At 45.6% G+C, this 144,179-nt stretch overlaps 1 protein-coding gene across 1 annotated transcript; it reads right to left on the bottom strand.

The window, feature by feature from the left end:
- Positions 1-30,175: 30,175 nt before the first annotated feature.
- Plpp4 (phospholipid phosphatase 4) lies at positions 30,176-98,063 on the bottom strand. Its single transcript, XM_042054159.1, has 7 exons — positions 98,008-98,063; positions 48,738-48,846; positions 40,546-40,636; positions 36,185-36,248; positions 34,195-34,330; positions 31,799-32,023; positions 30,176-30,310 (listed from the first exon to the last, which is right to left on the bottom strand). Exons 1-7 carry the CDS (start codon positions 98,061-98,063, stop codon positions 30,176-30,178), a joined length of 816 nt encoding a protein of 271 aa, XP_041910093.1.
- Positions 98,064-144,179: the final 46,116 nt, after the last annotated feature.

Below are 144,179 nucleotides of genomic sequence, written 5' to 3'. Positions count from 1 at the left end.
TTTCCAGAAAACAGTAAGGAAATGTAAAACTTGTCCCGTGGGTGAGGGGTGGGAAGCCTGAGCTAGAAGGAGGGGAGGAGAGAAAAGACCGCGCACAGTGGCTGAACTTCCCCCCGGGCTGGGGGCTCTGCTGGAGAGAAGGGGACGAAAATCAGGCTTAGAAGGAAAACACGAGGCAGCACCGTGACTTACGCTGTGCTCACCAGACCACAAGCATTTTCTGCTTTACACCGTTCAGAGAAAAAGGTACTCACTCAAGACTTCTCTACCTGTGTGTATCAAAACTGAAGTTTATAAAACTTTCAAAGGCAAAGAAGAAAAATATAGCACAGACGAGGAAATAGTACAGAAAGGAGAGAGTATATAAAGTTACTATAGTCTCATGTTTCAATAAAGACTAGAAATGCAAGTGAAAGTATTATCTTAAATTTTTAAGTACATGAACAGGGTGCATACAATAGACAAATTCTAGACAAATATTCAACACTGGAAAGCTGAATCAACGTTAACATAATACTACTTTTTACTAACATTACTATGTTGTAGTAATAATTATATCCTTGAAACCACAGGTCACATTTACATAAGAGTTTGTGCCTATATTTCACTATTAGTTAATCATCCCTTGTTAAATCATTCAGAGTGCCATGAAAATGACACATTTCGAGAGCAAAGGCAGAGCTATAAATGGCATTCAAGCGGTCACACAGGGATTGTACAGCTACCCACTGGGCCACCAGGCAAGCCGGACAGCTTCACGCGGACACCCACACTCAAGTTCTCAACCTGCACCTCCTTCCATTGCGACAGCTCCATCTTTGCAGGGGATACCCCTTGTGCCCGAGCTCTGCGAGCCAATGTGAATAAGATGCTAATGACCAGAAAGTGCTGGATTTGGTTTTTCAGAGACAAATACATACTCTAATTACAGAGCCTTTAAATCGCATTTTTATGATGATAGTGATTTGGTTAACCAGAAAACAGAAACCGTGTTCCTCAAGAGAAAGCAGAGGAGGAAGCCTGCTGGAACAGCGGCGGCTCATTATTCCAGTGCAATGAACTCCAACTAATGCTTAATTACGAGAGGCGCGGGGAAGATCAGAGGAGAATGAGACATGGCATCTCGCGAGGCACTTGATTGATTTCTCAGATTACAGAATTCAAGCTCCTGCAAATTCTGAACGCACAGGCGCAGGCAGAAAAGGCCCAGGGAGCACACATGGCTGCTGGAGAGAATGAAGACAAAACAGAAGAAACTAGCTGGGCTGTCTGGCCCAGCTCTTAGACTGGAACATATTTCTGATTTCATCGCTATTTTACTTTTCGAGTGCAGCTATTTTTTTTTTTTAACGTTGATTTATATGGGAGATAGGTCCGGGAACATGACACACGTGTTAAGCTCAGTAGCCAGTTTGTAGGTGTTGATTCTTTCCTTCCACCATGCAGGTTCTGGGGAGGGAAGTTAGATTCTCAAACCTTTACTGGGTAAGCCATCTTGCGGCCTCAAGTGCAACTATTTCTTAAGGTGGAAACACAGACTTCATTCTGTCTCCTCTTCATTACCTGTGGCTCTGCCATTTGTTAGGATATTCAGCATGGTTTTACAAGCACAGAAAAAATTATAAACCAAAGACTTTGATTAATTCTTTTCTTTGAAAATTAATACCAATGAAATGCACTCCAAAAACATGAAAATGAAATAAAGTTCCTCTGGTATAATGTTTTTTGAGAAAAAAAGAAAAACAGCTGCACGAATCAATGGATTGAAGATTTCTTTGCTGACAATGCCTTGATCTAAATCCAGCCAGCCTTTCCTGTTAGTAGCTTTTGCATCTATGGATTCACACAACCAACTGCAGATGAAAAATATTTGGGAAAATGTAGCACATGAACTGAACACATATAGACTTCTTCCTTCTTTTTCTTCTTCTTTTTCTCCTCCTCCTCCTCCTCCTCCTCCTCCTCCTCCTCCTCGTTCTTCCCTAGTAGGATGGTTATTTATATACCACCTACACTGTATTCAATAGTCCAGGGGATTGAAGGTTTCAAGCACACATGAAAATGTTCAAGGTGGCACACAAATAGGCTATCATTTTCTACAAGGACTTGAGCACCCAGGGATTTCATGTCTGTAGGAGGCATTGAAACCAATTCCCACAAACAGTGAGCGATGACTGTGTAAAACAGGCACATATTTATACGAAACAATATCTCCCTGTTTGGAACCTATCTTCTGGCTGTGGTGACTTTGGACAGGATACACAGCCCTTAATTTTCACCTGAAAAATGGACACAGTTTTTTGTCATTGTGAGGTTTAAATGAGATAATGCATGTCAAAAACTTACTATGTCCTGGGCATACAGTAAATGTAGCTGAAACATGGTTGAAAACCTCGTACACAGTTTAATATTCTCAGCAGGAGACTGAACTTCTCTGTGCCCCTTCTATTGTGAATGGCAATCTTATATTTCATTGCTGTGTCCACTGCTTACCATCCTATCTACGACATCTGAAACATCCTGTTCCCAAACAGATGCACGGGGTAGAAATAGTTCAATTTAAGCTTAACTTTTCCACTGCCACTTTAACTATGAGAATGAGGAAAACAGACAGGAGGAAAGTCAGTGATGCCAGCTTTTTGCTGTCTTTAGGACTAGATAGAAGATACGCGCTTCCCAGGATGCTAAGAGGAACTGAAGGCATAAGTCACAAACAGTCCCACACCAGTTTGGAATTATGGCTAATAGAATGGTTATTTATTTAAAGGAGGAAAACTTACAGATCACTGTCCCACACAACAGCCCTCTGCGCAATCAGGAAGGGAGACTAGTTGCTGGAAGCGGAGCCAGAAGCCAGAGAGCAAGCGGAGGGCAGTGGCGTCTTTTTTAAAGAGAGAGAGACCACGCCCCTAATGGGCTGGTATCTCAGCAGCTATTGGCTGAAGGAGAGGAAGGAGCTCCCACAACAAGAAAGTTTCATCAGTGTGATTAAAAAAAAAATCACTCCCAGGAATCTTTACAAAACACAGGCACCAGGAAAAGTGCTTAGTGATAGGAGAATTCATTGATTTATTGAGAAAAGTTATTTAAGGCAAGAAAGAAAGAAAGGAAGGAAGGAAGGAAGGAAGGAAGGAAGGAAGGAAGGAAGGAAGGAAGGAAGAAAGGAAGAAAACGAAAGAAAAAGAAAAACCACACAAAACCCAAAACAAATCCCCACCCCAAACTGAGTTGTGGATGTTAAGGACCCAAACTGTCACTCTCAGTTCCTGGTAAGGTTCTCAGAGTAGAGTGTCCAATCTCCTAATGACCCCCACCCTTCCTCCAAAACAGAGAAAGATGAGCAGCCCTTTAGGTACAAGTCACAAGGCTGAGAAAACAAGAGATTTCAGAGGTAACACCTACAGTCTGCTCTCACAGGAGACAGAGCCAGTTACTTTCCTGTGTAAAGGTTCCTTTTGTCGTGTTCTTTCCTTCCTAAATGGAGTTCTATAGGACGGTGTCACCTTGGTGGACCTGTGCACCCTCAGCCCTTCCTTTAGTGCTTGGCAGCAAGGAGGCAATCAGACAACATCTGCTGAAGGAATGGATGAGACGTCAAGGCACCCGTTCAAAGTCATGGCTTTTAAGTGAGAGATGTAAGACTTGATATCACTTCCATCTCCTTCTCTGTTCACCCACCCACCCACCCACCCACCCACCCAACTCCTTAGTCATGGAGTGAGGCAGATCCCAAGTTCTTGCTCTTTCCGTCTACAGCTAGCGGGTCTGGGTTCAGCTGATATTCATCAAACCGCCCAGAAGCTCATCAGAAAGGGCATCAGGAGCTCCTGGGGAACGGACTGAACAGTTAGTTCAAGGACGCACAGATGTCCTGCTGCTCTGAGGCTTCTGCCGTTGCTTTCTATTTCAAACTTTTTCCATGTGCAGGAGAGAAAATGCAAAGCCAGGTGCCAAGTAGAGTTCCAGTGATGCTGATGAGAATCCGAAATCCTTTGTACCTAAGCAGTCCCCATGCTCTCTACACAAGGCAGAGAAAACTGAAGTGTGATTCTAGCCCAAGAAAGTCAGCCTAGTGGGCCCAACCCTCTGTTAGAGAGCTCCTCCATTCTTCATTCAGATCAGCCGCAGAACAAGGAGAAACGGTTTCTGGTCTACCTCGCGGGTACACGCGTTCTTCCAGGGACCTATCTTCTCTTCTACAGAGGCTCTGCCATTGATAGCCAGCTGGAGCTTGTTTTTTCTTGCCCTCCATTGGTATTTTCCTTGTTTCCTTCTTACTGTGTTGCCTGGATCTCCCCTCCTCTTGCTCCTGCAGGTTTGGGAGGAGGGTGCTGTAAACTAGGATGCTTAGTTTTTATTGTCAACTGAACCCAATAAAGAAATTCCCGGGAAGAGTCTCAGTGGGAGACTGCCCTTATCAGGTTAGCTTGTGGGCATGTTTGTGGGGCGTTATCTCTGTTACATTAATTGCTGTGACAGCCTAAAACAGGTGGCACCATTCCCTAGGCTTAGGTTCTGTAGACACGCCGTGACATCAGGATGAGCAGTAGTACCCATGCATTTATTTCTTTCTGTTCTTCACTGTGGTTGTGACTAGCTGCTTTAAGTTCTTGCCGCCTTAAATGCCCTGCTATGACAGACTATAACTTGGAACTTAAAGAGAAAAAAACCCCCTTTTCTTCTAAGTTGCTTTTTGTCAGGGTAATTTTATCACAGCAACATAAAATGAAAGGAACACATAGACCTTTACTGCCCACTCAAGGAACGAACAGTTTTGCCCAGTTCCTCACGGCTGAAACCCAGTACAAGAAGTCAGAATCGTTCCAGCCACTAGCAGGAGCTCTACATGGAACAAGGAAGGACCAAGACAGCCTTGGGAGTGAGAAGAAAACCAGGTGCTGTGGTCCAGATGTTTATGTTCTGCTAAAACCTCTGCTTCTCATGCATACCTCACAACCCTTTTAGGCTAAAATCTACCTCATCTGAAACAACTCTACTGGCTTCCTTCAAGACGACTTGCTCACCTCCTGGTGCTGCTGCCTCTAACTGCCAGCTCCCCACCTGGAAGGCCAACAGCTCTGTCGCCATTTTCTTTGACTTTGTGAAATTCTGCATCTGTCTCAAAATGAGCAATTCTCCTTCACTGCCAGCTTGCAACGCCTTTGCCTTATACGACTTGCTGTGTCAATCTGAGGTTACTGTAACTAAGTACTGTAGAGTGTTGACTTAGAAGCAACAGAAATTTGTTTTGTACAGTTTCAGGAACTGAGAAATCCAAGACAAAGGCCGACTGGATGTCTAGTGACAGTACCTTCCTAATGGATGGCTCCTTCTTGCTATCTTCTCATCATGGACGTGGCAAAGTGACAAGGTAGCTCCCTGAGGCTTCTTCAAGAAGGGTTCCATCCTGAGTGCTCTGTCTTTGTAATTAACTTTTCAAGTCTCCCTCCTTAGACCACCCTACCCATGGTTAGTTTTTTAACTCCTGAATTCGGGCAGGATACATTCAGTCTGTTGCAATAGCCATATTCAAATATCCAGTAACGAGGGAGAACTGAGCAAGGGTGAAAGATTCACCCTCACCTGGGTCATAGAAGGAACAGACAACAGAGAGCAGGTTGCTTTTAAAAGGGGTCGAGTGCTCTTTTCAGAACATGCTGACTTTGGTTTTCCCACGCCTTCCCCTAACTGCAAAGAATGAGACTATCAGCTAGGAAGCCAAACCTTGGAGAATGTCGTCAATTCGACTCTAGGTACAAATTCTGCACCCCGTATGTGCACAGCATTGTGCTCATTTGCAGAACACCAGCATCTCTGCCCCCTTGCTCCTGAGAGTGAGCCAATAGATCAAGCAACAGGGGACCATCTGTCAGAGTCCTGGGTTCCTCCACTCTACCCTTCAGAAAGGCCTCTCTCTGCAACCATTCCATAGCTTCAGTCTTGACTACCCCCTTCTTGAAAAGAGTTTGAAACCAGTGTGTGACATACCTTTCTGATCACTAATGCAAGCCCAAGCCCACAACTTTGAAGAGACGAGACTCAGGGATGGCAGTTGGTCTACGTACTGCAGTGCTGAAGTAGGTCATAGATTCAGTAAAGTTCAGTGTAAAAAAAATGTACAATACCATCCAATGAGTTTGTGAAGTCAGTAAAAATGCTCCATCTGGTCTACCAGTCAGATTGCTTTTCTGCAAGTGAGCACAATACTGTGCACACGTGGAACACAGAATCTGCACACTGAGTTGCAATGACAGAATTCTAGATTGCACGTTGACAAATGTCATTAACCACCATACCACCCAACTATAGGCAGTAAAACATCGAATTTAGAGGAAATTCTTTAGCTTTAAGCCCTAAGGAGATGCAAACTTGTGTCAATGTCTAGGAATACATCTTGCTAAGATTTTTCTGGACTTCATAAAACACAGAAACAATACAACCCTTTTATTAGCACAGTCACGGAACAACTACCTGGAACCATAGTGTGAGAGTTTTGTTATGAGGTCACTAAGCCAACAAATATTTGTTTAGATCTGCTACATTTTTGAGTAGTATGTTGATTCTAGGGAACAAATATCAGACTTGGCTATAATCTCAATGGATTTAGAGACAGAAATCATTATTAACGTCCAAGCGTTATCAGTAAAGAAGCAAAATGGGCTCTTGGGAAAGAGGATGCTGGGTGGGAGCAGGAGAGAGCTACCATCATCTACACATATGAGTGGCAGGGGAAGGCTATGTAAAAAGTACTGAGGAGAGTGGCCAAACAGGGTTCAGCACGGATCTGTGAAGAGGAAATACTGAATACAGTCAAGGTACCACCAGACGCCAGTGTAGAGCTCGGGGACAGAGCTCAGAGGTGCAGTGATGCATAACCTATGTGAAGCCCTGAGTTCAATCCCCAGCATACGAAAGAAAAGGCTGCGAATGTAGCTGGAAGGGAGAACGGCATGAGAAGAAACCTCAGGAATAATTAGGGATACGGTTTTATGGGGATTTTAGTAGGTCATTCAAATTTTATTCTAAATCGGTTTTACCCTTAGACATTCAATGGACGGTAGGAAATGAGTTAGGTATGTATGAATGGCTGGGAGACGAGCAAACGCGGAGTGAAGAAGACTAGCCAGGAGCCACTGAGCTTCAATTCTCACTGGATCTTTCCTGGGGCCAGGAAAGCCAGCCCACAGGGAGGAGGCATTCAGGTCAGCCCCAGCTTTAAGGTCTCTAGGCCCTGCGTCTGAACTGCATGGTGTCTTCAGGAGTGGAACTTTACCTTCCACCTCTGGGGAGTAAATAAGGGCAGCCGCAGTAAGCCACAAGTTCTGGGAGATCCTTGGACAGCTCTGGCCAACAACTTAAGAGAGGGCTTCTCGTGACTGATAGCCGATTTTGCTAGGTGGTCTCTGGCTTTGGAGGAAAGACTATCAGCCCAGATGAGAAAAAGTCATTAAAATTGTATATGTATATTTTTTTACATAGATTATATGCATTATAGATTTTTTTTTTAGTTTGGTAAATAGTTAATAGTATGATACCTTGTGGCTTTTCCAGATATCCTATTAGTTATTTTTTTAAATTCCTCCTTCCTCTTTATTTACTTCCTCTCTCTAAAGCGTCCTCTCTTTTCTCAATTCCCCATTGGATCATTTTATACGTTCTGTTTTGATCATCTTCATCTCCCTCCCCCCACTCCTCCCGTATGCACTCCCTTTCCCCTACCCACCTGACTTTGTGTCCTCATTTTTTTAAAAAGCCCATCCAGTCCTTAGTGCCGATCTATACTCTTAGGTGATGGCCATGTCCTAGAGCTTGTTCAACCCATCTTATTTATTTTTACTTTTTAAAAATTTATGTCGATGTGCCTATGTGTCTGTTTGTGCACCACATGCAGGCATGTGTCCAAGAGGGCTGGAAGAAGGCATCTGAGTCTCTGGAACTGGAGTTATAGGCAATTGTGAGTCACCCACAGTGGATGCTGAGACTTGAACCCAGGTTCAAGGCAAGAGGAGCAAGCGCTCTGAACTGACGAGATATCTCTCTAGTCCTAGCGACTTCCTTTTCGTTGCTATCTCTTCTGATGACACACATTGGTCTTGTTTCTGGTTTGGGGTTATTAGAACAAAAATTACTATTTTAATCCTTTGTAGAAATTCTTTTGTGCGTGCAAGCTTTTCTCTTGGAAATGGATCTGCTGGGTAATAGGACAAGCACGGGACTGAATTTTATAAGAAACCGGAGACCAATTTTCAAGGTGGTCCTTTGAATTGATGCTTCTATTAGCAATAGTTGAGGGTGCCACTCAACTGCACAGCCAGCGTGTGACAGAGTCATTTTCTTTATTTTCGTCGTGTTGTGAAGAAGCACTCTCTTGTGTAGGGTTAATCTGCATTTTCCTGTGAGTCAGTAACAGAGCACTCGGTCACATCCTGACAGCGACCTTCCTTTGCAGACAGTCTTCTGCCTACAGTCTGATCGCACTGCCTCTTTTTTTTTTTTTTTCCTGCCCTGAGCATTCTGTCTCAGCCGTCTCACACCTGTCAGTCACACCCCACAACCCCAGCCCTGGCTTCTCTTTTTAAACCACTGATCTGCAAGAAGGCCTCTGTGAAACACACGACTGGGGAATATTTCCCTCCAGTCTCTGCCTTGACTTCTAATTTCCCTATTGTCTTTGGAGGGATAGAGGAAAATAAAGGGGGATTTTGGTGGAATTCTAGTTATCATTTTATTCTATTACTTGTATTGTATAGCCCTTCTAAGACATCTTTGTTTATCCCAAAGCACTGACGATGTTCTTGATAGTGCCCTCTAGAGGATTTTTTTCTTTTACTTTTATTATCTGATCCAGTTTGGATTAGTTTTACATATGGTGTGTTATGGCTCAAAGCTTTTCTCTTTCTTTCAGATTTTTATTCAGGAATTTTATTACCACTAACTGAAACGTTCCCTTTCATTGATAAGTTACCTTGGTATCCATGCCAAATTTAGACCAACCACACGTGTGGGTCTGTTTATTAGCATGGTGCTGTCTGTCCATTAACAGGCCTCTGCGTTCTTAAGAAGTTTTACTACTTTACTACTTATTTAATTTTTGTATGTGCATGCATGACTGGAGAATGGTGCCCAAGTGGAGGTCAGAGAAGAACTTGAAAAAGCCAGTTCTCTTCCACCACGTGGATCTAAGGGATGGAACTTGGGTCACCAGATTTATTAGAAAACACCTTTATCTGCTGACCAATCTCACCTCTTCACTCACCTAGTCTTAAAGCACACAGGATCACTAAATATTTTGTAATAACTCTTAGAATTAGGTACTTTAAACATTTCATATTTGTTTGATTATCCTGGGTTCTCTGAGTTGGCAGATAAATTTTATAATCAATGTTCAAATTTCTACCTCTATTTTAAAAATAGAACACAGTATATATTCTATTTACTTAAGTCTTCCTTAAATAATACTTTTTAGTTTTAAAAATACAGGCCTTTAATTTTCGTTTATTACTTATAGCTCTATATAGAAGCATGTGGAAGTGGCATTTTTAAAGTTTCTAACTGCCGGTTTCTGTTATACATATACAATTGATTTATCATGTTGCCCTTGTTTTAGAATTCCCATGGAATATCATCTTAATTAACCACTCAAATAATAACATCTATATGAGATTCAATCACATGGGACTAAAATAAAGATACCGGCATTTTTGGAAGACCAATGACATTGTTCTTATGATAAGACTCTAAAATATTTCTATACTTGCTTTAGCGATGAGAAAATCAAGTAAGTCAGATTATCAAAGTCCTTGAAGTTGCCTTGGCCTCACACTCTTGCCTTCCACATTTCAATGCCTGTAAACGTTCCACTCAGTCTCATGGTTTCTGTGAACTAACATCCAAAGCGGTGCCCCAGGGCCTGACAGTTGGAAGGGATTGCACCTCATGAATCTGAGCAGCCTACACCAGGAAAGAGGAGTGCACAGAAGAAAAATGCTGCGTTGGCTACGTTTGTGTCAATTTGATACAAGCTAAAGTCGTCTGGAAGGAGGAAACCTCGATTAGAAAATGCCTCCACACGGGAGTCAGAGACAGGTGGAATTCTGGGTTCCAGGCCAGCCTGGTCTACAGAGTGAGTTTCAGGACAGCCAGGGCAACATAAAGAAACCCTGTCTCAAAAAACCAAACCAAACAAACAAAAAACAAAAAATAAAAAGGAAGGAAGGAGGGAGGGAAGGAGAGAGAGAGGGAGGAAAGAAAGGAAAAGAGGGAGGAATGGAGGGGAGAGAAAGACAGAAATAGAGTGTGTGTGTGTGTGTGTGTGAGAGAGAGAGAGAGAGAGAGAGAGAGAGAGAGAGAGAGAGAGAGAGAGAGAGAGAGAGAGAGAGAGAGAGAGAGAGAGAGAGAATGCCTCCATGAGATCTGGCTGTAGGCAAGCCTGTAAGGCATGTTCTTAGTTAATGATTGATGGGTGAGGACCTAGCCCATTGTGGTGGTGCCATCCCTGGGCTGGTGGTCCTGGGTTCTATAAAAAAGCAAACTGAGCAAGCCATGGTAAGCAATCGAGTAAAAAGCACTCCTTCATATCTTCTGCATCAGTTCCTGCCTCCAGGTTCAGGCTCTGTTTGAATTCCTGTCCAGACTTCCTTCAGTAATGGGCTACAGTGTGGAAGTGGAAGTCAAATAAACCCCTTCTCCCCAATTTGCTCTTAGTCATGGTGTTTCATCATAGCCCTAGTGACCCTGACTACAAAAGATGCCCCTTGGTCTTTCCATGTGAGTTAAGAAGGGCCCCCATGTGCTCCCCATGTGTTCAACAAAATACAGCTGTGGGCAGAAAGCAGCTCCCTGGTCAACTGTAGGGAGATGACAGAGATCCACATTGAGTGACTGGGAACCCCTCACTTGCCCATTGGAACTTCCCTGCAAACCGTCAACTGTTTTTTTTTCAAAAGCTTACAATGCCACCTTCCATTCTAAAGGTGAGACTGAGGAGGGAGTTGAATCCCACTTGCAAGGGCTGTGTCTAGACGAAGCCACAGCAATCCTAATCTCCAGCCCCTTCTCTGAAAGGCACCTAGTTCTTCCTAGTTAGACCACACATTTGTTCTGGACTTCTCCTTATAGAGTGAGTGCCTTACTCTAGGAAATGGTTCAGGCATTATTTGGAAATATCCCCAGTTGGAATTCCCCATGTATTATGAAAGAAATCGGTGAGTAGTTGTGAATGAGGCAGATTCTTGGGGTTGAGGCCACAGTGAGCTTAGGGCTTCCTGGGTTATGATGGGAACTGAAGAAGGCTGCACAGCAGGGAGAGAGGGCTGGTGAGGTGTAGAATCCAGGACAATAGCTCATCGCCAAGAGGGTTGAAATGAAAAGCTGGAGGCCAGCCAAGACCTCATCCTGCCCTCCTTTCTGCTGAGCTGTCACTTTAGGCCAGAGCAAGGGACAAAAGCAGCCTCTTGAACCTAGTTCTGCTCAAAATGACAACAATGTGAGAGATTCTAATTAGCCCTCAGGGAGTGAGTGCATCAACACCCGGGAACTTTGGGTTGATGTAAAAGTTTCCTTTTGTTTTGTTTTGATCTTAGCAAAGCTTGTAATTTATCCCATCCTTCATGAGCACGGTGCTTCTTCCACTGCTAATCACCTCCCTGCCCGGATAACTCTGATCAAGGTTGATGCATGGTTAATAAAAACTCAGAAACTGATAATTGGGGTTCAACCTAAAGACCAGAAAAACAAAGCAGTCAGTCACTGGCTCTTACCTCTACCTCAGACCAAAATGGTGATCCAGCCTCCAGGAATCTCAGAATGAGACTGTGTCTGAGAGCTGTCTCCTCCCGTTTTATAATCCTCTCTAGGGCTGGAATGCACCACTGAGATTAAAGGCACACACTGCCCGGTTTCTATGGCAACTAGTGAGGCTACTGGAATTAAAGGTGTATCACCACTGCCTGGTCTGTAAGGCTGGCCAGTGTGGCTGTTTCACTCTGTGATCACCACGCAAGCTTTATTTATTAAAATACAAATGAGATGACAATACACAAGGTGCTCATCAAAGCTCAATGTCTTGATCCCCCCCCTCCATAAGAAGCACCATCTGAGGTCCCGAATGCTGAAGGAAAGCATGAAGAAGAACACAGGCATAGCTTTCTTCTGAGTTTAGGACCATGGGGATAAAATGATCAGAGGTTAGAAGCATCTGAGCTTCTCCATACCTAAAAAGGAAGAAAGAACGCCTGATTCCACTCGAGACCTTGATTTTGTGTTGGCAGTCCCCAGCTTTCCAAGGTCTGATGACATCATCCTCGTCGGGCTAAACTGCTGTCCCAATGGAGATAAAGCCTGGAGCCACCACCCAGGACTTAAGTCACTGGAAGACCAGGTAAAGTTATGAGCAGATAGATGGGAGCTGGCCAAGTGGCAGGCGTTGGCTTAAAAGGTAGCTTCTAAGAATGTGCCACTATAGCTAACTAATGTCTTTAAATGGTCTACATGCTGTGGCCCCTTCTCCATCACCAGGGAAATCTGTGTCCTCGCCCACCATGTGCACCGGGTGGCAGGGAGGGGTTGCATGCTCTCTTGACCTGGTCTTGCTCCACTCTTCAGAAGTTACAGTTCTAGATCCCTCTGACTGTGTACACGCATAACTATGCATGATGCATTTTCCAACTAGTGTGCTTTGGTATTATAATTAAATGGCCATTTGTGTAATTATTTATTTAACATCCACTGTTCTGCATCACAGCGGCCGAGAAAGGTTGTTTCGGATATCCATTGTCCAAGGGTGTCCAGTGCAGGAAGGAGACCTGCTCCCATTCACTTGGCTCTGTGCCTAGCCTTGTGCGTCTTCTGGGAAGAAGGGACATCTTTGCTTAAGTGACATAGTGCACCCTCTGTGCTCACAAGGTTCCTACCCCGTGAATTCCATGAAACCCATGTCTGCGGCGGTTTTATATCATGCATGTCTGTGGCGGTTTTATATCATGGTCTTCTCTTGCATTAACCCAAAGCCAAGTACATAGAAAGTACTCAGTAAGCATGTGTGGAATGAATGCTCTTCCTGTGTGCAAGCATGAACGTGTGTGTGTGTCTCCCATGAAAGCATTTGTGAACGCCAGATGTTGATGTCCAGATGTCTTGCTCAACTGTTTCTCTATTTATTTGTTTGTGTTGGAGTCAAGGACTCCCACTGAACCTGGAGCTTGCTGTCTGGACTAGACTGGATAGCAAGCAAGTTCCCAGGATCCACCTGTCTCCACCCCCAGTTATGGGATTGCAGACACACACTGCCACACCTGGTTCTTTCTTGGGCGCTAGGGATCTGTATCCAGGCCCTCATGTCAATGCAGCAAGCCCTTTACCCAATGAGCCACCTCCCCAGCCCAAATGCATGCTTTTAAAGTAGTTTGCAGGGTACTGGGAGTTTTTTTTTTGTTTTGTTTTTTTTTTTTTTTTTTTTTTTTTTTTTTTTTTTTTTTTTTTACCAAAGATAGGAACTAAGCCACAGGCTCAGGACAAAGTCACGGGAGAAGTAGGGAGTGGGCATCAGATCCCTCATCAGACCACAGTCAGCAATTTTCTTCCTTATTTTTTAATGATTAAAACCTTGCCTAACTTGTAAGATCAATAACACCCAGGCCAGAATATCAAACATTTACCCCAAAGACCACATTAATAAAGGACAAGAAAATGTTAAGAGCCAAGTTCTTCACAAGGTCACTAGCCACCTCAGTGTGTGGGAGGGCTTCTCCATTAGAAGGCTCTCCTGGGTGACAATCATAGGTTCCACTTAGTAAATAAGACCAAGGAAAGCCAGGATCAATCTCCTCCTCGCCCCCCTCCAACAAGGAGAAGGTCTTAGTTCATTCCTCGTGACCCAGAAAGCTGATGTGGATCATCCTATGAGAAAGAACTCCGGTCCTGGAACTGGATCCACGGATGAATGGCAATAAACACAAAGAGGCTCCTACAGAAGCTTCAAAGTTCTAGAAATGTCTGTGTACTAAAGTACAGAGTGCCAGATCTGCCGAGTGAAGACACTAATTTGCTTCCACTCCTACAAAGCCCTGGTTCTTAGTTCCACCCCAAGCTTCTGGGTGATTGACACCTATTGTACAGCCATTCCTCTAGCTCTTTCCAACACTGAGCCAAGCCCACAGCTCAACAGAAGGAGGCAGAAGGATTCCAGCACACCCCAGGCTCCTTCTCGATGCCTGGCACAGGGCTGGGTACCTAACACTCTTTATCCCAGCAAGACCCAAGTCTTCTGTAGACATGAAGCCCTCTTGGGAGGTTGATGGAATGCAAGGGCAACAGAGAGCATTGCTCTCACAGCACAAAGGAACTGGTAGCTACGTCCTGACCTGTCATCTCCCGAGGGAAGAGAAAAGCCCTGGGTGGTGAGAAGGCTACAGAACGAGAGTCTCTCTTACTAGGAAGGGGAAAAAGGCATGGACTTGTCACAGATGGAAGAGCTCAGTTCATGAAACAAGACTTGCAGTTTTAAATGTAAAGCTTCATCAGGGAAGCTGGGGGTCCATGGAGCCTATGGGAGCTTGGAGGACCTCGAGTGCTGAGTTTTTATTAGAGATAACTGAATGCAAAAATACCATATAATCTTTAAACCTGTGTTCCTAAGGAATAGACGATTTTGTTTAATAGATCACCATGCAGAACAAAAACAAGGAATTGTGGACTGAAAATATATGGGAACAGGGCAAGCCTCTGTGTCTCAAGACAAGCACACCCTGTCCCCGTGAGTGGGAATGATCATTTCACGCTGTCCCTAGTGTTCTTAGATGCTGAATGTATTTCTTCCTCAAACAGGGCTGCTGGTAATGTGCAATGTCCTGAAAACATGACCGGGACCCTATCACACACACATATAGCATAAATACAGGTTTAGTTTAGGCTTTATCCAGTTAAGCTAACAAATCAATCTGCTCAGTAAATATCTGGAGTAGCTATTTTGGACTGGTCATTGTTCCAGACAGTAGGGACACTTCAGAGATAGAGTCGTTCACAGCATATGCCCTGATGAGCTAAATGTAAACCCTGAAAAATATTAATAATCAATGATGATGAAGGCAGACTCAGTTAAACATTCTGTCAAGTAATAGTGAAGGGGAAAGTCAGGGTCTGAGACCCAGAGTCTTTGATGAGGCCCATGGAGCTAGAAACACTGAGAACGTACTGGAGGCAGTCATGGGATATCCTAGTTTTATGTTCCTTCATGATGAGGCCTTGGGATGAATTCAAGCACCAATAGTACACTAGCAAAATGAACCAGAAAGCCCCTAGTGAGGCCAGTGTGAGAAGGAAGCTGTCAGAAAGTATGAAGGAGCAAGTAATGACCCTAGGCAGGTACAGCACAGTCCATTTGGTGGCACTGGGTACTCTTGATATTCGCACAGGGCACAGGGAGCTGGGGTGTATATATACCCCCAGTCAGAATTGCCTGGAGGCTGCTCTGAGGATGGGTGCACACAAATTCCCAAGCAGCCCTTCTGCTGTGGGCATGGGTTGAATGGCTGGAATCCAGGAGAACCTCTTGGCAAAGAAGGTGGCTGCTGATGACTGGGCATCAGATCAGTGTGCAGGAACAGAGGAAGGGTAGAGTGGGCGAATATGGGCAGCCGAAGGCAGCACATGGAAGAAAGGGGAAGGCAGGGAGGGCAAAGATCAAGAAAGGAAAGGAGCTATCTAGAGTTCTGCTGTGAGTGAGCCTGGGATCTGGTATCAGACAATCTGGGTGTAAATGCCAGCTCTATCATAGGCTGGTCATGTGTCATTTGGGGCAGATTACTATCCTGTATGAGCCTGGTCAACAAGACAAATCATAGGTAGTGAATCCAGAAATACACAATGAGTATAAAATGGATTAAGGCTCTCAGGGCCTTTAACACAATGCCTGAGACACGTTACTGTCTTGTGTTTTATCAAGAGAAAGAGAGTGAGGGGCTGAAAGGGGGAAGAAGAGGACCTGAGGCCATCAGAGCAGCAACGGCCATGTCATGTAAAGCATGAATACCCATGTTAGAGTCTATGTATCAGCTGTGGGTGGATTGGAAGTCACAAAAGACTTTGAGCTAAGGGGTTGGCTGAAATAGCTATTCTAGGATGTGGCGACCTCCAAAAATACAGATCACCTTTTCTTCTACATTTCCCATGCTTAGATTGCTGATGGCAGAGGATGAGGTGCTGCTTTGCATTAAATAACTGGAATCTGAAAGCTGACGGAAGGAAAGATACATTGGTCTGAATCATACATCCTAAGCTGCCCTGACTTGGCTGGGGAAGTTTCTGTCTCATTTGCCTTTGGCAGACATAACTCTCTGACCATGCTGACTCGGGCTGCCATCCAAAAGAGTCTGCATTTTCCAAGCAGCTGCCAAAGGTGGGTAGAGTGTCCCCTAAAACTACTAGGAGGCATAGACTGGGACAGAAGTGGTCGATACAGAGGCCATGGGAATATCTGTATGCTAATGAGTTCTTCTCAAAAGAGGAAATAAAATACTCTTCAAGGAAATGCATTTGAATGTGGAAAATATACACAGACTACACAGACATGCACACACACACACACACACACACACACACAGAGAGAGAGAGAGAGAGAGAGAGGAGAGAGGAGAGAGAGAGAGAGGAGAGAGAGAGAGAGAGGTTGGTTATCCTGAATCTAAAAGATAATACTTCCATGGCAAGACCTAGGCTGAGGGAGGCCATGGTCATTCATCTCAGAAGTAGTTTTATTTCCAAAGAAGAGGATTAATGGAAAATTTGTTGGCTCCTGATAGCTACATTTTAAATTATTTTCAGATCACTGGGGTATAACTGACAACAAAATTATATATATTCAAGATGCATATTATGAGATAGATCTTAAATGCCCCCTCCCCCAAACCTCATGTGTTGATGTCTTGCTGTCTCAGTTAATCACACCTACAATGGTCAATCGATCTTGACTATCAACAGGACTGGATTGAGAGACACCTAGTACATTAGAATACCGCACTTTTTGGTATATCTGTGATAATGTTTTCAGAAATGGCTTGAATATGGGACAACAAATTGAAGCCAGAAGATCTGCTGTGCATGTGGGTAGCACGGTTCAATAGAATGGAGATCTAGAGGGATCAAAAGAAAGAGGAAGTCCACCAGTGCCACACCAACTCCAGTGTCGTCTGTGTGACATGACATATGTCATTATGCCAACGGGAGCTACGTGTCCCATGGGACTAGGCTTCCTGGAGGTCAATGGCAGACAGCCCGGTATTGGCTGCCCTTGGGACATAGACAGGTTTCTCAATTAGCTGGCTATGCGGGATATGAGCTTTGCACAATTTCTTTCATAATAATGTTAGTCTTTATATATACAAGACAAGGATCATTCTCTTCAGGAACAGCTTTGAGATAGGGAAGCACAGAATGGGAATGTATAAGACTACAGCAGAACATTTGTCATACACAGGATGTATGATGAGCAAGGGAATAGATGGGTTAATGTTGATGGACAAAGACTGTTATACTTTGAACTTTATGGATAGGCTTGCTAGATCCCAACCCCCATGGTGTCTCCTGCATAAGAAGGTACTAAAAAGTATATTTTAACAGGTGCAGAGAGCTGATTAGGCATATTTGGTCACTTGATGAGATAAAGAAAGAGTTAGAAAGAGGAAAGGCCACGATAGCGATAATGAGACAGAAACTTTCTATTCTTAGATAAGATGAAACCTCTTGACTGAGGTTTACGTTCCCAAGGACAAGATTTCCTTTTCTAAGGATGTTTTATGTCTAACACCTGTCCCTGATAATGTGACTAAAAGAAGCTTTCATACTGTGCCAACTGATGACACATGACCTTCTGGTTTGTTCTTTGTTTGAATACTATAATGAAAACATGAATTTAGCAAAATTGCAGCAGATTCCAACTACTCTCTTGTGTGTTGTGTGTGTCTGTCTTTTGCCGAACTTGTGCCTTCCTGTTACCAAGACCCTGCTTCTCCCACGGTCTGAGTGGCTCTCCTGAGCCGGTCCGTGGCACACCAGTATGGGCCAACTTAACTCATTGGCAAGTGTGTTTATCACTACTGTATAACACACACACACACACACACACACACACACACACACACACACACACACACAAAGGCATGCTCCGCCAGAGAACCTGAACTAAGAAAGCAATGGTAGAAATTTCAGGAGGTAATAGAGGTTATTGGGGGGGAGGGGATTTCCTTGAACAACTCCATTTTGCCACCACCCCCAAATCAGTTAAGCAGATTGTCTCTAGCGTGTGCCCCCTGTCGTGATGTTGTACCTCATCATGAGCCAAAAATAATCAAGACAAATGACAATGCCACAACAAACTGAAAATGTCAACAAAGAAATAGAAATACAAAAGAGAATCCATAGGAACCATTAGAGTTGAAAAGTACAGTAACTGAAATGAAGAGTTCATCAGAGAGGTTCAAGGGTAGATCAGAAGTGTCAGGAGACAGAATTGGTACATTCATCAATATCCAATAGAGAGTATATAATCCAAAGAAGAAAGTAGGGAAAAAGAATAAAATTAACAGAGTCTCAAAGAAATGTGAGACATCCAAGTGTACCAAAATACATGCAATGAGAGCCCCTGAAGAAGAGGCAGATGCTGTGGAATAATCCTCTTGCATAGTATAAAGATTTGTACTGACTGGCCAGTAGGCAGGCAGGAAATATAGGTGGGGTGACCAAACTAAGGATGATGGGAAGGAGAAGGGTGGAGTTAGGAGTCACCATCTAGATGTAGAGGGAACAGGAGAGGAACATGCCATGCTAATAAAGGTACAACCATGTGGCAGAGCATAAATAAGGAATATGGGTTAACTTAAAATGTAAGCGTTAGCTAGTAATAAGCCTGAGCCATCAGTCAAACATTTATAATTCATACTCAACCTCTAAGTCCGTTATTTGGGAACTGGCAGGTGGTAGAGAAACATCGTTTACAGGTAGAAGAGAAAAAGGGACCAGAAAGTTATTTAGATAAATAATGGCTAAAACATCCCTGAATCAATGAAGCACACTAGTGTACACACCTAAGAAACTCAACAAACTAAAAATCAATAGAAGTAAAGAACTGTTACAGAAACAAATCATAGCACAAGACAAGACAAGAATAAGGATATACTAAAAGCTGCAAGGGAAAAGAGATGTGTTGCATACCAGGGAACCTAATAAGGTTAATAGCTGGCTTTTGGTTACAAACAATCCCAGGAAGAAACAGTATCATAGATTCAAATTGCTCACAGGAAACAACAGTCAGTCAAGTCAGGACAATTACCTTTCAAATATGAAGGCAAACTTTTAAGACATCCTCAGAGAAATTAAGTTGCTAGCTAACTCACCTCATTAAAAAACAGCAAAGGAAGTCTTCAAGCTGAAATGCGTGTCTTAGGTAGTAATTTAAATACTCACAGAAACCAGAGAACACCACTGACACTTCTAAAGACAACGTAAATGTGGAGCTCTTCACTATGTTCTTTAGAGAAACAAGCAATTGTAGGGAACAGTATGCAACTGTATTGCTGGGCCTCCGCTGTACCAACCATGGATGCTTTTGCTAATAACAGCACAGAAGAGGCCGATGGGAGTAGAGTTAAGAAAATGACACTGGAGGGCAACTCACCTTTAAGACCCCACAACAGAGACAACCCAACTTAAAAACTATTAAAGGGTCTGCAGAGAAAACTGTCCAAAGAAGGTACAAAGCTGACCAATAAGCAGCTATATAAGCACCAAAGGTTGTACGAGTTGATCGTGCAGTATCTCCCACAGGTTCAAGTGTTCAAGCACTTGGTGCCCTGCTGGTGGTGCTGTATTGGGAGGTTGTGATACTTTCTGAATGTAGGTGGGAGCTGCCTGGCAGAATTAGGGCCAGAGGAGTGGGGCCCCCACTTGGGATGGAGCCTCTTTGATTCCTAGTTACCCACACAAATAAATTAACCCATGCCTTATGTACCTGCTGCCAGCTGTCCCCATCATCTTGGAGTGCAATTCCTGAATCATGAGCCAGAACAAACCCTTCCTGCCTTAAGAAATGTTTGTCAGGTATCCCACAGCACTAAGAAAAATAACAGGTACAAGCATAAAAGAAATGCAAAGGAAAATTACAAGCAGACAGTGGTTTATACCCACAAATACACTATATTTACCCCCAAAAGATAAGATGTAGCTAGGGACAAAGATAAAGAGTGCCAGAGACCTCATTTACTTCTGGTGGGGAATAGAAAATGGTGCCATGTGGTCCATCATTCCACAGCTAGTAATAACCACCCCCAAAGTATCCACCCACACAAATTTATACAGGTATTGATGTAGTGTTATTTCTCACAGTCCAAAGCTAAAACGTCCATCAGTAGATAAGTAGAGAAATAAGTTGTGTCATACATCCATGCAATAGGACATTTTTAGGACTGTGGAATCCTCCGCCTCAGATGGAGTATTGGTGATGCACCCCTCCCCACAAGGCTCAGAGATCTCCACAGAAGAGGGTGTGGAAAACACCAGCACAGTCAGAGGCAGTAGACGCTTCTAATAAAGCAGCATTGTCCAGACACAGCAGGCCAGCTGCACAGATAATCTACAGCAGCTGCAAGAGCATGCACAAGACCCGTGCAAGCTCAAAGCAGACAGAATGCAGAAGTGAGGTAGGAAAGTAGACATAACCCATGCTGCTGAGGAGCTATTGGGAACTGATAGATGCTGGGAAAGGGAGAGTCAGTTCCCTGTAAGATCGACCATGTCTGGTGGGTGGCCACACACCCGAGAATCTATGGGCAGCACTGATGATGGGTTTAAAGAAAACAGTGAGAACACAAAGTTGTGTGGGTAGAGAAGAAGGGGTGGATCTGGGAGGAATTTGGGGATGAAATGATCTAAACTCTCAACAATTAGTAAAATATTTAAAAATAAATTATTCATTAATGCTGCAACATTAATGAACCCTGTAAACATTACACTAAGTGAAACACACCACTTAAACACAGAACTGCATATTATATGACTTAATTTATTTACTATGTGGAATGGACAGCTAGTGGGTTGGCGACTCTGGGTTGGTGAAAACTGGACAAGAGTTAATGGCTTCAGGCTTTCTCTATGGGTGACAGAAATGTCCTAGTCTGAGAACTTATAAAAACCCCATGAACGAACAATAAACTATAAGCTGTAAGCATATACCACAAAATATTTTAATGGTTGAAATGTATCATAAGTAAATTTTATTTCCATAAAAATTTGCAGGACTAGTTTTTGAAAATGCACAAGTTATTTACAACAAAAGCTATAAAAAGTATTCCACAGAAGAACTTCATAAATAAATGTTGAGAGAGGCTGTTGATGGAGCAGAACACTTGGTAGTGAAGAGACATCTACTCTCCCTCAGGGCAGTTGATTGACTCCACATAAGCTCCACCCCCTTCCTGGGAGGCCTCAGAGGAAGAAAGGGCTTGTAATTGCCAAAGGCAATCTTGATTAAAAAAAAAAAAAAAAAAAAAGAAGAACACAGAGGAAGGGCTCAAACTGCCTGACTTCAACCTGCATTGTGCTGCTATGGTAACCAATAGGGTGAGGTCAGCTCAAGGGACCAGAACAGAGTTTCAGAAAGCAGGCATAGTGCAGATGCAGACCCATCCTTTAACAATTGACTAACTTTTGCAGAGGCACTAAAACAATCTTATGGAGAAATGGAAGTCTTTTCAAGAAAGGAAGCTGAAAAGTTATCTCAATACGGAAATACATAAGCTTCCAACTCGACCTCACACTATGTTACAAAAATTGATTTGAGAAAAGCTTCTGAGTCAAAACAATAATTATAAAGTTTTCTTTAAAAGATTGACTTTTATATATGTGTGTGTGCATGCCATGTGTTCAGCACAAGTGCAGGTGCCCAAGAGGTCCAGAGAGGGTATCAGATGCCCCGAAGCTGGAGTTACAGGAGAGTCGCCTGACATGGGTACTAAGAACCAGCACCCTTAACCACTAAGCCACCTCTCTGGCTCCAACAGTAAAGTTTTATTTTTAAAAATGAAACTATACAGGTATCTTTGCAACTGCAGGGTAGCAGAGGAATTTTTGCCCAGTACATAGTAATAACCATGAAAGAAAGATTTATTCAAAGTCTAAACTGACTTTTCATCAAAAGGCACCATCAAGAAAACTGATGAGCAAACAAACAATCTCCATCACAATGAGAGAAAACATCACAAAGCGCTTAGCTGCACCCCCAAAAAAACCCTAGAATATGGAAAACACTACCAACTAACCCTAAAAAAGAGAGGAAATGAACGCAAGCAGATGATATGCAAACAGTCACTGTGTAAAAAACCAGACGAAACAGTGCCGTCAATCATCGGGGAAATGCAAAGCAAATCTGCCAAGAGGTACCGTTAAATACACACCAAGATGGTAAAATCAGAAAGACTAATACCACCAAACTTTAGTGTGATCCGGAAAGTCTGGAGTTACGTGCACTGCCAGTGGGTGGGTAAACTGAGGCAAGCATTTTGGAACAGGAGTCAGCAGCTTCTTCTAATGTTAAAATTAGGTAGCTTTTGACTCACAAGGGCTACCCATATATAACAACATGCATCAATGGAAAGAACTACGTAAAGACATTTATGGAGGATTTATTTATAATTGTAGAAATCACCAATGCTACCAAGAATAGACTGCACTCAATGGGGCGACATACACATCAGCAATAAAAAGGAATAAAATACTAATATGTACAACAACATGAACGAATTAGAAGACACTCTACTGATCAAAAGCTGCCATGCACTGAAGAGAGCACATTGTATGATCTCCAAATATAAAGTTTAAATAGACAAAGTGAATCTGTAGTTTAAAAAAAAAAGAGAAAGAGAAAGGAAAGAAAGATGATATAGGAGAGGTAAAGAGAGGGTGCGTGACACCAGGGGGTGAGGATTGGCTGGAAGTGGACAGAAGGGACACATCAATGAGCAATGTTCTTCTGTCAGTACTGATTGGCTCCGACTTACTCATTTCAAAGTATGAATCATTAACATAGCTAAAATTTCAAAAGAGAAAATGTTACCTTTTATTAGTGGGGGTGGGGAAGTGGCAGGAAAAACAAAAACAGCCAAGTGAGAAACAGGAAAAAAAAGAACAGTAGTGTGGGTCAGATTTCTGTCACCATGACCAATGCCAGAGAGAGAGAGGATTTAAACAGAGGAAGGCTTGTTTCTGCTCACCGTCACAGAAGGTCCCTGTTCACAGGCCCTTGCCTCCATTGTTCCTTGGTTACTGAGAGGAGGAGCGGCTCATGCCATGGTGGTCAAGAAGCAGAAAGAAATGCCTGTAACTGGGCTTCCGGCTTCCCTTTTGCCCCATCCAGGGCACCCACATTTGGGGTGGGTCTTCCCCCTCTAGTCAGTGGTCTCTGGAGACCCTCACAGACACCACGGTGTATTTTACTGGTCTTCTAGGTGGTACTCATGCCAGTCAAGTTGATGAACCAGACTGGGATGCCGGGGGCATGGGAATTCCTCAGGCACTCACTTCTCACTTATATGTGCAAAAATTTTATGATAAAATGTTAGGACTAAATAGAGTGCAGTAGAGAAGGGAGGGAGGGAGGCAGAAGAAAAAGGTGGGAGGGAGGGAAGAAAGGTGGGGGAGGGAGGGAGGGAGGGAGGTTGGTAGACAGGTAGACAAGGAATGAACTGGAATCATTAATTAATCATTAATTGCTCTCTTTTTCCCCCACAGAAATCCAACAGCAAATCAGTCCTTTGAGACAGATTATTTTGAATCAATTAAATAACAACCATTTAAAAGATCATACCTATTCAGAGCAGGGATTTGGGAAATGGGTGAATTTAACACATGAATAACCAACATCTTTCCTTTCCTGCATAAGTGCCTCCAGGCCAGGTTTTACAACCTGGACTGGACTAGACTGGACTGGAAGGATTCATATTTTGGACTCTAAAATTCTTTGTTGTTAAGTTTTCTTTCTACTGTGACAGACTCAGCAGCATCACCTCCTATACACAAACACACATGAATTCACTCTGACACACACACACACACACACACACACATTTATACTGAAACATAAACACACACAGATACACACATTCACACTGACACATAGACATGTATAGACAAACACACTGACACAGGCACACACACACACACACACACACACACACACACATATATATATATATATATATATATATATATAGACATGCACAAAGACACTCATACACACAGACATGCCAGTGTGCACACACACATGTTCACAGACACACTGACATAGACACATAGACATACAGACACAGACAAAGAAACATTGACACATGTATAGATACACTGACACACATACACATGGACATATATATGTGCACATAGACACATACACACAAATACATACAGATACATAAACACACAAAAATTAACACAGACACATAAATGCACACAGGTACACATAGACATATACATGCACAAACAGACTCATATATACACAGACACATATATACACAAATGCATAGACACACAGACACAAAAATATAGTCATTTAGAAACACAAAAATACAGACACACAGAGAGACACATGTGCATAAACACATTAAACACATACCAGACAACCAAAAATGTCTCTAGACATTGTTAAATGTCACTGTGGAGGGATAAACGGTCCAGTTAAGAATGACTGCCCTAGAATATACATCCTTGACAAAGATGCTATCCCTTCTGGGAATGAAAATTGGCTCTTGGGGCCAGGCAGTGGTGGCACACACCTTTAATCCCAGTACTCAGGAGGCAGAGGCAGGCAGATCTCTGTGAGTTCAAGGCTAGCTACAAGAGCTAGTTCCAGGACAGGCTCCAAAGCAACACAGAGAACCCTGTCTCAAAAGAAAGAAAGAAGGAAAGACAGGAAGGAAGGAAGGAAGGAAGGAAGGAAGGAAGGAAGGAAGGAAGGAAGGAAAGACAGGAAGGAAGGAAGGAAGGAAGGAAGGAAGGAAGGAAGGAAGGAAGGAAGGAAAGACAGGAAGGAAGGAAGGAAGGAAGGAAGGAAGGAAGGAAGGAAGGAAGGAAGGAAGGAAGGAAGGAAGGGAGGAAGAGGAAGGAAGGAAGGGAGGAAAGAAAGAAAAGAAGGAAGGAAGGAAGGAAGGAAGGAAGGAAGGAAGGAAGGAAGGAAGGAAAGAAAGACAGGAAGGAAGGAAGGAAGGAAGGAAGGAAGGAAGGAAGGAAGACAGGAAGGAAGGAAGGAAGGAAGGAAGGAAGGAAGGAAGGAAGGAAGGAAAGACAGGAAGGAAGGAAGGAAGGAAGGAAGGAAGGAAGGAAGGAAGGAAGGAAGGACAGGAAGGAAGGAAGGAAGGGAGGGAGGGAGGGAGGGAGGGAAGGAGGGAGGAAGGAAGAAAGGAAGGAAGAAAATTGGCTCTTGGAAAGATGAAGAGTCTTATGTATATATTACAGTCATTTGGGGAAAATATCATGGGAGGGAAACAATGAGGAACTCTTGGCAAGTTTGTAGGTGTCTCTTGACATGATGGTGATGCTGGGAGCCTTTGTTCTTAAGTACATCAAAATAATTATAATCTGTGACATTAAAATGTCATTAAAAGTCATAGCGGGACTTGGGGTAAGTCTAACCTGCTCCACAGGAAGAGGCGGGGCTATGATAAACAATGGAGACACGCTGCTCCCAAGGACGATGCTTGCCTTGCTGGGAGAGAGATGTTTGCCTAGCGTGTGTGAGCACGCACAGAGCCCTAGGTTTAACTCCTAGTACCGAACTGAGCTTTCTTTCCCTCTAGACATTTGTCTCCTCAAGGCAAGCCATTCAACATGGACGCAGGTCTTCCTGTGAGTAGAAAGACAGGACGAAATAAATTCAGTAGCTCCCCAGAACCTTCCCAGTTGTTCTAGAAGCTTGGGGTGGAAGATAATGAGTTAGGTAGGGAGAAGAGAACTACGAAGGGCTTGTGTCACACACGTCTGCTGATATTTCTTGTCATGACAGTAAGATTGGAAGCTTTACTGTTTATACTATGAGACAATTCGCACAAGGTGTGACCTCAAATCACCAGCAGTATGTCCAGGTTGAACCAATAACCTGTGTAGCTCATGCCCTTTAATCCAATGCTTAAAAAAAGCATAAATAAGCAAATGCCAAGCATTCTGCCCGCCAACAAAAACCCATGAGAGAGATGGTGTTCCATCAGAGGAGGCACGACAAATGAATCTTGCCAGCCCTTCCCACTCCCCTGGTTCCTCTTTCTCCATGCAAAAGACAGCCTAGCCACTTAAGCAGCAGCTGCTTTATGACACTGAATATTCATGCTTGATGGAGTTCAACCTGGCATAGATGAGATCTTGCAATGATTTCCCAAGCTGTAGCTAAAACCTATTTAGATTCCTTTGCCAAGAGCAAATGCCCAGATGCTGAGCTTGAGAAGTCAGACACACTAGTGTACACTCTGCTTTCAAGGACTTTGCTGTCAGAAACACCACCGAGGCTGAACAGGAACCTAACAACAAACGGATCATCTACGCTGAAGGCATCGGAGCATCCTAGGGATGTTTCTGACTTCAAAACGGTGGTGACGTGGAGCAGCAGAATGGTGGCTAACTTTATATCAGTGTGGCTTGTGATGGTTGCCAGTGGCTTGAACCAAGCCATGCTAAACTTTGCTGTATCCTGGGAAGTGCAAGTTTTACAGTCAGGTGACTTTAAATATTCCAATTTCACACTGCACTGCTATTGGGGCTCATCTATAAACCTTAATAGGGAAGACTGGGGTTTCCTCAATAGGAAAGAATTTGTCTTTAGAAACGTCACACAGAGGGCTGAGAACACAGCTCTGTGTTGGGAAATTTGGCTACCGTGTGTAAGCACCTAACTTCAGATTCCGGCACAGAGCATGGAACTCAGCAGTAAAGCTTGTATCTGGCATACACAAAGCTTTGGGCTTGATGTTTAGCACTTTATAAACCAGATAAGATGGGGCCTGCCCGTCATGCCAGCACTTCTGAGGTGGAGGCAGGAGGATCAGCAAAATTGCCTTTGACTATACATGCATACATGCACACACAGGTAATATCCAGACAGTCACCCAGATACTCAGCCAGAGTTCAAGGTCAGTCTGAGCTACAAGATATTCTATAATTAAAAAGAAAAACAAAACAGTGCCACCTTGATGATCCATCTGATACATTTTGACTTCAAGATGGTAACACCAACTTTTCCTTGAAATTCTAACCTGCCAGGCTGCCCTACTTAAGACTAGCCACCCCAGTCTCAGGAGACAATCCTGCAAATACACGTCTTGAGAAAGAAGACAGAAAAACAATCTATTGGTTCTGTGGTTCTGGAGAACCCTGAAAAGTTCTAGCAAAATGTGGATTCCACCTGTCAGAGCCTGCACTCCACCCCACTACAGGGAGAAGAGAAGGAGGGAGCGAAAGAGCTGCTAATTTACCGAGCTGAGGACAGCTCACTCATCCTGGCTATAGGGGATAGCAATGGTAAGAAACAGCCTTTTCAACCCATGGGACCCTGCTAATTATGGAGTCAGAGGCACCAGGTACAATGGAAGGCAGATGAGTCAGGACTTCCAGAAATAGGCAAGGAGAGAGGTGCTGTAAGGAGAGGCCAAGCCTCACACTCCCAATCCTCTAAAGCCCAGAAGTCACCCACAACCCGACGTTTTAGGTGTGGGCTTTGGAGTAACCATGGGATAATCAGACTGAAAACACAGTGACTGACAAAAGTCTACTGGGTAACCCAAGAAGCACCAAGGTCTCCTGCATGGCACCTGGAGCTCTGGTTCACACCTCTGGAAAAAAAAACTAGGGAGCCCTGCCTGAGGAGCCAAGAGACTCAGGGTGAAGGCCAGATGCTCCCTCCCAGTCACCTGTGGCTGTGCTAATGGGCCTTGTCTAAATAGCTTTGGCCACCCATCCTTAAGTTAGAAGACACGGCTGAGAACACCGGGTCTTTGAGCAGAGCAGCAGGTGCGGATATAGAGAAGGCAAAGACGAAACTCCAGACACACAGAGATAAGGGTTACCCTGTCTGTGAGAAAAAGAACAAGGTATTAAGTTTGCTAAAAAATATCAACTTTGAGAAATCTCTTAGAAATTAAAAATAGAAAAAAATTAATGCCAGTTCTATAGAACTTTATACGGCTCTGTAGGTTTTAAATCTCCAAGAGGTGAATAGAAAGCCGACAAAGCCGACAGACAACAGGAAAGGAAAGATAACGAAAGAGCGACTCGGTATCTGCCCGTACAGACCTAGGAAAGAAACAGGGGGCGCAGTAATAGGAGCGCCAAAATTCCCAATTAAAAAGACACATCCAGTGACCAGGACAATAAATACAGAAATAGAAGTCGAGTGGCTTGTGTCATTCCAGATGACCAGTGGTAGAGAATGAGTCCTTAAGAAGTCACAAGGGGAGGGGGAGAAGCAAAAGTTAAGTGTCCTTATTTTAAGACAGGATCTCATGTGACTCAGGCTAGCCCTAAAAAGCACCTCCTCCACACGTGCCTCAGGCACACTGCAACCTGGGGACCCTCGTGGAAATGACTGATAACCTGAATTTCCACACAAAGAGCATAAAAACCTCAAGATACGTGACTTGTGTTACTCTCTGGTGAGAACCCATGGAGATTTCCCTCCTGGAAGTTGTCGCTGCCCCTGGATTCCCTTTCTAGGTCCCCCTACTTGCATCACACGGCTTCCCAACTCTAGAGTTTGCCTTCATATTCAGGAAGGACACAGTCAACATTCGTCCTTGCCTTTTCCACCCAGTGTGCAGCCCAGTACCTGCTAAAGACCAAGGGCTCACAAAGTCGGTTATAATCGATATGCTTTTACACCTTCTCTGCCATAAAAATGCATCCCGTAAGCCATAGCTGCCCTATTTTATGCAGAGTTGTTTAAAAATGAGACTTCCAGGGCTGGAAATGCAAATCCGTGGTTCAGCACTTGCTTGACAATACTGAGGCCCTGGGTTCCATCCCCAGCACCATTTAAAAAGCAAACAAACGAACAAGACCATCCATGTGTATGTGTGTGCATGTGTGTGTGTGTGTGTGAGTGTGTGTGTGTGTGTGCGTGTGCGTGTGCGTGTGCGTGTGTGTGTGTGTGTGTGTGTGTGTTTGGAGCTCACGGTCTTGCTTTAGCTGCTTGTTTGCTTAGTGGGTTGGATGGTGTCGTAGTTTGCTTTCTGTTGCTGCAATTAACACAAGGATTAAAAGCAACTTGGAGAAGAATCAGTTTAGTTGGCTTATACTTTCACATCCCGGCCCATCATGAGGGAAGTCATGGAAGAAACTCAAGGCAGGATCCCGGAGACAGGAACTGAATCAGAAGCCATGGAGGAGTGCTGCTTACTGGCTTGTTCCACGTGGCTTGCTCAGTCTGTTTCCTTACAGCACCCAGGACCACCAGCCCAGGGATGGCACTGCCTACATCTGTCACTACTCAAGAAAATGGCCCCACAGACTTGTCTACAGGCCAACCTTGTAGAGGCATTTTCTCAAATAAGGTTCCCTCTTTCCAGATGACCCTAGCTTGTGTCAAGTTGACAATCTAACCAGCCTAGCTGACTTAAGACAAGAGTTTTGCTATGCAGTCTAGACTGCTCTCTGTCCCACAATTCTTCTGTCTGCTACCTCCCTCTTTCTGCAATTATAGGTATCGTACTTTAGTGATGTTTTGTGATACTCTTGCTTTGGTACCAGCAAAGCTGCTAATCTTTCCTCACAAAGGGCAGATCGTCACTATAATTCCATGGGCTCTATGTCCCTTTTACAATTATTCATCCCTGTCATTGTAGAGTAAAAGCCACTCTGGACAACAAGTGGATGAATGGGCATCTTGATGCTCCAGTATAGAGTGACTAGAGATAGGAGCAGTGGCTGGAAGTGGCTCACGTGCTGACACCTGGATGCTATTGCTCTCACCAGACGGGGAAAGGAGTTCTTGACAACCACTATTTTTTTCAGGACAGAGGTTTCTTGACAGCTTGACAGGACCATGATTTGCTATCTCCGACTTCTCCCTCCTCCCAGAAACTGAACTGATACCCAATCAAAACTTGAGACCAATTCCCTGTTCCAAACACCCTCCTATTCAGCCCCTGTAGAAGGTGCAATGCTAACTCTTCTTTAAATTCTCAATTTCAAACCACTTGCTCTGTGCAGTTGTGGTCCCTGCTCTTCCAGTCAAGGAAACCCAGGCCGTCTCCCAGAGCAAATCTCCCGAGGATGCTGCTATGGGCTTTGCTGCTCGCTGCATGAGCACACCACACTAGAGCCATTCAGCTACATAAGGGAGATTCAGACCAAGATCTTTTGTTTCCAAAACAAACTGATATCTGTTCTTAAGACTGAAGAAAAACCAAGTGTTCACGGGGATGATATGAGAATATGGAGGACATCCAGCTACCAGCAATCTGTGAATAGAGGAGCCCGGCCCACGTCTCTTTAGCCTGGGATCCGCCTCATCCAGCCACTCAAGTCTAGACTAGAAAACTGATCTTGTAAGGAACATAGAGTATTTGTAACAAAATGGGTCCACTGAGGAGTAAAACGTCACACCAATCATGAGTCGTCCTAAGAGTGACAGTAAGAAACCCAGGGCACAGCACCAATGGCTTTCTCTTTGGATAAGGCAGCTCACTTCAAGCTAACACTGCCTGGTCACAAGTAGGGGAAAGAGCACAGATGCAAACAACGTCATCAAAACCCAGAGACTGTGACGGACATCTTGTCTGCCAGCAAGACCGAACGAACATCTTAAGGCGCATCTATAACAGCCTTTGCCCAAAAGCCTGTCGAGCTCATAGCCCTGCCAGCCACATCTGCAAGGCAGGCAGCCAGAGGAAGCCTGTGAGAAAGCCAGCCAGCTTTTGGCAGAGGAGGAGAGAACACACATCTAAAATAAACATTTCCTTAAGACTTGTCTACTAATCTCTAAGGCCCATAGTCTGCCCGCTTGAGGTATGCACATGAGAGCTACTTCCTGCCCAAGTTCAAATGCACCAGCAGACACTAAGCTGTGCTACGGTCCTCAGTCAAATGTTTGAAAAGCCAGGATTAAGAGTTTCTATTTTAGGAAAGGTTTTATGTCCTTGTGATCTTAAATTTTAAAAATTCTTTAGAATGTAACATTAGCAGTAAGTCTTTGTGGGGGGGGGCAGAATGTAATCAAGAAGTATAATGATAAGAAGATGGCTCAGTTAGTAAGGTGTTTGCCATGCAAGTATAAGAAGATGAGTTAGGATCTCCAGGTCTGTATTTTAGAAAAAAAGAAAGCTGGGCATGGGGATGCATATCTAGAATGCCAGACCAGTAAGGCAGAGATGTGTGGATCTCTGTAGCATTTTATTCAACCCCCCTAGCCCAATCACTGAGCTCCAGGTAAAAGCATAAGGTGGAGAGTAACCAAGGAGGATACTGCATGTCAACCTTTAGACTCCACATATGCAACACACACACACATGCATGTGCACATAAACACATGATTATATACACCCATGTGCATATACACACACAATACATACATTTACAAGAAACAACACAACACTAATCAGAGAAGACTTGAGTAAACCTACCCACAATGAAATGGATGGAGAACCTATAAGAGCTGACTGCCACCTTAAATACTATTCGAGATCCCTTAAAACATTACAGCTTTGGAACCCCTGATAGTAAGTAAGGGCATAATAATCGAATATAGCAGGAACCCTTGCAACTGGCACCTGACCACAAAACATACATTCACATGAACTGTGACCTGAGAATAGCAAAGTTGGAAGGAAGCACTCTCTCGTTCTGACCTAAGCCCAGAGCAACCTTGGGCTACATGTTCTTCTATCCCCATGCCCTGGCATAAGCACTCCAGTGGCATCACAAAGCAGTGTGTGGTGGCTCTAAAGCCCACTCTTTTGTGCTTATGGCATTGGATCTGGCTGTTTATAAACGTCCTAAGCTGCTGAAACAGCTGTCACAAATATGGTAACAGAACATACACTCATTCCCGAATAGCTCTGGAGACCAGAATTCCTAAACTGAAAATGCAGACATCAGCAGGGCCACACTTCTAGGCTCTACAGAAGAACCAGTCCTTCAGCATCTTCCAGCTCTGGTGGATCCAGGTGTTCCCTGTCTGCGGCTGCATCGCTCCATCCCGGGGTGTCTTCACTTAGTCTTCTCCCTACCTCTATCTCCAACATCCTCTGCCTGTCGGGGGCAGGAGAGATGGCTCAGGGGCTAAAAGCACTGGCTGCTCTTCTCGAGGACCCAGGTTCAATTCTCAGCACCCACATGGCAGCTCACAACTGTAACTCCAGTTCCAGGAGATGTGATACCATCATACCAATGCACATTAAAAAAAATAAAGTTAAATAAGTTCTTAGAAAAAGAACATCTGTCATGGGTTTGGGGGATATCCTAAATCCAAGAGTTTACCTTAATATTCTTAACTTATGTCTTTTTTTAAATTCCCTTTGGTAATTAAACACCAAGGTTTCTTTAAAGCAAAAAGCATACATGGAGAATGGTTAGAGTGGTCAAGTTATTTAACACATCCATTTTCTTATGTAGTCAGGGTGTGTGTGTGTGTGTGTGTGTGTGTGTGTGTGTGTGTTGAGAACTCCTGAAGTAAATGCCTTGGAAAATTTCTAATATTTATTACAGTATTATTAACTACAACCCTTTAAGAATAATGCCATGTTTATAAGTTCTCGGACTAAGCCTGTGTTTGCTTAGAGGAAGAGGGACAGTATTCAACTTGCCATAATCTTAGCTGTGGAGAAGGAAACGAGGCATTAACTAACACAGCATCTGAACACTGTATTGCAGGAAATCTTCAAAATGCCGGAAACACCACCATGCCCGAGGCGGCCTTCCTCAGGTCAGCAGCCCACCCTGTCTGAGCCTCGTTGTTTTATGTGTAAGAAGGGATCAGCCCCAACCTGGAAGGCTGTAGTGCTGCAACAGGGCTGGCAATGATCCCTTAGAATGTCCGTCACTCGCATAGCTCACGGTATCTCTGGGGAAAATGTCCGACGTTTCTCAATTCAGCCACTAGCTGGTACGGTGCACCTTTAGCACAGGATTTGGGGAAAATCCCATTAAGATAAGAGGCTTGCCGAAAGTAAATAACGGATAGACCCATGGCAAACCAAGGACTTCACAGTCTGGCAGGAGCCTTTCCCACTCTAGGCAGTCAGTCGCATGCAGCCTTAGTCTGTCTCCAATAGCCCAAGATTCACAACATCACAGACAGCCTGCTACGCCTGTGGACTTCCAGGGCTGGATTTGGTCTTATCTGGTGTCCTAGCACCAATGCCTGGTGCCTGAGCATTTGATAAACACCACTCAGTGACTGGAAACACCAGCCCTGGTCATAAATGACATAAATGGCAACCCGGAGAGCTACGGTGACAAGCCCCGCCCCCAAGCGCCTTATAAAACAATGGACCTCCACCTTCTGCTTTGGGAGGTGCTCTAGAAATGTTCATAAGCATCCCCTCTGACTTTAACCCTCATTTTTACTGAGAACGGAGGCATTCCTATCTCCATTAAACACAGTGGGACCCGAGGCTCAGAAAGGTGACTTTAAAGTGTTATGACCTGGCAGAGGCAGGATGTGCCACAATTCAGAGACCCGTGGCTTTCCTGCTCTGCCATGCTGCTGCTGGTTCAGACTAGTCTGTGTGTCAGGCTGATCCAGGCTCCAGTGCCTACCGTGAAGCTATATATTGAGGTGCATGTGAGCACACATTTTCATAGGCATCGTGTGTATGTATATGCATACATATTATATATATGTTCACCTTCATTTGAAAAAATACTAGACACAATGCCGAATCGAACAGAAGTGTCAAGGAGCTTCACAAGTTCCCTTTGCACTGTCATACCATCCAGGGGTGAAGTGTCACATGCCACATTCTTCCAAGCTCACAGAAGCAACATATGCAACACTAGGTAAAGCCCAAAGCCTTGACCACCAGCTCTCATGACCGCCCCTGGAATGTTATTTTTCTCAGCCATCCACCCCACAGTGAAGAAAACTGCACGGTGCTGACATTCAGGTACCAAAATCATTCTCTTCATTTAAGCACCCCCCCCCCAAAAAAAAACTGAGCAGGAGAACAAAAGCGCCCTCGCCTTGGACTTACAGGAGGAGTGGATGCTGGGGAAGCTTTTGCGGCCCTCGGACACCAGGTCAGGGTCCCCCGTGCAGTGCATCTCTGAGTTCATCACCCCATCTGGAAAGCAGCGGTAAAAGAAATCGGGGCGAGGTCTACAAAAGACACCATGGACATTTTCAATATACAACGCTGCCATCACAACGAACCCCAAGCTGATCCCTCCCCCCCCCCCCACAACAACCCCCACCCCTCTGCAAGGCCCCTCTGTTATCAACAATGGGAGTTTCCCCAGAATCCTCTAAATATGTTTGCTGGGGGCATTCTCAGGCTTTGGGATCAGAAAGATCGGAATTGGAGCTAGTTTTGCAGCCAGAGGGAGGTCTCAGGCTTCCCCACTCTCATTTCCATGTCTGTAAAGGGAAACCAGTACCCGATCAGAGCTGAGGTCTTGAGCATTAAGTAGTGGGACTTCCTGAGGTACCTAAGCATGGTGCCAGCAAAGCAGAAAGAACGTCCTATCTTGTTCTGCTGTTCCACCAAGCTACACCCTGCCCCCCATTTCTGAGAGTCCGGGACATGACACCCCTACATGCCAAGTTTTGGTGACCAGTTGCCTTTCCTCAAGCAGTGGCCCTCAGCCTGGCTGGGAAACTTGACGACTCAGCCACACAGTATGAGGAGTTCAGTAACCTAGGCTGGTGTCTCCGGCCTAAAGCGCAAATGGGACAGAGATCTCTGGGGGAAAGAAGGGTGGCTCTGGCCCTGAAGCCAAACCATTCAAGGGCAACTACGGCTAATATTAACTTATCCTTGAGTGTAAGTGCAGGGCCAGGCACTGTGCATTCACCATGTCATATAATGCCTATGCCAATCCTTGAGGCAGGGTCAGGGGTCTGAAGGAGATGACACTCCTGCCAAGGTCACTTGTGGCAAACACAAGCTGCAGAATTGAATCCTGTGCCTAACATCTGACCACATGTTTGAATGCCCTACTCAAGTAAGGATTCCAGTGTGGTGTGTCAGCCCACTACTCTATAGGAAGTCAGCCGGTATCGCTGTGTGGATAACACGGGAGAGGCCTGCTAAAGCTGTCAGCACAACTTGCTTTTATCGTGCACACTGGGTCACTCCTGTTACGGATGGATTCACGCACTGAACCTCCTAGCTCTGGGATCTATCGGACCCACTCTTATGCTACGTTTCTTGGACCCAGCCAGTGTTTCTCCAAGGCAACGGTTGTCCACCTACCCAACCTCAGGGGGTAAGCCCCTAGAATCAGCATTTTATCTGGATCCCAAGTACATGCTAAGCATGGAGAGATCCAGAAGGGCATTGCAGTATAGGGTCTTTTATTAACCCAGGTTTGCCCATCTTCCACTCCTTGATGCCTAGCCTAGCACCCTGTTGCTGAGGTTGTAAATAGAATCTCGTTTATTTAAGGCCAGGAACTAGAAGCTGGAGCTCAATTCCACTGTAGTATTGAGAGGCCTTCGGGCTTCTCATCTCCCCAGAGAGACTGACTCTCTACCAGAGCAGCTGGAGAGCAGGGAGAGGAAATGGAAACCAGACATCATTTCTCAGGAGCAGTAAGAGGAGTGTGGCGGAAAGGCAGATCTGAAATGCCAACCCATACATCTCGCCCCAAAGGAAACTGCAATATAGAAGTGATCTTATTAATTTGCTAAAGGCCAAAACTGACAAGTGCAGAAGCCCGGCCTGGTGCTAGGAAAGCAATGGATGGCTCTGGAAAGGCCAATAGCTGGCTTCGGCCAGAAGAAAGTGTGGTCAGTCAGCCAGTGGACACTCTCATGCTAGGGAACTCCTCCCTAAAATAGTGAGCTCATAATTCAAAGGAAAGAAAAGCTGTACTGAAGGTCAGAAATCCCAGAAGGGCAACAATTTAAGGGAAAATCGGACACCCTGGAATCTGCCCTACCCAGTGTCATGGTTCCCATGCAGGCGAACTTGGTAGCATAAGCCATCATTTGTTTCTTCTTGGAACTTACCTTCCCACTATTAACTTAATAGTGTTTGTGCAGACTCCATTCAAAGCAAGAGCCAAGGACACCGCTACAAAACAAAACCAACAGACAGAAAAAAAAATAGTTGGATTTCGTATTTAAAAAAAAAAAAATCATCGCTATAACCACCACCACCATCACCATCATCATCATCACCACCACTGTTGTCTCCATCACCATGGTGACCACCACCATTATTATGACCATCGGCCCTCACTCTCCTTACTGTCGTTGTCATCACCTGTAATTACGCTTAGTTTATGATCACAGAGTTGTTAAATAATACTTTAGAAACATAGTGAAGCTTTGTTGCTAGGGCAAAATATAATTGGGGAAGGACTATGGAGGTTGTCCCATAAAATGCCACATTCCTATGATATGAAATCCTTCCTCCTTGACCAGAATTTTCAGCCTCCCAAACAAACCCATCCATCACTTTCTGGCCTGATATAAGCAGATTTAATACAATGGCATGTAGAATTTCTTTTACTAGTAGCAAGACACATAACTTTTTTTTTTTTATTTCCTCCTGGCAATTTCCTCAGACATAATTTGAATCAGTGCTGCTGCCAGAATCCTTCTGAAGAGCAGGACAGCCTCGCCAGGCCTCTGTCATCCTGACCCATCACCTACCAACAGCTGTCCATCACTGTTCCCAAGAGGGCAGAGAGTCCAGAAAGTAACTTTTGTCATCTAAACCAGCAAGAATTTCTAGAATACATTATTTTAAAATATACAGCCCAGGAACCTTCTCCAAGCAGCCTGGAAACCTGCTAAGATAAGGGGCAGACTAAACACAAGGGGCAGGAACATGAACCAATATCCTTTCCTATAAAAACCTTGACCTTCCCTGCTACAGTTTGTTAAGAAGACTTAAGAGGTACAGTCGTCACGGTCAGTGTGATGAAGGCCAGATGTCTTTCATAAGCGACAGAAACTCAGGGAGGCACTCTTCTGCTTTGCTGAGTAATAAAAACACGTGAGCTACCATTTCTCTTTGGCAAATATCAGCTCCTTGATACCAGCAGAGACTCGTGTAAGATGGCTGTAGCAGAGGGGCGTTTTTGGGAAGGCCCTGCCTCGAGTGATCCATTCTCATCAAGGCAGACAGAGGAGTCAGTCTACAAGCAGAAGGTGCTGTGGCCCAGCCATCACAGCCACCAGCGTGCACGCTATTGAGATGAAGACAAAGCCACCTGCTTTTAGCCGACTGTGTTGAGATGAAAAGGAAAAAACTAAACCCCTGAGTGGAGATGGAGCATTCCTGGCCGTTTATGAACGGAGTGGGGAAAGGGACAGGCCCCTGCTGGAGAGCTGAGCATGAGTCAGAACCACAGTACTGCCTTCAGAATGTCAAATGGTCCAGTCTGACAAGCCTGGCTCTAAGTCTGGAGAACGTGGGAAGATCGAGTGACTGCAGTCTCTACAAACAGATCTTTCCTGCCAGAAAGGCCAGCTCCCTTCTCCTCCACAAGCTCAGGGAGGAGGTGAGAGGCCTCTTTTGCAGAAGAGAGAAAATCCCCTACACTGTCTTGGCTGAGTTCTCCCAGAGAGTCCTGACCACATACAAACTGTGAGAAAGCACAGAAATGACAGCGGTGGGCTTTGCCATTAGGGTTGGTCCTGCCGTGCTTTCTAGGGGAGTTCTGTTCTTTCTTATCCTGGGAGCACAGCCTCAGTGAGGGTCAGCCATCTGCGAGCAAGCATTACTGGCTGATCTTTCATTGTCCCGCATAAGTCTCAGTGAATTCATATACAGCGCCACTGCTCCAGAGCCCAGTACACCTCATACACACTCGGGGCTGAGTGGGCTTGCAGACAGTACAGTCTCTGCAAAGGTTTGAAGTAAGTGAGCTGGATAATACCAGCAGACGCGCTGTATAATCCACATGCCTGAAAGAGACGGAGAAGGATGGGAAGCTGGGGTGACGACATTCGGGAGAGTGCGAGTTGCTTCAGCATCCTGGAAGTACATGGGACTGATTAATTTTTATCTGAATGATGTGGTTTGACAGGGTACTGACGCAGGGACCTTTGTGAGGTATCTATCCCAATATTCCTCATTCTCTATATTGAAGGCAGGGCTCTGATCAGATGCTTGGCGGCTGGGAAGGCAGGAGAATGCATGGCCCCAGGTAAGAGTTCTTGCTGACTAAGGAGAGCCCCACGGGTCTAACTCATGCGGTGTTTTAACAGCATCTGACAGCACCATTTTGACTGTTGGATCAGAAACACAAACAAGACTGGCTGTTGAAGAAATTCAAAGTGGCGTTTCCTATGGGTTGGCTTGCTAGGGGTTGGTTTTGAGGGCATTGAGGGTTATGGGCTTGCCAGAGGATTTGAGAGCTCTTGCTGCTATCATTTATGCAGTTTTAGGCAGTCCAGTACTCCAGTCTTTCCATACCAGAGTTCCTGGCTAGTCTGTAGCCTGAACACCTACAAGCTAGATGCTGTACAGGGAAAACTCTGCCATTCTTGTCTGTATGTAGCAGAGGGGAACTCTTGGGGCTCGGGTGTAAGTGTCTGGGTTAAAATCTTCTAACTACCCTCAGTACAGAGCAACATGACAACAATCCTCCCATCCCCAAGAGAGTTCTGAATTCCAGGCTTGATTAGAAACCACCACCTTGTTTTCTGATGTCGATGTTTAAGGTCGCCCTCCCGCCTCCAAATTTTCCTTAAAGCGTGGGTTGTTTGCAACCTCTGTGCACACTGCTGGCTTTCCGTCACTTTCTGGACAGGAACTCATTGATTTCGGCAAACAGAACAGCCAATAATTCCTTTTTAGTTACCGCATAGGAGGCAGAGTATGGTGCTCAATTTTGAAGTGTCACCCTAAGGGAGATTTAGCCAGGACTGAAAATGTCTAGAGGAGGTAGCCAGGGCTGCTTAGAGACGTCACAGGAACACAGCTCCATAGCCTGCAGTAAATTATAGCCACAACCATGACAGTCATTCTTACCTGCTGTCATTTATCTTGGGACTCTATGTGAGGGACCAACTACAATATAAAGTGAGGTAAGGGATTCTCAAACCAACAGAGAGGATGCCCAAGAAGATGCTCTAAGGACCACAGTAATAGCCATCCAAATACTTCCCTGCCACTAGAGTCAGGTATGGTAAGGCGCCGATGCCCCACCCCACGAAAATGTTTAAAACTTTCTGTCCAAAGAGATCACGGTCATGTGACCAAACTCTCAGTCTACGGGTTAGCAGCCCAGAGCACACGCCTGACCTGACAGAGTGAGCCTGTAACGGCAAGCTGGCCAGAGTCAAGATGGCTTTGCTTTCAGCCTGGAGAAACAACTGAGTCGAAGTCTCCATCTGGGAGACTGGGACCAAGAGGCTGTGAACATAGTGGTGGCCACCAGCATAGAGCAGTCAGATGTGCAGGGGGAAAGCAGCACCATTGTGAGCCCAGGCCTCACAGGAAGCAAAGGTCTGGGGCAGAAGAAACTGAGTCCCGGCAGGAGAAGAGACAGGAAATGGAAGGAGGTGAGGAAGGGCATGTTTCAGGCAGAGCTGGTCATGAGCGCTTGACATCCCAGCTCTCTCCCCACTGCATTCCCAGGGGGCACTGCTGTGCTATCCCCTCCTTTTCTTGGAGTTGATAAAATTGCTTATTTTAGCTCTGTCTTTAAACCCAGTATTTACTTGAGCTAATTTGAAAGGGAAACTTAACATTATTCTTTCCAACCAGACAGACTTAACTAAAGCTTGGTTACGTAAAAATGGCCTCTATTCTTCGTCCTTGAGACACACACTCTGCCTCATTCACGCTCCCTCTCTGAGAAAGAGAGGAGTGTCATGCTACGCTTTTCTCTCTATAAGCCCAGTAATTAACAAATACATCCCCTAGAGAGGAACCTCGGTTTCCAGACTAACCACCCCAGAGGATGGTTAAGTGCACAGAATATAATAAACCCAAGCTTGAGCATAAAAGTCTAGATAACTTATTTAAAGTACATATTCAATTTAGTTTTCCAGAAGATTAAAAAGCTAGAGATTTAGACACAGGTTATATTACCTTGGTTGCTAAAACATCCCAGTAGGAGGATTTACTGACAAGCTCCCCTCTCTGTATGCATGTGTGTGCATGTACGTGCTTGTGTGGTCCATGCACATGCAGGCACACTGGGCACCTTCTGAGAATCTCTCCTTGTGAGTGCCCTTTACTTCACACGGACTCAACACCTTCTAAGCTTATGTTGTCTTATTTTTCCAAAGTTTAATTTTGACCAAAGGAAAAAAATCAGTTGGGTGTAAATGAGATTTTTTTTTCCCAGATTTGATTATCTAATTAAGATCATTCCCAGCCCCTAAAGCAAGAACTGTGAATACTCTACCTAAGAAGGCTTCCTTAATTTCAGTCTTGTCTGTCCGTCGGATAATTTTCACCACACAAATAACAGCCAAGGGTGTGAGGAAAGAAATTGCCTGGAAGAAACAACAAATAAGCCCTCGTGAGGTCTCTGATTTGCTTTGGATGTGGCAATTCATAATTAGTCTCAGTTAACTTCAAATCGCTAGTCAAATGACCTTACCAAACTGACCTCAAACAAAGAAGGGCAATTTGTCTCTACTGAGCGAAAACACAGGCTTGGAAGACTGAAGGTCTGATTGCAGGTTCTAATTGATTTGTAATTGCTGGGAGCCACATTGAAAGTGGGAGCTTTTTAAAGAGTAAAGAATAGTGTATAATTATGATAGTTCGTTGGCAGCAGTAAACCCTGGAAACACCGGACGTGTGTGTGTGTGTGTGTGTGTGTGTGTGTGTGTGTGTGTGTGTGTAGGGGGTATGACTTCAGGCTCTGGTTTCACCTCCCTAGAAACATGAGAGGGTAAACCTTCTTAATCTTCTTAATGAGAGTCAATCAACTCATTCCCTTTTGAAACTTTTCTGTTGAATATCCATTTTTTTCTTTTAGGTTAGAAGGGAGTCCTTTCATACAAATTCTTCCTTCCCACTTCACAAGATAGAGAATCACCTGGAAGTCAAACCTCTGGATATGTTTGTAAGGGAGTTTCCAGATTGGGTTAGTTCACATAGCAAGGAACAGCCTAACTGTGAGCAGTACTATTCTGTGGGTAGGGTCCCAGACAGAATGACAAAGAGAAAGAGACTGCATCCCAACACTTCTCTCTCTCTCTCTCTCTCTCTCTCTCTCTCTCTCTCTCTCTCTCTCTCTCTCTCTCTCTCTCTCTCTCCTTCCTGACTCAGATACAACATGACCAGCCACCTCCTGCTTCTACTGACGTGACTTCCCCACCATCATGGACTGTATCCTCTCAAACTGTAAGCCAAAACAAATCGATTCTCCCTTAAGTTGTTTCTCGCCAGGTCTTTGACTATAGCAACAAGGAGGGTAACTAAGGTACAGCTACCAAAATACACATTGGAATGAAGGTGGTGGGGTCCACGTCAACCAGGCTCATCATAAAGCACCCTATGAGACCGTTCCTGTATTAGAAGTATTTAAGGCTCATGATGGCTCTGAGACAATTTCTTGGGTTCAGAGACAAGCCTTGAGACACACAGCTTATTAGCTAGAAGGCTGATCTTCTAAAGCAAGTTTTCTGCCTCCAGTATGGAGTTTCTTTAGTTACTGATGCCACCAGGAGGAAAAGTATTTACTTAACTCTTCATGTGTAACATCTCAGGACAACAGTGTCTGGATGGACCGAATACTGCATCAATCAGGAAGTGATAGGAAGGGGTGGTAACTATAGACCCCTTATGTTCCCACTTAGGAATTATTTAATGTGCTCAGAAGAGACATTACCTTTCACAGAAGAGCTTCCTCATAAGACAAAGTTATGGACGGAATTTATGCACATGACCATGACCTTTCAAAACGGCTTCTTCCCATTTCAATCAACTATTTTGGGCACTCCTCTTTGGTTTCTACCTTCAGAGATGACTTATGAGACACCAAAAAGCCTTCCTTCTTATTTGTCAACATGTCTTTGTGACCACGAGAGGTAGTAACTAATTTGGGGTTGTACCCTTAGTAGTTAATGGTGCTGGATGACATAGGCTATTTGAAAATCAACTGATAGAACCTGGAAGTCAACTGCTCATACCCGAATAGCCCCAGGGCTTGCTGGTATGGTGACATACTTATGTGACTGATCTGGGGACTGAAGATCATATTTTTTTAAACAAGTATTACAAACAATCCTGATGCTGTTGATTGAGAAATACATCTTCACATTCAGATCCTGAAAATCAACATCTGGATTATCACCTTCTAACAGCCAAGACATCAGTCAAGACTCCTGATTCTGCTGATTGAGAAATACATCTTCACATTCAGACCCTGAAAACCAACATCTGGAGTATCACCTTCTAACAGCCAAGACATCAGTCAAGGCTCCTGATTCTGCTGATTGAGAAATGCATCTTCACATTCAGACCCTGAAAACCAACATCTGGAGTATCACCTTCTAACAGTCAAGACCACAGCCAAGGCTCAAGTGTCCTTTTTGACTCCAAATGCAAACGTCAACCTCAGCAGCCTAATTATTTCCCATCCCTTAAAGCCCTAAGTATACATAGTTCATGCCACATGCTACCGAAAAGGAGAGAGCAACTCATCAAATAGTGACCTGTAAGGACAACCCCACCAAGTCAAGACTTAAGAGAATAACACAGAACAGAAAAAAAAAATGTTGAGAGACAACCCTAGCCGACATGCTCCCACGTGTGTAAACAGAAATAAAAATCCAAATAAAATACGGGGCTTTCCCATGAGGCCCCGAAGGCTGGTAAAAGGGATTTTAGAGTAGGATGTTTTGGTCCAAATAGGGAATAGAGCAAATAGGTAAGAAACATGCAGGCTCGCTGCCAGGAATGAGAGCTAGGGAGTCTCCAGGACCCATGGCAAAGACTTTTCTTTAAACATCATCCCCTGTCACAGATTTCTTGCTTTTAATTAGATCCTCCCTCCCCTCTGCCTCTGCCCAAACCAGCCTTCACTGTACCCACGCTGCAGCTTTCCTAAGTCAGAGCTGTTTGGGATCATTTTTATGACCACCAATCACCTGCTTACTGAGCCAGGGCCAAGCACAGGGTGGGCTCTGGGGCAATTCAGTTTCCCTGCTTTAAGAGCTCCAGGAGAGCGCTGCCACCTGACAGAGCACCCAGCTCCATCTATGAACAGAAGCATCTGTGGCCAGCTACAGGGTATGATCTCTCCTGTGTCCTAGCAACAGGAGGGACACCAGTCTCATGCCTTTGTCCTGGCCATGCATGGTGATTTGGATGAAAAGCCCTACATCAGCAGTTCTCAACCTGTGGGTCACGGCCATTGGCAAACGCCTATTTTTTTGATGATCTTAGGAACCAGAGCACCACTCAGTAGCAAAATTACAGTTATGAAGCAACAATGAAATAAATTCATGGTTGAGGGTTCCTAAGCCCTTCAGAACTATGTGACTTCCAATGGCCATGACCCACAGGTTGAGGACCAGTGTCCTACATCGTTTCATGCATTTGAATACTTGTCCCCAGTATGCTGAAAAAGTATGTCACTGGGGGCTTTGTGTTTGGAAAGCCACAAATCACCCCTTTCCTGCTTGTGGTTTAAGATGTATGCTCTGAGGTAGCAGAGAGCCCACACAGAGCAGGGATATATCTAGATTTACCATTCCCTCCCCCCGTTTGTTATCTGGTGTCTCATCATACCCCCCAAATGAATGTAGCACGTATTCAGAGTACACCCCAGGGTGCCAGGACCTCACATGGGATGAAAGTGGGCTCCACACTAACTCTCCTGACCTGAGTAGAGGAACTGGGCAAAGGGAGAGTTTTGGAAACAATAAAGAACAAAGACCCCGGCATCATGCCCAAGGAGTCTATGATCCCTGTCTCCAAGTGGGTTTCCCCCTTGAATACCCACCAGTGAATCCCACATAGGAAATGCCCCCAGTGTCCAGATTTTACTCCATCTAGAAACAGGGTCTGCCTGAAGCATGATGCTCTCCCAGATGTGTCCAGGAAAGGCAAGGCTTGGAGCAGCCTGTCTGCAGAGGGAGGCTGTGACCAGGGCAGGAAGGATTAACACCAAGGGAGTTAAGTCCACAGCATTCCAATGTCAGGATTCTAGTCGGGGAGGAGGCTGTCAAGGCTCATTCATGTCACAACACAGGGCCAAAGCGCCCACAGCTCTGGCACCTTACATAAAAGTGGGCAGCGAATCGATTTTAAAGACAACTCCAACGTACACAGACACCCAGCAAAGGGCCCACTTTGGGTAAGCAATGGCAACCTGTCACCAAGGGAAGGGCCGTCAAAAGCTTAAAAAGAGACTACAAATTAAACTGTCTGTCACCAGCACACTGTGTCTCTTCCCTTCCGTCCTCTCTCCGCACTGAGTAGCTCCCATCTTCCTTAAAAGCTTCCCAGAATAGGAAATCCTCCTAGCAAGTCATCACAGTGACAGGAAGATCCTGGGAGATGAAATCAAGTGAGTTCTGGCTGTAGCCAGAAGAGACAAAGAAAATGAGTTGGGCGATTCCTTGAAAGACAAGGGGAAAGTCTCAGAATCCTCTTCTCAGTCTCCCATTTAAGTCTAACCTGCTCTTCAGAGGTTTTCCAGCAGTGTTGAATGGCCCAGCTGACGTTTGTGTCTGTGCCCCCACTAGAATAGGAGCCACATCCTATCCAGGCCTGCATCCCTACCACCCAGCCCTGAGTACGGCTCACGACAGCTACTCCATCACTGGGTGGTGAGGAACAATAGTGATCGACGTTAATCCGAAGCCACTCATCACCTGGCTCCACCCTTGCCTCCTCTGCCCCCTCCCCCACCCTACAGAGACTTTCCCATAAACTCTGACTCAGTTCACCCGATAGTTACTTTCCAATAAACTCTGACTCGGTGGGCCTCCATGGCCCTTTACTCCCACTTTGGAGCCTTTATGTCTGCATTTCCTGTGTGTCACAGGCTGGCACCACCTCTCCACCTCACCCCAGTCCAAAGGTGGCATCACAGCATAAGGGCTTTTCAGGGTTCTGAGAGGGTCTGGTCTAGCTTCTAACAGTTGTAGGACCTCGGTAAAGTTTTTTTGGCTTTTCATCCTAAAATTACTGAGCTGATAAAAAAAAAAAAAAAAAAAAAGACGGTGCCATCGGAAATCCCGAGAAGCATTACTGAGACACTGCTCGTTATGTGACGAGCATAAGCGCTGTCCTCAGGAAACCGTGGCCACCGTGGTAGCTCGTGACGGTGGGGCTGATGTGGATGGGAATAGGTAATAGTGATGAGGATGGTGGTGAAGATGATGATGATGGTGATGTCCCCCCAGAGTTTAGCTGAATCTCCCCTTTGACCTTTCCTGAAGCGAGAACCCTCAAAGTCTGGTCAACAATTTATTAAGGAGTGTAATGAAAGAACAAACTCATGAAAACAGAACAAGGTAGACTCCGCTGCTGATCCACCTGCCATTTTCTTGGCAACCACAAGGCTTGCTCCAACCTCTCAAGAGAAAGAGCGTGCAACCTCCTTTTCAATTTTATCCAGTCATGTATCCAGAGAAAACCGTGCCCATAGGGCTAGTCATCCTAAATGTCATTGGCCAACTGGATCAAATTTCCACAACTTTCCAGGTCCTATTTTATATCAGAGTATATATGCAGGGTCCCTGAGGGTATGGTCTATACCTGACCTGACTTCCTGTTAAAAGGCAAGCTAGGGATTTTCTGAGGATGTCATTACCACTTAGTCTCCCTTTGACTACATCGACTCAATCACCAAACCTTTACTATATTATTTTTCTGGTTACATTTGACCAAAGAATTTTTGAAACACACAAACAAACACGCATGCATCCATGCATGTGCACGCATGCACACTGCTGACTTGGAGCCACTAATTACTTGAAAAACATTTTAGTTAGAAAGTTAGAAAATTCACATTCAGAAGAAAACATTCCAACCTACATAAAAGATCCAAGACTTTATGAATGAAAGAATGAAATTTAGGCCAGCGAGGTGGACAAGTCAGTAAAGGCACTGTCTGCCAAACCTCCACTACCTGCATGCATCCCACCACAGAACCCATGCAGAATGAGGAGAGGACCAATTCTCACAAGCTGTTCTCTGACTGTGACAGGCACAACGTGCCATGTGTGCATGCACATACTTATACACACACACACACACACACACACACACACACACCAGACAAGTGAGGCTCTAAGACAAACTGACCTAGATTAGATATCTGCGAGACTGTACGCTCCTCTGAACAGTCTTCTGTAGACACTGGGAAAGTTTTCCAGAATCCAAAGTTGACGAACAACAGCTCACATTAAGTTCTTAATGAAATCTAGGTGAACGAATCTAATCATAGAATGACAGTACTTTCCACCTGTGGCTGCGGGTATTTTACATGGCCCTTCTGCTCTCCTGCTGCTCTCATGGACTGCGCTGACTCTCGTAGCCACATGCATGAGCATCATCAACCACTCTTAACAAAGCAAAAGGCTGAAGTTGCTTAATTATAAAATTAGAGAGTGAGCCAGTGCATGGAGCCAAATACATGCTGATTCCTCAAGAATCACGGTACCGAACAACGTTTTGGCATCTTATCCAAACCTAAATAACCTTTTGGCATCTCATCCAAACCACTGGCGATACACAAACTGTCTCAAACCACTTGTGTCTGTAGCCAGGACGTTTGTGGCATCTGCAGCCGGTCTTCAAATCAGTCCATTGTTTAGAAATCTAGGCCAGAGCTACAAATTTCTCTCGCTGTCCCGTGTGAACATTCATCTCCAAATTGCATTTTACGGCACATGAAAAGCAAAACCCTGGGAAGAATGGATCTGAGTGATAAACAGATGTTTCCCCCTAATTGTGCTGTGAAGTCATTAGCCACACACTGGTTCCTTCATATCTAGGATTTATTGAGTTGGGATAGAATTGGAAAAGGATCGTATTGTAATATGTGAGTATTTGTTATGCTCTACTGCCAACCGACCCTAATAGTTCACTTTGCCTAAGATTTACAGAAATCTATTTTAGTTTCCAAGCTGAAAAGTAATTATTAAAAGCAGCTGTAATAACACCTGAAGGTTTGTGCAGTATAGAAGGCATTTCAATTGCAGATCTGAATATATTTCCAACCACAGTCGCTCAAGAAGCGTTCCTCTGTGAAATAAAGGGATTTCTTTCGAATTGCCCCATGTGTACTGCCACTGTTCTGGAATAGTCACCGCAGTCCCCAGAAGCAGAGGCATGATGATGGGGCAACAGGAGTCACCTTCAAGCCACTAGGCAGCCCGTCTGAAAGCTTTGTTATTGTTTCTGGTGGAGGGAGCATGCGACGGCTTCCTTTGCTACAGAATGGCTCACTGGCGATGCTCCAACAGTAACTGGGCATCAGTAAGGAGTTCCGGATGCTCTGGAACATTCAGGGCAGTCTCCAGGTGGACAGAGGACCTCCAGAGTTGGTACGTGGATCTGACACTGTCATTCACCAGCTGCGTGGCTTCAGGAAAAGTCCCTCCTCTGTCTGGAAGGTACTTCTGATCCATAAGCTGTGGCTAGTAAAGACCCCTTCCTCTGTGACATAGGCTGGGACTGCATGAGGCAGACTTTCCATAGGCACTGACACACAGGGAGAAAAAGTAAAAGGCTGTAGTTGCCACGTGGGAAGAGAAGGAGATAAAATAATCCCATTATATCCGCCAGCTGCTTGGGTGTTTGCTGAGTTGTTCTAGGAGACGGGCACAGACAATATTTAGTGGTTAGGCTATGGGGGAGGCTTTTTTCTTTATTTGTGCCTGGGCGTGTAATGTACACATGTGTATTTCTGTTGGCATGTATGTGTGTGCGCATATGTGCGTGTGTAGCGTGTATAGAGGTCTCTAGTTGAAGTTGGATGTCTTCCTCAGTGGCGCTTCACCTTAGATATTGAGGTAGGATCTCATACTTGATCCTAGAGTGTACTGATTTGCCTAGTCTGGCTTCCATGCTTGCTGAGGGTAGTTTGCTTCTGCCTTCCATGTGCTGGGATTACGGGCTGGGCACCACACCCACTCAGCGTTTACTTGAGTTCAGGGGATCCAATCTCCAGTCCTCCCATGGGGCAAGAACTTTGCCTAAGAAGCCACTCCCCAACCCACCACAGGGTCATCTTGTCAGTGGTCAGCAACTGCCTAATCCAAACTAGACGTGTGGTTAGCAAAGCTCTCTACATTGACTTTCAGGCTTATCCTTAAAGGAGAAGGGGCAGGGATTCTTGTCACTAGCTTCCAGCCTGTTTTCACTACACTGTCAATATGTGGAAACACTCACCATAAGTCAGGTAAGCAAGTCTGCTCTCTCCCGAAGTGTTAGACAATCACAATGTCCCAAGTGAGCCATCAGGGCCCCTCTTGATCTGGAAGCGAGTTTTAACTGGGTGGATCACTTTTTTCTTTATTTAAAGTTGACTAATGCCTTCAACAGGGCTTGACCAGTGAGGATCAAAGCCCATTTGGTTCAGGGTTGGAACAGTGGACATACCGGTCACCAAATCATGGTACTTACAAACATGAGGCGCGTAGGTATGTTGTCTGACTGCACCAAAGGATTTTTATAGAGCCAGATCTCTTCCGGCTGGATGACTCTCTGGAACGGATCCAAAAACTCTGTAAAACTGAAACAAAATGAAGAAAAGGACATGAAAGCCGAGCATTCAGCTGCTGTGGACAGACCCTGGGAAGCCACTTCTGCATGCCCTTAGGAGTCTTCCAGACTTCTGGGAAGGGGAGAAACAGCCCCAAGTGATGATTCTCAGCCAGGTCCAACTGGACAAAGACAAAGACACACTGAGACTGTATAGTCTTCTGTCCCCCTGGCAGCAAGGACCTATTCTTGGTAAGGAAACAGCTCTGACACTGTTTTACAAAGACTCTAAGAATTCAGGCTCCTTACGTGAGCTGAAAGTTCACGTGCCACACAATGGCTCATGTGGGGTCAAGGCTAGGCCGGCCACACAGTGTCTGAGAACAAAATGGGTCTGAGACAGAAACAGGACTCAGCTGTCTCCCTTGACCTACCCAGGGGACAAGAAGTGCCCTGCCCTCCCAGTTGTCACCCAGATTAGGTCACGCTGCTGCCACTCCCTCCACTAGGGGGCAGAGGAAGGATGAGGAGACAGGATGTCGTTGGACTGCTAATGTGCTAGCTCTAGGCATCTTTCACCTTCATCTTTTCACCCTTGGAGAACCTGTCCCTGCCATGGGAAGCCACCACACTCCCGAGCCTGGGCCACATCTTCATTAGTTGGACCACGGAAAAGCAATCATTAAAAAGGGAAGTGGTGGGAGTGTGGGAGACAGGCAACAGGAATTTACTTTTTTAAGATTTCAGCTATTAACCTCTGCCCAGCCTCTCCAACCCCCATCTCCACCTAAACCTCATTCCGAATGGTTTCAGGCACGAATGGCTGGGGGCCAGAGCATCAGGAGGTTCCAGTCTTCCACTGCCAGGCTGAGAAATTTTGATCCTGAGCTAATAGGCTGGGACTCGCCAAAGCGGTGCCCCTGGCAATGCGATGCCTGGGACCTGGAGAAGAGCAGAGGAATGGAGGCAAGAGGAGAGTCAGGGGCATACAACTACCCCAGTAAGAGATGCCTGCAGCGTGGCCAGGAGCATGCATGAGAGGGCATGTGGGTGGGCAAGTGGGCGTGGTTGAGGCCCAGTCCAAGCTTCTAGTTTTGGATACTATGGACCAAGATGAGGAGTGTGGGGTGGCAGTTAGAAGAAGAGGAGGACAGCTTTACGATCCTCCAGGGGCTTTTAGAGTACCTAGCAGCCTTAGTTTTCCCACAACCATCCCTGTTTTAGTCCTGGATCCAGGAATTCCCTCTGCCATAGGCAAAGGGAAGGAAGGAAGGAAGGGAGGGAGGGAGGGAGGGAGGGAGGGAGGGAGGGAGGGAGAGAAGGAGGGAGGGAGAGAGGAAGAGAAGGAGGGAAGGAGGGAAGGAGGGAAGGAGGGAAAGAGGGAAGGAGGGAGGAAGCAAGGAAAGAAAGAAGGAAAAAAAATGAACAGTTACCCAAGATCCAGGTCCTAGCCAAATTGAGGACCTTACAACCTCAATTTGGATCCCAAACTTGGGTGTCATATGCTCATGGTCTGTCGGTATCTTTCATGCCAATTTTCAGCAGTTACCCCACAAGTCAGTGACTATAAGCTGAGAGCCACCAAGGATGTCTGACCCACTGGGAGGCTTCAATACTGTCAAACTTACTGTTACATCCATTCTGAGCAGCTTCACAGTATATTGTAATCCAGCGGACTGGCCTTGCAGTCAACTCGACCGTGCATCTAAAAGAAGCAATTCCTGTCTGTTTCTACATGCCTTCCTGCCCTTCCTTCTCTTCTCCCTTCTCTGGGCCTTCACCTCTAACTGCAGGTGGGGTCCAATGCTAAGAATCGGTGTACTTAGGGATTCTAAGAAGAGGTGCCTTTGACAGCTCTGCTCAGCCCTATGTCCACACCACCTCCACCTGGAATGCTGAGAGTCGCCTGGCACACACTTACCAGTATAGCAGTCACTGCCATAGAAACCAGCCAAGCCCTCACCAACCTGAGCCCAGACTGTGTCTACTGCAGAATGGGGTCCCACCTGTGCCAAGAACCTGGTCTGCAAAGCCGTCATGGGCCCTATGTACTTTCTTCGAGGGAAGATATGCCAAGCACCTCTCTGGGAAATAGGAAACTGCTCCCGGTCACAGAACCCGCACCATGAAGCTGCTCTCCACACTACTGAGTAAAGCACTGCCCTTGTGGGCTGCAGTGTACTCGCCCGCAATGGGGAAGCCAAAGCTGGGAGGTGGGTGAGAACCTTCTAGAGGCTTGCTAGCCAGATGGACAAGCAGTAGGGACAGGCCCTGGGGATGTGAATTTTAAACTATTCTCTTGGTGCTCTGCCCCAGCGCTGACCCAGGGATCCCTGAAGAGCCTGCATTCTTGACTTCATGAAACTTGATGATACAACCTTCATCCTTTACAAATCCCGCCGTTTCAATCCAGTCCTGGCTCTGCAGAGCATGGGAAGTCCTTCCCTTAACACCCCAATTATCAGTTTCCTCATCTGTGAACTGACCCTGTCTTACAGAACTGGAATAGAACTTACATAGAAAGAACACACATGGAGACTGGGCTGAAACCCAGTTGGTAGATGCTGGCTGGGCACACACAGGGCCCCGGGGTTCTGTTCCTATCAGCTGGGAGATGGTGTGCACCCTATAATTCCCGGTCTCGGAGAGTGGAGGCAGGGGGATGAGTTGAAGCAGACTGAAGGGCTAGCCTGGACTGTATGAACAAGGAAAGGAGAAAGGAAGGGAAAAGGGAAAATAGAGGGAAGGGCAGAGAAAAATTAAAAGGCTGGGAAGAAAAAAAAGGGGGATTTTGAAATACACAGAATCCCCAACAAAACATAGACAGAAAAGCTAGTATTTCTTTTCCTTTTACCACCATACTCCAGTCTCGGATGTGTGTTTCCTCTGGTTTTTAGTATTTTCTTTGATGGTGTCACAGCCTACTCCCTGCTCCCGGGTGTTTTAAAAGCATTTTTTTTTTAAAAAAAAAAAAAACGAAAGGCAACAAAGCTTACTTAAAAGATGTTTTTAGGACATATAGGCTGTTTGTGAGAACTAAAATTTTTAGAGCATTTCTGATTACTGTGACTCTACAATAAATCATCCAAAAATAATTTATTTCACTCGCGAGCTTCTGGTTTGGGAAATTCTGGGCATCCGGCTGAAGAGTTCTTACTTCACTGCTCTCTTACAATATCTTAGGACATCGGCTGACACTAGCTGTCTGAGGGCAGCATTAGGCCATCCACCTAGATGGTGCCCACCAATGACAGCCTGGCTATAGCCAAACTGGAGTACCAACACATTGCCAGCCATCTGCGTGTACTGAAAATTCCAGCATCCAGAGAGAAGTAGGCAAAAGCTAGCTGACTTTTCCTGATCCAGCCCTGAGGCTCATATAAGCCCATTTTCAGGGTTTGGATATTGATGACCCCCCAAGGGCTCGGGTGTCTGAACACTTGGTTCCTAGGAGGTGCCATCATTTGGGGAGGGTGTGGAAGCTTTAGGAGGTAGAGGAGGAAATGGGTCACCGAGGACAAGGTGACATTTGTTTATTTATTTTTACTTTGTGTGCCCTAGTGTGTTGCCTGCATGTATGTCTGTAGGAGGGTGTTGGATCCCCTGGAACTGGAGTTAAAGACAGTTTTGAGCGGCCATGTGGATACTGGGAATTGAACCCAGGCCCTCTGGGAGAGCAGCCAGTATTCATAACCACTGAGTCATCTCTCCAGTCTCAAGACTTAACATTTACGGGCTCACCCTGTTTCCTGTCCCTGGTTTCCTAGTGTGTCCATATATAAGTGAGCAGCCGTAGGCACCTGCCACCACATCGCAGAGCTGCTTCTGTGTGTTCTGCCATGATGGACTGTACCCCTAAACCGCGAGCCAGAGAAGACCCTTCTTCCCTTAAGGGTGTTGTTTGCCAAGTGTTTGGTCGTAGCAATGAGAAAACTAATGGATACTATCCGTGTGACCACACGTATGGGCAAGCCTTAAAGTTAGCCTCAAGGGAGGGAAACAGATGCCTCCTCCTGACAGATATTGTAAGTCCTGACTACAGAAAAGCAGGTGGATGCAGAATACGGCGTCAGCCACCACTGAAGCCGTCTGCCACCATAGGGTGTTACTAACTGTGATGCTTCCACAGCCTGCTGTCGGAGACCCCAGAACCCTGACTCCGCTCTTCTCCACAAAGCAGGCCACGTGGCCAGGAGACTTAAACACATCACTGTGCAGTTTCCTTCCCGCTGTCGATGTCCTGGGTACCTCTCTCTGTTCCTGTCTGTCTCTGTCTCTGCCCCCTCTGGTGGTGTTCAAGCACACATGTGTGCATGTAAGATAGAGGTCCAAGATCAACTCACCTCAGATACTGCTCCTCCCACGCCCCCTTGTGTTTGGACACAGGGCCTCTCAATGGGACTCGGAACTTGTCCATTAGGCTAGGCAGTCTGGCCAGCAAGCTCCGGGAACCCACCTGCTCCACCTCTCCAGCACTGGGGTCACAAGTATGTGTCACTGCACCCTTCATTTTAAGAAGCTAGCGCGGGAATTGAACTCAGGTCCTTATGCTTTCCTGTCAAACACTTTACTCCAGTTATATCCCCAGCCCACGAGATTTACTTTCTAAAGGTCAGGTGCGACTTTTCTAAACAGTTGCCAAACACTGAGACTTTGAACAATCTCTCACTGTACCTTGACTAGCTGCAGCCAAAACACATCTATCAGGCAAAACGTATCTCCTGGGAACAACAGTGCTAAGAAAGATAGATGTCCCTTCTCCAGCCACTGGCGTCGGCTTCAGAGAATCCAGACAGGAAGGCAGCTGCTCAGAGGACCCAGGGTTTATAAACGCAAATGGGGTCAGAAGAGGGCACACAGAGGGTGGAGAAGCCTGGAGACTCAACAGTGCTTCCACAGGAAGGCACAGCCAGCCCTGGGGCATCCTTCCACAGGTACTTTGGAAGTAGACTGTAGAGCAAGAAGTACAAACTCTGGTTCTGGGTCCAGGGAGCAAGGAGCTTGCTGCACACATGGAGACCTGAGCTCCAACCCCCAAAACCTCCATCAAAAAGCAAGGCCTGGGAGTGAGCACCTGTAACCCCACCACAGAGGAAGGCAGAGACAGAAAGATTCCTGGAGCTCACGCACCAGTCCCTTGGCCTACTTGGTGTGTTCCAGGACAGTGATAGACTCTATCTCAAGAAATAATAATAAATAACCAAAGTTGGCGGCCATCTAAGAATAGCTGAAATTTCAGCCTCCACATGTAACTATACACAAAGGGTACCTGCACATATAAGAACATGTGTGCACACATGCACACACACACACACACACACACACACACACACACACAAACCTTGCTTCTTCGTGAGCTGTGGAGGTACTGTCTCTAGTTACCTCATAACCAGGGCTCACTCTGAGGACATCCAACAGTATGATGGGTCATAGGATCCCATACTTTAATGTGCTCAGGAAATACATGGGGGTCTTGTGACTACAGATCCAGGTACAAGAACGCATGGGAGCTGGCATTTCTAGAAAGCTTCCTTCCAGATGATGGCATGATGTTTATCTGTAGGTTATGACCTGAGGAGTCTGTCTCAACCTCAGACCTGCAATCTGAACCCTAACTTAGCATACCCTAGGGGGTCTGGGGTGCTCGCTATGAGTTGAGACTCCGTGCTCTCAGTAACAGCCAGGGTCTCCTAACCCTGGCCATTCAAGAACCAGGTTGTCTTGTGCTATTACTTCTCTGTAGACAGAGAGTAGCCCCTTTGGAGCTACTCTGATTGTTTTAGAAGAAATTTCATGTCATTTTAATTATAAAAGCAGCATGGTCTCCCATATGCCTGCTAAGCCTCAAAATAAATGCAATATCACAGGATGACTAACTAGTCCTGCAGAGTGTGACCACGGTCTCTGAACAGAAGTCTGTCCTCTCTGAGAGGGGACAGAAACGTGGCCAAGGAGGCCCTCCCATGCTGCGAGGAAGGTCATGCCCACATCTAATCACATTCATCCCATAAAGCCTTGAGTAGCATCTCAAACCCCACTGTGTCACGGAGACGGGGGGATGCTGCTCCCTGACCGCTCATGAGAGAGTTTGAAGAATGGAGAAAACACAGAGTACGTTTTCACAGACATGATCCTAACCGTATGCTCAGAGATTCTCTCCATGATTCATGCAGAACTCACGCACAGAGCGTTTGTTTAAACCTCCCTTACGCGCATCGCTCACACCCACAATGAACATACACAGACAGCACGCACAATCCAAATGCAGGCACATGCATCAAAACAGATTTAACTGAGTGGGGAGCGCGGAGAAGAGGAAACGCGCTAAAATTTACTGAACGAGAAAAAGAGGCAGAGGAACCAATGACAAGCAAAACACTAAAGAACGAAGGAGCGAGGCCAAAGCCAAACAACAGAAAATTGAACCTTTTCCTCTGGGGGGAACGTCACCCCCTCCTCCTGCCTTCGTCTTTCAGTTGCTTGACTCTTCCAAGCAGCAGGTGCAGTTGTGGGGGGGACACACTACCACTGTGGCTGTCCTAGTCCTATCACAGGCTGGTCACCCCTAGGTGATCTCAGATGAGGGCCAGAGTCTAGAGCGGCACAAGATGTGTCGCTGAGTTCACACATACTCACGAACTCACACATGCTCACTCGCATACACACGCTCCTGTTCCCTGCGGTCAGTCCCATTCCATAGCTTAACTTGGCTTCAGCACCTTATCCAATGCACAGCTGATTCTATAGGGAGGGCACAGCAGGAGACGGTTTTTCTACCATTGCCTAGCAGAACTTAGAAATAGCGAGTTCCGGGTCAAGGGGCACTGATGTCTTTTCTACTACAAATTCTCAAAGCTCTAGTTTTCCTACCCACCAGTACATACATAGCTCTTCCAATCTGTCCATGGAACTCTCCTAAGATAAGCGGATGCTCTAGGGATTGTAGGTCATGCACTTAGAAGCCATCCCTTCCCCACCCCAACTACTCCAATTAGGCAGAAATGGGCACTTGTCTGCTCATTGACTTGGTCCAAATCTCCAACTCAGCACTTGCCTATTGGGTGGCCCAAGAAAGATCATTTAACTTCTGAGAGTTCACGTCCCCCACCCCCAGTTCCTCAGGATGACCACATCTTCCAGGGCTACTGAGAATATTTTATTCACAGTGTTAAATGTTAGGAGCTCTAAAATTCCCACCATGAGAGGTGGTTGCTTGTCTTGACAGTGTGAACAGCCGTGACTCCCATGGGAGGATGACTCGGTCTAAGCTGTCCTCCTCCTTCAAGTGGCCCCGAGGACAGTGGGATTGTATGTTGGGGAGGGGCTCAGACAGAAGAATGGTTACAACCGCCACTTGACTGGCCATCCAGTGAGCCACCTGTGGCCCAGAAAGCTGCTTCCAGACCCTGAAATCTATGGGGGAAAGACCTAATGTGTGCTAAAAGGGCTTTGCAGGTGAGAGCCAACACTAATTACACTATTGACTTTTCCTCTCCAGTGGGCCCCTGCAAATAGACATCAAACATTCACACTTACTGGGAGGAGGTCTATCAGATTTTTTCATTAGTTCCGGGAGTGGGGGGTGGAAAGTGGTTGTGGAGAGAATATATTGATGGATTATCTCTGAGCCAGGAAACCAGCAGCCAGACTCCAGACGGGTCTTCTTCTGAGTCTGAGTTCTTAGAGACCCCAGGTAGGAAGGTAACTATTAGAAACACGAGCAGAACTAACCATCACACTGGGCTCTGTCCTGTGCCAGGCACTTCACAGAGTGCTTTCCACAGCGCTTCAGTAATCCTCAGAGGCAGCAGTGCAGGGAACTGGCAGGGCTCAGCTCAGGACCAAGTGCACCGAAGCTACAAGATACAGGATGGCTGTCTAGGTCCACGCTGAGTTCTAAACGTGTTCATATTGTCATGAGTACATGAATGGCATGCTGTTGTTGCTGCTGCTGTTGTGATTGTTATTGTGAGTGTATGATTGCCATTGTGTGAGTGCAGAGGTCAGAGGACAGCAGGACAATTCGTGTCATCAGGCTAACTTGGCAAGTGATTTTATCACCGAGCCACCTCACTGACAGTCCACACAGCTCAGCCTGCCAGTGTCCGTTACTCCTCAGGGTACCACTGCAAGCTTAAGGCAGCCTGGGGGCTCGACCTTCCCTCGTGTCTCCCACACGCTGGTCTCCAGCCTCACTCAGTGTGAGTGGCAGGTCAGAATTTTGGAGAGGGCAGTTCCTGTGTTTACTGGGGGGAAAGATGCAGAAATACAGGGAAGGATCTAGAAGAAGGAAAGAAGGTTCTAGAAATCATTTCCAGCAATGCCCTCCTGCCTGTCACTCCTGGCAGCAGGTGATTTAGTCAAACAGCCTGCCCATCCCCCCAGGTGAGCACTGTCAATACCATCTGCCCAAACCAGATAAGGACCAGCCTCCAGGTGTCACCTTTTCTGTCATTCTGAGACCAGCCTCCCAACAGGAGTACCGGCAGTGACCTCACAGATGTCAGTGACACTGGAGGCAAAACCTGGACACCCCCTCCACCCTTTGCTCTAAACACTTCCCCGTTTTAGCCGAGGCTACAGACACTGGGGACAACCGGCTGGCTTGGATATCCATTCTTCTCTTTTCTGCCATGTGATCTTGGGCTCTTCATCTCTCAAGCCTTGTTCCCCTCATCTGTAAAGTGATTCTGAGTGCAGCACCCACCTCAGGATGCGTATGAAGTGGGTCAGCTCATGGGTGTTACGTTTGGACAGCGGAAAAGTCAAATCAGGACTTAATGTCATGTCCGAGTGTAGCATCTAACACCATAAGGGCTTCAGAAAGCCTGATCACGAGTCTGTCCCCTACCCCACTTCCAGGGATAATGTCTCCTGAACAAAATATTTGTCCTAGTAGGAGCCAGACAGGCCCTGCTCTTTCTTGAACAGTAAGTCCTAGTGTCCTGTCAGCCCGTATTCACTCTCCTCGGGGAACATGCCCCAGCCCTTGCCCATTGGCTTTGCTGCTATGTGGCTTTGCATGCCATCCCTATCCTCTTCCTGGATGGGAGTGTCTATGACGTACAAACCCTGCCCAGGCTGCACACTGCCTATGGCCATTCCCAAAATCTGAGGTCAGAATACCCTCCCCTGACTCTCTAAATCCCCAGATCAGGAATCCCTCCCTCTAGACTTGGTGGACAATGTACAAGAAACACATGTCCCTTCCTACTATGCTCTCCTAAGCATAGGATGGAGTAAGGGATAGGACAGGGGCTAAGCTGGAGACTTTGTTCATCTGTCTAGCTCCTGGGTGTGGGGGGGGGGAGGGACCAGCAGTGATGGACCAGAAACAAGTTGTGTCAGTGAAGCCACCCTGCTGGTGCAACACTTCTTCACTACTGTGCACCCCCTCTCTGCGGTCACTGCTCTGGGGCCCACGGTCTGTTCCTTCTGGACCTCCAACTCAATGGGATATGTACATGGTGTCTTCGCTATCCGCCTGATTGGTCCTGGGTCTCGCTAGAGGAGTTTTCCGAGAGGTTTCTAACCACAGAGAGAAGACACACCCTGAATGTGGGTGGCACCATCCCACGCACTGGAGTGCAGGGCTGAAGAGAAAGAAGATGAACTGAGCCAGCGATCACCACTGTCTGCTTCCTGCCTGCAGGCTCACTGTGACTTGCTGTTTACACTCCACTCCTGCCTCCACATCTCCCCCAACAATGGGCTGCGTCCCCTCCAACCAGGAGCCAGAACAGACCCCACCTTCCTTAAGCTGGTCTGTCCCTCATTTGGTCATAACAACTTTGTTACTATTATAGCATTCCCATCAAACATTTTTTCCCAAACGCATACACCCCAAACCTCACCAAGACTTTGAATTCAGCAGGGACAAAAGAACCAAACCAGACACCTTCAAGGAACAATGAGATGAACACAGGAAGAAAGCCAGAAGTGATAGCCAAGCGACCAAAGACCAAAACACAAAACAAAACACCTCCACAAATGCATTGTGCACACTTTGATTGGGTGGTCCTAGGATGCAGCCTCGAGGACGCATGGATATCGGGTGACACAGGAAGGACTAGTGTCCTTCACTGCAGTGACAACAGGGGCACGTGGAAGACACTTCCTTTGCAGAAGCAGTTGGGGGTTTTAGGAGGCTCAGGAGAGTGCCATGCCAGCTATTCATTCACAGGTATTCAGAAAAACACCAAGGCATGAGGCGAACACGACAAATAGTGACAACTTCCCACTCTCCGTGGAGCACATGGGGATTATCCCGCTCTTCAGCTGCCCCGTAAGCCTGCAATATTTCAGATTAAGACACCGGCACAAGCCTAGAAGCAGTACCTCAGAGGCGGAGGGGAAGTCGTGGGCATGATGGCACACACCCATAACCCTAGTCTTCAAGAAGCTGAGGCAGGAAGATTTTGAGTTTGAGGCCAGCCTGGGCTACGTAGTAAGTCTCCGACTCAAAAAGAAAAAAATAAGTGGAAAGGAGAGACTGCACAGAAGAAGAGAGCTGCTAAGAGATGGCGAGAGCTAGACCTCTGAAATGGAAAGCCCACACACCTACGTGACTTCGGGCAAGTGGTTTATCCTCCATGAGTCCTATAAACAGAAGCAATGGTTCCATTCATTACAAGAGCCAGGACAGAAAAGGCAGAATGGACTTGACTCAGCTCTGGACCACACTCTGCTCAGCCCACCTTCCCTGCCCCAGGATTTTGTCTCCAGCAGCAACAGAATATTGCAGTTGACATCTGTCTCACCAAAGCAGCAACCCACACTCAGATGTGCTTGCAGGGGACCGAGCCTGAGAGTAAGCTGAGCTTGTACAGACACGGTGTGTGGATCACCATACAAAACTGCTCCCAGAAGTCCAAGCGCTCAGAGAAAAGCTGTTTGTCAATGTCTCCATACAGGGCACTTCCCTTTGGGCATGCACAACAGAAGATGGGCAATTCATCCCATGAACCCAAACAAACTCCCTGGTCTTCATGAGTCCAGACTGCAAAGGCTGATGCAAGAGGGTCCTCCTGGCTTCTCATTTGATAAACCACCCCTGTCTATAAAGACGATCAGAAAACCCACTGCAGGGGTGACGGACATTTAGCACAGATGACGGGATCCAGGAGGGAAACTCAGCCACTGTACTAACAAGACTAATTGTTGGAAAATTCCAAATTACAAACACTCCATTACTGTTAATATTAGCAGGCGCAAGGAGTGCTGGGGGGTATTTTGTTTTGCTAACTGTTTAATTGACTTTGTTTTTAAAGTTTGTACTCGTTAAAGCAAGCATGTAGTGAAGTATTTACCTATGAAATAGTATCATGTCTGGAGCTTGACAGAGGGTGTTTGGAAATTTCCAGAATGAGTTTTTTGTTGGTGTTTGGTTGGTTTTGTGTTTGTTTTGGTTTGGTTGTTTGTTTGTTTAGACAGGGCTAGTGTGTCCAAGGATGACCTCAAACATGGTATGTATGAAGGTTGATTTTGAACCCCAGATCCTCCTGTCCTTATCTCCAAGTGCTGGAGTCACAGGTATGTGCCACCAGACCTGTTCAACTGTGTTTCCTAGATTGATATTGCTCAGGCCAACTGAGATACTACAAAAGTATTAATGTCTGTCAAAGCAACAGCTTACTCTTGGGAAGTATTTAGTTCCAACTGCATTTCAGCATAATGTGATAATTATAAGAGAAATGAGAAAAACCAAAAAGAAGAAAGCTGGCAGAGAGAGAAATCAGAAGCAAAGAGGGAGCCAGGAAGATGCAGGGCCACGTGTAAAACGCGCCACCTTCAACAATTCAGGTTCTGCCTAGGAAGGCGTCTCTGCAGGCAAAATGCTTGCTATGTAAGCATAGGGACCTAAATTTGATCCCCAGAACCCATGTAGAAAAGATGAACATGGTTAACCATGTGTGTTATCCCAGAACCAGAGAGGCAGAGACAGGAGGATCCCTGTGGCTTTCTGCTCGGCCAGTCTAAGCTTCAGGTTTAATGAGAGACCCCGTTTCGAAAAACAATGTGGGAAACCACTGAAGAAGAGACCTGACATGGGCCTCTGACCTCTCCATGGGCACACCTACATTTGGACTCTGGAGTCTGGAAGGAGCTGAGGAGTCTTCTGGGCTGGGAGGCTTCCTGGAAGGCACTGAAGGAGTTGCCTAACAACCCAGAGTGAGAAGGGGCTGGAAAAGTGAGCCACCTGGTGGCAGATGACCGTGGTACAACCAGGCCAGTGGGTTTACAAGACTCCACCCTGAAGAATCAGCTTCCCAAAGCCTGGACCTCAGGGCAGCAGAAGCAGGCTGGGCATCTTCTTCCCCCTCCCCTGGGAAAGACCAGACCAGAATGACCTCCCTGGTGGAATTCCTCTATGAGGCAGACAAGTTTTCCAACAAGAGAGGATGTTTGGAATAGGAGCCCCCTGGCTGTGTAGGAAACGCAGGAGAGCAGATGTTGGCCAAACAAAGACCTAACAGGAGACAGACAAGAGAAAACTGTCTAAGAGACCTCAGACTCCAATAACTCTCTGACTACAGTGTCCACGGACGTCTTCAACCTTGTATCAAGTGGGGATCTTTCAGATTTCAGATCTTAAAACACATTGGGACATTCTACAAATATACCGTGAACCAGGCCACAACATGACCCTGGAAAAGGCCACTGATCAAGACAGAGCTCTGAGCAAATGAGAACCTGAGTCAGTGGTCAAAAAAAAAAAAAAAAAAAAAAAAAAAAAAAAAAAAAAAAAAAAAAACACAGTGAAAAATAAACTTAGCTTGATGAGGGCTTCCGAACCAGTTTTAACCGAACACCAGCCAGGGGGCACCATCTCTGGACCAGGGTAGTGGGCAGCATTTCTGAGAGTTTCTTCCACTGTAACCTCCGAATTCTCCCGAGACCATGGGTAAACACTGCAGGTGGCATTAGATCTTCATATTGCTACTCAATATCTCTCCCAAGGGCCTTGAAATCAATACCATCACATCCTCAGCCCAAATATCTCTCTATAACCTATTGCCCTCCTCACCCATGGGGGCAGGGTCAAGGCTGTGCTCTCCTAACATGGTTGTAGGATGGGCTGCTAAAGGCAGGAAATGAAACAGCCACAAAGCAGAGGGCACAGGCCTGGGGCAGCCCAGAATCCTACAGGAGGGTGGAGCAGAGCCACAGGGTTGGTACCAAGCAAGTGGGAGATAAACTCTGTGAACCGACCCCCCACTTGTGGGTTTTAAGTGTCAAAGGGAGCCTCATACTTGTCCCCCACTAAAATAATAAGTTTTGCTCATATTAAGTATCACTGGGTGTTTTTACAGCCACCCTCACGCGAATCTGAACTCTCCAAAGCAAAGTGAGATGGAGACCCTACGCAGCATGGTGTCGGTGACTCAGAGCCTGAGCTTTGCTCAGTGGCTGCTTGCTGAAGCAACTGGGCTCTGTGGGTGAGGTGGAGCTGCTCACTTGAAATTTTCGAAAGAAGATAGGAAATCATAAGGCCAGAGACATGGAAGAACAGCAGCTGAGAACGGGAAACGTGGGCTCTTTTGTTTGTTTCTTTTATGTTTGTTTGTTTGTTTGTTTGTTTGTTTGTTTCAAGACAGGATTTCTCTATGTAGCCCTGGCCATCCTGGAACTCATTCTGTAGACCAGGCTGGCCTGGAACTCAGAGATCCACCTGCCTTTGCCTCCCAAGTACTGGGATTAAAGGCTTGCGCCACCACCAGGCTGCAACATGGATTTTACTTTTTGTTCTGTTTTGTTTCGTTTTGTGTGTTGTGTTTTGTTTTGTTTTTGTTTTTCGAGACAGGGTTTTTCTGTAGTTTTGGTGATATGTGAGGGTCTTCTGTTTTAATAAAGAAACTGCCTTGGCCAGCCCTTAGGTGGGTGGAGTAGACAGAACAGGAAGAAGGAAGTGAGGTAGATGGCTCAGTCAGATGCCACGCCTCTCCTAAGTGAGAGAGACTGCCGTGCCTCTCCTCAGAGAGAGATGCGATGAAGCCACCCACCAGGTCAGACATGCTGAATCTTTCCTGGTAAGACACCATTCGTGGTGTTACAAAGATTATTAGATATGGGTTAGTCAAGATGTGAGTAAGAGGCTGAAAATAATGGGCCAAGCAGTATTTAAAAGAATACGATTTGTGTGTCATTATTTGGGGGCACAAGCTAGCCCGTGATCAGGAGCAGGGCTGCAGGAAAGCAGCCCATAGCCCCTCACTACATTTTGGAACCTGTCCTAGAACTAGCTCTTGTAGACCAGGCTGACCTCGAACTCACAAAGATCTGTCTGCCTCTGCCTCCCCAGTGCTGGGATGCCCAGCTCAACATGGATTTTTAAACCTGTTTTTGAAGATAAATTCGTCTTTACTTTATGTGAATAAGTGTTGGCTTGTATGCATGTGTGTATGTATTATTCATATAAGTACCACAAGCATGCCCCGTGCCCATGAAGGCCAGAGGAAGGCCTCCATTTGGGAGTTAAGAATTATGGAGTCATCTCTGCAGCCCTGTGACCTGCTTTTGATTATAGCTGTACCATTAGTATTTAGCGCAATGTCCAGCACATAGTAGGTGGTCGGTAAACATTTGCTGAACCAGTGCCTTAAGAAATAAATCCATGACAGCTGTCACAGCCAAGATGCAGTCATCTGTTCCACGAGCTTCAGTTGGAGGCTGCTGGCTGGAATCCTGAATGCAACCTGATTGGGTTTAGATTGCTCACTGTTACAAAAGTCTAATTCATAGCCAATATTTAAAAACCAGGATTTTTTTTTTTACATTAAAACCTAAATTTCTGGATCCTCTTAAAGAACCTGCTATGGTCACCTTGGGTCTGTACTCCCCCCCATGTCAACAGTTGGTCAAACTAACATAGAAGCAGCTGCCAACTGTATACACAAGATGCCTACTCCATTTTTGTTGGGAACCCGCTTTCATACCGAATGTGCTGAGGGGCAGGCAGAGGGGCTTCTATGATAGTTAATCTTGTTTTTTAACTTGACAGGGAAAGAGTACCATGGAATCTCTGGGCCAGCCTCTGAGGGTGTTTCCAGAAAAGTTGAGTTGAAAAAGAAAGAGGCACACTGAATGTGGGTGGTGTCACTCCCAGCCTGGAGTCTCTGACTGAAGGGAGAGCATAAAGCTAGCTGAGCACCACTTCCTGATTGTGAGTGCAGGGGGAGCACCCTCCCCTGTCCCAGGAGCACTCACTCTTCTCCACTTCCTGATTGTGAGTGTAGGGTGGGGAGCACCCTCCCCTGTCCCGGGAGCACTAGACCACTGAGCTCCAGGAGCCAGGTTTGGTAAATCAGAGTCACACAACTCTTTACTCAGGCAGTAAATGAGATTTCAGCACAGACATCTAGGAGGAGAGAGGGAGAGGGGACAACAGCGGCCATGTCAGATGACCATTTGCTGACTCTGCCAGACCTCTGACACCTTATCCCTATTTCTCCTCACAAGTGAAAAGTGGGCAGTTATCTCCATTTTCCAGAGAGAGAAACTGAGGCTCAAAGAGGCTTCTTGACCTGCCTGCGGCATTGAGCTGACAGGAGCAAACTGGGTCTCTGGGAACAGGGTTGACAAGTGGTAGGGGCAATCGGTGGGCTGGTGGTAACAACACGGGTACACAACAGGATAATGCAAAGCCCTTGGCAATAACCCGAGGATGCAGACCAGTACTGGATCAAACTTGCCCTGACTCACCATGCGCTACCCTGTTGTGGCTGGAAAGCCACCCGCTCCTCAGTGCTGCTTTTCCTCAAGGGCTGGAATGGCCACTCTACTTCTTACAAAACCCATACATTCACTTGAAGTATAACAACATATTCAAGGAGAAGCCTGGGTACTGAAATACACCTTATTGGGTTGGACGTTGGCCCAAACCATAATACTTCTGTGTGTCTTGGTTTATTGTCTGTAAAAAGAGCTCCAACAAGTGCAGCAACCAGCACACAGGAGGCGAGTTCCATTCTGTGCAGCAACCAGCACACGGGAAGTGACTTCCTTGAGGGTAGCTTTTGTTTGCCCTTTATTTATTCTCTTGTTGGTTTGGTATACAATGACATTCACCCATGCACCAATACATAATAAGCATGGAGTCACTTCACAAGCTAGGACCCCACTCAAAGAGGACTAGCACTGGTCCCAGGCTCCATGGGCACTGTCCTCCTGTTCCTCATGCCTCTCCCTGCTCATTTTCTCTTCTCTAGCTCTACTTCCCACCATCCAGTCTCTCCATGAATAACGTCACTCCCATGAGGCCATCTTGAGACTTGAGCTTTATGCCACACAGGCCACCTCTGCTCCAGGGAGACCCTGATTTACAGGGCCTTTTCTCATCAGTCTCTAGGTTCCCTATTCACAGGGGCATCCTCTAGGAATCCCTTCGTTCCCACTGCCCCCTTTGATTGACTCCCCACTAGTCTTGGGGCCTCTAAAGATTTCCTATGAAACTTGCAAGATAAGCCCCAGGTAGGAGCATAGTCTTCCTGCCAGAACTGGGAGCAGGGCACTGGAGTTCCCTCCCTAGACTGGCTGCTAATACACATAATTATTGCCAGTCAGAAAGCCCAGTGTGGGGAGTGTCTAGTCCACGACTTGCCAAGTCCATGGATAAGTCGCCTTCCCACCTTGCTGAAGAGAACCAAGACTTCTGTCTTAATTAGGGTTTCTATTGCTGTGAAGAGACACCATGATCACGGCAGTTCTTATGAAGGAAAACATTTAATTGGTGTGGCTTGCTTACAGTTCAGAAGTTGTGTCCGTTATCATCATGGCAGGAAGCTAGCAGCATGCAGGCGGTCACGGTGCTGGAGAGGACAATCCTTACATCTTGACCCAAAGGCAACAGGAAGTGAACTCATACACTTGGTGTTGCTTGAGCATATGTGAAACCTCAACCTCAAAGCCTGCCTCCACAGTGACACACTTCCTCCAACAAGACCATGCCTACTCTAACAGGGCCACACCTCCTAATAGTGCCACTCCCCTTGGGGGCCGTTTTCTTTCAAGCAACCACAGCATTACTCACCCTGAAATACAAAGCCTGGAAGCAACAGTCTTGTTCTCACCATTCCCCACCTGTTGCCAGACCTGCCGGACTCAGGAGAGATTTCCCCGGAATCTGTATTCATTATTTGAAGGTCTTAGTGGGCTTTAAAGATTTTTGTACAGCTTTGCAAATTTAGGTAATCAAGTTTGGGAAAGAGTGTAATCAAGCTGATTTATCCACAATTACCTTCTCCTATTATCCTCCTTGTTACTCTGTTCTGCAATTACTTGCATGGAAAATTTTTATGTAATGGAGACAGTGAAGGGGAAGGCTTCAGATACTTGGTGACTCCTGTCGTGAGCCAGGGCTGAGCTCTGTCTCTGAGCCTGGATGCCTTGCAGGAAGCAGATGGGGTAGGCTGCCTCCCAGGTAAGTAAGGGAAGTAATGCATAATATGTCATGAACCCGGTCCAAAGGCAGCAAGCTCCTTGGACCTGCCCCATGTGGGAACTCACTGTAACCTGGCCCCAAGTGAAGACTTGCTCTGTCTAGTCAGGGCAGATATCCTAACCTTCCCAGCGCATTCCCCAAGGAAGCTGAAAAGCCGCTGTGAGAATCATGCCCTTCCATGTTTGCTAACAGCTCTGAGACCTTAGGAATCAATCTCCTCCCTGTATCAACAGGGTGCTGAGACAATATTATTTGCAACAACTACACTCTAAATATTGCACAGTAGTCTGGATACTTTCAATGCATGCATTTTCTCTCCATCTCTCAACTGTTATGAATTATGAATTAGTATTAAGCCCACTTTACAGATTGTCAAATGGAGGTTCCCAGACTTCAGACTCCATGACCATAGCAATGAGTTGGCTCCACTACTGAGAGGAAAGTGGAGACAGACTGAGAGGTAAAGTGGATTCAAGTTTTATGCCTCTTAAAGGAGCATTTTGGAAGAAATAAGGAATATGGACAGAAATGGAAAGGAAACTACTTCTTGGTGAGCCTAGCCTGACACAGCGCCACTGACAGCACCCGTCAGTTCTGTGGTGGATACGTGAGACGCACAGGAGTCGGCTTGTGTCTCAACCCGGCCACCAACTGTGGCATGACCTGAGGGTGACACCAGCTCTCTAGACCCTGGTGTCTGCCTAGGAGAGGGCTGTCTGGGTAGTCAGTGCACGGCATTTAGTGCATTCCGGAGAACAGCTGGGGCAGCTGGCTGTTTCTCAGATGCACCCTCTCCTTGCCTTATCCTGGACCAGTTAACCCGGGGCTCCCAATCCAGGACATCCAGGGTGGTACACCCTGCCAAGCAGCCTCCTTACAGAGCCTCTCGTAACTGAAGAAGCCAATGGGGCATGCCTCTTTATGCTAGAGACCTCTATTCTTTTTACTTGCTTTCTTTTAGTGGGATTTTCTTTTACTTGGTCTTTGCCTCATTTATTTCCTTCCTCAATGCACCAGTAACAATGGACCTCTTCATTTTTTAATAAGAAATCTATAATACCCAGTATCAGAAATCTCTCTCTCTCTCTCTCTCTCTCTCTCTCTCTCTCTCTCTCTCTCTCTCTCTGTGTGTGTGTGTGTGTGTGTGTGTGTTGAGTCCTATCTATGAATCCTACTGCCCAATGGCAGCTCCCCTTTTGAGGGAGGTCCCATTTGTTGTGAGCTATGCCAGGATGCAGCGTTCCAGCCTGATCTAGGAGGAGGTTCCTCCACCTTAGAGGCCATTTCAAGCAGTGCATAAAAAGACTGGGAAGGGAGACCAAGACCCCTCTCCATTCGAACACCAGAGGCCCAAGTAAGCAGATTACTAGGTTGGCAAACATTTGCTGGACATGAAGGCCATGCCAGACCCTGAGATTTAGAGTGGACAATGCATAGTTCCCACCCTCAGGAAACTTCCCGTCTGAGGAGAAGGCACAGACTTTGTAAAATGCCAGTCTGAGTTTGCTGCTGCAGCCGTAAGAGTCACCTCTGACCTCGGTTTCCATCTTAAGAACTCAAAGTGGAAAATATAATTCAGATCTCGCTGAGCAAATGTCAAAACAATAACAAACCCAGGTTCCTTTCTAGAATATCTAAAAGTTTTAGAGTCTGTCTCTGCCCTCTACCAGCTTCTCAAGGTCATCTGCATCTCAGATGGGACTGTGGTCCTTGCTTCCAAGGACTTAGTAGTGAGGAAGAGGGGCATGGGTATGTCAAGATCTGGATTATCTTGCTCAGTGGCTGGATAAGATCGCTGTCTTTGGGCTCCAGGCACACAGCTGCTTGAGAGGAGCAACCCCTTTGCCCAGTTGGTCTCTCTGTCAGGATTCTTGCCCTAGTGTTCCTCCCACCTGGACCACATCTGGAACGCTTTCCCTACCTCCATATGCCTGTACGGCTTGCACTTGACTTCCTCAGGCTTCCAGTCCAACAGCATGTATCTGCCAGGTTTGCTGTGACATTCCTGTTATTTAATAGCCACACCCCTTGGCCACAGCAGCCCTTCCTTTCCACCTCACTTCTAATGTCTCCTACGATGTGCTTACATTTAGTTCCCTGGGGTTCACTGTGTACCGCTGCATAAATGTCTTCCTTACCAGATCAGATCAGAAACTCAGGGAAGGCAAGGGCTTCATCTCCTGTGTAACCTGATGATCGTCCAGGTCTTTGTGAATGGATGATCTCACTCTGTCATTTAACAAAGAAAACTCACATATGCTTACAGGAGGATACCTCAATAAATGCTCTACCATCATTCCTGGTTACAGAAGAAAGCTACAGAATGTGAACTATACTTCAATGCACTCTCATGTGCATATACAAGTATACAAGTGTACATATGTCTATTTACACACACACACACACACACACACACACACACACACACCAGAACCTCCATAACAGCTGGAAAAGATGGCACAGCACAAATCTTCCCATGGAGGCATGGGGCCAGAACAACCTGTCGATTTAATTCCCTCCTTTCTCTCTGGCCCAGAATCTTATTATGAGGGAAAGGTTGATAAGCAATGCACACTCTACAGAGATGGTGAGTCAGTCAACTCCCTGTGTAGCCAAGAATGACCCAGAAAGCCTGATCTCCCTCCACCTCCCATGTACTAGAATTAGAGGTGCATGTTGCCATGCCTGTTTTATGTGGTGCTGGGGATTAAACCCGTGAAGCAAGCACTCTACCAACTGAGCTATACTCCTGCTCTGGACAATAGAGTTCTAGCAACCCTGACAATGAGTAATCCAGCTGATTCCCCAGATGGATGCAGAAGAAGATGCCTGTGCAGAGCACCTTACAAACCTGGAGACTAACCAGATTTTACAATCTAGGTCAGAGGGATTTAGTGTTTGGACTATGACCACATAGCCAGTCAGTGTGGTCCCAGCCAGGCAGGGACTCAAACTAGAGTGTCCAACTTCTGACTGGGGAAGCCCATCCATCATCACACTTCCTCAAGAGATACGCTTGATACCCTGGATTAACTGGCGCCATGTTAGGGTGAGTCATGCCTGAGACAGGGAAGGGTCAGCTGTTGATCTGAAACCATGGATAGAGAGGGCAGACAAGGACTCCACTAAAAGACACAAAGTCTACCCAGGCCGTGAACTGAAGTTTCTCCTCTTGGGTACTAGAGATAGAGATGCTACAGCAGATGGCGGAACTGAGCCTTAGAGAGCCTTCCTGAGGACAGTCCCTACCACCACCACCACCACAGGCTTTCCAGGAAGGCCTCAGTGTCCTCTGCCTTGCTGAGGTAGTTATATCACCAAGCCTGGCAGACATTACATAAGTGCTCTGTGCTTCGGGAAGCTCAGGAGAGTACACAGTGGACATGTATTTCTTTCCACACTGTCTTTCGACTCCTCCACTTCCGCTTTCAAAACCCTCTCCGGAGCTCAGCACTGGAGGTTAGCAGGTGGCAATTTGCAGATGTTCTAAAGCTCTTTCATTTGACAAACAAGCTGTCCCTTCTCCCTGGTGTCCACTGAACCAAGCTGTCCCTTCTCCCTGGTGTCCACTGAACCAAGCTGTCCCTTCTCCCTGGTGTCCACTGAACCAAGCTATCCCTTCTCTCTGGTGTCCACTGAACCAAGCTGTCCCTTCTCTTTTATGTCCACTGAACCAAGCTGTCCCTTCTCCCTTATGTCCACTGAACCAAGCTGTCCCTTTTTCCTGATGTCCACTGAAGCTACCTAGAAGCCCTTCAGAAAAGTCCCCATGACCTCTTTAGCACCCTGGGCACAGCACAGCCCTTACCTATGTCTATTACCACCCTGACTACCCAGCTGCAATCCCAGAGCTTCTCCCCAGTTGTAAGGAAAGGCCTGGCCCCATCAGCTTGTCCCCTGTGCCTGTCACGACGCCTCTACTTGGAGCAGAACATCTGATATGGCAGATCTCGTGGCCGCCCCCCAGGGACCTTGTGCTCAAAGGGTGAGACAGACCCTGAAACCCTGGCCATGGTGTGTGAAGAGAGAACTGCCCAAACACTTGGAAGGACCACAAGTGAGTCTGCTGAGTGGGTTTGGGGAACGCTAGAAAGGAAAAGGCCTCTTCCAGCTTCCAGCTGTGCGGGGAGGAGGGATGAAAGAAAGGGACAGAATGGCAGAAGGGGTGAGTCCCTCCCGTAAAAGGAGCGAAAGAGCCGCTCCAGGACAGTTTGGTAGCCGGTGAGCGTGTATGGGGTTTAATTAACATCTGGAACACCCACAGGCCTTCCTAGGTCCCCAAACTGCCCATGTTCCTCCATGGCAGGCAGGCACTGCTGGCTCTGCCCAAGCTTGCCACAGGCTCCAACTGTAATCCTGTTAGGATTCATCTTGTTAGTTACAGACCCATCATTCCCGTCAGGATTTTTATGAATCTTGATTTTATTATCTGACATATTAGTCTTCCACCCTGGTTTTGTGTCATTCATAAATTTGATAAGCCTGCCTTCAAGTTGCTGATAAATCCTTACATGGAAGAGAGAAATTCAAGTCCTGAGGCCCAGCACTGGGCAGTGACCCCCAGCTGTGCCCCAGATGCTGCCGCACAGCTGGCACTTCCTGTCCCAGCTATAAAGACTGGAGCCTTTGTACTCCTGGAACCAACCCACAAAAGAACAGTGACCAGGACTGTTCTACCTATACTGTCTCACCTGGAACTCACCTACCCGGACCATCAGGCTATTGCATAAGATGCTGTCCAACAAGTCTCCAGGCATGCACAAGACTCAAGCACTGAGCACTGGACAGCGATTCACACACACAGGCTAGACTTGGGCTCCTTATTATTTCCCACCAGCCGTCCCTTTCACCGATGAAACCTTCATGGAACTCGAGGCACAGAGGTATATGAAGTAAGTATGCAAACCAAACATTCACCGGTGGTAAATCTCATAAAGAAATTTCTTTGAAACAATTTTTTTGTTAGATGTGATTTTATCCGATTAAAGATTAAAGCAATATTTTTCTCATTAATAAGATGGAAGTTCTTATCTCTCTAATGCAATACACTAATTTGATTCTTATATGCTGAGAAATAATGGAAGGCAAATATTAAAAGCCTTGTTTTCCATAATTAAACTATTATGCTTCTATAGAGCTGAAAACTTGGTATGTACAGTAAAAACACTGCAATTCGTAACCTACAATTGTCCCAAATGAAAGTCGAGGTGTTTGAGGCAGTATTCATCGGCATGGTGTGGTAAGATGGCTTGCAGGGATTGGAGTGTGTGAGCCACGCATTCAGAGCCAAAGCTGTAATAAGCTGTGTAATGCAACCTGGGAAAACAAGGCCCAAACCGCCTCAATTTATTAGGCATTTCATTTTGAACCCATGTTTGGTTATTGTGCATTTGCAAATCTCTTACTTTGCTAAGTTTCTCATCACCCCCACATTCAACTCTTCAACCCCACGTGGGGTTGTGACCCAGAGTCTATGAGGCTAGCTGCTCTTCTTTAGCGCATGGTTTGAACTCAAGACCTTGACAGATTATCAGCTGCCAGTCAGAAGCGGAGGTGGGACCTGCTTTAGGCACCTGCCATCTTAGCCTTTCAAGAAAAGGAACTGGTTTTCAGCTACATGAAACTATAGTAATTATAGCCCTTGGGAGAGGGGCCTCACACTTCAGTGGTATAACTAGCTGAGGGCCGCTCGTGGCCATTCTGTGGCCGGTTATAGGATGCATTTTGTTGGCATCAGCTAGCACTGAACTCACAAACATCCTGCGTCCACCTTTAGCGTGCTGAATTACAGGTGTGTGCCACCAAGCCTCACTGCAAATGGCTTTTTAGGGCATGATAATCACGAACGTCTCTGATGATGCCAGCAGATATTCTGACCCTGCACACCAGATAAGCAAGGCATTCGGGAACAGTAAAGGTGGGGAGTACTGCCAGAAAGCAGTGACCCCCCCCCCAACAAGAAAGATCCCCACGCCCTCAGTGTGCAACCTGCTGAGCAAAGACATGATAACCATGATAAACAGGGATGCCAACAAGAGATAGAGATAGCGTCACTTCAGATTATAATGCCATGAAATTAATGTTCAGAAGATGGTTTATTGGGTACAGAAGATGAAGGATGCAAGTTTAAAGCCTCAGAATCCACATAAAAGTCAGGCACAGTAGCCTGATTCTATAACCCTAGTGTTCCTCGGGTGAAATGAGGGGTGGAGACCGAGGCTTTAGAATCCTGTGGGCTGGCTAGCCTAGTGTGCACAATGGCGGACACCCAAGAGACCCTGTCTCCAGCAGGGTGGAAGGCAAGGGAGAATATCCAAGGTTGTTCTCTGACCTTATCAAGCAGGCTGTGGCCTATAGATCAATGCCATGGGGAGACACACAGGCATGGGCCATTGCGTAGAGTGCTTTATGAAAGGCTGACCGCATGAGGCGTTTGAGCAGGGCTGAAGGGGGAGAACCAGTCAGATCAGGTGCCGATAAAGAGGCATGGATCGACCTTTCTAAAGAACTCTTTGGCAGGAGTAGCAGGGAAAGCCTTTGCCATAGAAGTTCCTCTTCCAGGAATTAAGTGGAGGAGCACAAGAAGTTCACAGCAATGGTGGACCAGGATGTCAGTCATGGTGTTCTCTACAACCTGGGGAAACCAGAGAAAGTCTTGCCAGTGGGCTGGCTGTGTCCAGTTATTTGCCTTTGTCAGAGTCTTGCAAAAAGCCAGTGGAAGGAGAATGCGCACAAGAGGCAGGCAAACTGGGAGGGTCCAATGTCAAGTGAGAAGGCGGCCTTTCAGGGGCTTTGTTTCGAAGCACATCTTCTGTGCAGGATTATTTTGTATTATGAAAGAGGGAGAAGCGAAAGCTGAAAAGATATTTGTTTCCTCTTGGTGGTAGGATCATAAATAATTTCATTTTCTTTCCAGTTTTTCCTTCTGTATTATATAACTTTCCTATATTCGTTTCATAATAAATCTTTTTATTTAAGATAAAAAGAAAGGATCCTTGCAAAGAGAACTCATTTCGGAGCTTGAAGCTCTGCAAGGGAGGGCTTCAGCCCTGAGGAGGAAGAAGCTCCTCCTGGGGAGAGGTGTGGGATACCGAGGCTCCAGTGTGCACCTGGAGAAAGGGCTGAGGTTCACCAAAGTGCCCTGCAAGTCCACACGTCCATCCTGCTTTGTCCTCCCTGTACAGCCTCCAAACGGCTAAATGCTGTGGAGATAGGCCAAGGGCCACCTCTTCAGGAATGAGGTGGTAGAGTTGAAAAATTCACGGAGCATCTTGAAGCTGCTCCTTTCTTCAGTGTGTGACCCCTCCCCACCCCCCGGAATAAAATGACGATCCTGGGACTCCAGTCTTGGCTGTCATCATCTCGCATTCAGGCACAGGAGATTCAAAAAGAGACAGTGCCTTTCTCCCATCAGTAAAAACATGACCGGAAGCCACTTTATTTCCATCATTTATTCGCTCAGCTACTATTCCTGGGCATCTCCCTGCATCAGGGAGATCTGGGGGCTGCACCCAGCACATCTCTACTCCTGAAGGCACATGGCTCAACAGGATGGCTGTTGTCCTGATCCTAAGCCACACAGATAAACGACACACAGACTGGTCATATCTATCATTAGTCTGTACTAGGTTATGAATGTCCAGTGTAGAATCTCACCCAGTCATGTCCAGGCTAAGCCCTGCTTCTGAGTCCTCACTTACAGAAGGTGGAAGAGGAATCCAGGTCTGCAGGGGGGAACATTAACCATAGCCCTCACCAAGTCCTCCTTGTATTTATAGTTGGAATGACTAAATTTAATTCAGAAGCTATTTGATATACCTTCAGATTCACAGAGGAGGAAGGAGAAGCCCTCGGGCAGGAATCAGAAATGCTGACACAGCAGTCGGGAGGTTTGGGTTTTTTGTGGGGGGTTCTTTTTGTACTGTTCTTCCGGACTAATTCAAAACAGGTGCTTACATTACTCACACTCTTGAGAAGAAAATGAGAGCCATGACTCACTCTCGAGATGCAGAAGACTCTGGCTGAGGCCCCTAACACACTTTGGCTTGGCTTTTCAAAGGAAGACAGTTTTCTAACAAGGTCTTCTGACATCTAAGAAGACACTGTACTTGTTAAAGAAGAACCCAAGACTGTAGTAAACAAAGACAGACAATTGTTAGAAGCAGAATAGCTTCCACAAGCAGGACGGTGTCCAAGTAGCAAAAGGGCTCCTGGGAAAGGGACACAGAAGACAGCTGTGAGCAAGGATGTTTGTTGAGCAAGCACAAAGATCTGAGTTCAAATCCACAGAACCCATGTAAAAAACCAGGTATGGTCATGGGCTCGTGTAACCTCAGTGCTGGGAAGGTGTAGACTGAAGGCTCATTGGGTGTCTTAGTTAGGGTTTCTATTGCTGTGAAGAGACACCATGACCACAGCAACTCTTATAAAATATTTAATTGGAGCTGGCTTAAAGTTTCAGAAGTTTAGTCCATTGTCATCATGATGGGATATGGAGGTGTTCAGGCAGACATGGTGCTGGAGAAGGAGCTGAGAGTTATATATCTTGATCTAGAGGCAGCAGAAGGAGTCTGTCCCACAATGCGTATAGTCTGAGCATAGGAGATCTCAAAGCCTGCCCCCACAGTGACACTCTTCCTCCAACGAGGCCACATCTCCTAACAGCGCCATTCCCCATAGGGGCCATTTTCTTTCAAACCACTACACTGTGGCTTGTGCACCAGACCAGCTCTGGGTCCAGCAGAGACCTTGTCTCAGGGGAATAAAGCAAAGAAAGATAGCACATGATACCTGGCATCCTCCTCTGGCCTCTGTGCCTGCACATGGGCACAGCATCCCCACCCGCTACACACATACACATATGCACATACACTGAGCAAAGAATACATTTGGTGGTAAAGACAGGGGCTTGGGGATCAGCTCTCAAGAACACAGAGATGACATGTGCGGCATGCTCCCTACGTGCCAGGCAAAACTGCAAGCATGTATGCCCGAATGGCTCCACTCTGTAGGTATATGTGTACCTCTTCTCTGCAAATCAGTGAACTGAAGAAGAAGAAAATGGAGGAACCCAAAAAGAGATGAAGAAGTTGACCCCAGGCCCTCTGGCTCAGATCCTTCGATCTTTGACATATGAGTCAAGTATATCTGGATCCTGCCTTGTTAGATGTACAGACTGCAGAATGACAGAGTCAAGAGCCACCTGCAGCAACAGAGCTATGGCTATAGAGACTTTAGAATGGGAAGTCTACTAGCAAATGCCCATGGGAAAGTGACCCTTCCTTAAGTTTCAGTTCCTCGTGTGTGAGATAATCGATGGTATCTATGTCACAGTGGCTTAGATAGTTTATGCACATAAACCATAAGAGCCTCAGCTGAGGAAGGTGAAGGGAAGGGGGATTAGAAAGAGGAGGAAGAGGAGACAGAGGAAGAGGAGGAGGGAGAGAAAAAAGAGGAGAATAAAGGAGGAAGAGGGGAAGGGGAAGAAGAGGAATGAGAAAGAGGAGAAAGGGGAGAAAGAAGAAAAGGAGGAGGGGAAGGAGAAGAAGAAGATGAGAATGTGGAGGAGCAGCAGCAGCTACTGCTATGACATCCGGGAGAGCAACCCTATGGGCCAACCAGCCACAGCCAGGGCTATCTACGCAGAGAAGAACACACTAGCCCCAAATGAAGCCTTTTCCTGATGCCCACAACTCTCTTCTTGATCCAGCTCTGCCCATTTTCCCTTCCCAAATCTCCAGCTCTACTTTAGTTCGTCATTGCCCCTGACAAGTCCCCCATACAATGACAAATTTCCCAGGCAAGTAAGGGTGACCTCACTACATCCAAGATCCCAGGACCCCGCTGTTCGCGAGTGACACACACTGGAGTAGTGGCATCAGCACATGCTGTTATTCACCATGGTTCCAGGGCCTCACACAGTGCCCGACACAAGTGGATTCGATCATGTCTATCTGAGACAAAAGAGATGAAACCATAGACATTAGCTTAAATGAGGAAATGCCGCTCTCAGAGTCCATGGGCTTTTCGAGCTGGTCTTTGCATTCTTTAAAATAAAAGTGCCTCTCCCAATGAACCTCAGGTTTCATTCCTTTCCCAAGCAGAGACCCATGGGAAAGCTCACACTGGGAAGAGCATGAAGCAGAAAGACACCAGCCTAGGGTATGGCTCACTGGAGCTGCCATCTTGTTCTCTGGGCCTGTGGCACAGCTCCTGGGCACCCTGTGAACGTGTGATGACTGTCCTGAGAGGAGCACCAGGCCCACCTTTAGAGAGAGATCTGCCACCCCTGAAAAGAAGCTCTCCCAGGGCTCCTCCCCCCGAAACCTGCCTAGAAACAGCTTCATTCAAATGACCCCCAGGAAGAGAGGAAATGAGCTAGGCGGATGGCCCAGCAGGCAGAGTGTGGGGACCAAGTGTGGGGACCAGAGTTTGGATTCCCAGAACCTACAAACCTACAGCAGGGTGGTGTGGTGGTGTGGCACAGTAGACAGAGACAGGAATTTCCAGAGCCTGGCCAAAGGGCAGCCTGGCTCCGGGCTGTGCAAGAAGTGACCAGTAATGGACAAAGGCACTTTGTAACCTTGGGCCTCCACACACATGTGTGCCACACATACATGAACCTTGAACCCCCACTACATACAAATTCAATACATGTATGTATATATGTATGTATGTATGTATGTATATAACACACATATACACATAACATTTTTAAATACAGACAACAGACAAACGGGGAGGAGAGGACAAGCCCATACCTGCAGAACTTCATTTCTGGAACAAAGAGGAGGAAAGGCCCTACCGCTGAACAATGCTCTGACAAATATCCCTGTTTAAATAATGATGATGATAATGATAATGATGATAATGATGATGATGATGATGATGATGATATAAAGGTGTTTTAAAGGAAAAAGATGCAGGATGCTCCCCAAGGGCTCTCCTGGCTCAGACACTGGGCATAAGACGATTCATTCTAGCATTATCTGGGAATGCCAATGTTCCATTTTCTCAGAACACATCTATGTCCTTCATGTTCATGGTTCCACTGAGGTCATCAGGGTCATTTGATTATTGAAAGTCTCATAGCCGGTTCCACCTCTTCTTCCCTACGAATCTCATGCAAATTGTCCCAACATAATAAACACTTGGTTTCAAATTTCTTTGCAAAGCACTGAGCATCTCACTTACTGGGAGTGTGTGCTGCGTGAGTTCATTAGCCTCTTTAAGCTGTGAATTCATCAGCAAAGGAAAAAAAAGAAAGTATAAACTTCCCGAGAGGGTTTAGAGGGAGGAAAGGGAATGGAAAAACAAATTATAATCTTGAAAATAAAAAAGTAGGAAAAGCCCCTTCCTAACCCATGGAGTTAGTTAAAGATTTAAACAATAATTATCTTTTTAGGAATAAACTTTATTATAAAAACTTATCTTCGAGAATTTAATAATGCATATAATAAAGTATTATCATAATCACTCCTAATTTCTCCCCTCCAACTTCTACAACCAACTTGTTCCCTTCCTTCCTAGCTTAGTCCTCTCTCTCTCTCTCTCTCTCTCTCTCTCTCTCTCTCTCTCTCTCTTTCTCTCTTACCCACACACACGCTTTTTCTCTCTCTCTCTGTGTGTGTTTGTGTGTGTGTGTGTGTGTGTGTGTTTAGTACGTCACCAAGACCAATTAGTATTGCCCATTTGTACCTGAGTATAAGACCATTCACTGGAGCACGGGAACCTTCCAACAGCCTCACCTCCAAAGAACAATCCTTCCTCCTTGACTAGTTTGCTTCTCCATGGCCATGATCAAACATTGACCAAAAGCACCAACCAAAAGGGGATGAGAGGGTTCACTTGCCTACAGCTTATGTTCCATCATCAAGGGAAACCAGGGCAGGAGCCCAGGCAGGAGCCCAAGCAGAGGAGTGCTGCTTACTGGCTTGCTTCCTCTAGCTTGCTCAGCTCTCTTTCTTATATAGCCCAGGCCTACCTGACTAGAGACTTTGCTGCCCACAGTGCAATGGGCCCTCCTATATCAACTAGCAGTTAAGAAATGCCTCACACATGCCCACGGGCCACTCTGAGACAGGAAATTCCTCAGTTAAGGTTTCCTCTTCCCAAGAATGTCTGGGTTTGTGTCAAGTTAATAGAAACCAACTATGATGCTCCCCTCTACACACCAACAGCTGTCCATGATCAACAAGTGCCTGGCTAGAGTTGGGGCAAGGCAAGGTGAACAGGCCTCCCTGTCCCTTCTGGAATTGTGGCTAGCTTGATCTTGTATGGGTCTTAAGCATCCATAAGAACAGCAGCCAATTGCCTTATCACACAACCAGGAACCCAGTAAGAAGAAATGAGGTGATCTAATGCTATCCATTCTCTTCTCCCACCCCATTCCCCACTACCGTTTGTGGCTTTTAGCAAACAGGGAAAGGATTCTCTTGCCAGGGAAAGGCAACATATTTCTCTTTCATATGGGCTCTCATAAACAAGGTGTTAGTATTTAAAAGTCTAACTCTGTATGCTCTCATTGATTCCTGAAGAGCTTGTCATTTATCTACCAGACAGAATCAAAGACAAACACATCCATAAGTCAAGCACTTAAATTGCTTAAACAAAAGCATAAGTGAGAACTTTAGGGATTTTTGTCACCAATTTTATATTCATTAATTTGGGGCTGACACGGAGTGGCACGACATCACAGATAAAGAAAGTCTATACTGAATTTTGGAAAATATATAGAATTTTAGATGACAAAGTAAGGCCGTTTGAACTATGGCTCTAAAATCCGTAAATATATTCATGACAAAATTGAGAACTAATGGCACCTTTGTTGTCTTTATTTTGTTTTGGTTTTGAGGCAGTGTCTCATGTAGCCCAGAATGGCCTTAACTGGCCATGTGGCTAAGATGACCCCGAATTTCTGAGCCTTCTGCCTCTGCTTCCCAAGTTCTAGGGTCACAGGTCTATGCCATTCTGCCTGATTTGTGTAGTCATGGGGATGGAACCTTGTGTGGTCATGGGGATGGAACCTTGTGTAGTTATAAGGATGGAACTTGTGCAGTAATGGAGATAAAATGGTAGGTAGTCATGGGGATGGAACCTTAGGTAGTCGTGGGGATGGAACCTTGTATAGTCATGAGGATAGAACCTTGTATAGTCATGAGGATGGAACTTGTGCAGTAATGGAGATGGAACCTTGTGTAGTCATGGGGATGGAACCTTGTGTCGTCATGAGGATGAAACCTTGGGTAGTCATGGGGATGGGACTTGTGTAGTAATGGAGATAAAACCTTAGGTAGTCATGGGGATGGAACCTTGGATAGTCATGAGTATGGAACCTTGTGTAGCAATGGTGATGGAACCTTGCGTAGTCATGGAGATGGAACTTGTATATCAATGGGGATGGAACCTTGTGCATGCTAGGCAAGTACTCTGCCAACTGAGCTACAATCCAAAATTCTGGTGGTTGTTTACTAAATACAGTTTTGTGTATGAAATACATGAACTGTTTCCAAAGTGTTCTTTTTTTTTTCTGGAGATCAAACCCTGGCCCTTGCAACTATCAGAGAGGTGCTCTAACTCTGAGCTCTACCCTCAACCCTTGGAAGCTATTTTAGAACCTTATAAGTTTTTAGATTTTATTTTATTCCATGTGTATGAGTGTTTGGTCTGAATGTGTATATGTATGTATGTATGTGTATGTATGTATGTGTATGTATGTATGTGTATGTATGTATGTGTGTGTATGTATGTATGTATATATGTATGTATGTATGTATATGTACCAGTGGGCACAGAGAACAAAAGAAGGCATCGGATTCCCTGGAACTGGAGTTATAGATGGTTGTGAGCCACCATGTAGGTGCTAGGAACTGCAGATCAGTTCTCTGAAAGAGCAGTAAGTGCTCTTAACTCTTCAGCATCTCCAGCCCCCTTGAAAATCTTCTCAAAGAGACATCCAGTTCAAGACTGATGCAACCTTATTTTTTCTTTCTTTCCTTGAAAACCACTACTAATAAGAATGAAAACACAAATACAAATCCATACCCAGGCTGAAGAGCCTCAAAGGAGAACAATCAACAAACTAGGGAGAGAAATGTGGGAAAGATCAAGTGCACAAGAATGAAGTAATGACTAATGGGATAAAGAAACTTAGCCGCAGGAGGGATCCAAAATCATGCATAAAAGTTTCTTACCAATCACTGGTAGCTTAGAAATTGCAATGTCCAGGCCACTCCGGGGACCCCACAGGGAAAGAACAGCTGCAGCCTGCAGAGTCCAGCTGAGGTTTCAGCAGCTAACCAGTGCTGCCGGATAAGTCTGCAGTTGAAATTTCTCCAAATGTAACTTTCCACTGAAATCCCAGAGGCCAACGAGAGGACAAAGCACATCCCAGGATTAAAGTGTACAACATATGATCAAAGGCCAAGCAGACTGCTCAAGTCTAAGATGGAGGTGAGCCAATGGCGAATCAGGTGCAAGCAAGAATAAACAACAGTCCTAGGAGAAAATAATGATCCTGAGTCTCCACAATGTGTAAGCCACAGGGCCTGTGCAGCTAAAACAGAATATGAAGGTCTTCACAGAGAGGAAAGAGGTGTTACCCACAACTGAGAGAAAAAAAGTCAAAATTATAGTGTCTTGATGTTAGAATTAGCAGTAAAGGATTATCTCGTCTAAATGCTAAAAGAGGATAAATTAAAATGAACACGAGTGAACAGACGGAAAGCATCAACAGAGAAACTACAGCTCTGACACAAACAACCAGATGGAAGAGGCAGGAACTGACAGGAGCTTCTGCAATAACGTACTCATCGCCCAGGCTCGGAGTCGGAATAGACACAGTCGAACAAGGAGTTAGGGAAAATGAAGACCAGTCTAAAGACAATCACTCAAACTGAACCCATGAGGCAGAAAAGCTATGAGAAACCCAAAGCTTATGATACAATAGCAAACTTTCTAATATAGAACCAAAAGGGAAGAAACAGAAGGAATATGGGTGGAGCGGGCATCTTAAGACTGTTCAGTTGATGAAGGAAAAGCAAGCCATAGCTTGATAATCTCACTGAACCCAGCAAGAAAGATGCAGATGAGAAGACCTCCAGCACACCACAGTCAAACTGCTTGAAAACAAAATGCAAAGAGAAATCTGCCTTAACACCGTCAGATAAAACCACACAGACAGCAGGCACAATGCGGCTCACAACATAATATAAAGACAGCCTCAAAACGCTAAAAGAAACTGACAACCTTGAGTTCTGTATCTGCCAAAACAGTTCTAAAAGGAAAACCAAAACGAAGACAACTGCAAGGAAAGAAAAGCCAGCAGAACGCATTTCCAGCACACTGCACGAGAAGTGTTAAAGGAAACTCTTCAAGCATAAAAGATGCAATCCCAGAGAGAAAATCAAATCTGAAAGAATAATACAAAGCATTGGAAATGTAAATATTTACAAAGACTATCAACTGGATTAATTTATGAAATTCAAGGCGAAGAATATTGGAATATTTTGTGGGACTTAAAAGTTAAAACAAAACCTAGGATAATTTACCAAAGGCTGAAAAGAAAGAACATTGCGTGCTGTCTTAGGTCTTTACATTACGTGTGAAACGCTGTGCTTCTGACCTGAGGATAATGGTGATTAGCAAAAACATACCCTGAACTCCAGAGAAACGAGGAAAATATACTAGAGAGGTATAGGTTAAAATTAAACAAAGGAGATGATGGAGAATATCAACAAGTACTTGACAAACTTAAAAGACTATAGGAAAAGAAGGTAAAAGAACAGATGGGATAAGTGAAAACCAAAAGGTAAATAATCAATTTAAACTTACAATAGACATTATTGCATTAACTGCAAATGTATTAGCATTTCTAATTAATGACAGAGACTGGCCAGATGAGTAAAATTAAAAAAAAAGAAACTGAATGCTGTTTATAATAAGTATCTTTAAAAATGAAAAGGAAATAGCAAAGGTGTGTAAATTAAAAGGATAGAAAAATATAGTTTGTATAAATATTAGTCACAAGGAAAGTAATATAGAAGTATATTAATGTTAGATAAACTTCAAAACAAGGAATTTGACCAAAAAAGTGGTATGTTTCATTAGTTTATCACCTGGGCTCATAGGGACCCACGGAAACTAAGAGGAAACCAGGGAGCCGCATGGGACTGGCCTAAGGCCCTCTGAATATACGTTACAGTTGCATAGCCCAGTCTTCTTGTGGGACTCCTAACAGTGGGAGCAGAGGCTATCTCTGACTCTTTGCCTACTTTTGAAATCCTCATACTGGGTTGCCTCATCCAGTCTTAACATGAGGGGAGGTGCCTAGTTTTATTGCAACTTGGTATGCCATGTTTGGTTAATATCAATGGGAAGCCTGTCATTTTTTGGAGAGAAACTGAGGAGGAGTAGATGTGAGGGGGGGGTTGCAAAGGTGAAGTAGGGGAGGGACTGGGAGGAGAGGAATGAGGGGAAACAGTGGTCAGAACGTAAAATACTACTATTACTACTACTACTACTACTACTACTACTACTACTACTAATAATAATAATAATAATAATAAATAAAACAAAAATCCATCAGGAGGTAAAAGTGATGCATTAACTAGAAATACATTGATAGAAATTATATAAATAACTAACAGAGAAAAAGAATGGTAACAAAAACATTGTAAGGTACTCGGTTAAGAGTAAGATACATGAGGTTGGGAGCGTCTCTGCCCGTTTTGTGTTTCTATAATGTCATACTAGAGACTAGGTAATTTATAAAAGTGAGACTTGTTTTGGTGAGGTCCGATACAGAAGTGATCCTGCACATCCATCCAATATGGGTTGTGCTCCATTATGCCATGGAAAAGGGAAGACAGGCTAGGGAGGGCAGATGAGAGCAAGAAAATGAACTGGCAACAAGCTCTTTAATAAGTACCATAAGGGTGACGCCTGTGACCTACCCACCTCCCACCCACCAGGCCCCACTTCTTAAGACTGTTACACTGGGGATTAAGTTTCCAACATGTACTTGTTGGGAACACTGGGAATGTATTCAAACTGCAGCAGGGGAGAAGCATAATAATATAAAATAGCACAAAAAGAAACAAAGAGAATGTTGGCAGCAATAAGACAAAACGACAATTAACAGCAACAATAAAATAACCCAAAGACTTTAGTTATCCCCTCTGATGGAGAGAGCCCACCTTCACATTTAAAGGGGTCCGCGGAAGAACAAGTTTGTAAGGGCTTAAAAGCAGCATAGGCAACTTGCACAGGTATATTTAGAACTCTGTGCCCACCAAAAAGAAACTGCTCATTATATTCAAGCTGCACATTTTTACCCTTAAAATTTACTGTATACGGCCACACAGAAAATGGTGATCATAACTATATAAATGAATAAGCCGTAGCCTTTGATCTCAAGACAATGAAGCTATTTTCACGCCATTGTTAATCTATATTAATGATTATGTAACCAATACACAGAAAGAGAAAGTAACTTGCCCAGGCTTTCATTGCTAGTCAATAGCACATTAGTACCATGATCCAGGACATTCTGAACAGGAAGCTTACATCACTAACTACTGTGGTGCTCTACCTCCCACGCAGGTGGGGGCATTCCCTTAAAATATTCTCTCTCTCTCTCTCTCTCTCTCTCTCTCTCTCTCTCTCTCTCTCTCCCTCTCCCTCTCTCTCTCTCTCTCTCTCTCTCTCTCTTTCTCTCTCTGTGTGTGTGTCTGTCTGTCTGTCTCTCTCTCCATGTGTGATGTGTGTGTGCGCACGATATACACATATATACATGTATATCTGAATAGTAAAAAAAAATAGCTACAGTAATTAAAATGTCAGTTGAATCACAGCAGGTAAATAGAAAATCTGAATAGGATCCAGCTTCAAGCTCACAGATAAATGATATTCGCCTCTCATAAAACTGTCACTGAGAAAAACTAGAGTCTCTTCATAACAGAACAGCCATCTGACAGGAAAGGAAGGGATCAGGAGGATGGCTCAGTTGATAAAGCATTTGCTGTGTAAGCATGAGGACCTAATCCACTCCAGCACCCACGTAAAATGCCAGGTGCAACAGTGCACACTTGTAAACCCAGTGCTGGAGAGGTAGAGACACAAGCACCCATGGAGATTCTCGACCAGCTCCAAGAGAGGGTTGAACCCCAGATTCAATGAGCAATGTAATCTCCAAAGCTAGAGTGGAGAAAAACTGGGGAAGACACTACCTCTGGCCTCCCATGCATGTATGTCCTCAACATACATATGCAGCTGTGTGCACATACACATACACACACACACAAACACACAGTTAAAAGAAATAATCAATACACCAGAGAATTACTATTAAACAACTAAAGTGTAAAATACTAGACACTACAAAGAATATTTCTGTTTTAGATGGAAAATGACTTAAAAGAAAAAAATCATACAGGAGAAAAAAGGCAGTTTTAACCATATGAAAATCAAAACTATTTCAATTGTGAGCAATTGAAATTGCAAAGGAACTTCAAAGCCAACCACGGATGGATAGACGACATCTACAACATGAGAAAATTTAACATCTGCCACACTGGATACCTCTCTCATTGCTTTGACAAAGTATCTGACAAGAAACAATTTAAGAGAAGCAATTTAAGAGAGGTGGGGTTTATTTTGATTCATGGTTTGTGGGGTACAACTCCCAAGGGTGGGAAATTGTGGTGACAGACAGCTTCATGGTGGCAAGAGTGTGCAGCAGCTGCTTGCTCACCTCTCCATGACCAAGAAGCAGAGAAAAGCCAGGCTATAAGCTTCAACGCCTCTTCCCACCCCATGCCAAGATGAGAGTCACCTCCTCTAGCAGGGACCCCATTCCTAAGGTTCCATGTCCTCCCACAACAGCACCACCAGCTGGGGACCAAGTGCTCAGTCACATGGGGACCAAGCCATGGGATGGGGGCAGACATTACACCACAGCATCCACAAAGCACAGAGCACTCCTACATGTAAAGGAGTGCAATCTGGAGACCCAATAGGAACATGAGCAAAATCAAAGATGGATTTTTACTGAAGATGAAATGTGTGTGGGTGAGAAGATGCTCAACACTGAAGCCAAATGCTATGGTCCCTCCCAGACATAACAGACATTTATATCCTGTTCAGGGGATGGAGATGGCTCAGAAGTCAAGAGTGTTTGTGGCTTCTTCAGAAGACCCAGGTTCAGTTCCCAGTACAAGTTGGGTGGTTCGCAGCTGCCTTTTCTTCAGATCCAAGGGACCAACTACTTTCTTCTGCCTCAGCAGGCACCCACACTCATGTAGCATCCACTCATGCAAAAATAATGTACATATAAGATAAATAACAAAAAGAAACCAATATAACATCAAGCATTAGACAAAAAACAAACAAACAAACAAACCAGTCACTTTCATATGTCTGGCGACATATAAATATATATAGTAGGGCATTTTGAATGGACAGTTTGACAATGTGCAGATAAATATAATTTACACAAGGGCTTTGATCCAGAAAGGTCCATTGTAAAAGTTTCTTAGGCAACAATGTTGTCACATAAATAATAAAATGTTCTAAAATTACATCCCTAGATTAACAGATTGGGAATCCATACAGCTAGTAAAAATAATCAAGCATAATTTATACATATCAACCTTCCTTTCATTCTATTTAACATCAGGTTTTTCTTTAATCATTTTATCTCCTTAAGTCCTGCACTTAGCTCTATTACACTTCCTCGTGCCCCTTTTCTCCTCAAACTGTACATTTTGTGTTTTGTTCTTGCTCAGTTCACTCCATTTCATTGTGGATATACATAAGAGTTGCCACTAATAACTGCACAACACAGTCAATACTAGGCTGTATTGAAATCTCCTCTGCCAACACTATTTATCCAAAACTCTTCAATTTAACCTTGGGGAGCTTTTTTTTTTTTTTTTTTTGACAGGGCAGAAAACAGCCACCTTCTTTACCACAAGAACAACCTCTAGACCATTTTTATGCCTCTTACTGTGGTGCCTCTGCATTATCCCCCAGAAGGATAATAAGGACAGGCCTAATTCTGTGGTCAATGTATCACAGCACTGCTTCTCAAAGATGGTCATAGCCATCTCTGGCTCTACCTACAGCTTCTGTCAATGCCTCTTGTAGTGGTATGAATGAAAATGGCCCCCAAAGGTCGTAGGTAGTGGCACTATTTGAAAGGATTGGGATATATGACCTTGTCAATGTGTCACTGGGAGTGGGCTTTGAGGTTGCAAAAGCCCAAGCCAGGCCCTGAGTCTCTTTTCCAGCTGCCTATGGATCTGGATGTAGAACTCTCAGCTACTTCTCCAAAACCACATCTGCCTGGTGGCTGCCATGCTTTCTACCATGCTGACAATGGACTAAACCTCTGAAACTATAATCAAGACCCAATTAAATGCTTTTTGAAATAAAAGTTGCCTAGGTCAAGATGCCTCTCCACAGCAAGAGAACACTGATCAAGCCTGAAGTTGGTATCAAAGAGCAGGGTACTGATGTGGCAAGCCCGACTATGCTGCTTATTGGCAGAATGTGGAGTCTGGGACTTTGGATTAAGAAAACAGTTTAACATTTTAATTAGGGCTTCAAGGACCATACTAATAGACATCTAGAAGGCAGTGGTGCTAAGAGTAATGTAGATTAATTATGACAGCAAAGCTCAAGAGGTTTGTATTAGTGAGTGGCCTAGAGGCTGTTCTTGTGGTAGAGAAGGTGGCTGAAAACAAAAAACAAAAAACTCCCTGAGGTTAAATTGAAGAATTTGGGATAAATAGTGTTGGCAGAGGAGATTTCAATACAGTCTAGTATTGACTATGTCGTGCGGTTATTAGTGGTAACTCTTATGCATATCTATAATGAAAAGGAGCAAGCTGAGCAAGAAAAAATACAAAATGTTCAGTCTGAGGAGAAAAGGAGCACCAGGAAGTATAATGGAGCTAAGTACAGGGCTTAAGGAGATAAAATGTTTAAAGAAATACTTGATGTTAAATGGAATAAAGGGAAAGTTGACCTCAAGGTAAGATCCCACCCAAGCTAGCCTCCACCTTCTGGAAAGGAATTTTTAAAAAAGCTTAAGGAATTTATGAAATCACTGGCAATAGAAGGCTAGTGCAAATATAATGGAGCTAGGGTACCATGTCACAGCCCCAGCAAGCAGCAGAACTTGGCAGTTTCGGCCACGTGGTTCTGGCTTTAGAGTTAAGGACATAAAAAGGGGTTATGAATCTCCCTCCATGGCTAAGGAAAGCCACTGAGACCAGGCATGTGTTAGGGGTGTCTCTGACCCGGGGTGGGGGGGCAGAGTGTGAAGCTGTGAAGGTGGAGTCTGCATTTCATTGGAGACCCTAAGATGTTGGAGATTCTAGAGTCATGGAACACCTGCCAAGGAGAACCACTAACAGAAAATGGAATCAACCCAAGAAAGAGGAGTGTGTTGCAGTCAATGAAGCTGAAAGCTGGAGAGCTGAAGGGTGCTTTGCCATCAGATATGGTGATGCAGGGTTGGGTGTTTGCTCTGCTGGTCTTCAGTCTTGTTTCTGTCCAGTATTTCCTCACTATTCTCCCTTTCCTCCCTTTTAGAATGGTAATGGATATCCTGTGTCATTGTATGTTGGACGTGTGTGATCTGCTTTTTGATTTTGATTTTAGAGTTGATTAGAGTTAAGAGACTGTCATGAGTCTCAGAAGAGACTTTGAACTTTGGACTATTAAAGTGTTGAGACTGTGATAGACAGTGAAGACTTTTGAAGTTGCTCTAAATGCATTTTGCATTATGACATGGGTACAAGTCTATGGAGGCTGGAAGTGAAATGTTAGTTTGAACAAAATGCCCCCACAGGCTCACAGGGAGTGGCAATATTTGAAAGGATTAGGAGGTGTGGCCTTGTGGAGTAGGTGTGGCTTTGCTGGAGGAAGTATGTCACTGGGGGTGTGCTTTGAGTTTACAAAAGCCGAAGTCAGCCCCAGTGGCTCTTTTCCTTCCAGCTTCCTGTGGATCCAGATGTAGAAATCTCACCTACTTCTCTATCACCATGTCTGCCTTCATACTGCCATGCTTCGCACCATGAAGATAAAAGACTAAACTTACACTGAATGTAATCAAGCCCAAATTAAATGTCTTCCATTATAAGAGTTGCTTTATTCATGGTATCTCTTAACAGCAATAGAACACTGACCAAACACCACTTACAACAGAAGATGCAATTAGGATGTTAGTCTTTCACTTTTCTTAAATGTTCTGCATGATGCAAAATGCAGAAAGATTGATTTGACGCACATTCCTGCTTCAAATATGCTGTAGCAATCACCAAAGAAACACAAGTGTCACATTCAGAACTCATGTGAGTGTGTGCATGAATGTGTGTGTGTGTGTGTGTGTGTGTGTGCGTGTGTGTGTGTGTGTTTGGTAACAGGAAACATCCATGCTGATCATTATTAGCTATGCATAAACATCATAAACCTTAACCATAAAATTATTTAAATTATAAGTAGCATGAAGCACGGTCAACAGAGCTAGTTCCAAGACAGGGCTACAAAACAAAACAAAACAAAAAAACCTCTGTCTTGAAAAACAAAAACAAACAAAATAGCATGAAGAAAAGAACACCAAATCCATATTATCTAATTCTATTAGTGCACACCCCCATGAACAAACAAACAAACTAAAGCACCATCAAGGTTTCTTACTCCACAGTAGAGGGGTCTTATCACAGCTAGAAGAACAAATTGAATGTATCACATCACCACATGAAAGCACCCATGTGCACTGCTGCCGTCTCCCTTATCACTTAATGGCCGTTGTTAGGTGTCTTCCAAGTCAAGAGCTAGTTAACTGGAGTAACTAATTTTAATGGCTGCTTCTGTTTCCCACTGCTCCTAAATGGTTGCACCCATCTGCACGCACTGTCCTCTTGTTTTCAGAGGCATATCCTGTATTTCCACAATACATACACAGAAGTCACATGCTGAAAAGTAGACTTGTTCTTTGTATTCTCATCGGATCTCTGTTCATGGCCCTGGCCCATTTTTCTATTGAGGGGTTCTTCTCTTTTCTTATTGATTGATAGGGCCTATGAAAGGTGTTAGCTTTTCACTCAGCAAAATGAGAATATCACTTCCTGTCTGAGCAGTTACAATGATTCAGTCATCTAACATGACAAGTAGTGGCACAGTAGGTACCAAAGTTCTTCCCTATTACCCCCCATTCCTATAGCCACCATATATACATTGAAGTTACCTACATGTAAACACATACCAGCATGTTCAAGGACTTCTTTCATCCCAAGTGTTCTAAATCCCAGGACAAGGCTCAGATATCCTGTGGTCCTAGAGCTGCATGCTTCTTATTACTAGGCATCTTTTCACTGGTCTCTATCACACCTCAGTCACAGGAAGGATGAGAAGTGGGGGTGTTGTCCAATAGCATTCTCTGAGATTGAAACATTCCATCCTGTAGAAAGCTCCTCAAACAGGAAGATAAGAAAACTCAAAATAGCTTCAGGAAGTTCCTGAAACTGAGAAAATTCATTAGGCCCCACTCTGCCAGAGAAGGACTCAAAGCTGAGAGTCCTCCTCACATGCAAGGAAGCTGGGTTTTAAAGAAGACTCTGAGACAAGCAAAGCTGCAAAGAATATTTGAGATCACACCAGCTGCCTGAAAGAAGCAGAATCCAGCCAAGCTGCCTGGAAGAGGTTTAGACCAACTGCGGCACTTGGAAAGGATGCTTTGCAGCCTGTGAGCTACCTATAGGCTGTGTAATGTGTTGCGGGTTCCCAGCTCTTGGGAGTTGTCACCATTGCTGGGGAGGGTTTGGTGATGTAGCTGTCTTTGAATCATTTCTGGTCCTGTAAGTAACCCCAATAAAACTCATTGGTTCATCATGTTGGACTTTGGTTGTATCCATACTTGGGTCTGTCACCAGATCACTATCTGGGGTGAGTGACACATGTGTTATATCTCCCCTGGAAAAGTTTTGTCACACAAGAGGAATGAAGAGATGAACTTGAACATTCATCGCACACTGTCCTGGGCACCCATCACATAGTGCATCAACTTGAATGTACAGCACTTCTCCTAGGTAAGATCACATCTTTATTCCTCAGAGTCAGGTCTTAACTATGTGACCATGTGTCATGATGTCCACCCTTCTACAGGGTGGGATGCTGCTGGAGGTCTCTCAAAGAAACTTTCCAAGGGGAAGTAATGTGCTATATAAATTGGTTTGCAGTTTCAGAGTTCCTGTTGGACAAAGAGAAGCCAAACACTTTGTTAAAAAACAAACAAACACCAGGCGGTGATGGCACCTGCCTTTAATCCCAGCACTTGGGAGGCAGAGGCAGGCGGATCTCTGTGAGTTCAAGGCCAGTCTGGTCTACAAGAGCTAGTTCCAGGACAGGCTCCAAAGCTACAGAGAAACCCTGTCTCGAAAAACCAAAACAAACAAATAAACAAACAAACAAAAACCAGTGTGTTCACCCAAACTATAGCTCTCCCTAACTACAAATAGATTCATCAAAAATTATACCAGCATTATGCTTAGTTGTTAAAACCATTAATAACAAGCAGCATGAGTAACTAAGCAGGGTTTCAGTCATACATAGATATCTCTGTGGTGGTAAGAACAACCAAGTGCTCATGGCAATGTGGACTGAATTGTCACAGTTGAGGCGAAAGTCACATGGAAGCACACACACTGTGAGTCCATTCATGTTGACTCAAAAACGTGTGTTAGGCCAGCCACAGAAGTAGGAATGGCATCTGGCGGCTGCTCTGGGCTGCTGCACGGTTAGGAATAGGATACTTTTCTTTCTGTCTGTTATTTTTGGATTGAACTAGATGAAATTTCCAGTTTTGTAGGTCAAAACAGTCAAACACCTACGATTTCATATGGCTCAAACGCCCATTTCAATGGTAATATACCTTTAACCCCCTCTGATAAGGCAGAAAGAAGCATCCAGCACTGACCAGCTGATTCCAGCTTTCTGGATACTGACCTAAATGCCCCTACTGCATCTGAGCCTGCTCTCTGTGCCTTTGTTTTCAGTAGAAACAGTGTAACATCAGCCCCCAGCTTCCAGGCAGCCGCTTGCAGCCACTTGGGATGAAGCTGTCCCCAGGCTTCCCTGTGGCATCTACCTGCAGCATCCTCTCACTTGTCCCCGTCTGTAAGTGGGGCTTGTAGCTCTTCCACACACGGCACCGAGATGATCTTGTTTTAAAGACGCAACATTACAAAAATGATTTTTATATTTACAAACACTATGCCTGAAAAATACAAATGCCAAGCTTTTATAAGTCTTGTGTGGCTCATAAAAGGCATCATCGTTATAACTGAGCTAACTGTATCCACCAGTTCTGAAACTGATCATCCCTTTTTGTCATCTCCCTGTGGGAAAGAACCATCAATCCTGAGATTTCTGGGCAGAGCCATTGCACTTTACAGTGGCCGATATTATGTCAAACAAGCACTATTTGTCAGTCAGTCAGAAAGCCGCATTTCCAGGGCAGGAAGACACTTACTCCTACATGCATAGATGAAGGCAAGAGGGTGTTTGATGGAGAAAGCTCCTGGGTGTGGGTCTAACTGAACTCGGTGACTCCAAAGGCAACAGGAACAGATTGCTTCCATGAACACATTATCTGATACAGACGAACTGGTGACACTTTTGGTCCCCAAGAAGCCACGGGACTGAGCTCTCCACCCCATCTGATAACAAGATCCATCAGCTACGGGGGTTGGGCTCATTGAGTTTATAGTAAGCTGAAACCCTAGGTGAGCTAAAAAGGAATCCCTCAAAATATACTTAAAAGACTTTATTCTTTGCTAGAAACCCCATAGTGAATAATTTATGATAAGAATACGATTTGTTATTGGCGGCATTTCTCTTCACATATTGGATTTGTTTTAATAAGGGACAACAATGGCATTCACTTCTCTGAGCACCTACAATGAGCTAAATACTGTCTCACTTAATAAGCACAAGCCTGTTGTTCGTGAATATTGTTCCATATTCTTATTAAACAGATGGGGACACAGAGCTTTAAGCTGGATAAATAATTTTTCCCAAAGACTCACTTATAAGCACTTATAAGAGGCAAACTCAGGATAGAAACTCAGGCAACCTAAGGCTAAAGGCCACAGTCATAACAAGTCTACTGCAGTGCCATTCACAGACACTCCATATATGTAATAAGGATTGATGAGAGCGAGGGGAGAAGACGGTTGCTTCTACTTAGGCACTAAAAGCCCCTATTCTAATCAAATCCAACAAGCCATTATCTACACTTCTCATACTAAGTAACTAAGGTTCGGAGATCCAAAGCAATTTGCTAATTAGTGACAGCAAAATTCAAACATGAATCCATATAAATCCAAAGCCCACGGCCTTCCATTATACCATTATACCACTTTCCCTCTAATACGGCATTTGAAACTTGCTGTAAATGGCAACAAAACTCTACAGGTATGCTATCGCAGAAAGGATCAATGCTGCAGTAGCTAGCCAATCGCCCCCGACACACACACACACACACACACACACATACACACACACATATACACACACATACACACACACATACACACACATACACATACACATACACACACACATACACACACACATACACACACACATACACACACACATACACACACATACACACACACACATACACACACACACACACACACTCAGTTAACAGAGAACTACCTTCTGTCCTAGAATCCACCTACAATGTCATGAGCCTCCATGGCAACTATCCTGGTGGCCCTCTCTCAAAAGTATGTATGTCGGTATACAGCTCTATGCGCTCCCCTAAGGAAACTCATGCTACCTCTAACCAGGGCTCCCTGGACTAGGGCTCCTTGCCTGGCTTCATTGAATTTCTTAGCGGGGCCAGGAAGGGCAGCTTTTTCACACGGCCAAGAAGGTGAGAAGAAGCAGAGGAGACCTTGAAAGAGCAATACTCATTTATGAAAACTTCCTAAAGCCTCGTCGATGGGAAGACTGTCTGCTCAAAATGCAGACCCCAGCATTTCCTTCACGTCAATCATAGGTTATGAAGTGTTGACCTAGACTATGTAACTCCGACACAGGTAGTCAGCAGACCACCCTTGGAAGTAGCTTAGTTCTGCGTTGATAGAGCACACGCAGATTTCTAAGGAAATGGCCATCGGAAGCTAGGTCAGAAGGTATCAACCAAGACCATGGCCAGGTCACATGGGGAACAAAGGGGAAAGGAAAGAGGGAGGAGACGTCTCTTAGACCCTAGTGCGCTGTTGGCAAGGCAACGCCAGGCAAGCACAGAGATGTCCGAGGCCAGGACAAAACCATCAAAGAGAGGTACTCACATACCTCCCTGCTCTGGGTGAAGCAGAACAACCACAGTAGAGCCACACACTGCTACCCACAGGAGTGAACAAGACCCGTGTGACCAACAGAATGGTTCCGTAACACTACTTGGCAAGTATCTGAGCAGATGGCTCTTTGTTTCAAATCTTCAGAGCCAGGCTATGGAGATAGCACAGTCTATAGAGCATTTGCCTTGCAATCTTGAAGTCCTGAGTTTGATCTCCAAAACCCAGGTTAAAAAATAACAACAACAAAAAGCTGGGCACAGTGGCATGTGGCTGTAAGCCCACCACTGAGAAGACGGAGGCAGCAGGTAGGCATCTGGGACTCCCTGGCTAGCCAGTCTAGACTGCTTGGAAAGTTCCAGGCTAGTAAGAGAAACAGTCAAAAAAAAAAAAGTGAACAGTGCATGAGGAACAAATAAGGTTGACTGCTGGCCTACACACACACACACACACACACACACACACACACACACGCACGCACGCACGCATGCACGCCTGCCTGCCTGCCTGTCTACCTACCTTACTGGTTTTCCTTACGTTCTAGGCTCACTTTCTATCAGGAAACATCTCATCTTGTCGGTGAAGCTACAGTCTGTAGCCACACCTGGTGAGCTGTTCCCAGTCCAAACTGTGCCTGCAGGCTGCCAGGCCTTTACTCTGCAGGAATGTCCTTGAGCCCAGGCCTGCCTCATACACCTGGCACTGGAGGCTGAGGTGAGCAGTCAACTCTGGGCAACATTCCCTGGCACCTATCCCCACCTTCTCCTCACTCCCTGGGCTAATTATCCCACCTTTGCCGTAAACTGAGCATTTTGCACAAGCTACCATGACCGAGTCAGGCTGGAGTCCTACAAATGCCATATGTGACGTGTATGCCTGTGTGTGGATGCATTTGTGGGCGTGCAGGTGCCAGCAGAGACACAGAGAAGGTATTACATCCCCTGAAGTTAGACTAAAAGGTATTTGTGAGATGCCCGATGAGGGTCTTGGGCACTGAATTTTGGTCCTCTATAAAAGCAATAAGTGCTCATAACCCCTGAGCCATCTCTCCAGCTTCCACATGTAGTAGCCTTCCTCACTACCTCACAAACTGCATTTCCCGCAATGGATGGGAACCCCCCCATATTGTCAACAACAGTAAAAGTTACCGGAATGCTGGTACTAGCAAACCTAGAGCTCAGGGCTGGTGACCAGGAACTCGGAGCTAATAGGCTAGGTCCAGCTCTTGCTGGCATTTGTAGAAACACTTGCTGATTCTCTCCTGGAGTCTTGGGTGACAGCTTATTCCTATCTCTGGATAGGACGAATAGGGACCCTGAGGCACACAAGCATCAGAGCGCTGACTGTACCCTCAAAACTGGACGTGGCCCTCTTAAGTTCCCCAAACATGGAGTTCCTGTAAACACTGTCCTCTGTTAAGCTAAAGGTGACGAGCTACCCCAGTAGCTTCGCTGTTTACAGCTGTTCTTCTTTTGCCGCTGTTTGCTTGTTACGTTTGGAGGCAGGGCTGCCCCAAAGGCACTGAGTCTGATTGTGAACAGACCTTCCTCTCTGCGACTTGAGTGTACAAATCCTGCGCACCACCCCCGACTTCCTCCTAAAGGGCTTTCCTTCAAGAGTCGCCAAGGAGGCACAGTTCCCAGGTTCACGGGTTCAGAACATATTTCATTAGCCCTGTGAAGAGATCTGTGGATCAGCTGAGACGACATGCCTGCTTCCAAACAGGGAAACACGATCAGAGGGCGGGCACATCTCCAGGAGAGAGGGCTCTCTGGAGCAGTGGTTCTCAACCTGTGGGTTGGGACCCCTTTGGGGCTTGAACGACCCTCTGACAGGGATTGCACCTCAGATATCCTGCACATCAGATATTTACATTACAATTCACAATAGCAGCAAAATTACAGTATGAAGTAGCAATGGAAAACTTTCATGGTTGGGGGGGGGGGGGTCACCACAACATGAAGAACTGTATTAAAAGGTCACCGCATTAGGAAGGTTGGGAGCCGCTGCTCCAGAGCATGAGCCAGCAAAGGGGAATTGCTCTCTCTGGTTTAAAACTCGCCTCTCATCCTGGGAGACAGGGCAGACATGACAAGTTCAAGTGGGCGATGAACTACACCATCCACGCTTGTCAGTGTGGCGGGGAGACCAGACTCAGCTTGCCTGGAGAGGCTTCCCAAGTCTTCCAGGGCTGTGGAGACACCCATCTCCTCCTCACCACAGTGCTGCAGAAAGGAAGAAAACTTCCTTCCCAAGGCTAGCCTCTGTCAAGGCGCCAGGAGCTTATCTGAGCAAACAAGGGGTTATCTCTGTCCCTGCTCCTCCTAGGCTCTCCCGGAAGCCGTTATCTGTCTGAACGGCCACCCCCAGCTTGTCCTCAGTGCCAGTCTGGTCTCTGTATGTAATATTTGTAATTTTATAGGAAACTCAAGACTCGTGCCAAAACACGACCGACCTCTGTTCGCGTCCTGCAGTGGGAGGTGATTGCAGATTCCCCCACTGAGTACACAGGAGGGGGCTTTGGAGAAAGACTGAAAAGTGATTCTTTTCTTTTTTTTTTTTTTTTTACATAACAATCTTAGAAGAAGCCAGACACATATAAATAACCTCTACCAAGTTTTCTAATTCACTACATGAGCCGTTGTATATTTGTAAACATTTCCTAAGTGTTTGGAAGAATGTTTGAAGGGAAAAGTGAGAACATACAAATATGTACACGTGGCTAGACCCTTTTAAGACAAATATTCCCGGAAGAAATTCAAGCAGACAGCCTGCGAGCCCATTCCACTTTACTCCTGCATTTTCTTTTCGTGCAGACATTCCCCCAACAAATGTTAGCGTCTACCATGCACTGAACACTAGTCTATCATTTTTAGCACGTAATAATTGGATGGGGGTTTTCGCTTATCTGCCAACTGGAAACTGCCCAGAAACCACTCCTTGGAATGTTTACTCCAAAGGTAGAGAGACAGAGTCTCTGAGAGGAGGGGAAAGGGCTTTTTTTTTTTTTTTAAATTGTATCAAGATCCAAATGAAGTTCCCGCTCCTTGTTCCCAGTGAATAACACCAGTGTTCAGTAGGAAGGCTGCATGGGGAGGGGGAGTAGGGGTGGCCCGCATCTGGGAAGCTCTCAGCCTTTTCTGGTGGCTTGAATGGATCCTCAGGATGAATTTAATTCCTAGTTTAAACACATATGCGTGCGTGCACACACACACACACACACACACACACACACGCACGCACGTATTACTTTCCATGCATGTACCTTGAGGTTCACAAGTAGTCATTGATATTACACACCTGCCATGGTTGGGGGCAGTAACTCTACGGGAGGTCCTTTTTGTTTTGATTGGACCCACACACACACCAAGATACCAGCAAATCCAGAGTCCATGCAACTTTAATATTTAAAATGTGTCAGCCAGTGAGGGGTAGGAGAGAGAAAACCTGCCCTGCTACTAGAGGGACAAGTGCAGATGTGTCAGCCTTGATGACAGGTGCTTGGGGCTAGCTGCTAGGTGGCTTTAAACAAGACAGACTAGAGAGAAGAGAAAGCTCCCTATGGTGGGCCTTAGGACCAGTGAGAGGCAGTCCGGGGTCCCCGAGGAAGCACAAGCATCGCTGAAGGAATTGCACTAGGCTCCCTCCTTTTTCGGAAATGGCTATTCCCAGGTGCAACCTGGACATTTCAACCTGTCCCTGAAGGGCTTCTGTCTCTCAGGAGAACACCCACACGTAAAAGGAGCTCCTGGTGTTCACAGCCCCGCAGGCAGCTGCAGTTCCTGACCTGCCCAACCCTCCATGGCAACAGTTTTCCCGTCAGAGAAGTAACGCAGACACCTCTTGGGAGGATGCTCTGTGGGGCTGTCAGCTCAGGAGCCAGGGACATCCAAGGAGACCTAGGCTGACCCTGGCTGCCCGGTACAGCACGGGGTGGCGGGAGATGGGGCCAAAAGCAAAAACAACAGCCATTATCAGCTTCAAAAGATCACGGAGAGAGAAACTTCCCTATGGCACCGGCCAGGCTGCATGTCCTAGTTTAAGGAGCAGCCTAAATCCAAGGGACAGGTGTGCAGAGCTGGTGAAGGCTCAGACTTGGGGTACCCGAGTTAGGGGGCCTCCTGACAAGCTTCCAGACTAAGGGCTACTATGGAAGCCGATCCCAGTCCCAGTCAGGCATGCTAGGATCACTGTATACCAAGGGTCCCAAGAAAAGGAGAGGGTTGCCTTTGATCCCACAGGGTACAGCCCAGGGACCAACCAAGGAGAGAACCTCGAACCCAGACCCCTGCGGGACGCAGCAGCTCAAACAAAGTTGGGGATCCCAGAGGCTGGGTCTTTGGGTCCCCCCCCCCCGCGGAGCACCACTACTTACACGAAGACCCCAAAGAGCAGGGCTCGCACCCCGATCTCGATGGCCAGCTCCCGCATGGTGCAGCCGGAGTAGCTCCCGCAGCGGCAGCTGGCGCTGTCCGTGGCTCCCACGGCTCGGCCGGAGCGGCTCGCCAGAGCCTGGGCTGTGAGGGAGGCGCGCTGCAGGCCGCGGGCGGGGGCGGGAGGCGGGCGCGGGGTGGGGGCGTCGGGGAGGGCTCAGCCCCAGTCTCACGCTCTGGGCTCCTGGACACCCAAACAACACACCGGCCGCTTCGAGTCCCACTCGCGATTGCGCCGATCGGGGGCGCTTCGGGGACTCCCTGCTCCCTTGAGCCGGGTGCAGTTTCCGTGCCTTGGACTCGCGCCCCGCACCCGTGACCCGGGAAGGGAAGCCTAGGGAAGCCCCCACTGTTGTCGCCGCGGCCTCCCGAGAGCGAAGCGTGGCTTCTCAGCTACTGGGCGGCCCCTGGGCTCTGCGCCCGGCTGCACGCTCTGCCGGCCGCTGCGCGCCTCCTCTCCAGCCCGCGACTCCAGCTCTTGCTCTCTGCTCCTTCCACACAAGCCCGCACGTGGGCTTGAAGTGGATGGGCGCCTTGGGGATTCTCTCACTCAGGACAGCCTCGGCATCCTCTGTCCCTGCCTGGGAACACTTATTCCTTCCGGCTTTCTGCCTCCCTAAGCCTTACCAACCTCAAATTCTTTCCTTTCCCACCCCTGACTCTAGGAAGTTCCCATGAGATTGCTCCCAAGCTTCCCTTTCTCTCAGAAGGTGCCAGAGAGTCGTACAAAAACCTTGGCACAAACTGAGAGCAAAAAGTGAACCTGGGCCCCTTCCCCCTCGCGCCACCAGTGCTAGGTAGTATCTGGGACTCCATCTCTCCCCAACCCTCAATGACTTTGGACGACAGCAGCAACCCTGATGCATCCCTGGCTGCACATGGCAGGCCATCATTAGGCAGTTAGGCAGCAGGTAGAAGCAGCAACCTTGGCCCCATGGCTCAGTCAAAAATTCAAGTATAAATATCGGTGACCTGCGGGTGGCGACCACAAGCCCGAGCCCAATCTTGGCTTTGCTTTCCCATTGCCTGTTGGAGTTATTATTCATAATTGCTGGGCTGCCTCTGGGGAGCTTGGACTTTTCTTGGATTTTATGAAGGACCGCTCCAGGATTCTGTGAGCAGGGATGAATTAGAAGTTGGCTTCTGGTCCTGGGGATCTGATGTGGATCAAAATAGGAGCCGGTAGAAAGCAGGTCTTGGGCGGGAAGTTTGGGCATCAGCAAAGGGTAAGCAGACCCTGTACTAAGCACACATGCCTTAGATGGCTGATCCAAGGCACCTCAGGGAGGAGCCTGGGCTGTGTGGAAGGAACACTGCACCATCCCAGCAACTGAAGACATGGGAGCAGTGGTTGCTTTCTCCATGGTGTGCCCCAGAATGCCACGGGTGCTTGGTGAGCATTGCTGAGAGAACAGATGCATGCGTGACTGTATACATAGCCAGGCACATGGGACATCACAAGCAGGGAGATGAGGATGGCTATGGAAGGGAAGGATGTCGCTGTCTCCCCCTTGACTTGGGTCTAGCAGCTATGAAGACAGCCATCTTCCCACAGCTTGATGAAATAGTCCAAGAGGCCCATGGTGAGCTCTGGCGGCCTACAGCAGAGGCTGCCATGTAGCCATGTTCTGGGTGAGTACTAGCAAGGATGCTAACGTTGAGGTATCAGTTAACCGTAAGCACCAACGAAGCCGTTGTGCAAGGTAGGGTGCTGGATACTAGCTCACCTCTTCCCTGGAGTAGAGGGCATCTGCCAGTCACACAGAAAAGTGAAGACAAGGTTAGGTGGGTGGTGGTGGAGATCACAAAATGTGAACTGTAGGTTTACGGTTTTATTTGTGGTCTGTTGGAGGCAGTGCCTCGTGTACCTCAAGCTGGCCTCAAATCCTCTATGCAGCCCACAAGATTGGCCTTGGATTTCTGTTCCTCTGGGTTATAGGCACATGCCATCTTTATGACATAATAAGTATTATGCTTTTTTTCCTTCTTATTTGTAGTAGAGTTACCTGGAGAGAGACTTTGAAAGGGGATGCGACTTTAAGCCAGTCACAGCCCTTTGAGCTACTATGGTGTCCTACCTCAGGATGTGCTAGGGCACACTGGTGGCACAAACTTGTGGGTGCAGCCAGCCAGCATCTGACTTGACTTAAGGCTCACTCCAGGAGATGGAATCCACACCTGACACGACTTCGGTGACCAAGAACCCGAGACTAGATAGCCCAGGGTCACGGGTAAAACCAAATACTACTGTTCTGAAAAAAATAGCAATAAAATGACTCCTAATGACATTCTGCTATACTCTTAGATCGGCGTCTTGCTCGGCGATCATCAGAGAAGCATCCTCCTGCAGCAGGCGAAAACAAATATAGAGACCCTCCGCCTGACGTAATGCTGAGAGAGACCTAGAAGCAATCGGCCCTAAAGGGGATGACTCCCAACAAATCCTTCCCCTCGGAGCTCAGCGAACCCTGGGGAAGAGGAAGCAGGTAAGAGCCAGAGAGGATGGAGAACACCAAGGAAACAAGGCCCTTGAAATCAGCACGGGCAAAGCTCATAAGATCTCACAGAGACAGAGGCAGCAAGCACAGGGCCTGCATGGGTCTACAACAGTCCTGACGTATATATCATGGCTTCCAGTTTAGAACATTTATGGAGATCCTAAGTCTGTTAACAAGTGGGCTTTCATTTCTCATGCCCTCTCTTGAGCTATTTCCCCGCTGTTCGTTTGCTTTGTCCATTTTTTCCAGTTTTTGTTTTATCATATTATATTTCATTTCATTATTACGTTTGTTTTCTAATGAAAGACAGAAAGAGAAGGAACCCAAATGGGAGGAACTGGGAGGAAAAGTCATAATCATGATATATTATGTGAGGAGAAAAAAACATCTATTTTCAATAAAAGGAGGAAAAAAAAGAAGAAATTTAAAGAACAGCCCAATCCAACCCCCACTTCTCCTCTTTTGATGCTTGAACAAAGGCTGTGCTTTGTCATCTGAGACATTCAGTGCAGGCTGTGCATCCTGGCACTGGAAAGGCGATCACCTTTGAGAGAGCTTGTCTAGCCTCCATACAGCTCCACGGAAAGCCCACCTTGACGGGAACACATTACTCTGCAGCTTCTACCAGACATCCTACTGGCTCTGGTCCTGTCTACCGGCTACAGACAGCCACTGTGGCCAGAGCAGCCTCAGAGCAAGCAACAGGGGTTCCCACCTGAATTTATTTATAGAAGAAAAAGTATTGCAAGGTCCATGGTCCTATCAGCTTCAGGCTCCATTCATTCAGAGTACAAGTAACATCATCAGGGCTTGATATTTTTTTCAGCCTTCAGTCATGTCTGACCTGTAGTGACCTACTTGGAGTCCTGAGAGTTTAAAAGATGACTGAAAGAATTCTATTACTCGGAATCAGTTTGAGAATAAGACCCTTGCCTTGACCCCATGACTCCCCAAAAACGTATCATTCTGAATGACGTTCTCACTTCAAATCCTGAACCAATCACCATGACCAGAAAATCATGATGTCTCAGGCCTGGGTCACTGCTTCATCCCAAAGCATCCCTATAAATGGGGCCAAGGTGAGCCTACAGGCGGGGCTGATACTTTAGAGTACAGAGCAATTGATGAGACAGTGAACAACTGTCTGTACCATGACCCTGTAGAATGAAGACGGCTCGGTTGTTGTGTGCCTCCCACCCCCATGTTCTAGCCAACCAGCAATACCTTGTGATCTGAGCGCTCCGGTGATAGGCTGCCTATCTGCTGCCTTTGTCGATACAGACAGTAGGGCAGACTGAAGCGAAGCTAGCATGGCTTTCCAAATGCTTGTCTTCAACTGCTCTAAATGGAGACTGCATTTGGTTTGCCAGCCACACAAAAACTATATTAATTACAGCACTGTTTGGTCAACAGCTCAGGCATATTCCTAGCCAGCTCTTACATCTCAAATTAACCCATTTCTATTATTTTATATTTTACCACGAGTCTTGTGGTGTGTCACCTCACATCTGGCTTCATCTGCCTGACTCAGCCTTCTTTCTTCCTACATTCAGTTTGGTTTTCCTGCCTACCTATATTCTGTTCTTCCATAGGCCAAAACAGCTTCTTTATTAACCAATGGTAATAAAACATTCACTGCATACAGAGGGAAACCCACATCATCTCCTCTTGTCTGTCTAAATAAATAGGAAGGTTTCAACTTTAACATGGTGAAGTTACATATAACAAAACAGGTATCAAGTAAGAATTATAGTTACAATATTTAGTCTATTTGTATCTGACAAAACCGAAGAAAATATTTTATCATCTATTTTATCTTTGTGAATCTAAAGCTTTAAATCTAATTTATCTTTTATCATAACTAAGGAAAACTATAAATGTCTGCCTTCTAATCCATCAAAGACCCCAGAAGGATATAATATTACCTAAGTAAACAGGAAGTACATTGTAAGCAACTTTCAAAACCCTAGAATTGACAGAGACATCTTGCTGCCTGGATAGTCACCCAAAGTTCTTCTGTAATATTGGGGCATCCATCTTCAGCCTGCAGGCCCATCTATATCTGGAAGACTTTTCTTTGAAGCAGAAAATTTGATAGTCTGTTTTGCCTTATTGGCAGTTTGTCAATCAATTTCTTCTGTGTCCTGCAGAACATCTAGCAGATTCTTTCATGAATCAGGAACCCTGAAGGATCATCTCCCCTTCTTTTGGCAAGTTTGGCAGTCATTTTTTTCTGTGGGTCCTACATGTCCAGTTTATACAGCAGACCATTAAGCAGTCCAGGCAAGAGCAGTTTCTTGCCCAAATGGCTAACAACATAAGGGGCCTCTTTGATGCCCACCATTCTCTTGAAGTAGATTTGTGCTATCAGAAGAAGACATGTCTCACTATTGAGAAAAGTCTAAATTCTTAAAACATTTTAAATGCCTTATTCTGTAGGTCTTTGAAGTGTTGAAGATTATCTATCTAACTGAAACATATCTCTATATATCTATAAAAACTAACATGACCCCAAGCTTGACTATTATAAATGACTATCTATTAATCTATAATTTTTAATTATTTATTACATTTTAAATAAGCCGTATAAACATAATACCTTAAACAGGAGTAGAAATACACATATAACAAAATTGATCATAAATGTGTATTAATAAATCAAAGTCCATCCCAATGCAAAGTATTCATTTCTATATAATATCCCCCCTTTTTTTAGAAAGAGATTGACTGTGACCATTAACCATTTATAATCAAGTCCTTTTAAATTAAAACAAACATTTATAAACAATCATTTTGGGAATTTGGATGCTGTTTTCTCCAAACATTTTCCTGCTGTTTGCTGGGCAAAGTATTTTTAGGATTCATGGAGAACTTTTTGGGGTTCTTCTTCCATTATACCACATTAGCCTGGAAGATATCTACAGGTTCTCATCTTCTGTAGAAACAAAAGCAGAACCTCTTTTCCAAAGTAACATATCCTTAGACTCAAATTTTGAAGTCAAGATACTTTTAAAATATATATGTTGGTTTAACCCCAGAATCAAATGTTTTCTGCAGTTAATTCATTAACAGTTTAAAAAAATCCAAAGAAAACACAATAATGCACATAATCCAGACTCTCTGTATATATTCTATTTTACGTGTCTTTTTTTTACTCTATAACTTTTCAATATTTATTTTATTATCTTTACTCCTTTAATCTATGATTGTTTGTATTCTTTTTTCTCTCTTTCCTAAGCCCATGTACATTTATTCAACACTGTAACCCATTCAATAATCTTTTTTATCTAAATCTGTTCTATTATGTATCTGTAATCATTTTCTGATCAGGAGAGGCTTTTTTTTAATACTAAGCAGGCATGGCTCTCATGCTGTTGCTTTGCCTGGCTCCACTCCATCCAACATGGCTGAGATATGTTCACTGCCTCTATGAGCTATGCTCACCACCCCAGCTCCAGGGATATAGTGTGTCTATGTTACCATTAGGCAACATGTAGCACTCTGTTCACAAACCCCATCTATGTGCTCTGTAGCAGGACCTCCAGAATTGATGTAGGTGTGTCTTCTATCTATCTGATGATTTCATTGGTTAATAAAGAAACTGCTTGGCCTGATAGGTCAGAACATAGGTGGGTGGAGTAGACAGAACAGGATGCTGGGAGTAAGGCAGATCTCTCGAGCAGTTGCCATGACTCTCCTCTCCGAGATGGATGCAGGCTAGAATCTTCCCAGTAAGCCACCCCTCCTGGTGCTACACACATTACTAAATATGGGTTAAAGCAAGAGAGAGTTAGCCAGTAAGAGGCTAGAGCTAATGGGCCAGGAAGTGTTTAAAAGAATACAGTTTCTATGTAATTATTTCGGGGCATAAGCTAGCCAGGCAGCCAAGATCCGGGCAGCAGGAATGCAGCCCGCCAGCCCGGACTCACTACACAGAATGAGCCAAAGCTGTTCCTGACACCAGCACAAACCAGGAAGCCATCTCTTTAAGAAGTGTCGCCTCTGCTGGCGGCCAAAAAACAGAACCTATCTGAAAAATGCAGTTACCAAGAAGCTCCAGTTGACTCCCATTTTTATGGGTCTAGAGGCCCATTTTTTAAAGCTTTCTTAGGCTTTATGTGGATGTATGCTGTGGACTGTTCATTACGTAAATAAGGACTGTGCTTTCCTTTCCTGGCCACCCAGACCTGAATAATCACACAAAAAGTACATTAATTGCAATATTGTTTGGTCAATGGCTCAGGCATATTCCTAGCTAGCTCTTACATCTTTTATCTATCCATTTTCATTATTTTATATTTACCACAAGGATCGTGGTTTGTAATCTCACAACTTGTTTCATGGGTGGCTACATGATATCTGCCTGGCTCTGTCTTCTTTCTCCCTGCATTCATTTTAGTTTTCCAAACTAGCTATATTCTGCCCTACCATATGCCAAAGCAGCTTATTAACCAATGGTAATAAAACATATTCACAGCATGCAGAGGGGAATCCCACACCAAGCTACCCAATCTCTTCCCCTGTCACTTTGATCCTCAGCATCCTGTCATCTGTCCTAATTTCTTCTTCCATGTTCCCAAGTCTTATGTCAAAAGAAGGCTATAGCCGGGCGGTGGTGGCGCACGCCTTTAATCCCAGCACTTGGGAGGCAGAGGCAGGCGGATCTCTGTGAGTTCGAGACCAGCCTGGTCTACAAGAGCTAGTTCCAGGACAGGCTCCAAAGCCACAGAGAAACCCTGTCTCGAAAAACAAAAAACAAAACAAAAAAAAAAAAAAACAAAAAAAAAGAAGGCTATAGTCATGCTTATTACTTAAACCTGGGTAATGTATCTCAGTGTTCTCTGCCTCTCTGTCTCTCTCTGTCTCTGTCTCTCTGTCTCTCTCTCTCTTCAACAGCCCCTCCTTCACACACACAAGCACACTTACACACACACACACACACACACACACTTACATTCTTACATGCACACACATACTTATATGCACATGAGTGTACACATGCACATGCGTGCGTGCATGCGAATACACACACACACACACACACACACACACACACACACGCACACACACACACATCGTTTGATCCAGATCCCTCTCGAAGGACAGACCTGTTCTAATTCTTCTAAAGAGAACCATAGATGGCATCCTTGGTGTTTCAGGTCCCACAAGGCAGGCAGCCACCCCCTTTGTTTGTACACAGTTAGCACCAGCAACTGTCCAGCTGGGAATGTGTGCCAAACAAGTGGAGAACCCAGAAGAGTCATGCTGCCATCAGAAGGGCCACCAGATAAATGAGCCCACAGAAAGATGGAGAGAGGAAGGCAGGGTAGAGAAAGTCACTGACTAGTGTCCCCAAGGCCAGTACTGGCAGGCCTGCTATGGACTGTAGGGCATCCTAGAGAAGGAAGCCTGATCTGGGCTGCAAGCAGACCCTGAGGTCTGAAGAAATGAAAGGAGCAATCCCTGAGTATACCTGGACCCTGGGTCTGTAAAGTGTGAGGCTGATCTTTACAAAAGTCCCTCCAGAACTGGACCCTTGTGAAACACAGCTTCCCGCAGAGCTTTCTCAACTGTAGACATCATCCGAGTGACACCAAGTGAGGACACACAGTTTTTCATGTTGACCTCACAGGCATGCCAGGAAAATCAGCCTGCCCGCTCCACAGTCACGCTTCTGTTATGTTCATCTTTTACGGCGTTCCGCAGAATTGTCTAACATGATGATCCCAACAAAGCCCTCAGAGCTCGTTGCCAAGCCCAAATCCACCTTCAAAGACCAAAATTTACAACGCTTGATCTCACTTCCAAAAGTTACCCTTTGTATATGAGTGGCACCTGCCTCCCTGCTTTCAGAGTGTATCCCAGCAACGGGCAGCCAACACAGACAGTCTTACCTATAAGGCCCCACAAAACCTACCTTTCTACCGGGGTTGCCTGGCATGCTCAAAACATCAAGGATTCAAGAGGAATTTCTAACGGGCCATCAGGTTTAAGCCAGTCCAGGGATCATCTCCCTGCAATGCCTGTCCCCTTGACACCTCTAGAGATATAGAATTCATCTGAGGTTTGTTCTGTTTCAAGAGAGATCTGCTGTTTGAGTAGAAACAGATTTGTCTGAAGCCGAGCTCCATGAGTCTGAATTATGCTTTGGGGACAACACAGAATAAATGCAATGTCTATTCTTTTACACAGCAGATCTTTAATTATAGCTAAGGGGGTTAGGGGAAGAGAGGGTAGAGGATCTTCTCTTTTCCAAGCTAAGCGCTCTCCCTTCTTCACCAGCCTCCTACAGTAATATTTAGAAGACCACTAGAAACATAGCGCCAGGCTTGCCAGCACTGTGCATGGAGCAAAATTCCATGTGATAAAAACAATTAGCCCACTTCCAGGAATAGAGTTAAAACACGTAAGAAGTGAACGAACTTCTTCATAGCTCCAGAGGGGACGTTAGGCCACCAAACGACGCATGAACAAATAATTCGATAAACGTCATTTCTGAGGACCTTTCCCTGCCAGTAGAACTTGGTCTATTACTTTCAAATTGGTCATGTGAACTGTGAGGATACCACTTCTCCAAGCTCAGGCACAGAGAAACCTCTGTGTGGGAGCTGCCAAATGCTCCTCTTTGCCATGCTGTGGCAGACTCAGAATCCTGCAGCATCCATGCAAGACAAAAGTGGTTATGCTGAGTGTACAGCTAATTCTGTTCCCAGGGAGTCTAGGCAGGATCCGAACCCAGGCTCTGCCACTCAGTCCTGCCAGTGGCTTCATCTGGAGCAACATTTCCCTGCGGTTTGCATTCCCATCTCTCCAGTGGCTGATGGCATTCAGCATCTTTCCGTGTGGATTTTCACCATTCTTCACCTTCTTCACCATGGCCATGAGGTGTCTATTCATATCTTTCAGCCACTTTTAAAATGTATTTTTTTTTTGCTTTTTATTATTGGTTTGAAGGGATTTATAACTTATTCTGAATATATTCTTTGTTAGTTTTATAAATTGCATGTCTTCTTAGGCCCAACTTTTCATTTTCTAAACAATGTCTTTCAAAAGGTACATTTTAAATGATGAGGAAGACAAAATTTTTCAATTTTCACTCTTAAGACTGTTGCTGGGTGTCCCGAGACATCTTTGCCTACTCCACACTCTCGAAGATTTTCTCTTAACATTTTCTTCTAGAAATGCTATCATGATGGATCTCCTATTTGGGTCTATGTCGCACCTAAATTGAATTTTGTATGAAGTGGTGACTAAGGTTCTATTTTTCATAAGGATATCCAATTATTCTAGTACTGTTGGTCGAAAGGACTGTATTTTCACATTGGGATTGTCTTGACACCGTGGTGAAGACTAACAATTTGTCTTTGACTAACAATTGGATTTGTGTGTGTGTGTGTGTGTGTGTGTGTTCTTTCTATCCATCTATTTTAAGTTTTGTTAAATAGCCAGTACCAAGGGACTTTTAAAAATATTCGTAATGTCTTTTCTAGTTGTTAAATTTTATTTAGAGTAGCCATGGATGGACTTCTAAACTACGGCCCTGTAGACATGTAGTCTGCAGACAGGATACATAGCACTGCCCACCGCCAAGCCCCCGTGGACAAACCTTGCCTTGTGTGGCCTGGTACTCACTGACTGCTCCAAGTGAACCTCTAATGCTACAGCTTTCTGCAAGCACGGTTTGTTTTAATGCTAAGATTTTGTTTCAGTTTGATTTCTATGCTATGACACATAGTCTGACGAGAGGCAGCATATAGGAGGAAAACGTTTATGGCTTTTAATTCCAGGTTGTCATCTATGAGTGGAGTCAAGGCAGGAACTCAAGCAGCTAGTCCTGTCATATCAAGAGCAGAGAGAATAATGCTTGCTTGTTTGTTGCTAATGTTAAGCTAACTTTTTCCTTTCTTATATAGTTCCAATGTCCAGCCCATATTCAGGGTGGGTCTGCCTATCTCAATTAGCAATCAAGACATATACCCACAGACAAGCCCACAGGTCTCGTTAAGACTCTCGTTAAGACTGTCTTCTCAAGTGGTTCTAGGTTGTGTCAAGTTGGCAGTCAAAACTAACCACACAGGGGGCCATACGAAATTCCAAGAAATTGGGAAATATCTGAGCTATGTGTTCATCCGGTTGCTAAGTTTTCAATCCCAGAAGGCATCATAAAGAAATCAAGACTCTCTGCTTTAGTAATTAATCACCAAATCAAATTACCTCTGACCCTAGTACATTTGAACAGTAGCAGTTCTAGCATTGAACCCCACGCCCATGGACTGGCACTTTTCTAGTGGCTGGAATTGGTATGCACAAAACAGTCTTACTGGAAACAGGGGTGGGGGCATTTAATGCAGACTTTCATCATCAGAGCTGGAATTGGGACAAGCTGGGATCTGACTCATTCTACCAATAAGACTACTGAATCAGACACCTACACATTTTGACAGAGGAACAAGCGGCCTAGAACAGGGCAGCACATCCAACCAGGGTAACTCTGAGGTGTCTGAAAATGTTTCCTGTAATTATGACTCTCTTTTTTTTTTGTTTTTTTGTTTTTCGAGACAGGGTTTCTCTGCAGCTTTAGAGCCTGTCCTGGAGCTAGCTCTTGTAGACCAGGCTGGTCTCGAACTCACAGAGATCCACCTGCCTCTGCCTCCTGAGTGCTGGGATTAAAGGCGTGCGCCACCACGGCCTGGCCAATTATGACTCTCTTATTCAAGGAAGCATCCCTCCTCCCAGGACAGGTCCACAGGGCTTTAACCTATGCCATTCATACTTTCTTGCTTTATCTCCTCCTTTCCCATCTTAGTGATACATATACGAGAGCACAAGACTATGTCCCCACAGAGATGACCACCCCAGACAAACAGACGAGTTGGCCTTTGATGGACAGCCATTAGTGACAAGTTTCTCGAAGCCACTTGAGTGAAGGAAAGTAGGCATCGATTGCTTTTCAATTTAGTCAATTTGCCCTTCCTGTTTTCTTCCAGGAACCACTCTGGGAAATGGAAGACAACTGAAGCCCAAGATCACGTGCTGCAAGGGAAGCAAGGAGGACCTAGAATGACCTCAACACAAGGTTTCTTCATACGGCTAGTGAGCAGCAAGGGAACCATATCTTAGCAGCGAAAATAAATATATTTCTGTGGGTTTCGTATGGATCCTCGTACGATTAGTTTTAACTGTTTACTTAAAATAATGTAGAGTCACTTGGAAAGAGTCTTAACGAGAATCTAGATTGGCCTGCGGGCATGTCTGTGGGTGTTTGTCTTGATTGTTATTAAGACGGGGAGACTACCCTGAATATTCACGGAAGAGAAACCAGGCACAGTATATGCTCATTGCTGTTAGGTTTCCAAACTCTGCCTGCTGGAATAATTATTCAGACAGGTCAAACACATCTCCCTGCTATGGAATCTGCCTCCCACCACCCCTCACAGGTGGTGGCATCTTCCCCAGGCTGTGAGTAGATGTGACGAGTAAACCACATTCATCTTATCTTTAGTGTCAGAAGCCCTGTATCATTCATCCCTAAACCCGGGGTCAGGAATCCCTCCCTCACCATTGGTTACTCAAGATAACCATGCCTTTCCTTTCCTTTCATGCCCCGTGCTTCCAGCAAAGCCGGCCTCCTTATAGGCTCAGAAGTACATATTTAATTCAGACTTGACCAGTTAAGGACCAGGTAACTCAGAGAGAGCTGAGGATAGACAGCATAACTTGCCTCTGAGAAAAGCTTCCTTCTTATTTAGACTTAGACCTCGGATGATGGAAGGCTGAAGCAGGCATTTTTGAACCTTAGAGTCTGAGAATTAAAATGCATAAAAGGAGCGATGTGGAAATACTGGGCCCTGTTGGTGCTGCATAAGGCCCAGAGCCCACCTGTGCCTAAGGCCAATAGCATCAGATTATACGAGAAACCGCATTCCTGGCTTATCTGAAAAACTATGTGATTTACATGAGAAAAACTATGTTCCTGGCTTTGCTGAAGACAATTTGACTTTTTCTGTTTCTGAAACCTGCTTGAATCATTAGGTTTGAGCCATCACAGACAGCCAAATATCTCGCACAAGCCAAACATGGTACCATACCAAAGGATTCTTAAGGGATACTGGAAATAAAGGGGCTACAAAGGATTTTCCAGGAAAGCAAGATCAACATCCACAAAACAAGGTGGTAGCGATCAAGCAAAAGCACAGCCGCTGACGTAGCGAGGGTGGCCAGAGAGCCCCTTCCCAAGAAACTCTCTCCCTCCTCCCCTCTCATACTCCATTAGTGTGACCAGAATTTGTCCAAGGAGGACAATATGAGACAAGGACAGACCTGGTCCCATCCCCGTCTTATCCAAGGCTCATGTCCTTATCTAATTCACAGGTCTGTTTTGTAACGTTCCAGGACACAAGATGTTCTGACACTTGAGTAATAAGTGATATTCACAAGATGTTTTGCCCTTCTTCATGCAAAGGGCGCTAATGAGAACAGGTGCCGTGCCTCTCCTCCTCCACCCTTTGTCTAAGTGATCAGAAAACACCCCTCCTGTTTCATGTCATCATCGGGGCCAGAGTACCAATGATGTCTGTACTCTGTGGTCAACTCGGCCCATGCCAACAACAGCCGAGATTTTCTCTGGTAGGTGCTCTGCTGAGCTAAAGCAGAAAATCAACAGCTGGAGCCACCACAGTCATTAACAGCCATCTCTAAAGCAAGGCCTTCTGGGACAACAAAGAAATGGCTGGATCAGCCCCTGCTTAGTCCCGGAACAGAGGAGGAGGAGCCCACCCTACAGGGTCTTTTACTAGCACGTGTGTGGATCAAATTATCTGGGTCATTTTGTTTCCTGGCTTTGTATTGATATTTAAATTTTGCAGAATAGCGCAATGAGCTTGCACAGAGCCTCACCTAGATCTCCTGAGTGCTAACCTTTGCTGCTTGCGCTTGGCCCCCACCTCCCCCCTTTATAGAGATAGGTAGCTAAGGAGAGCAAGAGGAAAAGGAAGGGAGAGATCAATATGTATGTGTGTCTATATACAGTTCTTTCCTGAATCATTTCAAAATATTTAAAAATATTCAAACCCCTCACCTCTGACATTTTCAGAATGGCTGACCTAAGGACATTTTCCTACATAATAACTACAACAGCATCATAAACTTTACAAAACTAAACAGTAACTGCAAAGCAGCATCCGACATCCCTCCAGTCATCAAGCGTCTCCACACACATCTTAGAGTGCACATAAAATCTGGTCGATTACAAGTCATCTGGTGGCCAAAGGCTCTTGGGCCCTTTGTACGCATGCTCCCTTCTCATGACACTGAGCTAGCGAGGAACCCAGGCAGCTTGGCTTGTAGGCTGCCCCAGGTCAGATCAACACGCTTTGCATGCCTGGCTGTTTCCTCCTGGTGTTTTTGAACTTGTTTCTCTCCCACTACCTCCAAGTAATGCCTGTGTGTGAGACTTCTTCAAACACTGGGTCTGCTGTAGGCTAAGCTTGTGGGGCTCTACGACATCGCAGGGGAGTCTCAACACTTCACATTGCTTCTCATCAGGAGCCCGGGGTTCCAGGGCTGTCCTTTTATTGACGGTACTAAACCTGGCTGCACAGTTTAAGAGACAACCAGCAGACTCCTCGGCAGTCTTTCCTGTGTAAATAGTAAATCCATACTGTCTCCTTGACTGACACCCAGGTCCTACCCAGCCTTGGGTGCGAGAGATCTTTATCTTAAAATTTTTGAACTTGGTCACAAGTTGGTATTAATGCAGCCAGGCAATGACCCAACACAAAGGCTCTAATCCCAGCTGCCATGATGAGGAAGGCAAGTTTGGATGGGCTGGAATTAATTTTACAGACATAAGACTGATGGATTATAAGCAGGTGTGAACCTTCCTACCGAACCTGTATTGATCTTGGGCTCCACCTTTATCATGTGTGCTCAGTTCACCATCCCAGTTCCAGAATTGTGTCCCAACTCCGCTTCTATGACTGAAGCCCTCCCCATGACCCCAGAATACTGGAGCAATAGCCTGAAATCCTACCCATTTTGTAGAACACAGAAGTAGGGGTCTGAGACTAGTCGAATAGAATGTTTAATGTACTTATTAGGTGGAGCACGAATAATAAAAATTCAGAGAGAGAAATCGCGGTTCAACCTGAAGATCCAAAAAGCATAGCAGTCAGCCACTGGCTCTTACCTTGACCTCAGTCCGAAATGGTAATCTTGCTTCCAGGAATCTCAGAATGAGACTGTGTCTGAGAGCTGTCTCCTCCCATTTTATAATCCTCTCTAGGGCTGGGATTAAAGATGTGCACCACTGGGATTAAAGTCATGCATTGCCTGGTTTCTATGGTAAACTAGTGTGGCTACTAGGATTAAAGGTGTGTGTTACCATTGCCTGGCTGTAAGGCTGACCAGTGTGGCTGTTTTACTCTCCCAATCCCCGTACAAGCTTTATTTATTAAAATACAATTGAAATGCCACTACAATTAGGAAAATTTAACTATCTTCCTGGGTGAGGTCCCATTTATAGCCACCTTCCGACACCAGGTGGGAACACCCCTAAATCTACAACCAGGTTTCTTCCCCTCGGGGGCTGGCCAGGATAAGCACTGCCCAGACATTGCTGCTCCACCGGGAGGCCAGCCCAGGTGCCTTAACCTGCAAACCTCCCACTGACACATGACAGCCACGCAAAACACCCAGGGATCATATAGGAGTCAGGTCACCCAGGTTCAAAGCCTTACTCTGCCACCATGGGACATCAGGCATGTGACACACCTTTCCCTGGTCTCGTAGTTAATGCTGTACTTTGGGTCTTGATTTCAGACGTGGAAAATGGCACGTCTTTGTTGGAGGGAAGCCACCAGGAGCATGAGAGAGCAATGCATCCCTTCATCACGCAAATCTTAAACAAGAAAGAAAACCAATCCCTGGACTAGTTTGCAAAGTTCTCAGTACATGCCTGCCCTTCTCACAAGCTTATTTTTGTGATTGATACCACAGGATTCCGAAGAGTTATAGTAACAGAAAATTTGGGGGAAGCTGGCCCTCTGTGGGAGATAGATACTGCATATTCCAGGCTTGGAATAGCTGGTTACACAGGGATGGGCCGGAGGCTACACACACTCACCGTTATCAGAGTCCCGTGAGCTGCATGTAGAGAGGAAGATACCAAGTCCCAGGGGTCATCTTTGCTTTTAGCCTTTCTCTCTGTGCCCTTAGGATCTGGGGATGAATGAGAGGGGCGCAGCAGGCAGAGCGACTGCTGTTTTTTCATCATTGTTCCCACTAAGGCTGTGGTTTGGATGTGTTCTTTGGAGTCGATAGACATTGGTTCGAACTACGTTCTGCCCCTTCTCTATCATGTGGGCAAGCGACCCAACCCCTGTGCTCTGGTTTCTATGGGCCAGTGCTAATATTTACACCTGCCCTCCAGAGCATCCAGGGCACCCCGTGAGGTGAGCTATGTAAGTGGTGGGCACACAGCGTGTGGCAACCAGCCAGGGCTCTGGTGACAGAGCAGCAGGTTTTACTTCTAGAAATAATTGTGCTGCCAGGGTGGGATCGATTGGCTGTAAGGCTCTGTTCTAGCTGGATTTTTGTTGCTGCGCTAAAACACTCTGACTAAGAGCAACCTGGGGGCAGAGGATTTATTTGGCTTATACTTCCAGGTCACAGCCCATCAGTGAGGGAAGAAGTCAGACAAGAACTCAAGCAAGAACTTGAAGCAGAAACCACCAGGGGACGGGACTCGCTGGCTCTCTCTTGGGCTTGTGCTTAGCTGGGTTTCTTCTGCAGTCTAAGCCCAGCTGCCCAGAGAATGGTACCACCCATGGTGGGATTGGTACTTCTGCATCAATTAATAATCACATCATCCCCAAAGGCATGGCCACAGGCCAATCTGATATAAGCAAACCCTCAATCAATCGAGACTCCTTTCTCAGGTGGCAAGCTGACTAGGACAATTTTCTCTACAGAGTTGCCTTAGTGGCTGTCTTCTGTGGTTTGGTTTTGCTGTGTCCATCTATCTCCCCTGGAGCAGGAAGACTGAAGGAAGAAGTGGCTGGCCTTCCTGCAGGCTGTATGCTAGAAGTGATGGTTTCAAATTAGCGTCTCGAGTCTCAATTCAAAGTATGACTGTGAACAATTCTAAAAGAAGGAGCAAGCTCTTCCCAAGCCAGCACACTAACCCTTAGTGCCTCAGGGCTCCCCAGTAAGCAAGCCTGTGCTGCCACATGGGCTGGGATTTTTAGAAACATTAGAGGAGATTGCCACCTTCTGCGCCTGCGTGGGTCTGGCATTTGCAGGAAGGTGACAACGAGCAGAAGCCCTGCACTCCATGCAGGTCATTTTAATACTCTACCCTCGGCATATGTCTTTGCATCGAATGCACGCAGGAAGCCCGCACTATGAGTCCAGTGCGTGCCCTTGTCACTTTGAACCTGTCAGCTGTGTTGTGACAAGTTTGGATGCTTGTGCCAAGTAAAATGTGCAGCTGGCCCATCAGAATAATACCCCATGCTGGAGGCACGACTCAGTCCTCTCAAAGGGCCCTGCTGCTTCCTGCCTGCCCAAGATGTGCGGATAGGAAGTAATTATTAGATTTCTAAGTGACTTCATTCCACAAGCAATTACTATTTCCCTCATGTTTCTAGAGTAGTTTGATAGGAATATACTGTGTTTGCAAAGCAAGACATTTAAAAATCCATTGTTAGTATTCCGAGAAGACTTTTTTTTTTCTCTTCCAGGTTGTGTTAATCAGGTCTGCGTTACTATAACAAAACACCTGGAGCCAGGACCTTTAAAAAGTTGGACGTGGCTTATGCTTTTTGAAGTCTGAATTCTAAGATTGGGTGGTCTCTGGTGAGAATGGCGGAAGTCAGCACATTGTGGTGGAAATGTAGCTAAGGTCACAGGCATGAGTGAGAAGGACCAAGTCCCATTATCTCCTAGAGAGACATGTCTCAGAGAACCCCCATTAGGTCCTCCCCTCTAAAGTTCCAGAGATAACAGCTTCATGCTAATGTCCAAGACTTCCAGCAGAGCAGCCCTTTGGGTCCACCTCTAAATTATATATAGCACATTTGATCTAGAGAGAATGCAGAAATAAAGCAAGGAAAGGAAAACCGTGTTGGTGTCTTAGTTTGGGTTTCTACAGAGGCGCATCCTAAGACATGGGTGAGCGCAAATGATTGTAGCCAACATGGAAGTGGTACCAGGAAGCCTTGTAGGAGTCAGAAAAGCAAGGCAGAAGAAGGGACAGTCAGGCAGTCCTGGTCAGCAGGTGAGACTCAACGTCCTAGGGCCTCTGAGTCACCTTCACCCTCTACGCAGATCCACTTGAAGTCAGTGTTCTTATCCAACAACATCTGGTTCTAGAGCCACTCCAGGGGGTGGGGGGGCAAGAATACTGAGAACATCTGGCTTTCCTGGAGCTCTGCCCAAGCTTGTGATGAGGCCATAAAAAGCCCTGGCAGGGAGGCAAAGGTACTCGCAGGCCACTAAGAGTTTGCCAGAAAGAAATGAGGGATACTGGGGAGTGGGGTAGAGATGAAGGATACTGGGAAGTGGGGTGGAGGGTACAGAACAACAAGGCCCAGGTAGACATGGGCAGGTGTGAAGAGTATCAGGCACACTCCCCCTCTCTCCACTGTTGGCAATTTAGTGCTTATATCTTCTCTCATTGTCTCGTGGGATTCTCACAACTCATGAAGAAAAAATTATTTCTATCCTTCCCACCACTGTGGGGGGAATGCTTGCATACACATGCATGGAGGTCAGAGGTCAATACCAGGCATCTTCCTCTATTTCTCTCTAATTATTGTTTTTGGAGACCATATATCCTACAGAGCCTGAAACTCACTGATGTAGAAAGAGAAGCTGTCCTGCAAGCCCCAGAATCCCTTGTCTCTGCCTTCCCAGAGGAGGGGTTCTAGGTGCGTAACTACTGTGCCCTGCTTTTTTATGTGGGTGCTGAAGAGGGAAACTCATTTCCTCAAGTTTATGTGGCAAGCACTTGGGCAATTTCCCTTCCCTCCCCTCCCCTCCCCTCCCCTCCCCTCCTCTCTCTTCCCTTACCCTTCCCTTCCCTTTACAGATGAGGAAACTGAGGTTTGATGAGGTTAAATAACTCACGATGTTCCCCAATAAACTCTAGATTCACCGCTAGACTCTGGGGTTCTGTGGTTTCCAAGTCTCAGTGCCAGGCTTTCCCCATTCTGCCAAGGCCTGGTGTGTTCTCTCTCAGGAGTAATGCTTGCTGCTACTTCACTCTTCTACCCCACAGCAAGTTAGAAATAAAAACCGCTTAAAGCACAGCTGCATCCAGCGTGCAGGGTCCAGTTCCTCACCCCACCACTGTGCCACCTGGTGAGAGACTCAGAACAAGGGATGCCCCCTCTTTGAAAAAGTCCCTGGGAAGCTGAGTGCTCTCTGAAAGACACCGGCAGGAACTGCACCAATACTGCGCTTTGCCCTTCAGAAGGGAGCATTTCAGGCTTCGGGTTGACCCCATTCCCCGACTGAGCAGAGTCAATGAGGCTTTCTGCTCCTCATTACAGATGCTGAAACTTGCTAGATTAGCCTCAGAACCAGAGAAGAGAAATGGCTGGAGGGGCATAGCTGGGAATGAGTTGTCTTAGAGGAAGGATGCACGCCTGCCCTGCTGCAGGAGGCAACCGAGGAGGTGGTACCCCGCAACGTTTCATCCTCATCATCTCCCAGAATCACCAGGAGAGAGGATGTTGGCTCCAGCGGAAAAACAAAAAGACCAGGCTGACTTAAGACTCAACCTGAAGAAAAGATGACTCCTTGTCACTTCAAAGCCCTTATCAAACACTGAATTCAAAAGCAGCCCTGGGAAGCCCTGCAAAGGAGGGCATCGCCCTGCTACCTTTAACGATGAGAGAGAGGCCCAGGCATAACTACACCTGCATAGACCAGACCATAAACAAACAAACATCATCTAAAGCTGGTGTGCTCTGGTATGGCCACGCACCCCTCTTGCAGAGAGGTCTACAACTTCATAAAGCCATCCTTGAAACAGAATGGATGGATGATGGCTTCCATTCCAAGAGCTGTGCAAAGGAGGTGCTGATCTCACCATGCTTGCTCATCTGCTTTCTTACTTTTAGACAGTTGGCATTGGTAGCCGGGGGGGAGTTCCTGCCAGCTGCACTGAACAGGCCCTGCCTCTGTGGCTCAGCCATCTTTACCCAGCAACTCTCTCTACAGAATAATTAGTCCGTCAGGCGATTAATAAGCAGAGTATGTCTTTCTCTGGGATATCAAACAAAACTCGCCAGGAGCTCGCCTCCATTCTGTTTGGCTTCGTGAACCCTGTGATCACAAACTGTAAACAAAACCCAAGCCACATGCAGAGTCTGATAGTTATAATAACGCCCTCTATCCATGGCTGCAGCAGGAGCCAAAATTTCCTTGGCTCCAGACTGTCCCAGGCTTAAGTCTTATTCAATTAAACAATAATAGCAAAACATCTCTAAAATATAAAAAGTGAGATCTCAGTGGGGTGGAGGAAATGCGAGTCCTCTTTCCAAACTATTGAACATGAGAAAATCCAGCCTCAAGAGAGGCCAGGAATACCTCTGCCAGGGATGCCGGGAGGGTAGCCATATGCTCAGTGCATTTCCCATTGAGTGTCATTCAAGCCATCTCACAGCCACTGAGAGTTCTGGAACTTCAGCCAGACTTGGCAGTGGACAGTGGGAAAGGAGTCATTGCTTGGTGTTATCAAACATACACATGCACAATATTCATAGTAGCCAAAAGGTAGAACTAAGCTAAGGCCATATCAGATGAATGGATGAACGAAATGGTAAGCATGTATAAGTATAAATGTGTATGTGCATACACGTAATAATATGTATAAACAGATATATAATGGAGAATTATCCATCCTTTAAAAGGGAAGGGGTTGTGATACAAGCTACAGTGGAGGTTAGCCTTGAGGACATTATGCTAAGGGAAATTAGGCCATCACAGAAGATGAATACTTGGGACTCCCCTCAGAAGAAGCATTTGGAAGAGTCAAACACAAGACAAAGAGCACAGCAGAGATTGGCGGGGACCTGCAGGATGGGGCATGAGGCATCAGTGTTTACTTGGTGATGGCAATCTGTTTGGGAAGGGGAAAGTGTCCTGGAAAGGCATGGCGACAGTGGGCAGGCAGCACTGTGGAACTGCACACGTAACAACGGGTGACACGGTAAGTGCTGTGCCGTGTATGTTTGGGCACAATAAGAAAAGTCCCCTGATGCAAGGATTTCCCTCTGGCTGTCTTCATAGCACTAGCCTGAGGGCTGCAGCATCTTGCAAAGCTCACACCATGGGCCATAGAACACCAGCTGGCATCTGGGCACTTTCTTCTTCCTTGCTGCTGTGACTTACACAGTGTTATTGATTGGCAGCTGATTTAAGTTAAGTGGAAAGTCGCATGGAGTCGACATCCCACAGGAGATAGGGAGTTGGGGGTAGGGGCTACTAGACAGGGATTGGATTGTAAACAGAATACTTCCTATTTTTTAAAAAAAATTTATTTATTTATTTATCTATTTATCTATCTATCTATCTATTTATTTATTTATTACAATATTCTGTCTACATGTATGCCTGAAGGCCAGAAGAGGGCAACAGACCTTATTACAGATGGTTGTAAGCCACCATGTGGTTGCTGGGGATTGAACTCAGGACTTTTGGAAGAACAGGCAATGCTCTTAACCACTGAGCCATCTCTCCAGCCCCAATAGTTCCTATTTTTAATAACAGAAAGCTTTCTATTTTTAAAATGTGGCAACTGGACATTGGGACTTAAAAAAAAAAGATTCGCTTTGATTTTTGCTTGTGTGTATGTATATCTATGAACGTGTATGCCATGCGTGGTTGGATGCTTTAGAAGGCCAGGAGAGGGTGGCAGATCCCGTGAAGCTGGAGTTATAAGTGAGCCATACAACATGGGTGCTGGGAACTGAACTCGGATCTTCCAGAAGAGTATCAGGAGCTCTTAGTTGCTAAGCCACATCTCCAGATCCTTGGAATGCAATTTCTACACAGAAAAATAAAATATTTACACACACACACACACACAGAGAGAGAGAGAGAGAGAGAGAGAGAGAGAGACAGAGAGAGAGAGAGACACAGAGAGAGAGACAGAGAGAGAGAGAGAGAGAGAGAGAGAGAGAGAGAGAGAGAGAGAGCTTCAGACTTTAGGCACACAAAAGGATCAGCTAAGAGTAAATTAGACATTCATTCATGATACTCAAAGAGTGGAAGTTCAGATGACAAGAGCAGCTCTCTGCTTATGAGCTCACTCTTGGTTGGAACGCTGTCATTTGCATCCAGCTGGTGGCATTTTCCACACTTCCTTCCAAAAGGAACTTTCATGGCAATGAAAACAGGATCCTGAGTGGTGAGGGAGGTCACCTCCATTCTGGGAGAAGGGAAGCAAGGTTTCTGAAAGGGTGTTCCAAGGGCTCCCTGCCGCAGGGTCGCTAATGCACTTATTAAAAATACAGATGCCCTCCTGACTCATCGTCTCTGAGAACACAGGCTCTGGGTCTGCTCTGTACTAAATAATGTCCTGGTCACAGAAGAGAGGCCTGTTGGAACAAGACGGTGAGGGACTGAGATGAAGTTCATTTCAGGTCAGCAGGATCTTGTCTCAAAGGGCTGGCTCATTAGGAATAGAGACAGGGGCACATTTCCAACTGGATCTACAACTCTCCCGTCTCTTACTCCTCCCAGATCCACCCACCCTCCTCACCTTGTTGTGTTAATGGTGTGTGTTAAAGGCACACAGACACATCAGTAAAGCAGCCATCTCTTACACTTTGCTTACAGTGCCCTGTCCCGAGAATCTGGGGGGGACAAAGCAGTGGCTTTAGTGGGGATGAGAGAAAATGAGCACAAAACAAGAGCTCCCCCTTCGACATCATTGGAACCGAAAGAGTCATGCCAAGTGAGGAACTTTCTGGCCCAGTGTCAGAGCTGGGGAACTCTGTGGCCTCTGTGCAGCAGAGAGCCCTGTGTGGAGTTTCTCTGCTTTACATCTCTAAGTGCCTAAGGTTGGTTTGCTTCTTGCACTTGAACCTCATCTGGATAGCCTGGCATGCTGCAGGTCTGCAGAAAAGACAGTATCACTTTGTGCAAGCTGACGTCTTAGTTCTAATCATGTGATCAAACATAAGTCAGGCCTATGTGAGACAAGCCCTTGCCGTTGAATGTCTCCAGCCAACCCAATCAGCAGTTACTGTCTGTCTAGGACACTGTTTCTCATCCCAGGGACTCTAGAACAGCAGGAATGTCACAACCGAGACTGTTAGGAATGAAAATTCTGAGCCACCAAACACCTACAGAGCAGAGGCTCCTATGAGGCCCAGCATACCGTCCCATGAGGTTCAGCACACCGTTGTCCTGTGAGTTCCAGCACACCGTCCCGTGAGGCCCAGCACACCGTCCCGTGAGGCCCAGCACGCCATCCCGTGATACCCAGCACACCATCCTGTGAAGTCCAGCACACCGTTGTCCTGTGAGGTCCAACAAGCTGTCCCGTGAAGCCCAGCACACTGTCCTGTGAGGTCCAGCACGCCATCCCGTGAGGCCCAGCACACTGTCCCGTGAGGTCCAGCACACTGTGCTGTGAGGTCCAGCACACTGTGCTTTGCAAACCTCTGACTTTGAGGAACCTCGTGCTGAACCCACTATGCATCACAGTGAAACAAATTCTACCTATTCCTTGTCATGAGTAAGATTTGTGGGAGTTTATCTAGATTCAGCTGTGGCTCTATGGTTTATCATCTGTGTCCCCCTAGACAGGCCACCGAACCTCAGGACACCTGTTTTCTTGTCTGGACTACGAAAGCAGTGAGACCTGAGATCTATGGTGTTGATGGGATTCAATGAAACCATGCATCCAGAATGCCAACAGCACACGGAATGTGACCAGTGCTCGAGATAACACTTGTGGCTGGTGTTATAACTGCTGCCATTATCCATAGCATTTGATAAATAGTTTTAAGTATTTAATAAATATTTAAGCATTTTTTTCTATTCTTTGTCAGTCAGAGGTTGGCAAACTAAGAGAGAAAAGGGGACTCATCGACTTGGTAGGTAGCCAGGCCAGGGTGTAACAGAATCAGTCTTCTTCAAAGTGAGTGGCTGCCTGCCCCAACATTTCCTTCCAGTAGTCAGCCTGCTGTTAAAACCTATGATTTCCGCATTCCTTGCCCTAAGACCCCTGCAGTGTAGAGATGGTCCTTCCAGTCAGATCTCCCCAAGCCAAGGAGAGAGTGGAATAGTGTTTGCAAGGCAGAGACATGACATGCCAACGGGGGCTGACAAAGACTGTGTGCCAAGAACAGAAGCAGCTGCTGAGGAAGTCAAGAGGAAAAAAGACAGTCTCTGGAGATCTGGCTCGGCAGTACGTGGTTTGCTATCCAAGCGTGAGGACCCGAGTTCAAGCCCCAGAATAGAAAAGCTGGGTATGTGGAAACATGCTTGTAATCCAAGTACTAGGGAAGCAGAGACAGGAAGACCCTGGTGGCTTGTTAGCAAGCCACCCTAATTAAATCAGTGAGCCACAGTTCCAGGGAGAGACCTCAAAAAAATCAGGTGGATGGCTCCAGAGGAACACACTCAGTGTGGAACCCCAGCCTCCACACGCACGTGTGCATAAATCCAATCACATGTGTGAACACACACACACACATACACACATACACACATGCATACAAATAAACAGATAATAACTATTCTAGCTCTAAAGATGCCTACTCCCAAAGCCTACTTCACGGTCGCCAATGTTGTAAAAAGCCTCTTCTCGCAAGAGGACCTTGAAGTCCCCATGCCATTCTGGTGACAAGGTCCTTGTTACAAGTGAGGGCTGAGTTGTTATCCCAGTGAGGATAAGCAACCACCCCCAGAGCCAGCAGGCTGGGGCCATCTCCCTCTAATGTGGCCATGAGCACACCATTCTTTGAATGACAGACCTCAGAGGAAGGGCCGTGGGAAAGTGTGTGCTTTGAAGGAGTGAGGTTGATGATCTCCTTCTGACCTTCCATCAGCAGGAGTCACTGTGTCTGTGGAGTTGCTTCTCAGCTGAGAAAGACTGGTCTTGACTCCACATTGCTTTGCCTACACTCAGCCTGGAGACAGCTGTGTGAACCTTCATGGTCAGTGACCCACTTTGCCAAGCTCGCCTCCCGTTGTGGGCCCATCTTTTTTCTTACTTATGGTTGGTTGGGGCTTGACGAGTCAGGGTCTCATTGGGCAGGGATGCTATGGACACTTCGGGTGCGTCACAAACCTGGCACCAGAGGTCAAGGAAGAAGTAAGCATACTGTGGGGCCAGAACCTGGACCCAGCAGCTGGTGGAGGCCGACAACAAAGGAAAACTTTTAATGGGGAAATTCAATTTCAAAGGTAAAACCTCCATGCAGCATTATGAAGTCAATAATTTGATTTAATCATCTGCATTTGAATAGTTCTGCATGAACAACACACTTAAACATTTATAAAATTAATGTTTCACTATTACAGAAGGGTTTATAACTGTCTGGTGGTGGTGTATAATTAAATAGCAACTTTAAACATTACAGGACCAGGCTCCATCCAACGCAACAGTGTCAACAGGGATTATGGGAGCTGTATTAGTAAGACTTGAAGTGTGTGGGCCATGAGCCCTCTAGTGGCTGTGACACACAGTGCTACGGAAGCATTGCCCCCCCCCCCCCCCCCCCCCCCCCCGCCCTATTCCCCATTCCCCACCCCTCCGTCCCCTCAAACCCACCCACCCATCAATGACCCAGTGGCCTGAGGAAATGGCTAGGGGCGCCACAGTGTGTTAGTGAATCCCCCCACCCTTTCCTCCAGGCCAGGATTCCGAATTTTAAGAGAATTCCTGGGGAGTAAGAAAATGTCTTCCTCTTAGAAGGACTGAGGTATCCCAGGTCAGAGCGGAGAGGGTGCCTGAGGTGCTGACCCACATCAATGCCCCTATGCAGCTCTCTGCCTTCCCTGGGACCAGTCGTTCAGTCTGTAAGAAAGGCAGTATCCATAGGTGCTAAACTCAGTGCTCTGGGACACTGTGACTTGCCCAAGGTCCCTCACCCTTCTGATTGTATTTGGGATGGCGCCTCTTCAGGAAGGCCTTCCCCAACCACCCTGCATAAAGTCACACCACTTACTATTCATAGCCCCCACAGAACATGGTCATTGTGTGTGTGGGTGGGGTGCATGCATGCACGCACACGTATGTATATACTGTACCTAAGGCCTCACGCGTGCTAGGTAAATGCTCTGTCACAGAGCTATAACAGCATTCCTATTTATTTATTTATTTATTTACTTGCTTATTTTGAAGACAAGGTCTCACTGTCTTGCAAGCTGATCTTTTAATCTGGAGCTCAGGCAGGCTTTGGATTTGTGATTTTTCTGCATCTGTGTCCTGAGTAGCTGGGACTACAGAACTGCTCCACCAGGGATCCCCAGGTTCATTTCTGTCCTGCCCACCATGCATGGGCTATACACTCCCACACCACAGCAGGTCCAGATCTGCCCAGTTTCTGTACACACTTCTGAGTGGAAACAACCAGCTAAGGTCTGGAGAGTCGTGAATGACGAGAACAGTTACAGCGACTACACCTCAAGCTAGGGTCCCATAGCAAAGAATCACTTGGTCCTCGAGCCTTTGCTGTTGGAGCCCCTGGACATCCACTCACGTCGGCCACAGCCCCTTATCTCCATAGCTAAAGTGCATCCTGACCACAAATTCCTTCCCCTTTGTGCTATTCAAGACTTCAGGTGAGGACCTCTTTCTCCAGCCAGGCACATGGGCCACAAATCAGGGTGTCTCTGGACACCCCTGCATCTCTCACTGTAGCTAATTAACATGAAGCCTGCTAATTGCACCTCCTGAGAAGCCTCAGGGTGTTATCGGCTGTCTTCCTTCTCAGCCTCTTTCCCCACACAGAGCACAGTCTGCCTTACAGCCTGATGGGTTTTTCCAAACAAAGCTCAGTTTGCCTTTCCACCTTCCCTAAGTGGGCTCCCTATTGTTTTTAGGGAAAGCTCAAAGGAGCAGCATATCCTCATACCTGATGCGGCTCCATCCTCCCTCCTATGACCTGCTCCATAGGTCTCCTTCCAGAGGGCCCCTTTGCATTAGCCACTCCCTGGCCCTTTCCCTGCTACTCTGCTAGCATGATTCCCAGAAGGCTCCCAGAGGGAAATGTCACTCACCTGTGGCCTTGGAGCCTACTGTTCCTTCTACCCATTGCTGCTGCTCCTACCTTCACCGTTTAGTTGACAAAGTGTGTTAAGCTGTGTGTAAGCAAGATAGAACACACTGAGCAAGTTACAAAAACACCCTGCTTACAAGCACACAGCAAGACACTTGCCGAAAGATCATTGTCCCCAGGACCTGAACCCCTGAATCTAGAACAGGTGTGGCATGTAGTGTGAGGCTTAATAAACATTTTTTTAAAAAAAGAATGATGTCATTGGGGTTGGAGAGATAGCTCAACACTTAAGAGCACCAGTTGTTCCTTCTGAGGATTTGGGTTCAATTCCTAGCACCCCCAAAGCGGCTCACAAATATTTGTAATTCTAGTACCCGAACAGCCAATTCCCACTTCTGGCCTCCACACGCACTAGGCGTGAGCATGGTACTCTCACATACAAGCAGGGAAAACACACAGAGACACATAAAAATAAATAACTAAGAAACCTTTAAATGAATGCCGTCACATCCCTTCATCTCCATTCTCTGCTGTGTTTTAAGGAGCATAGCAGTCTACAGTATCACTCGAGCTGTGAGCCCCATTCACATCTGTCTCTTCAATCATTGTGGCTCTAAAAACTTTTTAGCCTTCTTCCCACATGGGCAGCCACTTCTACCATCATGCAAATCTCTTGCCCCACTGGCAAGGTCTATGATATTGCTGATAAAGAACCTTTATAAGGATGCTAAGGATGTAAGCATCCTATGGATGGACTGTATTCCAAGGTAACAGGGCTTCAGATCAGGCCCATATTAGGGTTGGAATGCAGACCTTAGTTCCTACAAAACCCCAGTAAGACAAGGCTTGCCAGATGCACAACAGCCCTGGTGAGAGCAGTGTTCCAGGCAGCTGCTCATCCTGTGATTCCGGTTGTCTGTTTACACCAGTTGCTATGACAACCTCATCCTTCAAGTTTGGGAAATCCTATGAACAAGATCGCCCTGTTGCTAGCAATTTCATGAGAAAAACAGGCAGATGCATGGCCCTTGAGGGGAGTGCAATTTCTTTGGAGGCCTTTTAAAATCTGGTAACTATGATGGGAAAGACAGTGAAGCCATTAAGTTCTTCCCCACTAGTGCAGGCTTTGTAAAAAAAAAAAAAAAAAAAGAAATCCAAATGGTGTGTTTCCCCAGCCTTTGTCCTGGTGTGCCATTAATTCAACAATATCATTTTGATTAGATAAATGAAAGAAATTTTTCTTTGAATCTGCTTCCTTTACAGATGGATACTGGAAAAATTCATTGACTTGTTCCACACAACCATCTAGGAAGCCAGCGTAGCTCTGGAGTGGATTCTGCTAATCCGAGTGAACGGGGGATGACAACACCAGGTCCCTTGCTGATTTCTCTACTGACAATATTCTTTCCCTTGACTTTTCTCAGAGCTTGGGCCTGCCCTGACGCCGGGCTTTGGCTTACAAGACTCTTGAACAAGGAAGCACACCTGTCTACAGAGACAAAAGACCTGGCTCTGACACTGGCCTTTCCTTCCTTGATGGTTAATGTGAAGCTGTGATTACTCATTGACCTTTTGCAGCTCTTTGTTCACCTTCTTCCCTCCTGGATTCTCCATCCTTTCTGCAATGCCTGCTCAGGAAGACGCAAGAGATAGAGTTTATCTAGTATTGGCTACATGCTAACCGCTCTTTGCTGGTGGTGTGTCGCCACAGACCTATGAAGATGATGCTAACAGGGACAGAGATGACATGGTCACGCTGTTAATAAGGTATGAAGCTAGATACTGAGCGAAGAATGCTTACCAGTATCTTGCCTTAACCAGCACAGAATCTGGTAACCTAGCACTGAATCTGAAAGTCTTGAATAAATGAATGAATGAGTGCATACAAAAGTGAATGAATGAAACTTCAGACTCTAAAGGCAAACATTAAACCCATCATTACTCAACACTTACAAAACTATAGAGAACTGTGGGCCACCACGCCGAACTGTGGGCCACCACGCTGTTACCTGATAGGTAGGTAGCTCACACCTAGTTCCCAACACCAGAAGAGTGACAGATAAGACTTCCTTTCGTTTGCTTGCATTTTTTGAGCCATTGTCTTACTCTACAGTCCAGGTTAGCCTGGAACGCACTATGTAACCCAGGCTGGCCTTAAACTCATTATGTAGCACAAGCAAGACTGGAATTTGCAGAGATTCTGCTACCTTAGCCTCACAAGGGCTGGGATCACAGCTGTGAGTCGCCTTGCCCTGCTGGAAGTGGCATACTTAGATGCAGTGTGTATGGGTGTTAGGGTTCTCTCCCCGGAGGCCAATGAACAGTCAGAACTCAGATTCAGAATAAAGTCTCCTGCTGGTGATATGGAGGGCAGGTCATTTTCTGCTCTATAGACTTCTACCTACCCTCTGGAGATGGAGTGGATGAGTTCCTGGTCTCAGAGCTCAAGGCCAACTAGCCTACCCACAGGTGGTAGAGAGACACATTTCATGGCAGTTCCCAGTGACTGATTTACAAGGGAATCTGCATCACAATGCCCCCCACCCTTTTCCTCTAGAGGATGCTGCATGGCTCAGGGTTTTTGAGACTCTGGAGTGGGTGAGCCCCTTGTACATGCAGAGGGGTCATCATTAGCTGGTTGAGTTTTATAGTCACATTCATACAATAGTGTCTTGGCTAAGAGGTCACTTCTCCCTGGGTGGCCTGGGCCCTGGTGTGTTCCTGGTTGCTTTATGTGCCTCGCGGATATGGTGACCTTCCCAGCAGATCACACAAATGGAGACAAGCAGCACCAAGGTGGAGCAGAGACTTCCAACTTCAATTCAGGAAGCATCTGGGCCCCAGAGAAAAGCAAATAAGCATTGTAAGTATAATCTATTTGAGGATTTCTTTTTAATATGAAAAAAATTGCATCATTATACTGCTGATAAAATATCAATTATTTGGTCTTTTGTTTGTTTGTTTTGTTGTTATTGTTATATTTAAGATTCAGGGTTTGAGTATGCAGTTCAATGACTTTTGCTTAGAATGCTATCCTCATGAGCCACATGGTGTAGCTTATACCATCTGCTGCCTCTCACCGTCTGCGCTTCTTCATGGGGATCAGGATACGCCATGTTGGCCAAAGGATTATTTCACCCTGAATTCACTTGAGAGTTGAGAAAGAGGGCTCTCCTCACTGTGTTCTCCCTCAAAGCAAGCCACTGACTACCTTCTGCAAAAGACATACCTCCACCACACTAGGATAAAGAAAGTGACTCTTCTGGCCAGAGACAGAGCAATGATCAACATGACCAAGTCTTCCTAAAATGTTCCTTTTTATGCTAGCTTCTCACACAGCTTTCTTAGCCAGTTCCCTACAGTCTTTGTCCCCTGAAGCCCAAATGTCGTTCCTTTGTTAACACGGTATTTTAGTGTCCAACTCTGCTTCTCTATAAACTCTAACCACATGGAATATTAATAAAATATATTCTCCTTTAATTCCATCCATCTGTCTTTTTTCCATTAAGTCCAGAGTCCCCAAGCCACAGAGCTTAAAATGGAAAGTTTTTCCTTCACAATATACTGTCCTCCTTGCCAACTCTGATCACTCGAGCCAGCTTCCTCCCTAGCTCCTAGAAGGAACAGAACTCTTCCCTCTTCTGGAAATACCCCTGTCTCAGGTCTTCCAAGTTCACACTCAGGTTTTGGATTAGACACAACAGGAAGTCCCCTTGGACAACCTCTATGGCAGTTTGTTTCCTGGGTACACACAATGTGCTGATGTTGTCCAATTTGAAATGGGGGGGGGGGTCTATCAGGGCTAGTGAAGTCAAGGTTTTGGGAGTGAGCAGACCTACAACCACTTTACTAAACTAACATAATCCCTAATTAAATTATAAATACTCATCCTTCTACCCACAGGCAAGTGTAGTCCTCACCTCTTATCAGGAAATCTCCTCTTTGCCATACACAGAGAGCCTTACAGAAAACCACAACCAAACAAAATGCAAAGTTATGGAGCCTAGTCCCAACGGATGCATCTACAACATAACTCAGGGAACTAAGTTGCAGCTAAGGCTCAGGGAACATTGCAGAGGTCAGGGCAGAAAGATTCTAAGAGCCAGAGAAACCAAAATTTGCAATGAGATTATGTCTCCTAGAAATGTCAGAAGCTACACCCATAAAATATCACCAACATGGCTGCCTAAATGTGGCCTAAATAAGGAGTACACCAATAAACATGCTAACATGGACCAGGGAAAGCCCATGAGACCTCAACCCTAGGCAAAGAGCTACGTGGGCAGTCAAGGAGTGCCGAGAGTAGGAAGAATAGTCTTTCCCAGGGAAGAGCACACCAATTGGTTATCCAAAACAAAATTGCCAGCTCTGAAAACATCTACATACAAGTAACATGCATACTGAGAAAGTTGCATTTATAAGGAACACACACACACACAGAGAACATACATGGACATGTTTGAAGGGAGCAAAGGTAAAGGGGATATTATGTAATTACATTGTAATATCAAAATATTAAAAATTATTATAATAAAAAAGAATTTTGATTTCCTTGGTGTAATGGATTAAGTAAAATGTTGCAGGTTCCCAAGTGGCTGCAACAGGCAGCAGGCCATGACACTTCGCTGCAGGTCCCCGAGCTGGGGCAGACAGCCAGAAGGGGGTCCCTAGAGCAGTGAGTCCCAGGCAGGGAGAGCGCACGAGATCACAGGAGAGACAGACAGATGGGCAAACCACGAGACCACGCCGCAGATCTCTGACGGGGAGGGAGCCATGTGGCAGGTGAGAGACAGAGACATAGATAGGCATGCCATGCAGAGTGAGGTTGGATATTTATTTAGTGGGTTATGATGGAGAAAGGGAGAAGAGCAGAGAGGGAAAGAAGGAGAGAGAGAGGAGACAGAAGGGGAAAGGGGAAATGTAGGGAGAGGCAGAAGCTGCCTCTCTGAGAGGGAGACAGAAAAAAGAAAGAGACTCAGACTGCAAACAGGAAGGAAGATCTGGCTGCCTCAGCAGATGGGGGTGGGGGGTAGGGGGCAGGGTTTGTCTCTTAAAGGTACAGGATAGATCATTACACTCAGGACTGGAAGAGAGTCTGACATGCTGCCTACTACATTACCCCAGTTCCCAGCCCAGCAGTGGGGACACAGAGGGTTCTCAGACACTGTCATGGTTGAAAACATGACTGCCCCAAATCAATGGGTTCAGCTTTTGCATGCATGCCTTTGATGCTTCTTCCTGCCACCCACTGAAGGTTCCAGGCTTCTAGTACCAAGTTTTCAGGTTCATGGACTCAAAAAAGCTCTTCCAATCCATCAAGTGCAAGCGTTCCTGTAAGGGATTAAGTAAAGATGCTGCAGGTCCCCAAGCTGCGGAAGTGGGCAGCAGGTCCTGAGAGCAGCTGGTCCCAGGCAGGGACAGTGCAGTTCCCCAAGTGACTGCTGTGGGCCATGAGGGGCAGTGAGTCCCATGAGGAGAAACAGACAGATGGGCACACCACGAGACCACGCTGCAGGTCTGTGAAGGAGGCTGGTCCTGGGCAGGGAGCCACGGGGCAGGTGAGAGGCAGATGGATAGGCATGCCATGCAGAGTGAGGTTGGATGTTTATTCAGTGAGTTATGGAAGGGGAGAAGGGAGGAGAGAGAGAGAGAGAGAGAGAGAGAGAGAGAGAGAGAGAGAGAGAGAGAGAGAGAAAGAGAATGGGGAAAGGGGAGAAGTGGGGAGAGACAGAAGCTGCCTCTTTGAAAGGGAGATGGAAAAGAGGAAGCAACTCAAAGACTCATGCTGGCTGAAGATCAGCTTGCCTCAATGGACTGAGAGGGATGTGGCTTGTCTCTTAAAGAGACAAAGCAGACTATTACAGTTTCTCCCAAGAAAGGGAATCAGGCAAGCAAACATCAACCCCTTCCTCCATCCACCAAGGATCGCCCATACATTCTACCACTTTCACCCCAAAATAATGGACCAGAATGCTTTTAAGAGCCTCAGTCTTGCTACCTAGGAGTCTCTTCTTTTTATAACTTTGCCAAGAAACTCACAAACACATGCTACACATTTTAAAGAGATTCGGAATTCGCTGCCTCACGAGGATATATAAAGTGAATTAATTATTTAGCTATTTTCCGTAAAGCTGCGCAGAAATACCTCAGAGGCATCTGTGTTTAATTCTACTAAAAGATTAGCAGTCGGCCTAATTTCTCTTTTTCATATTTTACTAACTTTTCCCCTCCTCTGTTTACTCCATTAAAGTCTGCAACTGCATAACAGATGAAAGAACGCAAGCAATTGTTTTAAAATGCTAATTTCACCAAACCTGTGGTGGCTGCTCAAGGTGATTTCTCCTTTGTCAAGGAAATGACTCTATGTGCTTCTGACTCCTGAGGTGAATGTTTAGTCCTGAGCCTGGTGATAAATGTGTTGATGGGATCCAGGAGTTGTTTGTTTACACTGCAAATCTGCAAAAGCAGCACACAGAGCAGCTTAGAAAGCAACACTGATGGATGTGAGGTCAGTGTTCACCGCTCTCTGGGAGGCAGTGGATGGTCAAGAGGGTGGCAGAACCCCAGCATTGGTAGCCATTCTGTGTTCACAGGTGCCCGCCGTGAGGATGTGAGAATGATAGGCTGGGGAGAGACTCACACAGGTGGCACACACAGGCAGAATCCATGGGTGCCCTGGTGGGTGAAGGCCAGAATGAGGGTGAGGAGTGGGGATGGCTCTCACGAGGGAAGGATGTAACAGCATAGTCTTGAGAATGGTGATGGACCCCAAATGGCTTCCAGGATCCCTCGGAAGTCTGGGTCCACTATAATTTCTGCCTTCCTACTTCTGAGGGTACACATATAATCCCTCATTAGTGAAGTTATCTGAGTGGGGTCCTTATAGACAAAAGATGCAAGCCAGTAGTGCAGGCCCAGTGGGTAGACTAGGTGGGGATTGTAGGAGCCAGCCATGATAAGCTAAAGAAAAACAGACCGCCCAAAGGAAGTTCTTGACTTCCAACCATTATCACCTGCCAGTGTGGGACTCAGCCATCGATAAGTTTAATAGAGGCCTGAGTCTCAGTAGTTTACCCTGAAGTAATACCTGGTTGCAGGAAGAACCACAAACTGATATTACCCGAGCACCACCCAAACGAAATGCCTAATGTTCCAACAGTTGTAGATAGGATCATCTGTCAGCACACAATCACCACGACACCTCTAGACAAATGTCAGCCAATCAGAGGTCTTGCACCTCAGAAGCCCCTCACCCCCACCTTTACCACTACAAAAATCCAACTCTAACTGAACTCGGGGCTCTCCATTTATTCCAATACATTAGACATGTGGAAAAACTGAGTTTACAAACTTGCATAAAATAAAGGCTCTTTGCTTTTACATATGGGACTCAGTCTCCTTGTTAATTTTTGGGGGACTTTGTGGATCAGGGCATAACAGGGATATTAGTCACTTACTTGTCATTTTGATTAAAAAAAACACTCAGAAAAATAATATATGGGGGAAAGGTGTATTTTCAGCTGAACATTCAAGGATATAGTCTGCCATGAAGGGGTCAAAGTGACAAGAACTTGGGGCTGCTGGTTACACTACACTTGAGTCAAGGAAAAGAGGTGAAGGCTTGTTCTCAGCTCACTTTCTGCTTTTCATACCGTCCAGCATCCTAGCCAGCAAATGGTGCCACCCACTGTGTGTAGCACTTCCCCTGCCAGTTTTAACCTAATCAAGGAGCCCCACAGGCATGCCCAGATGCTCATTTCCCTGGTGGCTCTAGATCCTCTTAGGTCCTTACGTCTGAGCCACCTGCCAGCCTGGCTTTTCTAATGCCTACAGGCTCTCTGCACTCCTTGGCTCATCCCCCTGACCTCTGGTTTCAATGTCAGAATATGACACTTTCTGCTACCTATTTCCCTCTCTATGGAGACAAGCTGCTCTTTCTTGCTTTGACCCTCTTACTTCCCTCTTATCCCTACTTTAGACCACCCAAAAGGCCTTGCAGTTTCCACTCCTTGAGAGCCTTAATTTGACTAGCCATCAATCACAGGAAGTTCATCTTTGCTACCTGCAGGGGCTTAGTCAACACAGACAGCTTTGATGAATCAGGCTGGGCTATGGGTGTTTGTGAAAAGCAGAAAAGGGCACTAGAGTACTAAGGTTTATACTATGACCTCAGAGGAACCTGGGCTTTACGAGTCTTGAAACCTTAACACTTTTGGGTCCCCTCATTAGGAAAAGGTTTATAAACATAAAATTACTATAAAAGCAGCTAGACATACCTGTAAACCCAACAACTCAAGAAGAGGTTGAGGTGAGAGGATTGCCAGGGATTTGAGGCCAGCCTGGGTTCCAAAGGGAGTTCCAAGTCAGCCTGGACTACATAGCAAGACCCTATCTCATAGAAGCATATCCTCCCCCCCCCACCCCAGCTGCAATGTGAATAGTTGTTTACAGTAAGGGTGTACAATACAGCACATCACAGAGGTCCAAACTGAACATGTGCCACAGATGTCAGCAAATCAGAAAAGTAGCGTATTATTTTGTTAGCTAGCACATCTTGCATTAGTTTTCTCCTTTGATGACTCTGTGTGCCAATGACTTTTGTGATCTTCAGTTAGAATGACCCTTTAACAGGTTGACCCTTTAACAGGTTTGATTGATGTTTGGGGTGTTTTGAACTAATAAATGTGACCTCACACAGGTATACCTACGATTTGAAATACTGCTACAGGTTACATTCTACAAATATGGAAAGTTTAACAAATACTCATGCATACGAGGTCCACAACATAGACAGACAGACAGACAGACAGTCAGACAGACAGACAGACAGACAGACAAGAAAATATTTATTATACAAAGTGGCTCATGCAATGTTGGAGGCTGAGGGGTCCCACACCCACCATCTTAAAAACTGAAAACCCGAGAAAGCCAGTGGTATAATTCAGTCCAAGATCACAGCCTTAAGAACCAGGGCAGCCACAGCATCCCAACACTCAATAACTAAGTGTCCAAAGACAGGCCAGGAATACACGAGTGCCCCAGCTCTAAAACAACAAAACAGAGATGAGGAAATGGTACAGCCATAATCCCATCACTCAGCATGGAGGCAAGAGATTTGTGTGTCTAAACTCTGCCTGGACTGCACAATGTTATTCTGGGGAGAGAGCAATTGATCCATTTGAGCTAGCCAGATTGGTAAGACTTATTCATACAGAGTCTGCTGATTCAAATGCCAATCTCTTTCTAAAACACTTCCATGGATACATCCAGAAGTGCTTAGCCCAGTAAAGCTGACATAAAATCAATTGTCCCAGGCAGCTGCACAGCCAGAAGATGGGAGCACCCAGAGGTTTAGTGGCGGAAGTCAGGAGTCCTTTTGTTCCACCTGCCCACCTATCTGCTCCTGCTATCCATCCACCCCTCCATAAACTCCCACCTATCCATGTATCCTAGGCATCCAACTGTCCGCACCTCCACCTGTTGGCCCATCTGTTCGCCTCCCACCCACCCATCCATCCATTCATAAGAATCCTTGTTAACACTAAAGACAAATCTTTGCATTTCTAATTCTGTGTTCTCAATTTCTCTCTATAAAGATGAATTTTATATAACAAGATGAATGTAAATCCTTTGTCTCATTTATCATTTCTTCCAAACTGCAATTGAAGTCCTTGTACTCCCTGTAGAGGCTCCTTCTCCCCCATGCTATTTGAATGGCTTATGCATGACTAATTAATGTCTCTAATCAGAATAATCCTCATTTCAACACAGACAAGAGCACATCCTAAGCATTGCAGAAGGAAACAATAGTCAGAGCTATCATTTTACCAACAGTAAAGACATTATTAGTTCAGGGAGAGTCAGATATAGAAAATCCAGTTCAACAGCTGATATGGGGGGGGGGGAGTTCCGATACGAATGCAAAAATACAGGAACAAACTGCTTTTCTAACTTCCTCTCTACTGCTGAGATGAAACATGGACCAAAAGCAACTTGGGAGAGCAACGGTTTATTTCAGTTTACAGGCTGGGGTTGATCCTTTGGGGAAACGAAGGCAGCAGCTCAAGGCAGGAACAGAAGCAGAGGCGATGAAGGAATGCTATTTACTGGCTTGCCCAGACTGCTTTCTTGTACAACCCAGGATCATTTGCCTAGGGATGGCAGTGCCCACAGTGGGCTGGGCCCTCCCACATCAATCATTAATCATGAAAATCCCCAGAGACTTGTGTGCAAGCCAAACTGATGGAGGGGTTTTCTCCCTTGAGGTTTCCTATTTCCAGATGATTCTAGCTTGTGGTAAGTTGACAAAACAAACAAACAAACAAAGGAACAGTCACCAACACACTGAGAAGCCCTGCCTCGGAAAATAAGGTTGAGAGTGGCAAACAAAGCTATGAAGGGTTCAAAAGCTTACAGAAACAGCCACTCCACAGCCATTGCACAGCGGTGATGACCATGTTCCTTGTATTTCCATGAAAATGTGTGGGCTTTTTTTTCATTTTATGTCGGAATACATTTTATTAACTCCCTGAACCAACCGCTGTGACCCAAGGAAGTTCTTTTTCTCTACCTAGAAGGCAGTTACGGTGATATCAGGACCCAGCATTATTGTCGCATCTGTCACTGGTGAGCCAGAGCCATGACTGCACCTCCTGGTGGTACAAATACGGCTGCTCCGCAGAGCTTTCCGAAATCACTACACGTGGAATAGAGTCTCTCCTGCCGGAAACCACTGTCATCCGTCTGCAGCTGTGAAATGTGTGACGGATAATTGTGTAGACCGAACGACCCTCCCTAGCCCACCTGACTCCACCAATATCTGAGCAAATGCAGGCTGCATTTATCTACTGTGAAAATGACCGGGTAAATAAAATGAGGGCGAAGAGTTCTGTCATTTACCCTATTGAAATGAAATGAACTGGGTATTCCTGAAGCTGGAGCCTCAGTCCTCTGGCTTTGCGTGGTCTGGGCTACAGTTACCTCACAACCCCAAGTCGTGTGTTACTGCAGCACCTCATGCGAATCCTGTCGCCATCCCTCCTGGGTTCTGGGGACTCTGTGAAGCCTGACTGCAGGCAAAGGGGCTCCGACCAACTTCCCTCCTCCTACTTACTGTATTATTATTTTAATAGGTCAAAGATTATTATTTTAATAGGATAATGAACACGCAAGGAGCAGGGAGTAAAAGATGATATCAGACTAGACAGAGAAAGGTTTGAAATGAATGAAAAGGGCCATTCCTCTTCTACCTACTTTCTGCCCCTTTTAAAAAGAACCATTATCCTGATAAACCACACACAGCCTTCCAGTAAGATATGAAACGCACTATATTTATATATGATTTCAAAATATTAGATTAGGGCACCTTTACCCACCTATCTTCTATCATCTATTATCTATCCATGCATGCACACAGATCTCATTTCATATAAAATATTTTTTATTTTATTTTACTTTTTATCATGTTAAAATAAACATAATATTTTCCATAATTTGGCACTCAGATTTAGCTCAGTGGTAAAACATTTAGCCACTATAGATGATAACTTTAGTTTTATCTACAATGCCATAAAAATAAATATTATATATATATATATATATATCCTTTTATACTATTTCTGAAGTTATAACCCTGTGACTTTTAGAACATTGTTATATTTATATATATATACATTCTATTTGTGCATATACATGTTTTCTATGTACACATGTGCATACTTGTTGCCTGCTGAGGTCAGAAGAGGTGAGTCAGATCCCCTGGAATTGGAGTTACAGATGGTGTGAGCCACCACATGGGTGCTGGATATACAACCTCAGCTTAGCTTTGTTGCAAGGACCACAAAACCGAGATTCCATCAATTGTCTATCACAGAGATGGGGAGGATTGAGATTCCATCATTGTCTATCACAGAGACAGAGAAGAGTGGTTCACTTACCTCAAAGTTTCCAATAAACTGGACTTGTTTCAGACCCAGCTCTCATTCTGAGACATCTTGAAGAGACATAGAGATGTTTTAAGGGTCCACAATAATTGACAAAGGCTCATCTGTGACAAATCCCCTCCTAGCACTTAGGGACTAAGGCCAGACAAATTCCTAATTAGATACCGTCTCTTCATGCTTGCTTCTGATTCTCTATTTGTTTTCCTAAGACACCAAGTCAAACCATCCCATCTCAGGTCCAGAGCCAAGCCTTGGCTTCATAAACAATTGAACTAAGGGATGTGAACAGAGCTCCCTGGGCAAGCAATTATAAGAACAGACAACCCTGGGTAAGCCATTGTAAGATCAGAGCTCGCTGGGCAAATCATAATAAGAACAGACATCTCTGGGTAAGCCATTGTAAAAACAGAGCTCCCTGGGAAAGCCATCATAAGAATGGAGCTCCCTGAGTAACCCATTGAAAGAACAGAATTCCCTGAGTAACCCATCATAAGAGCAGAACTCCCTAGGCAAACCATTGAAAGGGATTGTTTTGGAAAGAAGAGGCAGGAAACCCCCACTTCCCTGAAGATATCTATGAGGCCCTGATTAATATCACCAAATAAAAACTTTAATGGCTGGGGTATAGGAGGCCAGGGCTTTTATCCCACTTATCTACAGTTTTTCTTAAAGATAACTTACATAACGGTGATGGAAAATAAATATATCCATGGAACACTGTCAAAGTTGAACAAATACATTTGTCAGGCTGTGGCAGAGAGTGAGTGCAGTGGGAACTTTGTAAGAAAGAACACATTTCATTAAAATGTTGTCATCCTTTTCAAGTAATTGAACCTTTTTTAGTCTCACCATAACAACGGCAGGAAGGTACTGATTAGGTGAAGTTCAGAACTTCCTAAAATAAATTAGGTAAATTTATATTAAGAAAACTCACATTACTCTAAGAATTCTAAGTAGTTGAGGATGCAAAAAAGTGGGTATTCTTGAAATATTGATATAAAGTTTTACTTAGAAAAAAAAAGATAGCCAGATACAGGAGATGGCATCATCCTCCTTGAATATACAGAGGCAAATGCACATCACACAAAGAAAGGCAGAAATCTTACTGAATTGCCGACACCTAATGATAAGTGCTTTTGACTCATCCTACTCACTCTGAAAATTGTATATGCATGTTTAATTCATAAAGGGAGTTAATAAAGAATCTTTTAGAAACAATTAGGAAAACAAAGTGTGTCTTAGTTTTGTTTACAATATACTTTTCTCTTCCTCCAACTTGTCAGTTCCAACTAAAAAGAATGACACGGTCCTCCAGGGATGCATTTGGTGTCCAGAGTGGCTCCAGGGGTGCTGTCAGCCTCCACATTGGCTCTGGGGATGCTCTCGGCCTTCACACTGGCTCCAGGGATGCTCTTGGCCTCCACATTGGCTCTGAAGGTGTTCCTGGCTTCCACACTGGCTCCAGGGATGCTCTCAGCCTCCACACTGGCTCCAGGGGTATTCTGAGCCTCCACACTGACTCCTTCAGCCTTAACTCAGAGTGCTCATTAACTTGAGTAGCTTGGCTTCACTGTTATACTTGCCTAAGACCACAGGCATTTTCCTCACCCTAAGAACTTTGAAGAAGAATGATGTTCTAATCACTCCAATGATGGAACAGGTAGGAAAGCCTAAGAGCAAGGATAGCAGTAGAGCAAGAAGTAGACTCTGAGTTGACATATGGAAAGCAAGGCCCTGTTCTGTATTTGGCTCTAGGGAATATTTTACAGGAGATCAGATGAGTCCACAAACACTACAGTCACACACACACACACACACACACACACACACACACACGAAAAGTAAAATGAAGAGATGAACAAGGCAATGACAGAAAGTCAAGAGATTGGTGGACAGTCTTGCTAAAGGGTCAGCTCTTCAAGTCCATAGGCTGTTGAGTTCAGTGGGTAGTTCATCTCAACAACGAGCACCTCACAGGTCATGGACCTGAGAGGATAAAGAAATGATTTAGTTTTATAATGGGGGAGGGCAGTCCATGTGTGTGTGCAGATGCAGGTATACATGGAGCCATCAGATAACACTGTTACCATTTCTCCCGTGCCATCCACCTTATTTTTATGATGCAAGGTATACCAAATTGGGGTGGAACTTGTCATTTTATGCTAGGTTGGTTGTGTAGGGTGTTCCAGAGATCCTGCTGTTTCTGCCTCCCCAGTGCTGAGATTGCCAGGGCATATCTCCTTTCTGGTCTCTTTCTGTATGGATTCTGGGGATTGACTTCAGGTCCTTGTGCTTTTAACGTGAGAAATTTACCCACTGAGCCAGCTCCCCAGCCCAAAAGGAGTGATTTCAATGTGTCCATGAACACATGAGACAACAAGCACAGACATTTCCATCTTGATTTGGTTCCTAGAGAAACTAAAAATCACACAGGTGTATTTCAAAAACTGCTGATCTCATCAAATTTAACCATTTGTCTGGAAGCTGCTTTAAAAGCATCCCTCGGATTGCCCCTAGCATTCTGGCACTGTATTTGCTCTCAATGAACAGTTGCTAAAAACACAAGAACCAAAGAGTAGAGTTGCATTGATGCTTTTGCATTGATGCTCACATGGCAATCATATGGAAACAGCTGAAGAGCCTGGGCCATATGTTCTGGCCCAGAGAAACAATAAATCAACTTGGGGAGTATCTTTGCAGGCTCTCATACCAAACCACTTGAAATAGGTTTTTTTTTTTAAAAAAAATTATTTCTCTCTCTCTCTCTCTCTCTCTCTCTCTCTCTCTCTCTCTCTCTCTCTCTCTCTCTCTCTCTCTGTGTGTGTGTGTGTGTGTGTGTGTGTGTGTGTGTGTGTGTTCGCCCAAGTGCCTGTAGAGGTCAGAAAGAGATAAGGATGGATGTCCTGGATCTAGAGTTACAGACAGTAGTAAACCACCTTACATGGACACTGGGAATTGGACCTGGGTCCTCTGTGAGAGCAGCAAGGAAGGCATCTCTCCAACTCAGGAACGGTTCTTAAAGCACTGATCGATACGAACACCGTAAAGTCTATGATGTGACTAAATATAAAGCTAATTACAAGAAGGGTTCAGGAGTTTGCAACTTATCTTCTCAGGAAGCATGTACGCTGCCTTCCCTGAGGGTACTGTACCATAGAAACAAGACTGTTAAAAGCATGGCTGTGTCCTCAAAGGTTTCTGTTTAGTGAGAAAGATCACAGATGATGAGAAGCCCCTGCGTATCCCACCCCTAATGTAACCTGCAGTAATGCAAGTGAGTGAGCTCCAGACCCCAATATGGGAATTACAGATGATGTGGGTGTGTCCTGGTAAAACCAGAAGCTGGAGACCAGGGAGGAGTCTGGAAGGGAGCAACGCTTAGCCCGGCTGTTAAAGAGTTTGTCAAATAGGGGATGGTAGGGCGTATCTGTAATTCCAGAAGCCCTCTATGAGAGGAAACGTGAGAGCTCCAGGCAAGTCTGGGTTACATAAAGATGCTTCTTAAACACACGCGCGCGCGCGCGCGCGCACACACACACACACACACACACACACACACAGAGTCACAGGCAATGCATACATTGACTCACAACACTTGTTACTTTTTCTTTGGTGCTATGACCACAGGCCAGTGCCATAGTTCCGACAATAACAGCCGGCCTTCTGTTTCCCACAACACCAGCTACTATGGTCCAAGGATGGTTCCTCAAGTAGTGTCACAGCTCTGATCCAAGTTGTGCCATAGATGTCCCTCATTGCTTCACTTTCTACCCGAAACTTCTTCCAGAACTATCGCTGTCTAGAACTCACCACGGCCATCATCGCCACTTAGCTGAACCCACCTAGAGACAGGACCTCCAGGAAGCCAGTTGCTGGCAGGTGAATTATAGAGGCGTAAACCAAGAATGCTCTAGGCTTGAGAGACAAGACTGGGATTATTCTCATTTTATCAGTCCCGGTCAGCTATGACTTGGCTCTTAGTGACTCTTACGGGGTTAGAGGAGGTAGCTGAGTGCTGTCTTTATCAATAAGTCCTTAGAGGATGCTAATGTGCAAGTGAGGGGCTGGAGAGATGACTCAGCCAACAAAGCACTTGCCACAGAAGCAAATGAAACTGGGTTCCAATACCTAAAACCCATGTAGTAAAACCATTGTAATCAGAGCCCGAGAGCTTATTGGGCAGCCAGTTGAACTGAATTAGTGAGCTATTGGCCCAGTGAGAGATGCTGCTCCAAAGAATAAGGTGGAAAGCAGCAAAGGAGGACATCTAATGATGATCTCTGGCCTTCACATGTACACACGCACCGCTATAGACACACATACACATGTACACACTACACATACCTATATAGCACATGCACATGTACACACACACTGCTACAGACACACATACACATGTACACACTACACATACCTATATAGCACATACACATGTACACACACACTGCTACAGACACACATACACATGTACACACTACACATACCTATATAGCACACACACACACATGTACACGCACACTGCTATAGACACACATACACATTACACATACCTATATACACACATACACATGTCCACACATATCTTGTACACACACATCTTACACACACATACACACATATATATACACACACACATACATGTGTATACACACACACACACACACACACACACACACACACAGTTTAGATGCCCCTTGTTGTCAGAGGACATCAACACATCTTACCATCCCAAGCCTTTTGGAAGGAGAAAAATATGACAAAAGCCAAGTCTTTTTTTCTTTTTAAAAAAGCAAACAACAATTTGAAAAAGCAACTAGCCATTGGGTGAAATAAAACTCAAGCCCCGACAGAGTCTGAGGCTCAGCAACTCCAATCTGGAGATGTTTGGAACCAAACCGAGGGAGCGAGGAATCTGCAATTATCCCAGGCTGCCCGCCTCAGTTTCTGCAACCGCTTTATCCACATTAAATTCATGAGAAATAAATCAGAAGCACAGATTCCTTGCAGCAGATATCAGCTGGGGGAGCAGGGCGGACATGCCTGACGTGATAAAGACTAAACCAAGATGAGAAGCGGCAGGCATTGACACCTCAGCATGCCCTCAGGGTGCAACGCTCTCCCCGCACTGGTCCTGTGACAGTGAGCCACATCTGTATGGGACATCCATGTTGTCATCCCCAGCCAGCTTCCAGGGGATGTGCTGATGTCCTCGGAGCATCCATCCATCTCAAAAATGGCAAAACAGAGCTGTCCCCACATACCCTCTCGGGGACCCTCACCACTTACAGTTCACCCACTTCTGCTCATCTTTCAGAATGGAAGCGGAAATTAAAGAGCCATGTCTGACTACTTTTTTAATACTTAGTTTTAAACAATATTTTTATGAGATGCAGCGTTTTAAAATACCATCTAGAACTCAAATATTTTAAACTGCTCTGCTCTCAGTATTTAATTTTTTATGTCCACAAAGCATTACCCAGCTCCCAGTGACTCCGAGACCCATTAGAAACAGATCTTTTTCTCCTGCCCTTCCTGTGAGCACATTCCTATTACCACTGAAATATCTGCTAATATCATAATGGGCTCTCGACTGCCAACTAAAGTGATGTATTACAAAGCCGAAGAACTGAGCAATTTTCAGATTATGGGACTCAAATCTATTTTTAATAGGCACCTAAACTTGTATTTATATAATATCATCATGCAATGAATCATAGAAATGCCCCCAGAAGTTTTAAAGTACATACTCGAAAACTAATACCTTCAGAAACCCCAATATGTCTGACCGTAGAAATTAATATGCAATGAATCATTTGATTTATTCAATAAAAATGTGTAATAAATGTTGATGGACAAGAACAGCAAAAGCGAAACTTCTTTATGTGGCGTTTATAAGTTCATTTGTCAAGGGAAAAACTAGGGCCTGGGGAGACTGCCCAGCCCTTAGAGCATTTCTTGCCTCTGCCAAGGACCAACTCCAGGATTAGTTCCCAACTCCAACATGGTCACTCACAACCATCCATGAATGCCATTTCCTGAAGACCTGATGCCCCTCTCTGTTGACCTCCACAGGCACCAAGCACACATGTGTTGTGCATACATACATGCAAGCAAAACACTTACATACATATATTTGCTTAATTAAACAAATAAATCTTTAAAAAGAAGTTTTGAAAAGGAAAAAATAAGAAAAAGATGACATACCTAATATTATTGAAAAGTCAGCTAATAAAATCCCATTTCTCAAAAATAACATATTTTACACAAAAAAGGGAAAATATGGCTTGAGGAGAAAAATGTCTGAGTATTTTAAACTGGCCATGTATTATTTTTGAAATACTGAGATTATTATCACTGTATGGTGGGATGTTCAATATGAGCTATCTTGCCTATGTCCCTGTTAGTGTAAAAGGATTAATTCTCTTAAGTGTGGTTATAGATTTGGGTATTTTTTAAATCTGGATGATTTTTCCCCTAAGAAAGGAAGAACTTGATCCTGCTGATTGCAAACTAGAGTTTGCCCTGTAGAAATTGTTCTATCATTGATCACCACTCCTTAGCTGCTTGCAAGACTTTCCCATGACCTGGAATCAGCATCCAAATCTCTAGGTTGACCCAGTGCTGTTCTCCCAGGATGCTGACAAGGTGATCTCTATTCAGAGAATGCGCCGGACTGACCCCTTCTCAAATCCGTGTCATCCCATGCCTCAGGATGTGACCTAGTTTGGAAATAAGGTCTTTGCAGATATGATTAGTCATCATACAAGCTTATGCTAAATTATGGTTGACCCTGACAACTGTAATGACCAATATCTTTCTATGAAGAGAAAACGGAGACAGTCACAGAAGGAATGTGGCCTCTGGAGACAGAGACAGTGATGGAGTGAGGGATCTGTAAGCCAGGAAATATCTAGGGTTGTGTCGGTCCCCAGAAACCAGGAGAGGAAAGAGGTCTCCCTAGGACCTCCACAGGGAGCATAGCCCTCTGGACAGTACCTTAAGTTTTAGATTCTAGACAGCAAAACTGTAAGAGAATACCTTCCTGCTACCTTGAGCCCCTTCGTTTTGTTCTGAAAGCCACAGAAAACTAATCTGGGGGTGGGGTGAGTATTGTCCAGGGCATGAGCTTTCTTTTTTCTCTTTTCTTTCTTCTTTTTACTTATTCTTCTCTCATAGAATACATTCTAACTGCAGCCTCCCCTCCTCCCACTCCTCCTAGCCCCACCACTAAGCAACCTCCCCTGTTCTTCAGGTCAACGACTCCCCCTTTTCCCTTCAGACAAGAGCCGGCCTCCCAGGGATATCAACTAAACACGGCATAACAAGGTATAATAAGACTAGGCACAGACTCCCATATCCAGGCAGGGTGAGAGCTTTCTTAAGACAGAAAGTTCTTGTTTCCCATCCCCCTGTCAACACCAGCCATTTT

Source organism: Arvicola amphibius, chromosome 1 (genome assembly GCF_903992535.2).
Source record: "Arvicola amphibius chromosome 1, mArvAmp1.2, whole genome shotgun sequence".
NCBI classification, from domain to species: domain Eukaryota; kingdom Metazoa; phylum Chordata; class Mammalia; order Rodentia; family Cricetidae; genus Arvicola; species Arvicola amphibius.
Note: the sequence above shows the minus strand (reverse complement) of the source record. Positions and strands in the feature narration are given on the sequence as shown.

Excerpts from the sequence above, each read along its gene's own strand:
- Plpp4 (XM_042054159.1), bottom strand. The coding sequence starts at position 98,063 with ATGCGGGAGCTGGCCATCGAGATCGGGGTGCGAGCCCTGCTCTTTGGG. Across the intron at positions 40,637-48,737 it reads TACCTACGCGCCTCATGTTT|GCAATTTCTTTCCTCACACC; the intron begins GTAAGTACCATG and ends TGTTTCTTCCAG. Across the intron at positions 34,331-36,184 it reads ATTAAGTTAATAGTGGGAAG|ACCTCGCCCCGATTTCTTTT; the intron begins GTAAGTTCCAAG and ends TGTCTTTTGTAG.